Source organism: Pungitius pungitius, chromosome 21 (assembly GCF_949316345.1).
Source record: "Pungitius pungitius chromosome 21, fPunPun2.1, whole genome shotgun sequence".
In the NCBI taxonomy this organism is placed as follows: domain Eukaryota; kingdom Metazoa; phylum Chordata; class Actinopteri; order Perciformes; family Gasterosteidae; genus Pungitius; species Pungitius pungitius.
This window is the reverse complement of record NC_084920.1, coordinates 4,412,018-4,533,913: the sequence shown is the minus strand read 5'-3', so window position 1 is coordinate 4,533,913 and position 121,896 is coordinate 4,412,018. Positions and strand designations below refer to the sequence as shown.

At 44.6% G+C, this 121,896-nt stretch overlaps 6 protein-coding genes across 11 annotated transcripts; 3 read left to right on the top strand and 3 right to left on the bottom strand.

The window, feature by feature from the left end:
- Window positions 1-363: 363 nt before the first annotated feature.
- LOC119212743 (uncharacterized) lies at window positions 364-16,031 on the bottom strand. The gene is made up of 21 exons (XM_037463462.2): window positions 15,815-16,031; window positions 15,134-15,223; window positions 14,943-14,996; window positions 14,764-14,844; window positions 14,588-14,676; window positions 14,482-14,518; window positions 14,181-14,287; window positions 11,645-14,026; window positions 11,466-11,545; window positions 10,505-10,640; window positions 10,251-10,302; window positions 8,080-8,150; window positions 7,488-7,693; window positions 7,317-7,404; window positions 5,916-5,993; window positions 5,703-5,743; window positions 5,095-5,178; window positions 3,893-3,950; window positions 2,080-2,153; window positions 1,553-1,610; window positions 364-549 (listed from the first exon to the last, which is right to left on the bottom strand). Exons 1-21 carry the CDS (start codon window positions 15,892-15,894, stop codon window positions 419-421), a joined length of 4,077 nt encoding a protein of 1,358 aa, XP_037319359.2. The 5' UTR covers window positions 15,895-16,031; the 3' UTR covers window positions 364-418.
- A 56-nt stretch (window positions 16,032-16,087) lies between these two features.
- becn1 (beclin 1, autophagy related) lies at window positions 16,088-19,893 on the top strand. Of its 3 annotated transcripts, none has more exons than XM_037463471.2 (12): window positions 16,088-16,168; window positions 16,498-16,626; window positions 16,705-16,769; window positions 16,986-17,044; window positions 17,158-17,248; window positions 17,391-17,527; window positions 17,617-17,811; window positions 17,909-18,055; window positions 18,191-18,340; window positions 18,429-18,489; window positions 18,591-18,733; window positions 19,121-19,893. In XM_037463471.2, the coding sequence occupies exons 2-12, from the start codon at window positions 16,500-16,502 to the stop codon at window positions 19,287-19,289; spliced, it is 1,344 nt and encodes a 447-aa protein (XP_037319368.2). In that variant the 5' UTR covers window positions 16,088-16,168; window positions 16,498-16,499; the 3' UTR covers window positions 19,290-19,893. The 3 variants fall into 3 exon arrangements, with proteins under 3 accessions (XP_037319368.2, XP_037319366.2, XP_037319367.2); XM_037463469.2 differs by having other exon boundaries at window positions 16,123-16,274; window positions 19,121-19,892; XM_037463470.2 differs by having other exon boundaries at window positions 16,139-16,219.
- Window positions 19,894-19,902: 9 nt separating this feature from the next.
- LOC119212745 (serine/threonine-protein kinase tousled-like 2) lies at window positions 19,903-29,176 on the bottom strand. 2 transcript variants are annotated; one of them, XM_037463466.2, is made up of 21 exons: window positions 28,566-29,176; window positions 27,693-27,787; window positions 26,643-26,714; window positions 26,404-26,476; window positions 26,224-26,261; window positions 25,922-26,014; window positions 25,397-25,504; window positions 24,831-24,923; window positions 24,201-24,311; window positions 23,952-24,088; window positions 23,716-23,868; window positions 23,241-23,307; window positions 23,009-23,106; window positions 22,818-22,899; window positions 22,511-22,602; window positions 22,295-22,384; window positions 22,017-22,186; window positions 21,558-21,696; window positions 21,282-21,393; window positions 21,095-21,202; window positions 19,903-20,989 (listed from the first exon to the last, which is right to left on the bottom strand). In XM_037463466.2, exons 2-21 carry the CDS (start codon window positions 27,783-27,785, stop codon window positions 20,816-20,818), a joined length of 2,103 nt encoding a protein of 700 aa, XP_037319363.1. In that variant the 5' UTR covers window positions 27,786-27,787; window positions 28,566-29,176; the 3' UTR covers window positions 19,903-20,815. The 2 variants fall into 2 exon arrangements, with proteins under 2 accessions (XP_037319363.1, XP_037319365.1); XM_037463468.2 differs by lacking the exon at window positions 25,922-26,014 and having other exon boundaries at window positions 28,566-29,174.
- Window positions 29,177-29,676: 500 nt separating this feature from the next.
- Window positions 29,677-41,589, bottom strand: LOC119213105 (integrin beta-3). The gene is made up of 15 exons (XM_037464139.2): window positions 41,455-41,589; window positions 40,900-40,985; window positions 40,530-40,734; window positions 40,179-40,431; window positions 39,086-39,248; window positions 38,758-38,919; window positions 38,541-38,636; window positions 37,827-37,916; window positions 37,260-37,394; window positions 35,806-36,250; window positions 33,285-33,507; window positions 33,100-33,200; window positions 32,628-32,747; window positions 30,997-31,163; window positions 29,677-30,481 (listed from the first exon to the last, which is right to left on the bottom strand). The coding sequence occupies exons 1-15, from the start codon at window positions 41,525-41,527 to the stop codon at window positions 30,413-30,415; spliced, it is 2,388 nt and encodes a 795-aa protein (XP_037320036.2). The 5' UTR covers window positions 41,528-41,589; the 3' UTR covers window positions 29,677-30,412.
- A 2,442-nt stretch (window positions 41,590-44,031) lies between these two features.
- cpn1 (carboxypeptidase N, polypeptide 1) lies at window positions 44,032-55,461 on the top strand. Of its 2 annotated transcripts, XM_037464140.2 has the most exons (10): window positions 44,032-44,730; window positions 47,179-47,375; window positions 47,636-47,671; window positions 48,410-48,565; window positions 51,443-51,619; window positions 51,735-51,846; window positions 53,191-53,330; window positions 53,722-53,821; window positions 54,715-54,833; window positions 55,001-55,461. In XM_037464140.2, the coding sequence occupies exons 1-10, from the start codon at window positions 44,496-44,498 to the stop codon at window positions 55,109-55,111; spliced, it is 1,383 nt and encodes a 460-aa protein (XP_037320037.2). In that variant the 5' UTR covers window positions 44,032-44,495; the 3' UTR covers window positions 55,112-55,461. The 2 variants fall into 2 exon arrangements, with proteins under 2 accessions (XP_037320037.2, XP_037320038.2); XM_037464141.2 differs by lacking the exon at window positions 47,636-47,671 and having other exon boundaries at window positions 44,034-44,730; window positions 55,001-55,459.
- Window positions 55,462-58,587: 3,126 nt separating this feature from the next.
- dnmbp (dynamin binding protein) lies at window positions 58,588-102,838 on the top strand. Of its 2 annotated transcripts, XM_037463527.2 has the most exons (17): window positions 58,588-58,915; window positions 65,515-65,669; window positions 66,438-66,560; window positions 79,240-81,438; window positions 95,196-95,410; window positions 96,081-96,180; window positions 96,393-96,540; window positions 97,588-97,605; window positions 98,417-98,616; window positions 98,710-98,840; window positions 98,929-99,033; window positions 99,657-99,785; window positions 99,888-100,223; window positions 100,342-100,527; window positions 100,632-100,830; window positions 100,921-101,594; window positions 101,804-102,838. In XM_037463527.2, exons 2-17 carry the CDS (start codon window positions 65,525-65,527, stop codon window positions 101,987-101,989), a joined length of 5,094 nt encoding a protein of 1,697 aa, XP_037319424.2. In that variant the 5' UTR covers window positions 58,588-58,915; window positions 65,515-65,524; the 3' UTR covers window positions 101,990-102,838. The 2 variants fall into 2 exon arrangements, with proteins under 2 accessions (XP_037319424.2, XP_037319425.2); XM_037463528.2 differs by lacking the exons at window positions 58,588-58,915; window positions 65,515-65,669; window positions 66,438-66,560; window positions 79,240-81,438 and adding an exon at window positions 85,471-87,303.
- Window positions 102,839-121,896: the final 19,058 nt, after the last annotated feature.

Here is a 121,896-nt window from a genome sequence, read left to right as displayed (position 1 = left end):
CCCACTTCTGCAACTCTTCCACCCCCCCACCCCACCACAGTGGCTGTTCAATAATTAAAAGAAAAACCGCGTGCCGGATATGTTGGTGGATTCAAGCGCTCATGTTCAGGAAGAACACAGGCTTTCTGCCATGACCGCAAAGCTGCAATACTCCAGGGGCGTCTCTGAGCCACGGACCACCAGAGGAAACACAGAACAACCAGTAAGACAAGGGCCATGCAAGTACTAAATACTGTAAACCACTGTATACGGTGACGTGTTTGAAAGAATGTGTCCCCATAAGAGAATATTGCCCAATTAACAATGGAACAAGAAGACTGAATTTTCTTTTCATTAAACTTTATATACATCATGTCACACAAACAATATACATAGAGATTTGTAAAGAAAGCAGACAGATTAGACGCAGCGTTGGACATTAAGAGGCAGGGGTTGTAACGTGCACACCGGCTGGAGATGCTCTGTACTGGTTGTGGTTTTGGAGGGTGTAGGTTGCCACGGTATCCAACAGCCAACCACGTGTCACCACTGTAGTGTTTCCAGGGCAACCTGTTAAGCAGACAGGTTTTCAGGTTAAAATAGCTTTATTTTTGTCCATTTTATCCATTATGATTGACATCATCATTTTTTAGGTTGACACACAGACACACTACATTAACGCTTAAACTTGTTATCTTCCCCTTTAACTTTCACATAGATCCATCGTTGCTCAGATATAAATGAAAAATTGTTGCAGGCTGCACTTCAGTATCCTGAGAAAACGAGAAAGTGCTGTAATCTACAGGTTTACTTAATTGTAGACACATAACAGACTGATCATCCCAGATTGGAAAAAAATAAGCATCATATTCCTTTAAGGAGACCACCTGAACCGAAATGTTCAGCATTTGTCCCGTCAAACATCATCTGGGGCGTGTGCGCACATGTATTCCCACATTTCCATTACATCAGAGAAGTGTGTGTGATTTCGATCAATGGTGCCGAAGAAGAAAGAGGGGCAGGGGCAGGGGAGGATTATGTGCTACTCGATTACCTGGGCTTTTGACTGCTAGAGGACGTGGAAGAGTAAAAAGCGGCATTAAATATGCAGCAGTGCAAATGAGGATGCCAGGAGGAGGGAGGAGGCGGAATCAGAGGCCGTCTCTTTGTCAGACCGTCACCTGGCCGCCTTTCTGCCGCAGAGAACTTGTTGTTGCGACATTTCCCTCCGCTCCGATCGCCTCTAACCCTCCAACCGGTCGCCCCGGCGCGGCCACAAAATGCAATCAGACCCACGCAGTGACGGACAGGGCAGGTGCTCTATGAGGAGCGTCCATTCAATACAAGCTCATTCAGGTCTCAAATGTGGTTATTGTGAGTAAAAAATGTATTCAATGGAGTTAGATCGGTTAAAAAAAAGGGAATCTTATTCATTTTAGGCTGGAGAAACACCTCTGATTAGCTTCACCTTTCTCCCAAGGTGTGAGTGAGTGACACAGTTACTACGAAATGAAGTGTTATAATGACAAATGAAAATGATGCAGTAAAAATGAAAATGTCATTTTTGACTCACTGCTGTGTGCGAGTGACGACTCTGATCCAGACTGTACGATGACGAGCTGATGGGAGATCTGCATGACAAGACAGAACAAATCAAATTAGAAAATAAGCAACAAATAGAACTTTTTTTTCTTAAGAGGCAGACAAATTGGAACTAAATGCTATTTTCACACCTGCCTGTTAGATTATGTATCAGCATCATGTTATATTTTGGCTGTAAGGATTATCGTTAGAGGATGACGGGATTTCAGCATTTATGTTATAGTTATCTGAAACTTGAATGAATCATGAAGAATTCATAAACACATTTTAAATAACAGACATCATGGAGGCTGCAGCTTTGTGAGGGACATAATGGTGCGCTAGCATGCACTGTGCTGCCATAACATACTCAAACAATGTAAATGAATACAGTGAGTATTAAAGCGACACGTCATCTTCTTTTATTTTATATCTCTCATCTCCAGATTCAAATGTTACTGATCGGATGCTCTTCAGATTTCTTTGAAAGCTGCCCTTCCCAGTAAGTGACCCTCTTACCTTGTTGCCGTCGAGGAGAAGTGGATCTCTGACTACAGCGGCTCCACAGAGCTCCACCATCGCCTCCATTTCATCTGAATAAACACACACAAAGCTTTACATTGGATGGTTTTCTAAAAAAAAAAAAACTGCTCCGAGGTTAAAGTTATCTTGATTCACACCCAAATGCTATTCTTCATCTCAGAGAAGATCTTCCTCTCATTGGAGAAATGGAGTCGCAGATCAATCACTACGTCTCCACTTAAATCAATAGCAGACTCCGTTAACACTCATTAACTTTGTATGGAAAATAATTGGTTATATATTTCTGTTGTCAAACCAAGTCAAGGTCAACAGCTTCCAGGGATTCACTAAATATTTCAAAGCTTAATTTATGATGTGATGATGGAGCCGTCAATCAACATTTCCAATGTATTATTGTGATGATATCATTTGACCACACAGATTCAAAACCTATTTTAAATACCTGAGTAAAACTAAAATGACACATTTCAAACAACCACGTCCCTTGTTACCTTCAACGTGAGAACAATCGCATCGGGGGGGGGGGGGGGTAACCTCGTCATTCAACATACACAAACACGAGCGATTCAATAATGGATGAAGGAAAGCGACTCCATCGCCGCGTCTGTGCCACGTGAAAGAAAGTCTTTGAGCTCTGCACGCTAGCCAGCAGACGTCGGCCCATTAGCCAAGCTTCATCGATTGAGCCCGCGGAGGCACTATATATAAGAGCCCCGGGAAGAAGGACAGCGAGGAATGCCGCCGTGGCCCCCGCCAGACCGTCAGCGATGATCCATCTGTGCATTTATTCACGTTGGAAGGGTACAGCATTAAGCACTTTAAGCACTTGTCATTGTTCTCATTTAATGACGACCAGGGTGACAAAACCGGCGAGTTAAAAGCTGCGTCAGTCAAAGCCTACGGGGAGCCAATAGAAGATTTATTTTTATTGTTATTTCTTCCCCCCCCCCCCCGCCTGTCCATCAAGAGTCCTGCAGGACACACGCATCAATAAAACGGAGCAAGTGGAGTCGAGCGAAGCGGTTCCTGATGGAGAAAACGGAACAGTGCAAACAGCATAATGGCAGCTGAACAAAAGGCAACAATTACATGAAAAGAAACCCAGCTTTTGAAGCGTATGATGTAAATTAACTCCTTATCAAAGTGCTACAATTCATGAACGCTGTTTCTTAGACAAAACAACAAGATGGGGACAATAAATTCAATTAATTAGAGATGGAAATAAAGTGTAGGACAGATATTGCACAATATGTGACTATATATATATAACTATGGCGCAATATGAATCTGAAATACATACATTAGATTGTATAAAATAGCAGCTATATGTTTAACACTTGGATGAAATGGCGCCATACATATGAAAGGGAGAAAAGAGTGATAAGCATTAACTCAACGCTCCGCTAAACATGTAAAGACCAACACGGTTAATGACATCGATATCACACAGAGACTAGAGGAGCATAAAGGCACCGCAAAGCGCCAGTACGTTTAATAGTTATTCTAAAATTGTATGAACTTAACGCCTTTCCCTCCCAAATTATTAGTACGGTGAATGATTAGATAAAATCAGTTAATGTGGGATACACTTTACTCTAAATTAATAAATGGCGATTCTTCATTAAAACAAGGCTACTAATACTCCAACGAGGAAGTGTAGGCAATAAAATGTATGAACCTTAGAAAGATAATAAAAATGTAACGCATATCAGCTAAATTTAATTTGTCCGTGATTGCCTGATTCAGTTTGCACATTTTAGCCTCGTGTCGTGTTGCCGATGGGATCTACCTGTCGTCATGTCTGCAAAAGGCCCTTGGAAGCAGATCTTGTAGCCTTTCATGAGCAACTGCAGAGAAAAAGAACGAAAGAAATCAAACCTTGAGAGACGTTTGGAAAAACAGTATCTGCCTCCCTCTTTAAATCTGTAAATTCAGGCATAATTTGAGCAGAAAAGAGTGAACAGAGCCACCTTCACCAAAGGTAATGTCACGCTTTAAGCATATCAAGAACAACGGCCCGACCAAAACACCAGGAGCAGGAGTTTTAGCGCATTCAGGGTCACTAAACCTGAAATTGTAAAAGGGAAAATTGCTTCCTTGAACCATTGTAGCTGTGGAAAGGAAATGTGCGACTCATATCCCACCCTCATATAAATGTCCAAGGTGCTGCAGAGAGAAATACTAATTTCTCACACCTTCCTGTCCATCCACCAAAAATCATTAGCCCGAAGGGCTCGGGGAGATGAAAAAGTCTTTCTATTACAGATTTTTAATTTAGACAACACCCGGCGTCCTTCAGGAGGTATTAGTGTGTGTGATGGGATGACTTGCAGGGCCTACAGATGCGCACACGCATATCCACATATTTCTCAACATGTGCACTCAAGAGTTTCTTTGGCCGATTTCCTGCACATCGACATTCTGGTGACGGACTGTGGCGACTCGTTTCATCGGTTCCTCTGCAGGCGACTGAGTGCCATCAGTCCGGCTCCATCGCGGCCACTTAAATAGGCCTGAAATTACGAGCTAATTCAATTAGCGGAAGTTCTTCAAAAAGGCAGCAGAATGGCCAACCTGACATCTAGCCGTTTCCGATGCCGCCGCCCCCCCCTCCTCGGTGTCAACGGGACCGGAGTCAAGAGGGGGAAATTACCAGGAGCTTTTTCAACAGAGCCGGGGCTAAGAGGCTGCTGCAACAGGAGGAAACAGGTTCAAGTGTAATTCATATTTTCATTTCTTCATAAAATCTGCTCTTTGAGGTTGGACATAGTGGTTTCAAGGATGTTGTTGGTTTCCCCCCCCCCCCCCCCTTTGAACGAGGCCTTGCAGTTTTGTAGTAAAACCACATTATCTCTTAAGAGAGCCAATTGTTACGGATAATGAATAAAAACATTAGATTACTTTTTGTTGTTGTTAGAATTGCGTGTAAACACAGCCGCAGGGGGAAGGAAAGAGTCACACTGCGACCGGTCCAGTTTGTGAGGTACTCACGTTGTTGTCCTCCCTGGTCCGAGCTCTCATGGGGCCGTGGTGGTCGGGTCCGTTCACCACGTCTCCTCTCACCTCAAAGACACTCTGTTTAAAATCAAATCCAAATGACCTCAGTCCCAGTGGTGTAAAGCCTGGCCTGTTGGGTTTTTTTTAGCGAATAAGTGAAGCAGTTATTCTCTCATCTCATAAAAGTACTGATTCTAAACCGACCGACAGCTAAAACAGTTTGATTTATTTTAAAAGGGTCAAATACAGATGGACGAGTACACTGAACATCCATCACTCTGACAGAGTTCCTTTTGTAACTGTGTGGAGTCCATCTCTGCGTCCACCGTATGATGCATGCCAAAGCCTACGAACCGGCCTGGATGACTTTGACGAAAATGGCTTTAAATGGATGGCGATGCTATAAAAGCTCAGCAAAAGGATTACATTTGCATAGCACAGACACAGATGAAGGGATTACTAACGCAAGTGGATGACGAATAATCTGTGGAGGTATCACAACGAACCACACGGAGCGATTCATCGCGCTGCCGTGATTCGACATCAAGGCACGCGGAGACAACAGGGCGTCAACGGAAAAAGAAGCATGCAGACGAACAAACCTCATCTAAGAGCTCCTTTTGTCTGAAGCACTCCGAGATCCCTGTGGAGAGGAAAAGTTTTGCGTGAGTCAGGAACACAAAGAGGATTTTGGCGGCTACTGTATAATGCAACGCTCCTGCGGTCCCACGTCACGCTGTTTCGCATTTGCCCGTGATTGCTGTAAACACGTCGGCGCTCCCGGGCGCTCGACAATGAGCCGAATCAGGACTTACACTGGAAGCCCACCACCCACTTCCTGCCCGCGATGCCGAGGAAGTACTTGAGTGTGCGCTCGCACACCAGGCGTTCGTCTGGCGGAGAGGAGAGAAGCGACGGAGATGTCAATCCAGCACACGTAAAAACACCTCGACTTGCAATGTGTAAGAAAAGGAGTCGCTTCTGGACAACACTGAAAGCTTCAATACAATGCAAAATATGGTTGAACTGCTATGATACCTATTTCACACTTATCACATGTTACTACTTCGGTCAATCTTGGGATGAATGCATTTTAAATAAGTGAACAAAGATATCTTCACAGGGACAAAACGTGGCTCGTCAGCAGGGTCAGGGGTTATGGTCCGTTGGTGAGATGCAGTGATTATGAATTGATTTGCATTCCGTGCAGAAGTTAAGTGCGCGTTATTGATGTGCCTTAAACGGTATTCCGTTTCAAGTGATTACTTTTGCGCTAATGGTTTCGAGCGGGACGCCCCGCGCTCCCCGACAACCTTTTAACCACAAGGCCGAAAGGCCGCAGCGTTCCCACTTTCTGGTTACCCGGGAAACAGCCGCCATCGAAACGAGGCTTTCTTAAAACACGGGCGGTTAATGTGGTGCTTTGGAGACAGCGAGCGCTGGAATTAAAAATAATCTATCAGAGAGGGTAATTAGCAACATGCGGGTGAATGGAGGAGAAGGTGCGTGGGTGAGGGAGAAACAGAGAGCTTATCTTTCAGGAGCGCTTCAGAAGAACAGCGGGAACAACGTACAAGAGGAAAATGGGCCCGCGAAATGTTCCTGCTCAGGAAAATAATATAAAAACACGACCTGGAAAGAAGGTGAAGTGGGTTTTCCCAACAGCAGCTTCAATTGCTCAAGTCTGGATCGAGCCAAGGGGATTTATTGAAAACAAAAAAGAACAATGGTGTCCCTTTAGTCCCTATTCTATGGAGTTTGGTCCGCCATCTTTTATTTCTAAGCATCGCGCTCTTTAGACGTGTTACGCGCTCTGATTGGCTAGTGCCTGTGCTGCTGTCATATTTTCATGAAAGGTGCTGTGTGACCGGTGCCCAGAAAGATCCATCCATCAATTTATCCGTCCGCTACAATATGTTGGATTCACGTTTATGTGTATTTAAAGACAATAGTCACAATTCTGATTACATTTCAATTTGTGGGAAAAAAATTGGTTGAAAGAAATAATTTTGTGACCCCCCCTGCAGTACCTCCACGGACCCCCCGCGATACCCTTGCTGATGACCTCTGTTTTAGTCCCTTTCACAGACGCAGTTTATTCCTGAAATATTTAATAACACTTGCCGCAGTGTCTTGTGTGAATGAGCGAAGGGGTCGATATTCAGGGATATGTTGGTGCAGTGTGAAGAGTGACAACATAATTCCCAGTATCTCACCTGTGTGCATTATCACGTGGGTCACCTCCGGGGTTACCGTGGAAACCACACGGGCACCAACACGTTTGGCAAACCTTTTGACCATGATCTAGGGATAAAGACACCTGAGGGGTTAGAGTATCCTGCTACGGAGAGGAACAACATTTATGGAGGGAAACGCAGAATCGCCACCTGTTCATTTGGGTCCAATCCGGACGACACCAGCAACATCTTTGTTCTACTCCGGTCTTTCGGAGGAGTATTATTTTCTTTGTCTTCTTGCCCGTCCGGAGGCGAAACGCCTTTTTTCAATGTTTTTGAAGCTGAACTGGAACACAGTGCCTTGGAGGCTCCGGTGCCGTTTAGGCCCGGCCCCGTGGGCCTGGACCTCTGCACGGCTGAAGAGAGAGAGAGAAGGAGAAACAGCATCAGCAACAGTTACACCAATCAGACCCAATTCCTTTTGGTCACAGTGAGCGTAACCTTTATCGACCACACGGACAAACCACGAGAACTCAGTCCAAACCTTCCTGGCGTACTGAAACATGTTGAGGCGCAATAGAGCAATAAAGAGCTACTTTTCCATGTAAATACTTGCGGAATCCAAGTTCAAGCATTAGATTATGAAAAAAAAAAAAATCAAATCTATTCAAACAATGACTCCGTCTTCTGCTCATGGGCTTAGGGAGGCTTGAAAAGGAATTGTAACCCCCTACGAATGGCTCGAGCACCCAGCTGGGTTTCCAGTGGGGCACTATTTTCGAGACTTCCCCGGTAGCCTCACCCGCCTCTGCCGCGCTGCCGCGCTCCGACGGGCGTCTGCCGGCCTCTCGCTCTGCTTCGGGGGCAGCTTCTCTGCAGGGGAGACACGTAGGTTTGCTTTTGAAGGAAATGAGACAAGCAACGTCACTAACTGGCCTTTTAAAAAAATATATATTTAGCTGCGCAGGGTACTGTGAAGTCAGAATGTTTTGTAACAGAAACACACTATTAATAATATTTAAAACACTACATGAATAAAATGGTGACGCTCGTCTTAAAGATTAAGTTGCTTGCGTGGGACAAACAGCAATCAGTCATCTCCTGCTTTTAGGGCAGAGAAAGTAAAATAAAGTAAATATTTGGCTGCAAAAGCCTCGCAGTCAATGATTGCCTTAAGTCTTCGATCCAAAAACGTTGAACAAATACTCTGACTGAAAGCATAATGACGGGTTGCTTCTTTGAGAAGCCGCTGTGCCTCCAGTCTTTTGTTCAGCGAGTGAAACGCGCGTGCACTTTGATTCATTTCAAGGGGCTGACGAAGCCGATCAATAACGATACACTGCTCGGCAGTGAAATAGAAGCTAAAAAACCCTCGCGGTAATGGTTGTTATTAGAGAAGTGTTCATCTGCAGTCTCCTCGAGATGACGTCTGGGATTAACAATCATTCTCCTCAATTAGTCCGCGCGCCTTGTTCAAACCAAAGTGCAAGCGCTGTGGCGTGCATGTCAGGTGGTACGCGCTCACCGCTGTGCTCCGCTGCGTCTTCCTAAAATAAATGGATTGGGTTCCCTAAAGCTGCACCGTCGTTTCATATCAAATGAAAAAAAAAAATCTGGATTAAAGCCAAAACAATTAAAAACAACACAGTCCTCACACTCTGACTGCACTGTGCAGGTTTATGAGGTGGAACGATGCGACATATTGGTACTGGCAGAAAATAGTCATTTCTAGATGTTTGTTTAACTCAAAGTTTTGGCAGTTCCCTTCCTCCGTTTTCCTTTGGTTTAATCTTTGATTTAGAACTCGCACCGCCAGGGCCCCCCGTGGCCCTTCTCCCCCCTCGCTCCATCTCTCCATCTCTCCCTCTCATGCCTGGAGGACGGCACTTAGAACCCTGCGAGGCGAGCGGCTGGTAGGGGAGCCGTGGAGCAGCAGAGATAAACGACCGTGGCAGCATAAGTTTCCCTCTAAAGTGCTCTAAATGACATATAAGTTGCAGTCAGTAATGACTTTTTTTCTTCTTTTTTATTTAATTCTCCACAGCATAAACAGATTCTGGGTTCATTAGTGAGATCATCCGCCTGTCCTCCTGAGATGCATCACCCTCTGAGAACCAGACTACCAACCCGCACGCAGCACTCACACACACACACACACACACAAACACACCTTCAGTTACAAATTGAAAGACACCAATTACTTGCCACTTGGCCCAGTTATTGCTCCGGCTTAATGTGGCTGCATTGAAATATGGCGCAATTTAAAATGTATTAACGATACAATCCACTGAGGAGAAAAATACGTCACACGGGTGCAGATTATATTTAATTAGAGTTATTATCAAAGCGTGTCTTGTCTTTAAGGATAGTCTCTACTTATCATTTAACTGACTTAGTGACCAAAAACTGGCGGCAGCTTCAAATATAACAAACAGATATGACGGGGTTAAGGAAAAAGTAAAGAAGCTCGTTTCTATGGATCTCAAAATATTTGGTTGGCACTGATAGTGACTAAAAATCCCAAAATATCATTTTCAAAGAAACCCTATTATTGGACGGCTGAATACAGAGAATTGCCAGCCCCTGTAAACATAGAGCCAATTACCGTGTCGCTTCAAACGTTTGCTTCCTCAGAATAATGTTGCAATTCTTTATGTTTAAGAAGATATTAAGGCAGGATTTACTTGTGGAGAGAAAAAGCAATGGAGCTGAACTAAAACACATTTATTATTTATTGCGCTAGCTTTTGTACTCATTTTGCAATAATAAGTTGTTGTTGTGTGTTGATATTTTCTATAACTCATGTTTAGTGTTATTTACAGCACAAGTGTATTTAAAGCCAAAACATAATACATTTTTAATTTACTGTTATGGATGCATCACATATGTGGTGAGAGTAAAAAAGGGGTCTCGTTTGAAATTGAGATTAGTCCGCAGTGGGGGTGTGAGTCCAGTCTGTGGGGTTCTACTCACCCGTCTGACCCTCGGCCCGGGTCCTGGTCACATGGGAGGAGTCGGTGAGCCTCTGGGGACACAAAACCATCTCAATATTTGCACAAACCAAACACTAAACTAACTCCCAAGAAAGACAAGGGTTTGGGGTTAACTGAGCGATGATCAAAAAACAAACATAGATAAGAGTATCTTTGCTTCATTATATAATGAATCAGCTAAAATTTGTGTGGAGCGTGAGCTCCTAAGGACCTTTTCACGTCTCATCTGCACACCTGTGTCTTGTCCGCTCGGATTTGTTTCTGACGGGACTTCTTTTGCTGGAATGTCTTCCTTTTCTTGAAGCACCTCCGACACCAGAGCCATCAACTTCTCCAGCCTCACCAGCTCCTTCTGCATTTCCATCTTTTGCTGAAATAGGAGGAAAACGGAGTGAAGAAAGAAAAACGTACAATAAAACGAGTCTTGCAATTCCATCACATTACGGGGAGGGCTGCTATCTGTCAATCCATGAAGGGGCAACACTGTTATTTATTATTGGAAGGGAATGAGTGCTTTTTTTCAGCCAGACAGCACTTATTGAAGAAAGCACATGTCAGAATAAGAGCGCGAGAAGGCGATTACTAAGTAATATTTAAGATAAATGAAAGGCGATCGGAAGGCGCAGGACAGAAGCGACACTTTGTCCAACTGGTGCTGGTTTTGAAAGAGCAGGGTCTATTGGTTTTGAAGTCTGTATTAAAGCTTCACTGGACTAAGACGTAGAATTGCATTCTTTAAGTTGACAGCGCAAGCATATTGATTAAAACAGACACACAAAGCACAACAGTATGAATGTTTTGTGCGTAATCGTGGGCCCCCACTAAACCGCAGGGTGTGAAACCCTCTCCCTCTCCCTGTGGAAGACAGTCGACTGGTAAAAAGAGAGAGAGAGAGCCTGCAAGATGGATGAGGTAGAAAACAAGAATCATCTTCTGGGCGGCATTTCCTCCAACCCTAAATGAAATGCAATTTAGAAACCTGCTGAGGGGGACATTTTTCACAGAGCGAGGTAGTCCATCATCCAGGGCTGACAGATGTTTTTTTCTTCTTTTTTTTTTTTTGGAGAGTGCAGAGGTCGCCCTCTACGGGGCGGGACGCGGCAGCGCATCACCGGTATTACGACGCGGCCGGGGTGATGCCGTACAAGCGGCTTGCTGCCTGTTGGAGCATCAGAATCAGCGCGTGGGTTTTTACCTGCGTTACGAGGACTTCACTCGAGAACTGCGATGATTCAAACTGCGAAGAAACGCCGACATTATTCGCTGGGACGTTACCTGCAGAGAGGGGGGGGGGGGGGGGGGGGAATCAGTCAGAGAGCTTAGTGTTCTACAAGTGGCGAGCACTTCTCTGTTAGGTTCGTTTTGGTCACTCACATCCGTCTGGCGTGCCGAAGAGGTCAACGGATGCTTGGCTGGAATTGGGCTCGTCGGGGCTGGGGCAAGCAGGCGGGCGGCCAGCCTCCCCCCGACCCTCCGACCCGGCGGGGGGAGCCGGCGCTCCGAAGATTTCCGTCAAAGTCGGCAAGTCCTCGTCGCTCCCGCCGGACTCGAGCGAGGACTCCAGCCTCCTCGGCCTCTTCCTCCTCCTCCTCCCGGGCGCGCTCGCCACGGGGGAATTGCAGGCCGGCTCCCCGCCGGGCGCCATCGCTTCGTGGTGGAGTCGCGCCGCTGGTGTTCCGAGGCCATCGGGGGTTAAGGAGCCCTCCGCGTTCGAGAGGCGTTTAGCGCCGCAGGCCGGCTGACTTGCCGTCCTCGGAGAACACCTCGAGGGTTCACTGGGCTCCAGATGGAAGGCTTGAGGCGCCGCTGAAAGATGGGGGCTTTCAACATCACGCTTTGACACTTTGTTGGGAGTGAGGCCACTGCTGACGCCATTCCCGGACGCAGAGTCGCCCCCGGCGGCCTCGAGCGTCTCTCCGTCGGGTTCCTGGAGAGCGGGCTTTCTCGTTTGAGCGGGCGAGTTAGAAGGGGGGACGAAATCGCTCCACGAGGAGTTTTCACCGTCCCCGAGCGCCTGCGGGCCGGTTCTTTCAGCACCGACTCGCGGGCCGTCCTCTGCTTCGGCGCGCGGGCCCTCGGTGTCAGAGCCACGGCTTTTTTTCACATTTGGGCCGCCAAAAAAGAAGGATTTTCTTTTAGTGGCTTTAAAGCTCTTGAGCAGGAGCTCTGTGTCCAGCTCGCTGTCATTCTTGTCCTCCTCATCCTCATCCTCGTCCTCGTCCTCGTCTTCTGTCCCAGCACATTTGGTCACGCGAGCGCCAGTTTCCGACTGACGATTGTCTCGGTCGGCATTTTCGAGCGCTGGATCCGCCGCAGCGTTGGCTGGACTCGAGGAGCTCGGCACTACGGCGGCGTCCTCTTCAGCATCCGGCGCTTGGGCGGCTTCCGTTGGTCTCGAGTAAGGCGTCATCTCACCGGACTCCAGGTCTTGGATTCCCTCCAACTCTTGATCAAAAACACATCCGTTTCTTGCATTTCCATCGTTTGCTTCCTCAGTTCGCTTCTGAACATTTCTGCCTTTTTCAGCTATAATTGCTTTCTTGTGACTCTCTTGGACTTCCTCAGCGAAGAGTCGCAGTGTTCTGCTTCTCCTGGTGCTCCTCGTTGAAAAAATCTCTTGGTCTTCGCTGCTCGGGTAATTCTCAATGTGAACTTGAACTTCTTCCGACCTCGGCCTGGCCTTGGGACTGGTTTCTCCACTTTTAACTCCTACCAGAACCAGAGGTTTCTGCACTTTAGCAGACTTGCCTCTTTCTGTCCTCGTGTTTTTACTATTCCTATTCTCAGGTTTCTTTGCCTTAACTTGCAAATCCCTGTCGACCTGCAGCAGAGTGCTACGTGTCCTTCTGTTTGACCGTCTCGCTGCTACCTGTCCACCGTCAGACACGGGCCCGGCGTCATAGATTTGGTCACTTTCTGGCAGGTAGTTCAACTCTTTGCCGTATTTGTCTTTTTCCTTTTCCTCCATAACCTCCGTGTGTTTTGCTTTTGTAACTACGTCACTGCTGGTATCGGTTACTTCTTCCAACCTTTGCTGCTCTTCCTCCATGTCGCTTTTACTTTCATCATCAGCGCTTGCTTCCTTGACGAAACCAGCAGGAGTGACAGTGTTTATCTTGCTTGTTTTGGAGATACTTTGGGTTATTTTGGTTGCCGGTGCTTCGATTAACACATTAAGTGGAGGAGAGGTGATCTTGTTGCCTCTCCGCTCTCGTTTGTAGACGGCACCAAACACCTGCTCTTCAAGGGCTTTGGCCCGTTCCTCTCTCTTAGGATTGACATCACTGTTGTGTCCTTTGATATCTATTGTTGAAGCGGAGGAGCAGCTGTCAGAATCCCCCGCGTCCTTGTTGGGTTTATCCAACTCGAGACTTCCTTCAGTTGGAACCTTCATGAGCCACTCGGCAACTTTCTCTAGACTCTTCTTTTTCTTTTCCTCAAGGACCTTGTCAGGCTTCAAATCCTTTTGAACCTTATTCCTTTTGGACATTCTTAAACGCGGGTGCTCAGGCTCCTCTGGAATCAATGAGGTTTTCTCCGATTTGCGGTATCTTATTTTGCGTCTCGTTTTGTGTGTCGACGCTTCCACAACTTCTGAAATGTCCGTTTCCAGTGGTTCAAAGTTTTCTGTAGGGCTGTGGACTTTCTTGTACGAAGTTGGATGGACCTCACCAAGGCCGCTGTCCAGGCCTTCAACTTCTGTCATCATGGGACTTGTGTCTTCAAGTCCCATCAGTTTTGCAAATCCATTCTGGGCTAAAAGGATTTGGGAAATGACCAATAATTAACCTTTTGAAAGACAACACACTTCCCGAATGTACCAGTTGTATGTAGCGATTCAATAAACGTGAATCTTCCAATTAATTTGAGCGGAAAATGCAGCGCAACATATCTGGCCTCCAGATTTTACCTGCTATGGTCGAGAAAGGATCTTCGTTGTTGACACTTTCTGCGTTGTCAGGTGTATCTCCGAATAACTTATTGGGACAATGTTCAGTAGGTTCAGCCTCTGTCACTCTGGATAGAGCAAAATACAACCAAATAGTAAAACTATTAATAAATAAGCTTATGTTTTATGCCTGGCGTGTATTTGAAGAAATCTCCAGTGAGCGGAATATTTATACACACGTTGTCCAGCACCGACTAGAACATATTTTATATTTAGATATATTTCCCTAATAACAAGCCTGTTAAATGTTCAAATGTCTCACCCCATTTGCTCTTTCTGCTGGGACATTCCAGTGAAGTCTGAAACAATAAAGGTGATGTCATTAGAAATCTTAATGCAAGTTCATTTTAAACGTGATTTTCTCTTACAGTTGGTGCCGGTGTCATGTTCATAAGCCTTTATCATGTCCTGCAGCCCTGCTACAAGTCTCTGAAACCCAGGACTTTCCTGTAAGCTCCTGTATAAGTAAAAATAAAGAATACATAGATGATATGATTAAGTATTAAAAATAATCAAGGTTGTCATCTAGTTGATTTTATCCAACCTTTTGGTTATTTTGGTTTTACACACTGGACAGTTCGTCCTGTTTCTTTTAGTGCTGTCCAAAAGTTTCATCATACAAAATCTGGAAAAAAAATAAAAAATAAACACAAATCATGTTTCTCAGTGCTTGAAAAAAAAGCTTATAGTTTATAAGATGGGAAGTAATCGAACATCACTTACTTGCAAAATTGATGGTCACACTTTGTAGAAACAGGTTCAGTCATTAAATCCAAGCTGCATGTGACAATAAGTATAATGTCAGAAAAGCGACAGTTCAACAAATGGCAATCCTGGTATTTTAATTCATCAAACATTGTGCAGGTGCAAAAGGTAATTTTCTCATCATACTTCTCCATCGGCATGACACTCACCATATGGGACACTGCATGGTCTCCCAAAGGACTGAAATACCTTTCCGGACATCGGTGATAGTTGGGGTTTTCATGCTGTCTTTTTGAAATCTACAACGTAAAAATCAGGGCACATTAAGAGACAGTAAAGCCAATATTATAAAATGATACACACTGAACTGTGGTTTTCTCAACTAGACCGAAAAGTTAACATTCCTGAAAAGGTGAAAAATATTTTAATAACACTGAATAAATGTGTTTTTTTCTAATTGTTTACATTTGCTGACATCGTGGACACCAGCAGCTTTGAGATGTCATATTGTTGGAGAATGGTGGACTATCTATAAATATGACAAACACTGCCACGGTAAAGTCAAGACCAAGTAAAATAAAATTTGACGATGACACATCGTTCGGGTTGTAGTGTCATCCCCTGAGCCAGACAAAAATAAGCTAAAGCAAAAAAAACGCAGTTAGCTAAACACGAGACGGGCTATCGTCACATTAGCTGCCATGGTTTGTTGTTGGGAGGTTAACATTACACAACTTTAGCTGTAACCTCGCGTTCCTGAATTTCTGAAAATCAACACGAATATTTCTGCGGAAGAAGACTCAAAGGGTTGACAACAAAGGGTTTACAACATGTTTGGAAATAGCACCGGCTAGTTGTAAAACTTCTGCTGTTCCATTATCCAAATTTACCTTGTTTTCTTACAGTTGAGATTTAACAACACAGCATCCTTTCGCTTCAGTTTTCCCGCAACTATTGTCTTCTTCTGCATTTGTTAAATTGCGTTTTGGAGCAATTGTTACAGCGCCGCCCATCAGGATGGAAAGTGAACTACACACTACAATAAAGTGTCCCCACGAAGACATTTTTTCATGATCCTATTCGCGGGGGAAAGGGGGGAATTGATTGTTTGTGTTGTTGGAAGAATAAAGTAAACAAACGAAGGTGGGAAAACAAGGATTGAGGGGAGCCATGCTCTGACGCTTTAAATTTGACGTCACATCCGCCGTAAATAACAACAAGGAAGTGGAAAGAGAAGTCCCGAGGTGCAAGAATGCAACAGTCACTCTAAAATATTAAAAGTGATTTCTAATTTTGTAAGCACTCAAATCCGGATTATTATGCAATAGTTTCAATTTCTCACAAGCAACAGTGAGTCTATTTTTTACGTGCATCTTCTATTTATTAAGTCACACACAAGCTAGCTACAAAGCTAGCTTCGAATTTAGCAGCTAACGTTAACTAGCAAGAAAACTGTAATCTGTGATGTTAACTTTTAAAAACATACACGTCGGCAGCCAAGCTGTCATTCGTGCCAATCTCTAAATATTGGTTATTTACAGAGTGCTACTAATGTCTCTACGTATTGTTGTAGCAATGGAGGGCTCCAAGTCGTCGAGCACAACCATGCAGGTCAGCTTCGTGTGTCAGCGGTGCTGTCAGCCGCTTAAACTGGACACATCTTTCAACGTGCTCGACCGGGTTACATTCCAGGAACTCATCGGTATGTATACCCAGGAGATATAAATCACCTATGCGTTTGGGGGATGTAGTGTAGTGAACTGTCATCTCTGCTCCTCAGCTCCGTTGGTCACAGTGACTCCCAGCAAACAGGCTGACAGGAATGTGGGAGAAACCGCACCAGAGGTTGGTACAGCAGAATATACATGCAGTAATGTAGAGTTGGTTAGTCCAGAATTATTCTGTGAATTTGCAAAGAAATATGTAAAACTCCAGCTGTAAGCTGATTTGATTGAACCACAGGCATTTTTGTTGTCTTTTAGAAAAATCTGCAAGACTTTTGGAAGATCCAAGACATAAAAACTATTTATTTAAAGCCACAACTTTTTTCTTTTCTTTCAGGAGACCTTTGCAGAGAACAAGCAAGATGGAGTGTCAAGGAAATACATCCCTCCTGCACGGTGAGCGCTCAAGTCTTCAATCCTAAACTGATCATTTGTCATGTGTTGATTATCTCCTAGTTAATATGTCTTGTCAAATGAGTTCACGGGTGCTACTTATTCCCGCCCTACAGGATGATGTCAACTGAGAGCGCCAACAGCTTCACACTGATTGGAGAAGCATCAGATGGGGGCACCATGGAAAATCTTAGTCGTAGACTGAAGGTAAAGCCAACTTGTAATATAACTTGATTGTGTCAGTTTCCTCTGCTCCTACGGTTTTGGCTAGTGTATCAGACAAGTAGGTGGCTTTTCAAAGCAGTCTGTTTCGGTGGACTCATCGTGGCTCTGATTCCACCCCACCCAGGTGACCAGTGACCTGTTTGACATCATGTCGGGCCAGACGGACGTGGACCACCCGCTGTGTGAGGAATGCACTGACACGCTCCTTGATCACCTGGACACGCAGCTCAACATCACGGAGAACGAATGCCAGAATTACAAGTCAGCCTGGTGCACAACAAATATTCTTAATGCCTAACCTAGGGCCAGAACGGGTGTGTAATAACCCCTATATGTGAATGTATTTTCAGGCAGTGCCTTGAGCTGCTGTCACACCTGCAGGTGGAGGGAGAGGAGACCCTGCTGGCAGAGCTGCGTCAGCTGAACGAGGAGGAGGAGGTTCTGGTCCAGGAGCTGGAGACGGTGGAGGAGCAGAGGGCTGCTGTGTCCCAGGAGCTGAACCAGAGCAGGGTCCACTCTCAGCAGCTGGACACAGAGGAGCTACAGTGAGTGACCAAAGGCGTTCGTGGTGATGTCTGACAGTGACACAAATGAGACCCCCAGCACACAGCTCAGTGTCTTCCCGCTGCTTTGTGCCAAAAGGTACCAGAAGGAGTACAGCGAGTTTAAGCGGCAGCAGCTGGAGCTGGATGACGAGCTGAAGAGTGTTGACAACCAGATGCGTTACTGCCAGATTCAGCTAGATCGTCTGAAAAAGACAAACGTCTTCAACGCCACTTTTCACATCTGGTATGCCACGCTAAGAATGAATCACTTTCTATTTATGTCAACCAAACAACTAACCATGACGTGGCCAATATTTAATATAGGCCTCCGGGACAAAGAGGAGTCAATGTGAATTCTTTTGTCTCTGTTCTCGCCCAGGCACAGCGGCCAGTTTGGAACCATAAACAACTTCCGCCTGGGTCGACTTCCCAGCGTCCCAGTGGAGTGGAATGAGATTAACGCCGCCTGGGGGCAGACAGTGCTGCTGCTGCACGCTCTGGCCAATAAAATGGGACTGCGCTTCCAGAGGTGCACATTTGTGTTTTTCTTCATAATTAATGTTTATTGAAAATATTCAGGGCAAAATGATGCTCAAATAGCACTTTTCTCTCTTCAGGTATCGTCTCGTCCCGTATGGAAACCACTCGTACTTAGAGTCACTGACCGACAAGTCCAAGGTAATACATATATTTATTACATACAATATATTTTCAAACACAGCTCTCACATCATATATGAACTCAAGGCCCCAATTCTGCTTTTTGTCTTGTTTGTCCAGGAACTTCCTCTGTACTGCTCAGGTGGCCTGAGGTTCTTCTGGGACAATAAATTCGACCACGCCATGGTGGCTTTTCTGGACTGTGTCCAGCAATTCAAAGAGGAGGTGGAAAAAGGAGACACTGGCTTCTGTCTCCCATACAGGTCAGATACTTGGAACGCATTGTGCACATTCTGAAAGTTTGGATTGGAAGGCGAGTTGTAAATATTAATGAAGTTCAAAAGCACATTGTTAACCATTACTTCAATTTATCCGGGCTCGATCATTTTCTGCTTTGAAGATGCTGTAGGGGCAAATAAGACATTCAGGAAATATTGGCTCTAAAAAAGTTTTAATTAATAAAGCGGGACCTTTTGAACATCACTTATTTTTGTGATTTGCAATATAAAGCCAAGAGTCCAATTGAGAAATTCACACTACACCGATTCTGCACTGGTGCTTCACACACACATGTAAGCCCACAAACTGCCGAAACCCCCATTCTTTCTTCGGTCAAAGTTAAAAAGTTATTGTCTCATTCCATGCCTCAGGATGGATGTGGAGAAGGGCAAGATCGAGGACACAGGTGGCAGCGGTGGCTCCTACTCCATCAAAACGCAATTCAACTCCGAGGAGCAGTGGACTAAGGCGCTCAAGTTTATGCTCACCAACCTGAAGTGGGGACTGGCTTGGGTGACCTCACAGTTCTACAACAGATAAGACTTTCTGGACAATGCCTTTGAGATTTAGCATATGCTTCTCTTGTGGATGGATGTTGCGCGAGTCTTCTTACTTGCCAAAGGAAAATAAATGGTTTTGTGTGATGAAGTAATGTTGTAGATCTTTGGTCCAGATTGTCTGTGTTTTTACACGTTATAAAGCAGTTAATTTAGCATCTTGTACAATGTCGAGTTAATGAATTGAGGGCCCACTTTGGAAGTATTAATGACTTATTTGTTATCACCTCTTCCTCAGATACCAGGATGATACAATAACTCGTGCTTCTCTTAATTTCTTTTTATCGCCTGCCTCTGCCAGCTATTTACTATTTGGCTTTTTCTGAAACGCTGACGTAGCGTTAAACACACCGCACTGCAATGTCCCAATTACTTGAGCTGCAAGAGTTGGATGTGATAATTATGATCATGGTCGGATTTGTAATAGCCTCACAGTTTAGTATTTCATTCACCTCGAATGCAGTCATCACGTTTGGCACTTTAAATATACACCAATACATCTCCTTTGTGTTCACACTCGGCACCATAACATGTTTGTTTGTTTTAGACACAATGGACATTAAAAAAATAGTGGGATTTGAGGAAATAAAATATTTCACACTGAAAAAGTCTGAAGAGCTTAAATTGAAATGCATATACCAATAGCATTGAATGAATCAAACAATGGTGGTGAAAATACCAGTGCAACTCTTAAATATTTTAATTTGCAATAAATGTACCTAATGTCCACTCCTCTCACCCCCCCCAAAAAAACCCAGCAAAGTTAGTCAACATTTTTAATGGTTTCATATTTATTTCTGTATAATCTTAACTCATTACAGCACTCAGTCAGCCGGCCCCCTATAATGTTAACAAAAACATTAGAGGGAGTACATTTCTTGGAAAAATAGGGACTTAATTAAAATAAGCCGACTTCCAGTTATCCAGTAAAATATTTAGTCATTTATAGACCTCTAATAGTGCCACGGCCAACAAGGTAGACCTTCAACTTTGGTCATCAGTAATTCCTTATCATCTGCATGAGCCCTTCCAAAAAGTCCCTCATTCCAGCCTGTGGGGATACATATTTGAAACTACCACTTTAGTTCTGGCAAACTCTTGATAGACGACGCCTTTTAAGCAGAATGAGGTGATGTAATACTTCTAATAGATTTCCCACACATACTGTACTTCTCAGCCTGTCGCTTGTGCAATTTTCTGGGTGCTTTTACTATTCTTATAGTAACTGGGGCAGACTTATCATCAGGTAAGAAAGGTTTTTGTTAGTGCATGCATATGGGCACATCTTTGGGTTCTACGGAGCCCACATCCACACACTGGCCCTTCATCTTTAGCACTTGCATGATTGTGGTGGGCACAATTCATTTCTATCACCACGGCATCCATCTTTTTGGTTCCATCGACGCTTTTACCTACATCCCATCATGCTTTCTGCCAGCTTCCAATCCATTGACCAAAGGAGGCGTTTGATCAAGTGTGTTAATGTCTCGGCGTGGCTTCATTACGGTTTCAGTTGGAGGCACTGCTGCCGTAGCAGCCGGAGGTGGAGGGAAGCGGGGGGGCCTGAGGCGTGCTGCTGGCCAGGGCTTTGCGAATGTGGGGCATTAGGAAGGGGTCGCTGGCCAACTGCAGCACATCCACACGGCCCTCCTTGTGATAAGCCAGGCAACGTCTGATGAAGGCCTGTGAAGTGAAAACGAGGGGGAATTATTTCTGGACCCATTCTACTTTTAGCATAGTAACCCTGAGTGAGAGATGACTTTTGTTCAAGAGAAACGAGCACCAGACCTTTGCTTCTGCAGTCACCACAGGTTTGGGGGGAAATTGCACCTCAGTGGCTTTTAGTATGGTGTTTTCTTGAAGGATGTCCTGCTGTGACTGGTTGTGACCAAAAGGCTGTGATAAGACAAAAGGGAGACGGTTGACAAAAATCTAACAACAAAATCCCTGTTAAAGAATGCAGGCAGGTGGTTACCTTGCGTCCATATAAGCTTTGATAGAAGATGACTCCTACTGACCAAACATCTACTTTGTTGGATATTTTGGGGGGCTCCTTCCCCACCACAAAGCACTCCGGAGGAAGATACCTGCAAGTCACACAAGAACAACGTCAAATTGAAACAAGATCTCTGCACAATTTTCTAAGTGAATTCAAATTGGCAACATTTGCATCAAAAGTCAAGGCCTATAAACCTATGAAGCCATATTAGTGGCTTGGTTGCTGAATGCAGTGAAACGTGTCTCCATGTACCAGTAGGTTCCTGCTCCTTGAGAGGTGAGCTCCATGCCATCTGTAGAGTTGTAGCTGTCATCATCCATGATCTTGGACAGGCCAAAGTCAGTAATTTTTATCTCTCCACAAGCTGTGCCGTTAACTAACAGGATGTTTCCTAAAAAACAGGAACATGTAACATTACAGATTGTAGACGGGCTTTTCTGAGGAATTGAATACAAATATTGATTCACATCACATGGCTACAATCCGATCTTTCTGCCTCAACTGTTAACATGCATGTTTGAAGGGACCCATATAGGACACCGATCTCTGCACTGAATACTCCCCACATTCAACAATTACGTAACACACATGGGCGACTAATCATTGGTTTCGAGGGCACATCACACTGGATTGGTTGGAGTCAACCACTGCTCAATAAGTGGCAAATTCTGTTTGTATATTACTGTATATTTACTATTCTATGGCAAATACCGGGCTTGAGGTCGTAGTGGATGATGGGTGGGCGAATTTGGTTGAGGTACTTGAGGGCGTTGACAATCTGCATGACGATAGAGCGGCCCTCCTTCTCGCTCATCAGCTTATTCTGCTTCAAGTAGAAGTCCAGGTCATTGCCTTCACAGTACTCCAGCACTGTGCAGAACCTGCGTGTGGTAATCCAAGGGATCATTCGGGAAGTTTTCATCAACTTAAAAAAGGAGACACATACAGGTTTGCACTTTTGACATTCATATGTAGAAAGATTAACTTACGAATCCGTGTCGAGTGAAAAATAGTCGTAGAGTTTCACGATTCTAGGGTGGTCGAGTTCTTTGTGGATTCTGTACTCTCTACAGGCATGTCTGAAAAGGCATTAACAATTTGGTCATTTTTTAAAAACATCACAAATAACAGCAGGAAGGTCCACTAAGTGAAATCTTAGATGGATACATTTCCAATGATGCAAAGATGAACGGCGGTGCACTCACTTGTGGTAGTTGTGCTTCTTCTCCTCCCTCCAGTTCTTGTTTAGTTGATGGATTTTAATGGCCACATACCTTTGCTCTGTCAAATCAAAAGCCTGCCAAAAACAAAACACACATAACCAATATGTCCGAGAGCTGTACTAGAACCAGTAAGTTACAGTGGACACTTTATCAGCAGATGTTTACTGGATACACATTGTTGAGTCTCATCACAATCACTCCAAAAGACTTCGATAGAAAGTTTAGATAAAATGAAAGATCATAATCTGGTACTCAAAGAAACAAAAGTAGAGAGACAAAGTTACCTTACCTTAAAAACTTCACTAAAGCCACCTCTTCCCAGTAAATGCAATAGCAGATATCGCTCATTCAGCGTAGGCTGGTCTTTAAATCTAAAGAAGAAGACTTTCTTAAAACGCTTGTCTTCTTTAAACTGTGTTCCTTAAATAGAAGCAAACTACAGAACTTGTGAAAGCCGTGTTAAACTGAGACGATACATACTGCGAGTTGTCCTCGTTATGGATTCTCTTCAGCTCCCGAATGTGCAGGTTTCTCACTCGCTCCAAATGCTCCAGTTCAGCCTGCATCTCAGCTTCTTCCTGCACACGACCACACACACACACCTGTCATTTACAGCAGCCCATGATTAATGGAAACAGGTAAGAGCAATACAGTGCATGTCTTGGCTGCACACAAACCCCCAACCCAGAAAAAAGCTGCTTTGAACTTGTACCTTTTTGAGATAACCGATTCGAAGTTTAAAAATCTCCTCTTGCTCATGATATTCTGCCAGTGACAACCTGAGTGAGATAAAGTGGCAACAGTTTGTAAAATATAACTTTATAACCGGGTCAGCAAGTGAGAGTGAGAAAACCTTGCATGATACAAGTTTACTTCAGAGAGTTGAAAAATAAGCAAATATAAAGTCTCCTTATTACAGCCCCATATACGTCCGACTTGTCCGAAGAAAAAGGTTTCAGATTTTGTGTCAATTGGCAAATTCTGCTGTTGAGATAAAGCGCAAAGTGTGTGTATGTAATTACTTATAACCAGCATATGTTTTAAAATAATTACATTAGCCATTATGGAAATCAATTAAAGTCAGGATACACCGCAACAATTCATTCCTAGATTCTTCTGTACTTAGGGGGCGAGCTGCATGAAATATCTGCTCTTTGAAGTAATTCAGCCATCATCTGTGATCTTACGCTTCACTCTCCTGCCCGTTGCTCCTGCTCTTTCGTTTGTTCTGTTCCAGGCTGGCTGGAGGCGTCTGGGCCATAGAGGGAGGTTTCCTCTTTCCCAGCAACTTCCTCTGCCTCTCAATGTCCTCCCGCTGCGTGTTGACTCGCTCCTGCTGCCTAAAACACGCACAACTGTGAACATACTTGCATGCAGATTGAACAAAAAGTAAACATTTGTTCGTGCCCATTTGCGCGCTGACTTGATGAGGTTCTGGAAGGCATATCCGTCGGTCCACTGCTCGGTGAAGGAGGCTCCGTGCCGTACGGTGGTGAAGTGGCCCAGACGCAGACGATCCTGCATGCTCTTGTCCCTGCAAGCCATCTTCTCCTGCTTTGACTGCGGGGAAAAAGAAGAAGGGGGAATTGAAAACTGGGCATGCACGCTTCAAAAGCAAAACACGAGCAGTTCCCTGTTAAATTAACATGTGTGTGTATATTTTTACTCTCACTTTCTCAATAAGAAGCTTCTTGCTCATGGTCCCACACTTGTTGAGCCGCTCCTTGTAACGCTCCAACATCTTCTGCTGCTCATCTACCTGCCGCCTCAAGTCACAGTTAGCCTGCAAAAAAAAAAAAAACACACACACAAAGTTCAATTTTAATGACAACGTCGATTAATGCAGGTTTGATCTCAAACTGACATGAAGCAGCAGCCAGCAGATTGTCAGTTTGCTGACATTTAGACTAAATGTATTTTAAGCAAAGAATGGCATCAAACAAATGAACAAATGCATCTTTAATATGAGCTGTGACCAGACCGGTGCAGATTAATAACTGTGGTTATTGTGACAAGTGGTAGCGCATTTATTTAGATTGTGATTTAGAAGTAATTATTAAGGGCATTTGTGATTTGGCCGTACATTTCATTTTTTAAATTCCAACATGTGCTTGATTATGCGTCTAACATGAATCCTTGTTAGGTGACTTTAATGTGGTATTTCAGTAAGGTTCTGGCACGAATAAAATGATCAAATAGGACTACTCTGGATGTTCTTTCAAAATGGTCCAAATTGGCAAGACGAAGATCGGTTCATCAGATTTTTAAGACATTTAAGATTTTAAATGTGTTCTTATCTTACCCTTAGCAGGTCGTCAATCCTTCCCTCTTTCTTCTCCAGGTCAGAGTTCTTTCCCTTCTCCAGTGCTGTCAGTTTCAGCAGCGTCAGTTCCGACTAAGCAAGAAGAGAAAAGACAACGACAAGCCAACAATTACCACCTCTTCAGACTCATTTGATGCAAACAACCCTTTGGCCAGTCAAAAACAAAACACTATCATCTTAAATCTATCAAAATCTGATGTTGCCGTCTAGCACAGTAGAACAGAATTAATCATGTTGACCTTTATGTAATTTGCAAAGATAACTGGATGTTACCCAATCACAATTGAGATTTGGAAATGTGACCTTTATTTCTTGCACATCGTGTACAACTAGTGTCATTTTTTAAAAGGACAAAACAGGGTGTGAAGTTGCACAATCTCTACCTGTTTGTTTGAATTCAACTATTAGAAAGGCCATTTAGTTCTAAAAACGACGCAGCTATAAAAATACACTTTTCACTGATGAAGAACAACGGCTTTTGCAAGAGGTAGATGTAAAAGGAGGAACAATCTGCAAAACTGAGCCCAGGTCAGCCGGTGATTTACCTGGATGGCTTTGTGTGAGCATAAGTGTGTGGGGGCCGTCTTCACAGAGCTACAAGACGAAGAGTCTGTGTGGGCTGAGCCTGTGGACGATGGACTGCCTTGCTGAAACTGCTTTCCAGAGACAGGTAGAAAGACACAGAGGTAAAATATAACAATTATGTAAGAAAGCATAGGGGAGATTAAAATATAGCTAAAAATCTCTTCTCTCCCTTTTTCCCGTGGCTTTAAAACGCTGTTTGCATGTTGTTTGGTAGGAAGTGAACAAAGTTGTGTAGCTGTGATGAAAATGTATCTCAACATGGGGGAATGAAAAAGGAAGGTGAAAACAGCAACCCAACGCTATTGAATAGATCAGACACATGGCTAAGCAAGTGTCTCCAATGAAGAGGATACCGGGCACAAGAAAATAGAGAGAGACCCATCGGCAGATTCAGTGAAGACACTGGCGAAGGTTTTACCAGCTGGTAAACCAACGGAGGAGAGCCAAAGCAGTGGAAGGCTAGGGAGATGGATGCTGGTGCTCACCAGGGGATTAGACAGTGAGTGCTGCGGAGAGGAGCGCACCAGCATGGGGACGCCCCGGGCCGGACTGGTGCCAGAGCCACTGCTACCAGCAAACTGGCCACAGGGCAGGTGACAGAATGTAAAAACAAGAAAAGACAGGAAGAAAGAAAGAAAGAGGAGAGAGTTGTTAATTAGGAAGAATGTGATGAAGGGCCGTACTGGCACAGGCGTGAGAGTAAAGACATCACACAGAAGTTGGTGAGTGATTTGAAACAATACACAGCAAAGGGGATGGATCAAAATCACTGGGACTTGGTACTCACCTCAAAATAATCACTAATTTTCTGCCCTCTCCCTTTTCCTACAAACAAAAGAAAGAAAACAGGACAGAAACATTTTTATCATTTGATGTTCTTAAGCATATGCACATAGAGGAAAGTTGAACATTTTAGAATGTATCTGAATGTTTCTGTTCTCTGTATCAGTGAGTGGTTTGGACTTACCCGGGCTGTTGCTGTCGTAGATGTCTCCTTTTCTCTTCCTGCATCTCTGGTCATTGGACTTCTTCTCAGGTGTCTAACATGAGAAGATATTGACACTGTGAGGTTTATTCCATTAGACAACATAACCAACCACTGTACCCAAATGTTTGCATCCACCATACAGTGTCCAATTCCCAAACTATCAATAGGGCCTGCAGATGAGGACAGTGCCTAAATTGTTTTGTTTGGAACCAACCAACCTCCAGTTCCTTGTCACTAAGTGATCCTGCACTGCACAAAGACTGGTTGGAGGATTCACTGTTGGCTGAACTCTGCAAAACAGAACACACAGACGAGGGATGGTGTTTACAATTGTGATACAGGTTACTTCTGATTTTCAAAACATTTATTATTTCTCCGCGCCTTGAATCTTTTTTTTTTGTCGGAATTTCAGCGCATTCGTCTAACACTTAAAGCCTCAAGCTGAGCTCAGCTAGGATGCTGCAACAGGCTAATAATACTCATACATCACATTTCTTATCTACAAATCTCTTGGTAAAATCTGTTGCTTTCATTAAGGCCATCTGCACAGCCAGAAGGAACTCATAAAAAACCACAGGCTAATTGGTGCAAAAAGGCCAGCCGTCATTCTGCTGCTCAAGGTCACAAATAGAGCAATAAATGTTCTTGTTTTATCTCCCAACATATGCTGTGTGCCACACAATTTCATTGTTTTGTCTTCAACATTTACTGTAGTCATCATACTTGCAACCTCAAATCATCATGACTCGGCCTAACAATTCATTTTACGCTGTAACCCGGAGCGGGGGTGATGGTGACCGCTTTCTCAGGGGTTGCCATTTTGTCAAACGCACACCCACGTAATACCCAGTTCAACAGCAGGGTTGCAGCATAGCAGGCAGCATAGCACGCAGCCTACGCTGCGAGCGTCAGCTGCGGTGCCATCTCAGTGACACTGGTCTCTGCTGAAACAAAGAGCTGCTGGCCAGCTCCAATGTCAGCCTGAGACAGAGCACGTCTTGTTTTTGGTGTTTGCTCTGGAGACGAGATCATTCCAGTGAGAGAAACTCTTGAACACACAGCGTCAGTCAATACTGGGAATAGAAAAGAGACTTCTAAAATGACTATACTACCGGCTGCTCGGGTTTCTTTTCAGGTTGAGGGATGTTTGCTTGAAGGAAACTTGGGAGCTGCACTTGTATATCTCAAAAGGTTTTTTCAGCAAATTTCTCGTATCTGAAGTGTCTGCACAAACAATCAAACTTAATACGTTATTAAGGGATGCTCACCTTGGCCACACCGACTCCAGTGAAACGAGCTTCCAGCAGTTCCTGCCTGCGTGGGTCCAGGCTTATAGCCTGGCTGTGAAGTCCTTCCATCATGCCTTGGGAAGAAAGATGCAAATAATTAATACAAATGTCACTTGTGGGACTAACTGGGTTGGGTTTAAGTCACACAGGAGAAGACAAAAATGAGAGTAGCACGATTAGAAACATTTTTTAAATTCTTACAAATTTTATTCTGCATTTAGATGAATGAACACATTAATTTTAAATTATTCATTTTAAGAATTCCCCAGCAAAACTCTTGAAATAATAAATGATATTAAGCAGAATTTAGGCACATTTAATGTGAATGACAGTCAATCCGAAACAATCACGATGTGATGATTATAAAAAAAGGCAATGATTGGTAATTAAGTTAAGTAGTCTGACAACTTAAAAACCTTGCTATAGAAAATGGGTTGCTTTAATTAAACTTCAATGACCAAGACCCAACTTTTTTTCAAGTTAAACCATGTTTCAGCTAAAGTAAAATGTCATTTTATGGAAAATTCCTGACTGTAATCGACTGACAGTATGTTGACCCACTCGGCTAACACCAACCGACCTAACGTCATGGGATCAAATGCTATAATCAAACGATCAAAATCCGGAAAACCTTTAAATAAAGAAAAGTGAAACGCTACCATGAGTTGTGAAGTTGCTGTGAATCAAATAACAGTAACGTTACAATTTTAAGAGTCGTTTTGCCGCTAGGATATCATAGGTCACTAGCATTAAATGACAGCTAGCTACGGCTACATTTGCCTAAACTTGCTAGCGTTAAGTTATCTAACGTTAGCAAGCTAACGTCATCGTTAGCTTCAGTAGAAGTCTCACCTGGAGAACCTCTCGCAGTTGTCAGTCACTCGCAGTCCTACAGCGGATGGTGTCCGTCCATCCGGAAACAGAAAACTCTTTAACAACTCCCTGACATTTCAAATAAAGTTGTCAAAAATAAAGTTATCCATTTAGCCTTGGCCGTCATTTCGAATCCAGGGAAGACATTTGTTAGCTTAGCTAATGCTAGCTAAGATGAGCAGTGTGGCCGCTGGGTCCTGCCGGTGTCATCCGGACATTAGGCCCTGATCCTCGGGGTTTCCTTGTCCGTTCGGTTGCCCTTGCACGGGCAAACCCGGAGCTGTCAACGCTCTGAAGACTCGCAGCAAGTGTTGTCACATTTCTGCTTCACTCGGATTTCCCATTAACATAAAAGAGCGATGTAACGTTTACACCGGGAGAAGTTCCGCCGGAGAAGTTTAGTCCATTGTTTAATTAAAAAGCATTACCCCCTGCAGCAAGTTCGCAAAGGGCCCCAGGGAGAGCTTGATATGCCTCCCATGCGTTATTTCAACAGATAACGTAAACTGCTCAGGTCAAAACCACCCTGAAACAGCACAGCGAGGCTGGTAAATCCAACAGGTGCCTCAGGGGACCCAAAAAAGTCATGGGCTCATTAGTGGTGATTTGACTAATTTGTTTAGCAATTTCAGACATAAAAGCAGACTCCACATCAACTATTTCCAGCCTTATTATGACACACAGTCCCCCTGTCTTAATGAAAAAGATTGCATAACAGTCTTTTACTTGTTTTGCAATTTTTCATTGGGACAAATGTAGTAGGCCTACTTTATCGTCTTATATTTTGCATTGATGGGATATCTTTCCAAACTGTTTCAAACATGTACATTTATACTGGGTGGTCTCTTGTTTTTTTTGTGCAACTTCATTAGTGTCTTGGTGATTTGTTTCTGCACTGCTCGGCAGCTTGAAACCTATAGATTTAATCTATCCGCAAGAAGCCCACTTAGCTCCACGTAGCCTACAATAAATGTTTAATCTTGACATCAACATCTTGTATACTGCAGTTAATTTTTTTTAGCCCCCTTTACTTGCAGTTCGAGCCCAGGAGATGGAAGCAGAGCGTTGCAGACATACAGCAATACAATCATTTATTACTTGCAGATTATTATCATTTTAAACAAGTTAAAGCGTACAAATGTAAGAGTCATTTCACAGTCCACACAAGTAACTGCACCGATTGTAGTAAATTAACAGCTTAATCCAAACCAGATCATATTTCTAAGCAAGGCACTTTTATGTTTCCATAGTCCCACTATGTACCGCAGACAGGACATCCTGTTTCCATTGTGATCAGGAAATAAAGATGGTTTTGCGGAACATTATTTGAGATTTTGTTCTTCCACTGACTCAAGGATGAGTTCACTAACAGCTTCAGTGGTCTCCAGTCATGTGGATAGCGTAGTTTTGTACCTTTCTCTGTACCGAATATTCGGTGATCTACAGATACGGATATCCAGAATAAATAAAATGTTTCCAGACTTTGGAGCTTCAATATGTATAATTATATGGGCAAATAAAATGTACATGGCTGGTAAGTGTACTTATGTAGGGGTATTTTTTGGATCGGGATTTGAGTAAACCTGCACAAGAAGTCTTTGTCAACCACATAAAATCAAAACAATATCTTATTTATCATTGTAGTATAAATGGGTGCTCATGACAACTCCCTGATCAAATTTGTCCTCAGAATCATTTCTACATATTTACAAACAAATAATTATTAATGACATTGATCTTGTGACAGTAGAGGCCTGCACATGATTCGGTGCCTTTCCAAAACAAAAAGGTCCTTTATTCTTCATCCTCGTTTCAGTGCAGTAGCATCACTCTTTTCCTCTATAGGTGATGTTTGTGAAGGTAGATGTGGCACCTTTGTAGAGAGGATTGTGTCCCTGTTTGTCAAAAATACAAAAAGAAAAGCAATAAGTCAAGGTGAGTTCACGGACACAATGTATATAAGAGATGCTTTCCTCCTATGCTTCGGGATTCTAGGAAAATGCCCAAAAGTCACTTTAAAGGTTCATTCAGAAAAGGTAAAGGACCTGTTTTGACACATATATTGGACTTATAGATCAACTTGAATGTATGGACATTTTCAATTTTGTTACATACTGCGCTTCTTTGGTTTCAGTTGCATGGGATTTGGGTGTTTTTGAGGTCACAGAAAAGGTTGTTACCGGTAAAAGCCTATAGCCATTCGCTAATTTAAACCCAGCCCTTCCGTCTTTTGTTCTGCTCCCAGGAACCGCATGTGGCCTTTTATGTGTGAGAGTGTGTGGTCGTGCGAATGCAAAGATAAATGTGTGTGTTTGTTTGAAGATGCCATGCCATGTTTTATGAATTAGCCTCAAACTAAATCTCAGTGCGATTAAATCTCAACGAACATTGACTTTCTAAACTCACTGACCGTGTCCCACTTGGCCCGAGCGCGTTCTTCCTCAAATTTGGCGAATTCCCGTCTGTCGTGGATGGTGACCAGAAGTTTCCAGATAAGCAGAGCCGCTAAGCCGAGGAACAAGATGGCTCCTGCCACCGACAGGAGCAACACCAAAATATCTGGACCTTTGGGGCAGTCTGGTTGGAGGAAAAAAAAGAGATAAAGAAATGAGTAAAGTGCAGATGAAGATTAAGAAAGGAGCCAGTCCACAGAAAGTCAAATTTCATCAGGCGGTATCCTCCCTGTTTTGAGGATTAATCCTCTGGAAACCATCCATTTTCAGATTTAAAGGAATAGGTATTTTCCACTTGTCAAGCTGGTAGGACTATGGAATAAAAGCCAAGGTTCCTTCTAGCACAAATAACACACTTTCTTAAGGTTAGCAGACCTACGAGTGAAGCTGGAGAATAGGGGGAGCAAAACAGTGGGGAGTAGAAGGCAATGAGAATTTTAAATACCCAAGAACACAGAGGAAGATTAGCTTAAGTGGGAGAAAGCAACCTCACACAGCCAGACCACAAGTCTCCCTTCCCGCGTTGTGGTTTGGCACAACTCAATAGGAGTTTGATTTCCAGACGTTCAAGGAGGCTGTACAAGAAATCGATTAAGTTTCCTATTTGTTTGTCTGTGTGATATAAGTAAGTGCATCGTGGTGCTGGATAACGTGGTGGGGCAACCAAGGCGAACCTTTACATCTTCACTCGTCATCCCTCAGCTTCCTGCTCTTTAACTGACCCCTTTGATCCCTAAAGCTGCCGACATTATGGTTTGTAGGTAAATCATGTCAGGATGGTGCCGCAAAATGATTTCAAATTAAGTAAGTAAGTGTTTCCACTCTTTCCTTCTTGTTCACCTTTGCTAAACAAACCTCACGTTTCCTTTGAAAAAATGTCATTATCTGTTTCTCCTGCTTACTTAGTCTCCTCTCGCTCTCTGTCATGATTTTCCTCTAGAGGATACGTGGAGTCAGCGCGTTCCAAAGGGAGCTGGGCCACTGTTTACGGCCCCCTTTGACACAGTGGGGTGCGCTGTGTTCAAGGCAAATGTTGGCGTACTTCTTTGCTACCCAGTTGCGCCTAAATTGAACACACACCTTCATTAAAGGCAGACCCTGGGGCAGACTTTCTCTGCGGGCATCGGTGGTCATTAAAGGCTGTTTTACCACACCACGCTCTTAACAAGCAGATGAAGGGGCAGGCAGCAGGAGAGTTAAAAAACTGATTACACAAAGCGAGGAAGTTTGCCTATTTTAGTGATGAATTTTGGGTTGTAGTTTGTATCAGTCCAGCACTGTGATTTACTATCTATGTCACTGTCATTGTGGCTACTTTCATCCAATTCCACGTGTAGATTTAACCATATTAAATTATTGTCCTCAGCAGTATAGATGGATTTACTTTGGGGGGCAATGAAATAACTTTTAATCACAACAGTGACACATGAGCATGGCATAAAATGATTAAAGCTAACAAACAACTGCATGCTTGCATATCCAGCTAGTTGTAATCTTGTCAATTTGGTTATGAAGGATTATGAATTATAAAGAGCAAAAATATTGAATACAGTGTATTCAATATATGTACAGTGTGTTCCTCTCTCACCGGGCTCATTGACGACAAACAGGATGGACTTGCCGCTGGTGTCCTCAAAATACTGGAAACGCTCCACGCAATCGTCCTCGTCCTTGTACGTGCAGTTCACAGCATTAGTGTCATGGAGCACTGCATGGAAAATGAAGGGGTAAGCGTTTATCGCTTAGTCAAAACTAAATCTTCAAAAGCAACGCAACAGATGTTTTTGGTTGTGTTTGAGAGGCGTGAACTGAGTTTTACAGCTTCTGAAGGCTGAAATTAGCTTACTGTAGACAAAGCTTTGGGAAAAAAAAATGATGGACACATTACTGAATCGGATAGCTGACGTCTGAACTTGTCTACTGGTGTTTCTGTTATGCCTAAGCATTCCGCATTGTCCTGTAAAGCTGCAACCAAAAACCTGTTCAATTCAATGTCTCCTCAAGAATCTGTTCACCTTTAAAAAAAGTGGTAGCAACATTAAGCGTGTTGTTGTTCTCACCTATTTCATCCACAAGCACGATCTCATCCTTGCAGATCCGAGAACAGGTGTTGCCATCAAAAAGTTTCCCCCTCTTGAAATGCTTACACTCCACACACTCCCTTTTCAAAATGAAAAAAAAAAAAGATATCAGTCCATTCGCTCATTTTGAAACTGCTTCCCGGAAAACTGTGTTTGGGACTCACTTCTTCATGGTGCAGGCGTCCGGACACGTGGGGCACTTGTCGCACGTGGCTCCGTAGGCCCCTGGCTGGGTGCACTCGCAGGCCCCGCACGCACACTGGCCCCTACCGCTGCACAACAGGCCCAGGTGGGACATGCAGGTGTCGGTGCGTCTGGAGCAGTTACAGTTGTCACCCTGCCAGTCCGGGGCGCACTGGCAGAAGCCACAGTTACAGACGCCGTGGCCTAGTAGGGAAGAAAGTATAGAAGAGCTGCTTTTTACATTGTTTACTGGTTTGATTTTCATTTACCCCGACATATAGTTTATAAAATCATTTGAGACATATTTTTCCAAAATTCATTCTGAAGAATGGAGCAACTTTGGGACTTTTGGGAACTGGGAATTGATACAAAGAGTTGTGGGTTAGAACAGTAATTGTCAGGTCCTTATGGGTTCAGCTGACTGGGCGTGACTGGCTAAAGGGAAATATACCACAAGCCTTTGTCCCACTTATATGTAATTACCTGTGGCTATGATGTGTTTTACCTTTATTTGAGAACATTTGTGATTTCTCTCTGTCTGGAGCAATATACCTTTTTCTTTAAACTCTTAATTTGACAACCAGTTTTACAATAACTAAATTGTAAATTAGCACTAGAAATTAGAACTGGTAAGTTATATTTCTGCAACAGTTTGAGAGCTAAAAATCAGTGTTTGCATCAGTCTGCTGTTTTCCTTGTCTGAGTAGTGTGTGCATGCAAGAGAGTGACAATGCAGAAATCGTTGCGGCCTCTCACTGCAAAACAAAGCTCAGAAAAACAACAAGACGGGAAGCGGCTTGGAACAGTCTAACTGAATAAAGGAGGATCCACGGGCTAAACCGCCATAACCACCTCATCACAGAACTGCTGGCCTTTAATTTGACCATTATGTGGGGGAAAGAACACTGAAAAAAGTATTTCATGACAAAAGCAGAGCATGTTTCACGCACAGAACATTTCCAGTTCTCTCCCACTCGGCTCTTTTCCAAACATTTGAAGGTTTATTTATAGCCTTATTACACCACAGTGGGCGTAAGCAGAAAGGTATTTCCATGTTTCTCTAGGTGCTTTGGGGAATCCAAATAAAGCATTTCTATGCAGCCGAGGGGAGGGGGTCAAGTGGGATATATGAGATCTGATTAGGTGAAAACATATGTAGTTAACACACATCAAACATCCCCTGAGTAGTATATTATCCCAGTTTATGTGTTTCCATCACTAAGAACCATTGCCTCAACAAGAGAGGTCCGCCAATTCTGACTCCCACAACCGCTGCTATTTTTTGTGTCTCCTGCCGTCCTCCTGCACCTAAATCCTGCTATCTTTACCAGATCTTTTCATTTATAATGACCATGCTTTGTTTTTAGAGTAAGAAGAGAAGACTGTTTTCAGGTTTCAAGATGAAGCAAAAGAGAAGTTTAGCTTATCATAGAGACTATTGTTGATAAAATGTTTAGTATACCTGCTTTCTCCTGTTAAAAGCTTAATGCCTTAAGTTAAACTAACAGACAGTTAACAATAATGATTCATATTTACTCAACAGTTAATGATGTTATATACTGTTTGATGAGAAGATTGATACAGCTCATAATTGCAGGTGATGGATCATTTCATCTTACTCCCTGGAAGAAAGAATATTCCACTGGGATTCAACACCATAACCTTCAACTTTTAGTAATAAAAGCAAATTAACTGCTTTTAGAAAGAAGACTGGTTATATGATGTCTAACGCCTTCTTAACACATAACAGACTGAAAAGTTGCCCATAAAATCTCACTCACAAAAATCTTTGGGACAAAACATCATCTGTTATGACTCAAAGATGTGTCTCTTCTTTTTTTTAAATGCGAGGAGATGGCTATTGAAGTCATGAGTTAAAGCTCTTAACAATTTCCCAACACAAACTCTGACTGATTAAAAACCTCAAAACCACAAAGGGTCCCCTCTGACCAGAGAGAGATAAAAATCCATTGTAAAAAAACCATTTATTTTGCATATGAATCCAGTCCCACACAAAGGTTTGTCTGCCTGGCCGACAAAAGCAAACAACCTGAGCTTACACTCACACACGGTGCACACACCAGACCACATGTTCATTGGGAATCGAGCCCATGTCCCGAGGGGAGAGTTGTTATTGTATGTAATTCTTCCCAGATGAGGTGGGTGTTTAGGTCTGTGTGGAGAAGGGCCTGCCCCGACGGAAAAGGGGTGCACACTCTCCCCGAAACGCCACCACAGACACACACAATGTTCATGACTTTAGTGGGCTTTTTTTTTTACCCTCCATCACCTTTGTTCCCCACATTGAGTGTTGTGCGAAGTGAAAATAATGTTAGTGGATTAGTTTAAAATTGTGTAAAATACGCAAATTGACTTTCTTAGTGCAGCAGATTAGTGAAACAATACATTCAATTTGGTAGAAATTTCTCAAAAAAGCCGGTTATCCATGATGGAAAAGCAATATATGTCTGTCAAATGTGAATTTAGAACAACGGGGCGTACCTGAGCACAGCTCCCCCTTGTAGCGCAGGCAGTTGAAGTCGTCACACTCACACAGCTTCCCCCAGACCTTCCCGAAATCACTGGCGTGGCACACGCACTGGCCGCACACGCAGTCGCCGCGGCCGCTGCAGATGGCCGACTGGGGCCCCCGGGAGCCCGCGGGTCCGCTGCAGCGGTCCTGCTCCGTGGGGTTGTAGTCACCCTCCGCGCACTCGCAGTGAGGCCCCAGGCGGCCCGGGTGGCACAGGCAGATGCCGCACTCGTAGGTGCCGTTGCCGTGGTTACACGCGGGGCTGTCAGGCTGGGCCTCGGCCTGGCACCGGCAGTCGCACTCGAAGTCGACGGTGACGGAGAGGGAGTCCTTGAAGCCCACCGGCTTAATGATGAAGGTTTTCTTCTTCTCTTTGGGGCAACCTCGAGCCCTGGCCTCCACGCTGAAAGATACCTGCGTGAAAGGAGGGAGGGAGTCGTGAGAAAAGTTCAAACGTGCTCTGAGACCTTTCTTCTTTGTGTTTTTCAACAAGATAATGCGATATAAAATGTAACAGCCCTTTAAGGGTTCAGTTATTGTTCATGTGATAGCCGTTCAAATTGTAAGCAGAGGCCTAATCATTGTTGCAAAGAACTGACACGAGGAATGCCTCCATATGGATTTTGTCTAAGTAATTGTTAAAGGAGCGCTGCATCGAAATCTGGTGAATGTCCAAAAGTAGGCTGTTACTACATCGGGAGGAGAGAAAGCCATATATGGCAAGAATAAGCAAGGCTGAGGTAGAGAGAGAGAAATGTGCGGAGATCAAAGAATGTCACCTGGACTGCGGAGAGAACCGGGACTAAGAAGAAGTCAAAAAACAAATGAAGAAAGAGGAGAACTCTTTAAGCTGAATTGGCAAAAGGATGACGGAAAGACAGGAAACCATCCTTTAAGAGAGATGAGTTCAGAGGGGGTGCAATTTTTTCCATCGTCTGCTTTGACACCACGAGGAAATGGGGAAAATCCCTACTTTAAAGACATTCAGATATAGCCGCCAGAAGGGAAATGGAAAGAGGTGAAAATAGTTGAAATATGGTACTCACTTTTTTAAAATAAGCACATGATTATGTCCACTTAAGACAGGCTATTTTGGATGAGGGTTGAGGTTGATGATACTGTTATCATCTGCAAATGTCCTATCTTATCCTTAAACAAGCATTGCATCTGGGTTGTTTGAATAAACAATTGTTAGAATAAATTATTTTATTTTTTTCAGCTCATCAACCTGCCATTTATTTGTGAAATATAAACATGTTTACATTTTCAGGCCATGGAAAGCCATTCAAATATAGCAATCATTTGGTTAAACCGCTTGTGAGTTATTTCCACAGTGATGCCAAGACCTGTGCAGAGGGTCACAAGTAGGAACACAACCTAAAGGGATTTACGAGCCCGGAAATGGGACGGGACATGGACTGACCGTGTCTCCGATCTTGAGCCCGGAGCAGGACTTGAGACCAGGGATGACCTCGCCATTCAGACAGGTGGCATTGAAGGACAGGGACAGCTCCTCTGGGACGCCTTGGAGCTCCAGCTCCACCTTGGAACGGATTTTCTGGCAACACCGATGAAGGAAAGCAGCTTGTTTACATAAAGGCTTGCACGGCCATAAAAGGAATGTTACGTCTTAATACTAAAAAAAGAGAGATTCAAATAAATTCCCCATCCTAATCGGTGAACATATCACTAAATTCCTTTCTTTAATGGTACGCCTATACAATCATTAGGGTGTACAGTCATAGAATTGCATACATTTACATGTTTGTGCTCATCTGTACGCACATTTGTAAGGATTGAACTTTAAAAAACATACAATAAAATTGTTCTTTGTGTAATAAAGCCAAATATAACAAAAAAATGAAATACCACACGTATGACTCACAGACCTTGGGTTTTTGGTGCCAGCAAACACACGTCACTCCTGAGACACTGTCTAGTCTAAAGTGTGTGTGTGTGCGTGTGTGTGTGTGTATGGGGGGGGACTTACAGCGTAGGCCTTCAGTATGAGCTGGATAACATTCCCAGAGTCGTTGGACAGGGTTCCGACTGTGGTTCCGGGAATCAGCTCACTGTAGTTCTTAAAGACAGAGAGACAGACAGTCATGCTTATGTCAATCTACACAGTCACAGTCAGCCAGCAGTGACAAACCTATTTAAAATACTCTTGTACCTCCCCAATATTGGGACATTTCAAATAAAAGTAATTCAATGCAATCCAATTGAAATAAGTCCAAGCTTTTTTAAAACAAGTCACATAAACCATTTTGCTGCGATTAAAATACAGATGTGACCGTGTTTTCTTTGTCACCCGATTCAAAAGCTCGGCAGAAAGTACAAACATGGATCCGTGCAGCACATGTTCCTCCATTAGGTCACACTGGTCGTAACGGTTTCATGGTATGAGATCGTTGTGAGAGTTGTCCCAGACGTTTATTTTTTGAATGAAACGCCCTTTACTGTAAAAGCAAAAGTGTGTCACACCCTCACTCATTTCACGCCTAAACTTCATTTTTCATTTTCACCATCTTTGCTCTGTCTGAACAGTGTATTGTTCTCTATAGATTCATTTTGAGCCCAATCGGTTTTGGAGGACTTTAACTACAGTGTGATTAAGATGAGATGATTACCAATGATGGGGGAAAACAATCCTCTTTGTTTCATTTTTAAAACGTTAAGTCTAGTTCACTTCTTTTGAACTCACCTGGTAAAGAGGAACCACGGGGTTTGTGACGGCAAAGATGAGATTGATGTTGTTCTCCGACGTCTTTTCTGTGATCAGAGCCAAAGATGGGTAATCCTGCGGGGGGGCCAAACCGCACGCCGTGGTTAGCACTAGCACACGCACATTCTGAAATGTTTACCTTCATCCTTCATGATTCCCTATCTGTGCCGTCTGTGTCCGCCGAGCGCACACTAACCATGGTGGTGGACATGCTGTACACGTTGTCGGAGTTGAGGTGGCACTTCCCGTCGTGGGGCCGCACGATCCCAGCCAGTCGACCGTCCAGAGCCATGTGAGTCTTGGCGTCCGAGGTGAAGATCAGAAGGTGGGAAGCACCGGTGCGCCAGCCGATCTCCTCCTAGCTCCCATCAGACCGTGGAATCAGCAAAATGGAAGGAAGCGCCCAACTATTGGATTTTCAGCTTTTTGATAAGGGATTTCATCTCATGGAAATGATTCTACCAAAGTTGGACAAAAAGAGTGTGTAGAACAAAATCAAAGTCATGCGAGCGGGGCCTCTCCACCTTGCATACGGCCGCCTGGATGATGGCATCGAAGCCTCCCTCCGGGGCGTCTCGGTTCCTGGACACCATCTGCTTCTTCACTTCCTCTGTGAAGCGCCCGACCTCCTCCGTCAGCGTCAGGACGTGTTTGTAGCCGAACTGCGGCAGGCAGGTGGTGTTAATGCTGTCAGTGAGAGATGTGACCTTGGATGACCTTTGAGAACAACACTTAGAGAGTCTGACGGCATGCTCGGAGCTCTTTATCAAAGGAAATTTGACTCAAATCCTCGCATGTCGACCTCATGGTAGCGCCACGGGAAAAGTCAGAGGATTGGTAAATTTGTTAAGGGCTTTCCTCTGTGGACCAGGAATGTCTGTATAAAATGTCGCAGCAATCCATCCAAATAGAAGATATTTCAGCGTGGGCCAAAGTTATGGACTGACCCACAGACACGTTAGCATTAACGTGATTTTTACTGTCCATTGATAAATATTTCTGTGCTCAACAAATGTTGATTTCCCAAAGATTTACATTCGGTCAAAAAGCAGACCCCTATTCTCCCCGCATTTAATACTCCACTTGTCCGTCTTATCTTTTATCCAAACATTCCTGGAGGCTGCAGCAAACTGTGTGTAAAAAATGGGAGAGAAGATAACCCCGGAGAGACCTTAAACCATCAAATCAACACCCGAGATCCGAGGAACCAGTCACGGCTGTTTGCCTTTGGGCGTTTCTTACTCTCCGGGCAGATCATACGCGGTTGATTCAGAGGAGCTGACCGAGCACTAGGGAGCCGCTTTAAGCCTTTAAACAAGTGCCGTGACTCAGAGGGAGCTGGCAACGCTGCGTTTAAAGGTGTCCTCATCGGAATGATGTCATCAGCATAACGAAGCCACATTCAGACACAAACAAGCACAGAAATCAACACCGGTGGGTACCTATTAGGAATGTAACACGTTGTTAGAACGCAGCCACAACAATAAACGTTCCACTACAAAGAGATCTGGGTTCGGTTTAGGTTATATACAGACATGGTTTTGTGTGTTTTGTGTGTCCTGGTTTAACGCTACACTACATGAGGCTGTGTTAAGCTGTTTAAAATGTGTCTTTTACCTGTAGCAGGGGTTCTTTATGGCCTCTTTGGGGGAGGTGTACATGTAAGGGGATATCGGCTTGTCCACAAAAGCTCCAAAGCCCATGCGGAGGTTGCTGGTGGTGCGGTTCATGGCCTCGGCCAGGCCTTTTCCCAGCGTCCTCAGGCGGAACAGATCGTCATTCATGGAGTAGGAGAGATCCATGAGGTAGTAGAGATCAACGGGGTAGTCCTCCACCTGACGCACCCTCACTGTGAAGCGCTTGGCATCATCTTGGGAGTAGGATAGAGAAATACCATACTTGATGTTAGCTTCTCTCTCCTTCAGTATGACAAACAGAGAAGCCACCAACTCAGACGCTAAACTCCACCTGGCCTGAGGGTGATGTGCAGCTTCTGGGGCTTTATCTGGGTGACGTCTTGCGTGGCCCCCGCTGCCTTGTTGCTGAGGGGCCGGTCCTCAATCACCTGCAGTTTGCTGGTCGGAGACTCCAGAGCGGTCAGGGCGCAGCCCGCCGCCACCAGGTTACTCTGCAGGTCACAGCGGGACGAACGGGCCTCCCCGTGGCCGAAGTTCTGGCGGAAGAGACATTTATGAGACATATGTGGAAAAAAACGCCCCCTCCGGAAACTTTCTCTCTGCCTCGAAAGGGTTTTAATGTGTAATAATAATGATAATGTGGCCTTTGCGGAGATCTTCTGAGCCCGGCTGGCAGACAATGAGGTGGAGAAGAAACCCACCTCCTGGAAGCACCACGCACAGCTGGGGTGCACAGCCAGACATTGCTTGCATGTGCTGGCACCTCTGGAAGTGCAGACGTTTGAACCTGAAACCAAAAGCTGGGTTGAGTTTTCCAAATTACAGCAATTATTTAATGATAATGTTCGCCCATGTGTGGGAGTTACCTGTTGCTCTTAGTTAAGAATAATTCTAAACGATACTTGTCGTGTTGCATCAAAGTTAATATTTCAGTAGAAAAATGAAGACCAGAGAGAACAATACAAACAGTTTGTTTAGAGAAAATAAAATCGTTAAACCTGCATTTGATAACATTTTAGTTTAATGAAACCCATTTGAGAAGTTTTTAAATGTTGGATTTATAATTACAAACAATTCATTGCACACAAAATGCATTCTACATAGATTCCACCGCTGTCATAACAAGCAAAAACTGCAGAAAAAGAATAAGAACCCTGAGACCCAAACGCGGACACGTTACGAGGTTATGTTTATTCTAAGCAGGTATAGAAAATAGTCAAAAAACAACAACAGCAGCAGCAGCGGCGTGAACTCACCGAACACTCCTGTTATTCCAGTAAATATCAAGACGCGCATCCATAACACCCCTCGCGTCGGAAGAGCACCCATCCTGGTGCGCGCACTAGGACGCGCCAACGAGCTGTGGTGGAAACACCAGAACAGGAGAAAAACCTGCCTTCATCAGCAATCCACACAACTCCAAATAGAGTCAAATGTTTCGACCCCCCCCCCCCCCCCTCCCCTGCTCCCGCATCCACAGCTTCCACAGCTCTCATTATACCAATAAGTGTGGTGGGCGGGGAAAGCGCAGCATCCAAAAGTCGTGAGTTTTATTTTTTGTGGAGGGCAGGTCTGAGCATCGATCACGTGGCATACCGGCGTGTTGTTGGGCACTGTGGTATGTGTTTGAAAGGTTCTTATGATGTAATAACCAAATATCAATGCACAAATACTTGTTTTTATTTTCTTTGCGCAATGAGAACAACAATCAACAGGTCAGTCTTCATGTCTCTGGTGAGTTTTTGTCGGTTGAAATTAACCGGCGTGTTATCCAAAAGACCAAAGACCAAAAGAGCTCAATCTAGAAGATTCAATTAGCGTCTCAAATTAGGCAACAGACATGACTCAATAATTTCGGATCAATATATTTCCCCAAAAGATTGAGTGACTCAAAATATGCTCCAAACAGTCAAGCAAGGCATTAAAACATTAGAATTATTTCGGAAAAGTAGAATTTAAGTTTAATTTGTCAGTGTCCAGACTTCTGAATTAAGGTAGTTCGTCTTCATTAACATATTGAAGGCATGAATTGTAAAAAGTCTATTTGAGATTTGTATTAGGATACACTGCCCACTAGTGGACACGACCCGTAAAAACGAATCTGAACAGCGGCCCCGCGCACGAGAAGGAAAATGCCTTTTAATCAGTGGTGGCTGGAACATTTTCTATGCAGGGCTTTCTTGAAAGAGCGCCACCAGCCCAATGGTACGTCGTTGTGGCTGAAAACGGTACTGCATCAGATTTAGGTTGATTGCGCGTGATTACTGTAATAGATGAGAATTCCATTCTAGGTGACATCTTAAAAAAACAAAAATAATCAAATGGCTCCTATGTCCTGTTAACAAAACAAAACCTATAAACAGAACTACAAGACTGGCTAAGACAACTGTTATTTAGTCTGAGGGCCCATCTCACCAATCAGCAAAAAACTGATACAAGTGTAGTAATACATCTAACGTTGTTTTCAAACAGCGGTTTTAGAGAGTACCCGTAATTCCTTGCGAAAGCTTTAGCCTCTTTCAGACAAAAACGTGACAACTAGAGCAATTTCAAGTTGGAAAAGGGTGTCTGGGACGGTACCAAGGACAGTCTCCCAGACCTCAAAGCTAAAAAAAACAACAAAGAGCACAACACAATATTGTAGATGGGTGTAAATACTTTTGGAATTCATTCAGTTAATGGTATAATGTGGAATTCCTGTTCTTTACAAAATAGGGGCTGTTATTGCGGTCATTCGTGGTCTATTTGGCTCATGGGTTGTCTCCAGTGTCCCGATGGGATTGCAATTTTTTTTTCTTTTTTAAAATTCAAATAAAAAATCTTTCACCCGGACTTTAGCCGTATTATTTGGGTGATATTTGGATTCTGTGAATCCAGCTAAACTTCTGAAATGTGTTCATGAATTTGGGGCCAACGACAGGAATGTTGTGTGGCATTTAGTTCCTGTTCAACAATCACGCCGTATTTGCATCTTGATGGGATTGCTTCATTGGCCACAGCGTCGCAGGCATGGTGGGAAGCTGAGACAACCAGTGGAGGACAATGAGGAAAGTCCAAAGCAGTCCCCTCACTTAAGCCTGTCATTCAGAAGCACGTTGATGTGAGATCATCTTGAAGGAAATAGCAGAGAAGCACATTTTTATGGAATGGCACTAGTCGTTCTTTTCTCCTGCTTTCTCTCCATCATTGTTTTTGTTCTTCCTCTCTTGAGCCTTGTTACTCAACTCTCTTTCTCTTGCTTCACGTTTGCCCTTCCTGATCCCATTTTTTTGGGAAACTTCAACAAGCGGTTGCACAACACGCTGTGAGGAAAAAGCTTCCCCAGCAGGTTTGATTGACAGCACCCATTGCATTCTCTGCGCTGCGGTAAATGTGTGTGTGTGTGTTTGGGGGGGGGGGGTTGCATGCATCTTGGCATCAACCTGTCTATTTTAAAAGTTTAATTGCAGCATTTAGTCCTTTTGACCATGTATATGTGTGTGTGTGTGTGTGTGTGTGTGTGTGTGTGTGTGTGTGTGTGTGTGTGTGTGTGTGTGTGTGTGTGTGTGTGTGTGTGTGTGTGTGTGTGTGTGTGTGCGAGTGTGTGAGAGAGAGAAAAGTGATTCGAGGAAACTAAATAAGGAGTCGAAAAGGTTGCGAAAGAGCTCTCACACCGATTCATCTGAGGAGTACGGGCCCACGTGCGCGCGCACACACACACAGACACACTCACTCACACACAGACACACAGGGGTTGCGTGTTGACTTAAGAGTTAATGAATGGATGATTGAGGGCTGCAGGGGTTGGGGAGAGCAGCGCCGTGGAAACAACCCCTCTTTCCCAGGAAGGGAGCATAGAACAAGAGTTAGAGACAAAGAAGGGGAAAGAAAATGGGTGTCTCAGAGACAGAATGAAATTCAGATTGTGTGTGCACAGAGCCGAGGGGGCTGCGGCGCAAACTACTTCAAGCAGAAGTACTCTAAGCGCCAATAAAGCAAGTAGCATGTACTTGACAAGCACCCAAAGGGAAAAGGAGAGGGAGAGAAGCAGCTGTTGGAGGAGGAGAATGAGACAAAGAAGGAGCAGGGGGCCGTCCTTCCTTTGCTCTTCAGTGTGAGAAGTGTACGAGGGAGGAGGAACAAGGAGAGGGACAGCGAGGGAGAGAAGAGGACCGGAAAGCAACGAGGAGCATGTTCGCTGTGTAAGGAGATAAATATCATTCTGCTTTGCGCACACGCACTGGTCGCGGGAAGTCTCTCCTCTCTCCGGACACCTCTCCTCCTGCTCCTGTGCTCGACCACTTGGGTTCGAGGGGCCATGCAGCGGGGTCGGATTCCTCCCTGGGTCGCCGCTCTCCTGCCGGGGCTGATGGGGCTCCTGGTGTGCGGATCGGACTTCCAGCATCACCGCTACGAGGACATGGTGCGAGCGCTGTTTGCGGTGCAGAGCGAGTGCCCCTACGTCACGCGCATTTACAGCATCGGGCGCAGCGTGGAAGGTCGCCACCTCTACGTGCTGGAGTTCAGTGATAACCCGGGCATCCACGAAGCACGTGAGTAGTTCCTGCCCGAAAGCCCGGAGGAGGATGAGCGTGAGATGAGATCAAAATATCTCATTCTGCATGTTCACTCTCAAAACAACTGCCCAGTATAGGGAATCACTCCTGATAGGAGGTATCCCACAAATTCCAAGTCAGAATATGATGTGAATTTCATGAAAATGTGAAAATCAGTGTTACAATTTCTATATGACAGCAAGCTCAAACATGTGTCAAAACATGAAGCAACAGGCCTGACACAATGTTCTGTGGGGAAAAGGTCGTGGATTTCTATTGATTATGGATTTGATACATGGAAGTGGCTTTGTTTTGCACTTCTTGCTGTGGAGAGGGAGAACGTAGCTGGGAGAAGAAAGACCAGTCCGGAGGGGGCTCTTGCTTCTTCTTTTTTTCGCCATGAGATTGAATGCAAGCGTTTGACTTAGTTTGTGAGTCTGTATCCATGTGAAGAAGACGAGGAGTTATCTCCAGCGGCCTTCTCCGATAAACATTTGTGGCGTGGATGCTTGGAAAACTCATAGTGAAAATAAAACGGCAAAAGTAAAAATGTAAAAAAGCAAGTGAACATCTGTGATTCATTTCAATTTTTGCCGTCCGATTCAAAGCTTTTAACTCAATACCAGCTCTTGCAAAAGCTTTACCCCCCCCTCCCACCCTAACCACTGAATCAGCCCCACCAGGTGTGTATTTTGCATATCGGTTGCAAATTGAAAACACAAATCTTTTCCATGTGAATGTTTGTACTGAAAACGGGTTGAAGGAGCACACCGATTTTGGCCATTTTTTCCATTGTAAATGGCAGATCTTGGGAGAAATAAAACCCACTTAACTACAACAGGGAATGCTCTTTTGGCTGCAACTTAGCTTGCATTTTTTCTGCATTTGCACACGTAGGGGCTTCCTTCAGTTAGAATGGAAGGATGTACGCCTGTTCTTTTGCGAGATGGCCAAGGCTGAAAAACAGGAACTGTGCACTTCATGGAGGGGGAGTGACCCGAGGTCTCGTCTGGGTCAAACCCCTTGCACCCTTTAGGAAGTTCTCGTCTTTCGCATGCTGCTGAGTGTGTGTGTTTTTTTAGGAGCCGCATGCTCGAGCCAACACTGTTTTCTGAACCCGAGGCCAGTTGGCCCTGAGTTAAAGGAAAGGAGGTGAATTGCAGCCCCCAAGCTGCCATTTGGGGGCCTGAAGCAATTAGTGAAGGGTGTGCATACATTTGGAAGTATCTGCTCTTCCACACAATGCCTCACCGCCCAAATACCTACACCTACTTTTTTCTCAAGGGGAACTGAAGTGCAAAAAAATAACAATCACAGGGTGGGACATTTGGGAAAAGATTTTTCTTTATCAAAAAGCTAAAGTGTTCAGCGGTGGTTCCGTGTAGATGCAGAGTTTAGGGGTCCTTCGGTCCATCAATGCTGCAGCAGTGATTAATGGACCCGTGGGAGGAGGGAACCCTTTACAGAGAAGGACACTGTTTGGATAGGCGGCTCACCCCAATCAGTGGCAGATACCCACAGGAATGCCAGAGGATCTTATCCAAATAATTCAATCAGATGTAATCAGACTGCGTTCCCAGAGCTCATCTTTGTCAGAATAGTAGCTTACCTCAATACAATGCTTGTCTCTACTTGGTCGGGTCTGACTATTGTCTGGATTTCCGATCCCTCCCAAATGGTTGATGAGAAGTATCCGACACGTCAATCGATTAAAGTCAACAAAGGTTAACACTTGTTTAGAAGAGAAAAACGTGAAATACATGAGCAATTTTCCACAGATATATCTGGAGATAAGCACGCATCAAAAAGCAATCCCTCAAAGAGTTGTCAGACTGTGAACTGGTCAAAACTGGCTCGTTAAAGGCGGTTATCACACGCTGTAGCTGTTCCTGTTTGTTGTTTGTTCCGCTGCCCCCCCTGTCCTGCCAGCGTCATGCGTATCATACTTCTTCATTTCCCAGTTTGCATGTTTGATCATTTGAAGCACTGCAACAAGTGTTTACTTATATGGTCGTACGACGCACAGCATTATTTCCTACGTTGTCACAATTTGGATTTGGCTAGAAAAGAATATAAAAGACTCATACCGAGAACCTCACACTATTCATGGGGCAAGTCTGTTCACAGGTTTCGAAGAGTAATTATTCATATGTAAAACGTTGCATGAAGCCTTTTGTGGCTCCACAGGAGTCTGATTAACGCTGTCAAGTGGTAATCATTGAGTCAGCTGTTTGGGCTGAAGACCAGAAGTATAAAAATGGAATAATAATCTGGAGAATTAAAAGGAAACCAGATCTCAGTAGCTTCTCACGTTGGCTTGAGGCTAGCAGCTCAAGGCTACATTAGCTGATTAGCATCAGGCAGTCATTTAAAATGTAACGCTCTGCAGCTCCACGTGGCTTTTTGACCTTACCCCCCCCTCCGCCTCTTCCACTTCCTCCCCAGTGGAGCCAGAGTTCAAGTACGTGGGCAACATGCACGGCAACGAAGTGCTCGGCCGTGAACTGCTCATCAAGTTGTGCCAGTTCATGTGCGAGGAGTACCGGGCCGGAAACCAGCGGATCACGAGGCTGATCCACGACACGCGCATCCACATCCTGCCCTCCATGAACCCAGACGGCTACGAGGTGGCCGCCAAACAGGTAACGTGTACGTCACCGACGTGAGTCCCGCGCCGCCGCTCCGGACAACCTTCGTTCAGCAACCATTTGCACAAGTTCCGCACATTTTGGCTTTGCTGTGTTCTTCTTATCTTAAAAACCACGGCGAGTCATCCATCAGATGCCATCTAAAAATGAGTGTCTGTTTATATCCACTGAACCGATGCCACAAAGAGCCAAACGCGTGTATTTAATGAAATCTTCCACTGTTTGCTAATGCCTGTAATAATCCCATCTATCAGCTCCATGAGAAAGCCCCTACAGCTTTATCCCTGAAGGTAATTACATGGACCCCTGAAACAACAGACACACATGCCCCCCCCCCCCCCCCCTCCCCTCAGCACACAAAGACACACACACATGTGCCCAATTTCTTTCAGAGTAATTACATGTCCTGAGGGGGCAAGTTGCACATGACTGTCCTTCTCTTTGTCATTCAGACGACACACAAACAAAGCCGTGTAATTTGTTGCATCAACACATGTTTATATTGAGCAGCAGCATCTGCACGATAATGGAGGGCTGCTTCTCTTGAGCTGCAGCTGTTGATTTTAGGTACAGAGTGTGCAACAGCATTTATTATTTTGCGGCCATGGAATCAACACTTACAGCAAGTCAAAGAGTCTGCATGGAAATACTGTGCAAACCCAACAATATACTCCCTATTTAGGAACAAATTGTTCTTTGGAGGTGCTTCACAAAAGCCCACGGGATCCTTGCTTCATAGTCAGTGAAGAAGCTCCATCGGTCCGTCCACTCTTTGCTACCAGGGGAGACCAAAGTCCTGACAGATTCATCCCACGAGGAACACAGCGATCGATTCAACAGTTACTGAAGACATTTCCATCGCCCAGTTTTCCTTTGCTGCTTCCAAGCCTTACGAATTCATAGCTGGAAAAACCCATGAAGCTAAAAACATAATGATCGCCCCCCCAAGTGCTGACAACATATAAATAAGGTGATCCAACAGTAGTTGCTGTTTGAGGAACTTGATATTTTGTCCTTCGGGCCGACAGGGTCCAGAATTCAACGGCTATCTGGTGGGTCGAGGCAACGCCAAAGAAATTGATCTGAACCGGAACTTTCCGGACCTGAACGCACTCATGTACTACTACGAGAAGACAAACGGGCGAAACCATCACCTGCCCCTGCCGGACAACTGGGAGCAACAGGTCAGTGGCCCAAATACCACGGCAGTATTCATCCAGCGGTGTCCGTCCTCGCGCGTGCAAAGACGCGCCTGCGCTTGTGTGCGAGGGAGAGAAAGAGCGGAATGGATGCTTACGTCATTGTTTGAATATTGAGCAATGAGCAACATGGCTGAGTTATCTTGGAGATTTGCACTGGATCAGACTTCAGGGCCGGCTGAGCTCTCACTGAACACAACGAGTGGCCCCGGTGAATTGCTCTGTAGGCTGTCCGTTTGTGTGCGTCTGTATATATATATATATATATATATATATGGTTGTGTTTGCTTATTTTACTGTAAAACCGGTATGTATTGCTCCATAAACAGGAAGAGGCCGCTGTCCGTTGTCTAAGAACAAAAAAAGGGGGTTACTTCTGATCTGTTTGATTTAAATGTGGATTTTTGGGGGATGGCTTCAAAGCACAGAAAGACCTTCAGCTAAACATTTTTGTCATTTCGTCACCGCCACGAGAATTTGAACTGACCCACGTTGTGGTCTCGTAGTGCAACTGTTACCTTCTACCTTGAGATGTGACTCACCACATAACTCGGAGACCTGTGATTCCACTCAGAAGCGTCGGTTCTTTGCCAAGTCTGCGTTTTCCCTGCAATGGAACTTTGAAACCCACGAATCAATCTTCTTGAAATCTTTCAAACCTTCGAACGAAACGGTCAGATTCTTTGCAACTACGCGTCTTGTCTGTTATTCACAAGAAAATATAAGAAGAAAACACCTTCTCTACAATGATAATACATATTATTCATTCAGAAATGTGCAGATGTATTGCATTACTACTTAGCTGCAGAACAATGTTCTCTTCAGGGTGACTCTTTTGTATTTCAGTATGTGCCTATTATTTCAGATCACTGCAGTGTGAAATGAAGACAGAAGTGCGTGCGCTGTTAGACTAAAGCCATTATTCGGCTGAAAAGTATGTTTTAAGGATTAAGGTCAAATCTTTGGGGCTCTTCTTATCTTCAACAGACGCGACACGGTTTACTGGGCTCAAGGTTAACTTCCCTGATGTTTTTCCTCTTGTTTCAACCACTCTTTTGTTTCTCTTGCACAAAACCACCAGGTTGGATTATATCATGTTAATGTGAACATATGATAAAACATTCCCCCAGGGTATTAAAAGTCAAATATATGTAAAAGTATTTGTTCCCATTAGATTATATGTTATGGATTATGCTTGGATGAGGAAGGCCGTATTATTTTGGTGATGCTAATAATTAAATTGAACTGAAATTATGATGTAACATCATTAATCAAAATGAATGCTTTAACACACTTTATAAAGTAGGTAAAATGACAAAAAAATAGGGATTAAATAGATAATGTGATCTTTTAATTTACACATTTATGTGATTATTATTATTATTATTATTAATATGGTTTGAATAAAAAACAGGACAGTTAGTTCCACGAGCTCCAAATGTGTTGAGAAAACTAAAACGCGGGTCCTCGCAGTGGCGAGCTGGCTGTCGACCCACATGACTGCCTGCAGAAAGGCAAACACAAAAGAGCAACTGTGCCACTTTTACAGATACCTCATTCATGGCTGTCGGGATTACATCCTCAAGGGCCGCATGAAGCAGCAAGCCCCCCCGCGGTCGCTTGGAGGCTCGTGCTACATTTTAATTAGGCAATTTGTGAACTTTCATCCCAAGGAATGAGTTCAATAAAACGAGAAATATTTTGTTCTAAATCACGAAATAATGCTAACTTTGACATTTTTGCTCAAAAGGCAAACGCACTGATCTTAAATCAGCTGTGATAACTCACAAACTCCCATTTCACCGCCACACGGAGTCATTTTAAATCCTGTGATTGAAAAAAAAAAAGAACTGCAGACAATTGATGTGCGTGCGGAGAACATCGCTCGCAGAGTGTGAAATCTGACCTCGTCTGAGTGATCCAGCAGATGTGGATTTAAGTGTATTTGTTTAAAAATGGCATGGTAATCCCTCTATTTTTTATTTCTTTTTTTCTACTTTATCCCCAGTGTGCGTGCGTGCGTGCGTGCGTGTGTGTGTGTGTGTGTGTGTGTATTTGTCCTTCACATGTAACCCAACACCATGGTGACAGCTCAGACTTCAAGCATGCGGGCGTGTATATAAAGATCCACATACAATAAACACCTGCCAGTCTCCAAAACAGGAGTCTGCACTTCAAGGCCAGTAGCCTCCGAATGTTCCTCGGCTGGAGCTCACTGTGTACCTTATTCAAGGAGAGGCATTGGCTCCGTGTCTCTGTGCGAGATGATGTATGGCCGGGAGCGTGTGAGGATATTTGCCGCTGACGGAGAAAGGTGGAATTTCAATGGGAGAAGCCACTGATTGGTGGTTCGAAAATGTTCGCATAGTGTTAATTCGAGACTTCCTGAATGTGTTTTCCATCCTTGCAGCTCTAACGCTGCATCGCCTTGAAAACCCAGCATTCTCCCTCCTCGAAATCAGGAATCCAATCCCGAATCCTTTTTCGGGTCTGGACCAAACGAGACACACAAACGAGGGAGAAAGCACACTGCAAGCAAAGCCGAAAGAATCAGTTTAAGGGGGGGGCTTGAGAGAAGCAGAGATTAGGCCCCGTGCTTGAAAAGGAAAAGGGAAATGTTTGCACATGGGGAAGCAGAGGACAACTAGGATTTGTCCAGATAACCAGGGGGAAAATAAAACCCAGATGTCTGCAGTCCACTTATGTTGTTTATAAAACGTCTGTGATGAAGATGATAATATACGGCGGGTTTAGCCGGCACTAAGGCGGCCTTGCATTGTTCGCAGTGAGTCATACACTTCACTGAACCTGTGTGTTTATATCCTTGTACAAAAAGAAAAGTGTTATCTCACCACTCCACAGGTTGAACCGGAGACGTTGGCGGTCATAAAATGGATGCAGAACTACAACTTTGTGCTGTCAGCCAACCTCCACGGGGGAGCCGTGGTGGCCAACTACCCGTTCGACAAGTCGAGGGACTCGCGCATCCGAGGGAGGAACACGCACGCGGCCACCCCGGATGACAAGGTCTTCAGAAAGGTGGGCCCGCAGAAAACACTCCAAACCCTCTGACCGGACGCCGCGTGCATGCGTCAGCGCTCCGTCACTGTCAAAGCGCGCGGTAACATGGGAACCGTTCCTGTTGTGATGACAGTTGGCGAGGACCTACTCGTACGCGCACAGCTGGATGCACAAGGGCTGGAACTGCGGGGATTTCTTCGACGAGGGTATCACCAACGGGGCCAGCTGGTACTCTCTGTCCAAAGGTGAGCAACAAACGACGAGGCCACCCGCGCGGCGCCTTTTGACCTCTTTACCTTCGACCTCAGCGACAGCCGCACTCCCCCTGACCCCTCGGTTTAGAATGTAACTGACGCTGATGGCAGGGAGAACCTTGGGGTCTGCAGGAAGAATTATGGGTTACTCTTGAAGAAACATTTAAATAATACACCTCTTGCACTATTTATGCAGCTATTTAGCACTGACAGAGGAGCTTTTTTCATGTAGATTAAACAAGCTGTAGAAATTCACACTTTTTAGATATAGAGGGTGTTCTTGTTTTTGTTGTGTACGTTTTCTTTACATTTACCATCACCTGTCCTTCACCGTCCTTCTGCCGCCGGTGACAGCCATCGCTGCAGCAGAGTGTGCCCGCCTTTCATCCAAATGTGACCACATAACTCAAAAAATACTTTCACCCGTGCACGTCTTTTACACCTATTTGCAACCCAATTTTTCCCAAGGCACTAAGCCAATAGTACTAGCTCGGAGCATATTTAAATATACACTTTTAGTGTATTGAGTGTTTTTGTACTGTCAGCAGTTATCAATCTCAGATGTACGGTCTACCAATTGCTGAAGGTTTATTCTGATATTGTAGCTGCCAATGAAAGCAGCCAGAATTCCCATTTAGTCTGTCATGAGGATTTGTTTTCTTTATAATACCATTGCCGGCATGAGCCGCCTGCAGGCCGTTACACAGAAGAGTTATATGAGCCAAGGCACTGGTACTCCTCATCCTTCACTGTTTGATTTATGAGAAATACTTTTTCCATAGAATGCTTGGAAGCTACAGCACACCAACTTCATCAAACTGACAGGGCATATATTCAACTTCAGTTCAGTTAAGGCTGAAAAACAATATCCCTGTCTTTAATGTGTAAACCCTGGCCTGGACTCGTCTGGATCGTTTCCTTGGAATGTGAATCTGTGGAGCTTGAGTCATGCAAGCTTTTAAATTTTTGACGAAAACACCAATGGTTGTATTAAGCAGGAGCATGTCTTGTTTATTTAACCAGCTCCTTCTCTGCCAAGGTTGATGTCATAGTCTATGAAGCAAGATTTGGATGCTCCCTCCCAACCATGGCCTCATATGCAGATTGGTCCTTCTAAAACATATCCACCAAAATAGCAAAAAGCAGTTGTTTGGAAATATTCTTTTGACGAATATGACATTTCTTTAGTAAAATATGTTGATTGAAGTCTCATTGATGAAATATGTGCTTTGTTAATGGATTGAAATAATATTTCACAAATAAGAATGACTCTTTGGAATGAAGAAAGATTCCTCCCTTGAAATCTAAAGTAGTGTCTTCTCCTTACGGCTTCAGGCATGCAGGACTTCAACTACCTGTACACCAACTGCTTCGAGATCACCCTGGAGCTGAGCTGCGATAAGTTTCCTTCAGCGTCGGCGCTGCCCAGGGAATGGCTGGGCAACCGAGAAGCACTGGTTTCGTACCTCGAACAGGTCAGCGTTTGCCCTCTGTGGTATGAAAAAAAAAAGACCTCAGTTCGAAGATAAATATCCTTCATCCAAAACTGTCATGGAGTGCTGATATATAATACATCAACGCAAGGCCGCTAGTAATGTTTATTGAGCCTCAAGGGGCGGCTCAGACTTCCATGCCCTTTTTTTTCTGATTAAACAGACCAAACTAAAAAGGGCTGTCTGGTCTTGTTTGACTACACAGCTCTTGCATACCAAAGGCTTATTAGTGCTACATTTGTCTTAAAGGTGCATTGGAAATTATGACCTGGCATAACTAATTCTTGATTCTGTAAGTCATTGCAGCATTCAAGTACCTGACCTAGCACATTTGACCAAATGAGATGTAGAAATAATAACTTGTGTTTTCCAGGTGCATCATGGGATAAAAGGCATGGTGTATGATGAAAACAACAACCCAATAGGCAAGGCTGAAGTCTCGGTGGCCGGCGTGAACCACGATGTGACCACCGGTGAGAAGGAGCTGGGGGGGTTTTAGTGAAACAGCGGAGTGTTTTACTCCTTGATAGCAGGATTGAAGAAGTGTGTGTGTGTGTATGTGTGTGTGTGTGTGTGTGTGTGTGTGTTGTAGCTGATCTATGAATTATTGCATTTTTATTTAACAGGTATAGCGACCAAAAGCTACACAATTCTCAGCACATTCAGATGCATTTTTTTGACAGTGAATTAAACCGCCTGGTGGTATCTGAAAAAACAAAAATCAGGCACACCTTATTTGACTGCAACTTTAACATGATGTCAAAGCATCTGTAATAATTATCCTGTACTCCCTGAACAGTGCAGAGGAATGAAAAAAAACATCATCACTGAGCAAAATCGATTAAAACTCATTGAGGCCACAACAAAAATTAGCTAACGGTGTGTGAAAACACGGTTTGTGTTTCCACCCAGTGGAGGAAAGCTGGTACTGCAGAGAACAAGAACAAGTTAGGAGGTGTGATTGAATTTTTAAAAAATGAAGAAAAAATGTAATAAATACGTGATTCAAGACACGTAAATGGCATTAAATGCGTTTTGAAATCATTTTGAATAGCACAACTGGTATCCAAATGGCAAATTAGATTGGGATATTGGATTTCGGGTGGGCCTTCAACAGCAAAATGTCAGTGGAAAGACTCAAATCGACCGGAAAAGACACAAGGAGAATTCAAAGATACGAAAAAGATTACAACGAGCTGCACGGAAATTTAAAAAATGATATGCAACAAAGAAGACCATAGTGAGAATTTAAAAGGTCTTCAATTATTTGGTAAGACAAGGATCTGAATACTTCTTCTAACGCGTGTGTAGTTTAACGTTTGAAATTGACTAGTTGCATTTCTTCCCATCTCGTGCGCTCCTGCAGGAGTCGACGGCGACTATTTCAGACTTCTGTTACCTGGCACCTACGCTGTGACAGCATCAGCACCCGGTTACGTCGCCTCCACCAGCACCGTCACTGTGGGACCAGCGGAGGCCATACAGGTGTGTATAGACAAGACGTGTGTGTGTGTGTGTGTGTGGGCATAACACCTTAGCAGGTAGTAAGGAGTCTAAAGCGTGTTATGTATAATTGTGTGTACTTTCTAGTATTCCAGAAAGGTCCTGCCTCTTGATCCCTCTCACGTTTATCTCAATCTGTTCCTTCACAGCTTCATTTTTACTTGAAAAGGGCACCAAAACAAAACCTGAAAGTGAAGCCGCACAACAGCAAGAAGAACCTCTCGTCTCCCAAGTCCCCTTTTAAACTCGGCCCCAGATGAGGCATGGACAATACGGGTGTATATATATATATCTATACATACACTGAAAAACCAACATAAAACATACACACTCAACACATTATGAAAAGGAAAATTGACCATTATATGTGTATGTAATTTTACCTTTTTAGTCCTTGTATTTCAAATCTTTTGTGTTTTTGTTTGTTTTTGTGTCTGTGTTAAGGACACGTTGGTGTATTTATGTAACAGTGTTGATTTTTATGAACACAGCTATACTGTAATTGTAAAGGGCTTTTGAATTTTGATTCCTATAATTTGATGTAAATTGAAAGTGAAAATAAAATGTTTTTGGTGTAATTAAATGACCATTTTGTATATTCCATTTCTGCTTAATTAGTTTTGTATAAATTGTCTTCAACATGCTGGAACGTGCTTGAATAAAGTACAGAATGGTTTCCTACCTCACTATAGTTACAACGATGCAGATAATAATATTCAATCAATATTCAAACAGACGTGAAGACTAAAGGAAGTTGGATGAATGAACTAGCGGGAGAAAAATTAACAACCAAATATAAAAAAAAATCTCATGTATAAAATATTATACTTTACTGTATATACTGTAAATTACATCAATTCACACTTTTTCCTGCTGATCTTTGCGGCTGCTTTACCAAAGAACCCCAGTAGATGTCCCTGTTGCACAAAGCAGAGAGACAAACAGGGTTGTCCCGGCAACCGGTTTATTTTCAGCTATCTCAAGAAAAACAGTTCTACTTCACTTCTACTTCAACTAAGCAAGCGCCTTCCATGTGAATGTCGCCTGTATTCAGTTAACTCTGTTAATTACTTGGCTGGGTCACATGGTCGTGACTTTTCACCGGAGCAGAAACGCCTCATCGGTTAAGTCCTTATTTTATGGAAAGAAATAGGGAAAAAGTAAAAATTCTGGTTCACCTTCCAAACAAGTGTATTATATATTTTGCGGTTTCAGATCATGTTATTGGTGTAAAAGGTTGATTGGGACAATCAAGACAATTGATGATGATGTCATGTTCTAAACTTTACAGAGATATTTTTTTGTTCGAAAAACAAAACGGAAAATTGTTAATTGTTACTTTGTACATTGTGCTGCTTTCCCAGATTCATCTGATTATTTACAGCCTGTTTGATAACATGAAGAGTCTTCCTGTGTAACCTTTGACACTAATAATATTATATGATACTGTTATACTTCAAATTTCATACGGACACTTTTTAATGTTTGTCGATTATATTGTACGGCTGACTTGATATTATTACTTAAAATGAACAATCTAACCTTTATTATTGATAAAAATGTTTACTATATAAATGGTCATTGAAAAGGGCTTAATAAATCAATTTAGATCATTACTATATCAGGTCGAATACAAATGATTCATATAATTCATCGATAATGACACATCTATTACTCTTGAACTTCAGTGTCTGAGTACTGATCTCAATATCAGTTGTTCTGATTTACAACATTTCATTCCCCTTTAATCTACTATCCATCCCAAGATTTGTCTTTTTAAAGACTACACATTAAGCAGGGTCACAGAGCCATTGTGAAACTAAAAAAAACTGACCTTTTGAGAAATCTGAAATGAGTCGTTTAGCATCAAACGCACTGTCACGACCAAACTGGGTAATGATGACAAGCCATTCGCTCACTGACACACAAACGTATAAATGAACACAAAAACCTCTGTTTGCTGCCCACTCCCGCCCTTCGTCACAGCAAATGTTTCCGAGCGCAGACACAACAGGACGATTGTGCCACACAGCCAACGTATTCTCTGCATCACAGCGACCATCAACTAGCGGCAAATATTGAAAGACAACAACAGGCCGACGGGCCCTGAGTGAAAGTGACCACTGTGAGAGGAGACAAAGCCGGTATGTCATGCACACTCCGTGATCTGGAGGGTTCTCAGCAGCATTATGGGTGTTTGTGTGTGTGTGTGTGTGTGTACGTGGCGTCAATGAAGCCCACCAGTGGTCCCACGGTGCCAGATAACTCCTACTCGGTCTTATCGGAAGTTACAGAAGAGACCCTTTGAAAATGAATCCTCCAATTTAACTATGCCAAATAGATCACGATGGTTAAAATATCGTTAAGTTGATTGGTTGGTTGATTGAACAAACGCTACATGCAAAAGAGCTTTATTAGAGCAATTTTGGAATATGACAATTTATTTATAGATTTTGACTGTACATGACAATATGTGGTTCAGTATTATGATTATATACAGTATGTCCATGTGCACAGTAGAGAATGCAGTATGTTTGAGGCCTGTTTTCATGTATCTTTATCAGTGTCTCTTTCCTTTTCCGTTCCAACACTTGAAGGCAAAAGCTTTCGACTGACTTTGTATCCTGCTATTGTTCTGCACATCACATATGGGGAAGCGGTCATTACTGCAGACGCAGCGAAAAAATAGAAACTGGATGGAGTGAATCATTCGACCACACAACTCTGGCCCTGGTTGAGAAAATGTACAATCCTGTATGCAGATTGCATGTGACCGTATTGCTTTGAGTCAGTTTGAGAGTGACGACACAATTATTTTTTAGGTTGAGTTATGTCATGAGTTGGTAACACAGTAAACGTATGTATCCAATAAATAACTTTTAATCTTGAGAAATGTAATTTATGAAAGTGTCTTCCGATGTTTTGAAGCATCAATACTTATTTTTTTATTTCTTTACATCCAGTGGATGTCAGTCATACAGGCTTTCACAAAAAAATATATTCAAAATATAAAATAAGCATTCCCGCCTTTAAATTTCTTCCCCTAACATGTGGTTTATTACGCTTGAAGATGTATTTTTTGATCAGATGGTTCTTTAGGTCCATTTTTCTTCATTGTGAGTTCAAAAACATTTTGAACAACAGGTCAGGAATATTATTGCTTCAAATTGGTCCTGCAGAGCAAAATTAGGGTTGGCTTTTTGAGAAGATTCATTTTATTGGCAATTCTGAAAGTAGTCCAATCTTTTACTAGAGTAAAGGTTACAATGCAACAATGCATACATATTGATCCATAATTAAAGGCCTGCATTCGTGCTTCACTACAGTAAGAGAACAGAATAATTATTAGCAAAATTTACATTAAGTATCAAAAGCAGAGCTGCAAACATTAGTCCACCAACGGAAAATTAATTTGCAACAGTCCTGTTAGATCCAGTCCAGTTAAATTATTAATAAAAATGATAATAGTTGATCAATGATTAAAGCAGCATTTTAATGTTAAAGCTGGTGACTGATAACGTAATTTAAACTTTAGTGGGAGTGTAAGCAAACGTCATCAGATGTGCCACAATTACTTGATTACTTGATTAATTGATTTTTTTACTCAAGCTTATTTGTATTTAACTGATTTAACTTAATGTATCGAACAAGAGGGCCGCCTGTCTTTTCTTTTCAGTGAGGCATCAGTGAGGCCACCTATGGGTCTCTCTGGGGGAAAAAAAAAAAGTGGGCGGCGTTGTTGTGCGTCGGCATGGAGAGAGGAGCGCAGAGAGACCCGCCTGCGCCCCGCGTCCCAAAACCTGTGATGACAGCTCATTCTGCCCAGACGAAGCCACCGGGACCACCGGGACACACTCACGCTGTCAATGCGCTTTCTGGGGGGCCTCGAGGCAATGTAAAAAAAAGGTCTTTATTTCCGGGAACAATTGACGCTTCGGGAGGTGTGAGCTGCTGCGAAGAAAGTTGAGTCGCGGAGGGGGGGAGAAGAAAAAAAAAGCGCCTCCGCCGACACATCGTCGGGCTGAAGAAGTTGGATTTCATTTTTCCCTCAGGACTCTTTGTAGGTAAGCAACAACGCGACTTATTAACAAACCACTTACTTAAGTAGAGGTGCCTTTGAATAGCGCAGTAGTGTGCTTCTACGCGACAGTAATAACGGTGCACTTTAATTACCATTGAGGCTGACTGACTGATGTCGTCATCTGGAAGGTGATGGTCGGTCACCCTTGGCCGCTGCTGTCAGTTGTTCCGCCATGTGAGAGTCACACACACACACACACACACACACACACACACACACACACACACACACACACACACACAGGGTACGCATCACTAAGACGCATGCACGCGCCCCCAGACACACACGCGGACTTTTTGAAGGCCTGGTCGCGTGCACCGTGATGTCCTGTACTGCTTTAGCTCCACTTTTCACTCTTTCATTTTGTCCCGTTTTTGTCTGTAGAATTGTCCTCCTGATAAGTTCTGTTTTATTATTTTACCCTTCATGGAAATCCTACGTGCTCGTCACGTCGTCACGTTCTCTCTCTAATAAGTTCCTCTCTATTCTATTTGAATATATCCTGTTGTGCTTGATGCGTCCATGGCCTTCAGGGTCTGAAGTCTCATCCAATCTGAGTCTGCAGGTATTTTGTGGAGCTGACTCAGCTCAGCAAAAGAGGGCTTTAATTTGAGGATGAATCCAAGACTCCATGCTCACTGTTTTCTCATTCTTTTTGTTTAAATAATATATATAATTATCGTCAAGCCCTTACACGCCCATGTGCTACGCTGCCTCTATGACTGCTTTTAAAGGCAGTTTTAGTCATGAAGCTTTGGTTTGTCTTCCAGATCCAACCCCAAAAGACGTGTTTAAAAAAAAAAATTAAAATGAAAGAGTCCTCCTGAGTCATAAATGACAAACCGCCTGAACATTGTTTTTTTTTAACCACCATCAACATTAATGAAGGTTATATTCTTTTCTGTTGTCCAGCTGGTTGTGCACCTGAACATCCTGAATTATTCAACGCTTGTATCCCATATCACTGCTTGGTGAGAAAGAAACCCGAGTTGTTTGTGTTCGCATGTGTTACATGACACAAACATTTTGCAGTAACTCCCCCAAAAAATCCTTTTGAAACATTTTCATTGTGTTTATTCGAACAGCAACAGACAATCACTGGGCTGTGATTATAATCGCATCTGACCCAAGGCACGATATAAAACAAACATTAAACACAAATGCTCCTTGATTTTAATGTGAGAAGTTAGGAGTAGTTAAATGGCAGAATGAGCGGAGCTCTTCAAAGAAACATTCACCGGGTATCATAAGATGTCTCGGCAGAGTGATGCAGTAATCAGTGCAGCACTCACACATGGAGAATTGTTTACAGAGACAAAATACTTCTGCTTGTTGAGATTGAACTAGACCGACGGAGGCAATGAGCCATGAAGAAAAGATAGACGTCACGCTCGCAAGAAGACGGACTAAATGAGAAAAGCACTTCCTCAAGGCTCAGTGTTTTCTGAGAAACATGTTTCTGGGTAGATGATCTATTAGTTTCATAGGTGGGATGCATTTGTTTTGATCTCAGCAGATGAGGCTTTGGCCGCAATACATCCCGGAAATTCTGGAACAATCCTAAAGATACTTGTGTGGGACTTGAGACTTGAAGCTATACAGCCTTCCACTCATTAAAGTTAAATTGTTCTAATATTTCAGATCTTTGTGGACAGCTGTCGAGGAACAAGCTGTACGGAGCATTGAGACTTGGACTGTGGTACCATTTATTCCCAATTCTTTCTGAAACTGAAAGCAATTCAGGATTTGATTGTTTCTAATGTCAACATTTGAAGACGGAAAAGTGTTTTGGGCTGAATTCGTATGGAGCTGTTAAGTCCTCCTATACGTAAATTATTCCACGCCAGTTTCAAATGAACTTTCCCAAAAGTTTATCCACAAAACTCGTCAAATCAACCTAAGTTCTGCCATCATGGCCGTGTGTTTTCCATGCCCTCAATTCACACACTCGGCTGTTTAAATGTTTATTTGGAAAATGTGAGAATGGATTTTGTTAAAGAGAGAACCTTTCTTTTCCCCCTCCATGAATTGATCATGTTTCTGCAGTCATGTCATCGGGGAGGGATCGGCTCAGCAACAGCTCATGTGCAAACTATTAGGGCTCAGCCATGTTTTAAAGGAGCGGCGTATCTATATATCCTCGGGTACCCCCAGGGTTCTTTAAGGGAAAACCCTCCAAACAGATCCCTGTAACCGTGACAACGCAGGCCCTGCCCTCTGAGCTCAGACGGCTGAGCTGTCCTCCTCGCTGTCGAGATGTTTATGCAAAGGAGAGGTTCCACCCAGCGTTTGTATACGTGTGAGTGACATTAATATTCAACGCGCGCGTGCGCCTCAGAAGTAAAGGGAAACAGGCACAGTCCCCTGAGGGATGCCCGAACTGCAGATATTTAGAGTGAAGGAAAAGGCTGAGACGAAAGGTGGAGTTACAGCGTTGGATGAAGCAAAAAGAGGGCTTCCAAACCTTTCCCAAGCGCCCACGCAGCATTTTTTCCTCGTGTATCAGCATTAACACAGCGTGCAATTCCCTCTGTTAGAAAGTTACAGACAATCAGGAGAAGTATTTCAACACTATATAACACTACATAAGGCATTGAGCAGAATAGCAACGCATTTAGCTGTTTCTAAAACAAAGATGCAAACAAGATGAATGATACACTGCCATGATTTTTGATCATTATTTTATTGTGGTGTTACATACATACATACGCGTGTTCAAACTCGATCCAATATGTGATCATTGGTGGGTTTTAGGGGTAATGGGAGGCCCATTTTGTGATCTTTTTATACAAGTAGATTTTCTGCTTCCACTCCTTCACGCACAGCTAGTTAAAGCTAAACAGCTGCTTTCAGTTGACTCCCTTCTCTCTCATTCAACTGTGCATTAACTATTAATTTAATTCTGTTTAACCCACATTATCTTTACGTTTAAAACGGAGGAATATCTAGTTATTCATTCATATTTAACACATCGTTATGTTTGGTTTATCAAAGCCTGTGTTTGATATTGAAACTAGAGCCAAAATAACTGATCTCCATTCACGATTGATTTATTGGGCTCTGAGGCATCGTGCTGACAGTGTTTACCCGGGGACCAGAGGGAGGAGGGGGGGGGGGGGGGAGGGGCGCTGCCATACATTGGCAAATTTCACCCTAACCACAGAAACTCTGCTTTCTGTTTGGGCTTCTCTCTTTATGTAAACAATCTAAATGGATGGCAGCCTTGTGACAAAACAATGTGTCGTGTCCAGTGATTGTTTGTATTGAAATGCATGGCTGGCGTTTGTACTGCAGGTCTGCGCGCTCCTTCATCTCACTTGCACGTGACTACGGTTTGAATGTTTGAGAGGGCCGGGACGCCTTCGTCAGATATTCCAACAGAGTTTGGCATCTTTAGGCCTTTGACTCTGCCTGCCAGATGTGTTCTTTTTCATGCAGCTGGCTGCTACCTCATCCGGCTGAAATGCCTTTCAAAGCCCGCCTGCTCTCTTCACTGTCCCGCCTTTTGGCTTGTTGCTTTTGTTTTTAAGAACAATGACTAGAGCACAAGGCAGAACCATGCATTCATCTGCAACTATTTGCTATGTGCAATAAATAATCACACTTGTGATAGTAAACTGAGTATATTTGTGTTTAGGAGTGTTTTTAAAATAAAATGAGCTTTGAGACTTTTTTAAGACTTGACATTTTATCGACCAAAAATCTCTCATAAGGACCAGACCACCGAGAATGAGAATGCTAAGTCATTTATTATAGCTTTAATGGGGAGTGGAATGTTTAAATAATGATAAAACAATTACAGAGCATAAAGGTTTGTTGTTTTACCATTTATTTATTCCTACAAAACGGATGGTGAGAGAACCACGTGACCTGTGTTGACAACTGTCGGCCACACAGAGCTCAATCTACTCAACCCCCCCCCCCCCCCAAACACACTCTCATCACATGTGCTGAAAGACTAGACGGTCAAAAGAAGAAAAGCAACAGATGTCCCTTCAGTTTTTAATGTCCAGATCCGTCCACTGGCTGGTGGTGTTGTTTTGGGTTGAATGTGTTTCACACATTCAGCACTCTGGGTGGGAGGACCTCGCTTCTGCACAGTAAACAGTTAGCATCACCAGGTGCCATGCAGGCCTCTCCAGAGGCTTCTACCAGCCTGTGTGCGTGTGTGTGTGTGTGTGCTGACATCCACGTGCCAGTCTGTCATTGCAGTGTGTCTGAAACGGTTGAGTGGCACATTGTTCGGCCTGGTCCTGGCAGGCGGACTGATAATGAGGCAGCGGCTTCATTGTTTCTCTCAGTTGAGCCGGTTCAACGAACGGTCCGGTCAGCAGATCCCACTTCCTCCGCTCCGTTGTGATCCGTGTTCATCCAACGCTCCGCCAGGTTGCCCAGGCGCAGGTAGTTTGGTGAAGGGCGGTGCCGGTTGCGGGGCCTCGTCTCAGGTCAGACAGCTGGCGCTTTGTCCCACCGTCAGCTGTGGTGTGTGTGTGTGTGTGTGTGTGTGTGTGTCAACTGTTGACTTTGAGGTCTGTCGTAATCCTGTTACTTTGTCCAGGAAGGTGCCAAGTGGCCCACACTGTCTCATTCACCCTCTCCACTTAAAAAAAGCACTCAATGTTGCTGTGTTATGTCACCGGCGTTGTTGAAGACATTTCTTTCCTTTCTACCAGACCATTTAAACAATAAGGGAGCTGTCTAACGTCCTTACTGGTCAAATCATTTTCCGTTTGTTTCAGGGAACTCAGTCATGATCAGAGTCCCACTGCTCATAAATGCCACTAGAAGAGACACACCTGTTTGAGCCTGGCAATGAGGTCTCGGCGTGTGAAATGCCCCTTGTACCTTCTTGCAGTGTTGGATAAGCAATTTCTTCTATTGACGGAGCAAGGACAGTCATCTGATCCAGTGCATTCATGGAAAGCTGGTGATCTCAGGGTTAACCTGCAGAGAGCTGCGGCCGGGTTCCGTTTTCTGGGTGTGGGCTTTTTGGATGTTGATTTTTACCACATTAATGTTACAACATGAATCTAATAACTACTACCACAAAAAGAAGGTTGCAATCCACATACAGAGGAAGAGACACACAGTAAAAGTTAAGGACAGAATCCTGCTCCCACTTATCTTTACTTATTGCCTCCAAAATACACGCCCAGGCATTTCAGTCCAGACCTTCAGCTCTCTGAAGTATTGATCTAGTTAATGGAACCTGTGCCATAAAGTCAACGGATGCGGCTGTGAGCTATTGAGCTGTAGTAAAGATCATTATCACTCATTGTTCACGAAAACAACCGCTCAAACGGTGGGTGATTCAGCTGGGTGCCTATCGGGAAGTGTTACATCTGCCGTGGTGCCCGACAGGCAGCTATTGTTTCATTTGTAGTGAGAAATGCAGAATATGAGTCAATATCATTTTGTCCATCCTGAGAAAGGACATTAAGAATCCCTCACTTTGTGATAACATTTTATACATAACGTGTCTCTTCGTACATTACAGTGAGATTGAATGAATGCATGGGCTCATGGCCTCTAGTTGCACACGTCCCTCTTGCATTAGTTACTGCTTCGTCTTTGGTTTCACCGTGGCTTTAACGCCACGTGGTGTTAAGCTCACCCTCTACTTCCCTGAACTGTGAGCATTTACTGCTTAACCTTCACTGGGAAACCTACACACACACACACACACTTTTCATTTTTTCCATTAGCGCTGGTCATCTGCCCCCCTGTAGCTAACCCTACTGCCACATGAAGCAAACCCCGCACCGGGTCCCTGAGACAGTGACACTGAACTGTCCCCCCCCCCCCCCCCTCCCTTTAACCCCCCCTCGGCTCCGTCGACCCACTAAACAGAGGCTCCATTGACTGTGGTTAAACTGCAGCCCTCTTCTCCCGTTTCAGCGTTTCTCTTTCAGCGTGTCCATCCCCACCTGTGGTCAGCCTGTCTCCACATAATGATACACGAGGGCCGGTAGAACACTTATTAAATGCAGTTTTTGTGTCGTCTTATGTCAAATGTTTAACCATTTTGCTGCGATTGTATTCCACTCATTTCAACCACTCGTTGTATTGCAGGCAACACATCTAGAGGTCCTTGATTTCAAAATAAAGCGAAGATCAGTTGCTTACTGGATACAATTGCATTCAGGTGACGCATCCATTCAGTTAAACCAACTAGTTAGAGAGGAAAAGAGAGAACATACCATAACATTATAGCATTTCTAGAGTTCGATATAACGTCTGCCAGTCACCGAGATAATACAGAGCTGAGATGGGAGGACAGATGAGTGATGAGGAATGTCCTTCAGGCTTCTCAAGTACAGCTTTCTCTCGGTCACTTTGCGGTCTCCTTCTTATTGACGGTTTCTCACGTCCTCAATCCCCCTTTCATTTGCGGTTGTTTCACAAAAGCTCAGGATTTTTAACAGCACAAATTTATTTATTTTGAAAACTGAGACTCATTCCCTTATGGGAAATGCTTCTGACTCTGGTGTTTAGTCGGTTAACTTGTTTTACCCGTCTCCATGATTTCGTGCATTTGATATGTCGCAGCTTTAACATTTTCTCTTAATCTTGGCTCGACAGGTAATGAGTGATGGAAGCAGGATCGGTGGTGCGTGCCGTTTTTGAGTTTCTGCCCAGCGTTTCCGAGGAGCTGCCACTCTTCACCGGCGATGTCATCGAGGTGCTCAGTGTCGTGGACGAGTTTTGGTTGCTCGGCAACAAAGATGGCATCACAGGTAAGGTGTTATTAAGGGATTATTATCACTCCTAATACACCTTTATGGTTGTACATTTCTATTAAGGAGTTGAACTTTGTTTACCAAAAGTAGATTTTTCCTAAATTCATGAAGGAAACATAATTTTAGTACAAACAAGTGTTAGTACAGCGATGCGTCCTAATGTTGGTTTTGGGTGGCCCGGTTCACTTCCAGTTTTGTAATGCACTATGAGAACAATGAATGAAAACTTCTCTGTAAAGTATACTTTCATAAAGCCAGGAATAGGTTTTCCCACATTAAATAGAGTTTGTTGATTTTTCTCTTCAGTTTTAATTGTACAATTTGAAATAGAAACGCAATGCACTCTGGGTAGGACAAGAAGTGTGCATCATTGCTTCCTGCTCTTGGTTTTCCAAGAGTCGCTTAAGATGAGGAAGGGGAAATCCCTCTGAGGAGTATTTGTGTTCTGAAAACCCAGATGATATTAATAATACATTCATGGCGGGACTTCCCTGGACTGAAGGCAACTGGAAACTAAAGAACAATTTAGAACCGGTTTCTACTTTTGGCTTGGATTGTTTTACTGATATAGAGAATTGCAACCAAAAACAACCACCTGCATTTGTCCCTGTCCTTAAGAGCTACAAATTATGAAATTAGGATTAAGATAATACATCCACAAAAAGAAAATACTTAACTGTATTTATCTGTTTGATCACCAGACGCGTCTGTATTCAGTCTTGTCATTGCCTCCAGGAAAACAACGGTTTTCATTGTGTTTCACAGGTCAGTTTCCCAGCACCTTTGTGGAGGAGGTTACTATCCCCAGCATCAAGCCTGGAGAGAGACTCTTTGTGTGCACCAATGATTTCAGCTCAGCAGAGCCGGGCGACTTGTCCCTGAAGAGAGGTACGGACATCCTGCACGCACACAGTCAGGACTTTTTCAAAATAAAAATACATTTTTTAACGAAGCACTCACGGGCTTTTGCACAGCATGCTGTATGGAACAAATCAGTGTTCTATATACTGTTTCTGTTAACTCTTAACGGCTCATGTTTCCTCACATAGCTTAACGCTACTTGTTGATGTCGGTCTGCTCAGGTAAATTGTTTGTTTTTGTGTTGTAGTTTAGTTGTGTTGGACACTGTGAGCTTTTCTCCACTGACACAATCTTGATGTAGCAAGATATTAAAATCAAACAAAGATTTTATACTAACTAGAAAATGCATTTCCTGCTGAAAATGCGTTGGAATGCAAAAAGCTGAAGTTAATTTCAAAAAGTTGCTTAAAGTACAGAAATGAAACAAGCTGAAATTATTCTAAATATTGCTGAAAGAATAGAAAAAGCTGAAATACATTTTAAAATGGCTGAAAATACAGAAATGAGTAAAGCTGAAATGAACTTGAAACAATTGCAAAAAAACTGAAATGGGAGAAGCTTCTATGAATTTGAAATCACAGAAATAATAAAAGCTGGAATTAATTTCAAAAAGTTGCTTAAAATGCAACAAGCTGAAATTATTTTAAACATTGCTGAAAGAATAGAAAAAGCTGAAATACATGAATGAGAAAAGCTGAAATGAACTTGAAAGAATATCAAAAAAACAGAAATGGGAGAAGCTTCTATGAATTTGATATCACAGAAATAATAAAAGCTGAAATTATTCTAAACATTGCTGAAATAAAAAGGGCTGAAATACATTTAAAAATTGCTAAAAATACAGAAATGAGAAAAGCTGAAACGAACTTGAAAGAATTGGAAAAAACAGAAATGGGGGAAGCTTCTATGAATTTGACAAAATACAGAACTAATAAAAGCTTAAATTACTTCTAAACATTGCTGAATCTTTTTCATTCAAACTTAATGAACTTGTACACCGCTTTGCTAGTCTTCTGACAACTCAAAGAGCTTTAATACTAGATGACATCTCTCACCCATTAATACACTGATGACACAACCTACCATACACAGTGGCACCTGCCCATGTGCACAGAATAAACAAGACAGGAGAAGATCCTGGCAACAAGTCAAAATAAAATATAAAAACATTTTGCATGGTTGGTGAGTGCCTCAAAAGTTTGCAAATAGTGTAGAAATTACTGAAAGCTTCGTGGCGGTCCCATCAAAAACGCCCCTGGATACTTCCGGATAAGTTAACCGTCATGTCTTGATGATGTCATAAAGATGCGCGGTTTTGTTAAATAAACATGGACGCATACAGCGCCGATGACTAATATAAGTACTACGTGTTTCACTTGGACAATTAAATGTTAGTGGACACACACAAATACTACAGCCCCCATCTCGATTACAATTGTTCACTCCTCAGTGCGCAGTTTCGCCCACCAGCGAACCCCCTCCTCCCCCCTAACCCCGGCTGGTCCACCGTAACTTTTGACGTGCTTATTAACTGACGGACCTTCTTGCGGTCCGATGAAGGTTATTAATAGTATATTAAGTTGACGCTTTGTTGCGTAAAATAAAGACCAAACGATCTCCTGTCATTCGCGTAAGAAAACAAACTCACGTATCTGCAGCTCAATCCCCGAAGGAACAACGTCACGCCACTCCCCGTAACTTTTGACGTGCTTATTAACTGACGGACCTTCTTGCGGTCCGATGAAGGTTATTAATAGTATATTAAGTTGACGCTCTGTTGCGTAAAATAAAGACCAAACGATCTCCTGTCATTCGCGTAAGAAAACAAACTCACGTATCTGCAGCTCAATCCCCAAAGGAACAACGTCATGCCACTCCCCGTAACTTTTGACGTGCTTATTAACCTACGGACCTTCTTGCGGTCCGCGAAAAGGTTATTAATAGTATCACTCGCGTAAGAAAATAAACTCACGTGCCTGCAGCTTAATGACAACACCGAAGAAACAACGTCACACCCACGGTTTAAGTCTCCAGCGGGGAGTAGCCTTGTTAGCAGTATAGCTAGCTAGCAATCTAGTACTTATGGCTCTCACATGTCTCAAATATCTTACGGTCCAGCCTCCACATTACTTACGGTCTGCTCATCCCGGGTCTCCGTCCCAACTCACGACACGCACGTCCATACGTACCGTTATCTAACCACGGTTAAACCTGCACGTCCATACGTACCATTATCTAACCACGGTTAAACCTGCACGTCCCTGAGCTACGTCTTTATGGCCATAGATCAACAGCTGGTCGCTAATTAGCTCACGGCGAAGAGAGTGAAGAGATTTAGACAAAATCCACACCTCAAACAAATGCTTCCTGGAGCAAAACTATATGGGGTAGCCAAAAAATAATGACATTTTGAGAGACCCAAGACCCTACCAAACGCATGAGTGTAGTTTTTATGTCTCTATGTGTTTTAAAACTGCTCAAACAGCCGTTTACAAAAAGTGTACCGGCTGTGTTTTTTTTTTTTTAAATGTCGCCAGATTTGTATGGAAGCTTATGGGGCTCGGGGCAGACTTTGTCTCACAATCAGGCTCCTCACGCAAAAAGTAAATAACTCTGAGATTCCAAACTTATACGAGTCCAACCAGCACAAGCACGGCTAATGTTTTCTTTTTAAATGAAGGCCGAAAAGTGAATATTGTGGCCGTAAAGATAAAAGTGCCTCTTTTTTTTTTACTGAATCCTGACACGGCGCTCACTCTAAATCGCGGGACCATCCGGAAAACTCCACTCTAAATTCGAAAGAAACCCCAAAACTACTGAAACATAATTAGTGATTATGAAAAAACTATAATAGATATCAACAAGCTGTTTTTTTAATGAAATTGTTAAGACTTGTGTCAACATTTTAAAGTTTAAATGGTGTCTCTAGCCGAAAGATTGGAAAAGCTGAAAAAGTTGAAAGTTGAACAAGTTTTGAGAGGATTTGAAAATTTAATCCATTGGAAACCATGTTAAAAAGTTTGATGTTTTTAATTTATATTAATTCAATTAAAAGAGCTAAAAAGCTGAAAAGTCATAGCACCCCTCTCCTGAAGGAGCTGAACATTTTAATATTTGAATGGTCTTAATAGCTGAAAGTGTGAAGGAGTTGAAAGGTGCGGCGGAAGAAATAGAATAATAAAAATAAAAACTAGAAAATGCATTTCCTGCTGAAAATGCGTTGGAATGCAAGCTGAAAATAATTTCTAAAAGTTGCTTAAAGTACAGAAATGAAACCAGCTGAAATTATTCTAAACATTGCTGAAAGAATAGAAAAAGCTGAAATACACTTAAAAATGGCTGAAAATACAGAAATGAGAAAAGCTGAAATGAACTTGAAACAATTGCAAAAAAACTGAAATGGGAGAAGCTTCTATGAATTTGAAATCACAGAAATAATAAAAGCTGAAATTAATTTCAAAAAGTTGCTTAAAATGCAACAAGCTGAAATTATTCAAAACATTGCTGAAAGAATAGAAAAAGCTGAAGTACATTTGAAAAGCTGAAATGAACTTGAAAGAATTGGAAAAAACAGAAATGGGGGAAGCTTCTATGAATTTGACAAAATACAGAACTAATAAAAGCTTAAATTACTTCTAAACATTGCTGAATCTTTTTCATTCAAACTAAATGAACTTGGTAAATGGACGTGTACAACGCTTTGCTAGTCTTCTGACTACTCAAAGCGCTTTAATACTAGATGACATCTCTCACCCATTAATACATTGATGTCACAACCTACCATACACAGTGGCACCTGCCCATTTGCACAGAATAAACAAGACAGGAGAAGATCCTGGCAACAAGTCAAAATAAAATATAAAAATCTTTTTGCAAATAGTGTAGAAATTACCAAGAGCTTTGTGGCGGTCCCATCAAAAACGCCCCTGGATACTTCCGGATAAGTTAACAGTCATGTCTTGATGATGTCATAGAGATGCGCGGTTTTGTGAAATAAAGATGGACGCATACAGCGCCAATGACTAAAATAAGTACTAAGTGTTTCACTTGGACAATTAAATGTTAGTGGACACACACAAATACTACAGCCCCCATCTCGATTACAATTGTTCACTCCTCAGTGCGCAGTTTCGCCCACCAGCGGACCCCCTCCTCCCCCCCTAACCCCGGCTGGCCCACCGTAACTTTTGACTTGCTTATTAACTGACGGACCTTCTTGCGGTCCGATGAAGGTTATTAATAGTATATTAGGTTGACGCTTTGTTGCGTAAAATAAAGACCAAACGATCTCCTGTCATTCGCGTAAGAAAACAAACTCACGTGTCTGCAGCTCAATCACCGAAGGAACAACGTCACGCCACTCCCCGTAACTTTTGACGTGCTTATTAACCTACGGACCTTCTTGCGGTCCGCGAAAAGGTTATTAATAGTATCACTCGCGTAAAAAAATAAACTCACGTGCCTGCAGCTTAATGACAACACCGAAGGAACAACGTCACAACCACGGTTTAAGTCTCCAGCGGGGAGTAGCCTCGTTAGCAGTTTAGCTAGCTAGCAATCTAGTACTTATGGCTCTCACATGTCTCAAATATCTTACGGTCCAGCCTCCACATTACTTACGGTCTGCTCATCCCGGGTCTCCGTCCCAACTCACGACACGCACGTCCACACGTACCGTTATCTAACCACGGTTAAACCTGCACGTCCATACGTACCGTTATCTAACCACGGTTAAACCTGCACGTCCCTGAGCTGCGTCTTTATGGCCATCGATCAACAGCTGATCGCTAATTAGCTCGCAGTGAAGAGAGTGAAGAGATTTAGACAAAATCCACACCTCAAACAAATGCTTCCTGGAGCAAAACTATTTGGAGTAGCCAAAAAATAATGACATTTTGAGAGACACAAGACTCTACCGAACGTTTGAGTGTAGTTTTTATGTCTCTATGTGTTTTAAAACTGCTCAAACAGCCGTTTACAAAAAGTGTACCGGCTGTGTTTTTTTTTTTTTAAATGTCGGCAGATTTGTATGGAAGCGTATGGGGCTCGGGGCAGACTTTGTCTCACAACCAGGCTCCTCACGCAAAAAGTAAATAACTCTGACATTCCAAACTTATACGAGTCCAACCAGCACAAGCACGGCTAATGTTTTCTTTTTAAATGAAGGCTGAAAAGTGAATATTGTGGCCGTAAAGAGAAAAGTGCCTCTTTTTTTTTTACTGAATCCTGACACGGCGCTCACTCTAAATCGCGGGACAATCCGGAAAACTCCACTCTAAATTCGAAAGAAACCCCAAAACTAATGAAACATAATTAGTGATTATGAAAAAACTATAATAGATATCAACGAGCTGTTTTTTTAATAAAATTGTTAAGACTTGTGTCAACATTTTAAAGTTTAAATGGTGTCTCTAGCTGAAAGATTGGAAAAGCTGAAAAAGTTGAAAGTTGAAGAAGTTTTGAAAGGATTTGAAAATTTAATCCATTAGGAAACCATGTTAAAAAGGTTGAAGATATTAATTTATATTAATTCAATTATAAGAGCTAAAAAGCTGAAAAGTCATAGCACCCCTCCCCTGAATGAGCTGAACATTTTAATATTTGAATGGTCTTAATAGCTGAAAGTGTGAAGGAGTTGAAAGGTGCGGCGGAAGAAATAGAAGAATAATATGAAGAAGATGAATAAGGCGGAATAAAGATTAGAAGAACAATACTTGGAATGCTTGAAGCATTCCAACTAATAAGGCGGAATAAAGATTAGAAGAACAATACTTGGAATGCTTGAAGCATTCCAACTAACTAGAAAATGCATTTCCTGCTGAAAATGCGTTGGAATGCAGAAAGCTGAAATTAATTTTAAAAAGTTGCTTAAAGTACAGAAATTAAACAAGCTGGAATTATTAAAAACATTGCTGAAATAATAGAAAAAGCTGAAATACATAAATGTGAAAAGCTGAAATGAACTTGAAAGAATTGCAAAAAAACTGAAATGGGAGATGCTTCTATGAATTTGAAATCACAGAAATAATAAAAGCTGAAATTAATTTCAAAAAGTTGCTTAAAATGCAACATGCTGAAATTATTCTAAACATTGCTGAAATAGAAAAGGCTGAAATACATTTAAAAATTGCTGAAAATACAGAAATGAAAAAAGCTGAAATGAACTTGAAAGAATTGCAACAAAAAAAAAACAGAAATGGGAGAAGCTTCTATGAATTTGAAAACACCGAAATAATAAAAGCTGAGAATTAAAAAATACATTTTTTGTAGTAATATAAGGTTTAGTACTATAGTTGTAATTGTGGTACTAGCAGCAGTAGAAGAAGTAAGTACTAGTTTCACTAGTATTTGAAAGCAATTGTGGTGTACCTATTGTTGAGGTACAGATAATCATTGAGGCTTTTATTTTGAAATAATGGAATTGGGTGGTTTGGGAGACAGAATGTTTGTTATTCAAAGCAAATGGACTTGGTAAAATAGATTTGTACAGCGCTCTTCTAGTCTTCTGACCACTCAAAGCACCTTAACACTACATAACATCATTCATCCATTCACACACCAATGACAGGACCTACCATACACAGTGGTGCCTGCCCAACCAGTAACTAACATTCACACACACTGTAGTCACAGCTAGAGGAACAATGCTGGGAATAAGTGTCTTGCCCAAGGACACATTGACATGCAGGTTAGCCGGGCCTGGGATCAGACCGCCAACCCTCTGATTGGAGGACGGCCGCCCGCGCTCCCCACTCACCCACAGTCGCCCTAAGCTAATAAAACTAAAGTTATTAATTGATGGGCCTCATCAAACATTACAGTAAGAATTCCTTCCATTGGGGTTGAAATACTAGTAGTACAAGTAGTAGTAAAAGTCATTTTAGTAATAATACCAGTTGAAATACTAGAAGTACTACTAGAAGTACTAGTAGTGGTTGTAGTACTATTTGAAAGAGCAATACGTATTCAACAAAACAGCTTTATCCTAAGCTTCATGGCTAAATTACAGATAATCATTGCAGCTTTTATTTTGAAATGATGGTATTGGGGGAGTGGGTGGGGGGGTTGAGAGACAGAATATATTAGAAGGCCTCATCAAACATTACAGTAAGAATTCCCCCCATTGGGATGAAATACTAGTAGTAGTAAAAGTAATTTAGTAATAATACCAGTTGAAATACTAGAAGTACTACTAGAAGTACTAGAAATATTAGTAGTGGTTGTAGTACTATTTGAAAGCGCAATAAGTATTCAACGAAACAGCTGAATCCTAAGCTTCATGTTTAAATAACATAATCATTGCAGCTTTTATTTTGAAATGATGGCATTGGGGGAGTGGGTGGGGGGTTGAGAGACAGTATATATTATTTAATAGGCCTCATCAAACATTACAGTAAGAATTCCCTCCATTGGGTTGAAATACTAGTAGTACTAGTAATATTAGTAGTAGTAAAAGTCATTTAGTAATAATACCAGTTGAAATACTAGAAGTACTACTAGAAGTACTAGAAATATTAGTAGTGGTTGTAGTACTATTTGAAAGCCCAATAAGTATTTAACAAAACAGCTGAATCCTAAGCCTCATGTTTAAATAACATAATCATTGCAGCTTTTATTTTGAAATGATGGTATTGGGTGAGTGGGTGGGGGGGTGGGGAGGTTGAGAGACAGAATATATTAGCAGGCCTCCTCAAACATTACAGTAAGAATTCCCTCCATTGGGTTGAAATACTAGTAGTAAAAGTATTTTAGTAATAATACCAGTTGAAATACTAGAAGTACTACTAGAAGTACTAGACATTTTAGTAGTGGTTGTAGTACTATTTGAAAGCGCAATAAGTATTCAACGAAACAGCTGAATCCTAAGCTTTATGTTTAAATAACATAATCATTGCAGCTTTTATTTTGAAATGATGGTATTGGGTGAGTGGGTGGGGGGGTTGAGAGACAGAATATATTAATAGGCCTCAAACATTACAGTAAGAACTCCCTCCATGGGGGTTGCTTTGAAATGATGAGAGAAGGTGGAGAGAAGGAGGTCATGTCAGGCTGCACTAATCAGCTAATTAGGATCAGCTGTGAGTCACAGAGCCCCAGCTCGTTGGCGCGGCAACGCAGCAGCTGCACTTAGCTCACAGAGAGTTACTGAGAACCCACACGTCAAACAAATGCTTCCTGGAGCAAAACTATTTGGAGTAGCCAAAAAATAATGACATTTTGAGAGACACAAGACTCTACCGAACGTTTGAGTGTAGTTTTTATGTCTCTATGTGTTTTAAAACTGCTCTACCAGCAGTTTACAAAACATGGACCTTCTTTTGTTGTCTCACTTTCTCCTCACTCTAGCGCGCACTGTAAATTCAAAAAGAACCCCAAAACTAATGAAACATAATTAGTGATTATGAAAAAAGTATAATAGATATCAACAAGCTGTTTTTTTAATAAAATTGTTAAGACTTGTGTCAACATTTTAAAGTTTAAATGGTGTCTCTAGCTGAAAGATTGGAAAAGCTGAAAAAGTTGAAAGTTGAAGAAGTTTTGAAAGGATTTGAAAATTTAATCCATTAGGAAACCATGTTAAAAAGGTTGAAGATATTAATTTATATTAATTCAATTATAAGAGCTAAAAAGCTGAAAAGTCATAGCACCCCTCCCCTGAATGAGCTGAACATTTTAATATTTGAATGGTCTTAATAGCTGAAAGTGTGAAGGAGTTGAAAGGTGCGGCGGAAGAAATAGTAGAATAAGGCGGAACTAGAAAATGCATTTCCTGCTGAAAATGCGTTGGAATGCAAAAAGCTGAAATTAATTTCAAAAAGTTGCTTAAAGTACAGAAATGAAACAAGCTGAAATTATTCTAAACATTGCTGAAAGAATAGAAAAAGCTGAAATACATAAATGTGAAAAGCTGAAATGAACTTGAAAGAATTGCAAAAAAACTGAAATGGGAGAAGCTTCTATGAATTTGAAATCACAGACATAATAAAGGCTGAAATTAATTTCAAAAAGTTGCTTAAAGTGCAACATGCTGAAATTATTCTAAACATTGCTGAAATAGAAAAGGCTGAAATACATTTAAAAATTGCTGAAAATACAGAAATGAGAAAAGCTGAAACGAACTTGAAAGAATTGGAAAAAACAGAAATGGGGGAAGCTTCTATGAATTTGACAAAATACAGAACTAATAAAAGCTTAAATTACAAAATACATTTTTTGTAGTAATATAAGGTTTAGTACTATAGTTGTACTAGTGGTACTAGCAGCAGTAGAAGAAGTAAGTACTAGTTTCACTAGTATTTGAAAGCAATTGTGGTGTACCTATTGTTGAGGTACAGATATTCATTGAGGCTTTTATTTTGAAATAATGGAATTGGGTGGTTTGGGAGACAGAATGTTTGTTATTCAAAGCAAATGGACTTGGTAAAATAGATTTGTACAGCGCTCTTCTAGTCTTCTGACCACTCAAAGCACCTTAACACTACATAACATCATTCATCCATTCACACACCAATGACAGGACCTACCATACACAGTGGTGCCTGCCCAACCAGTAACTAACACTCACACACACTGTAGTCACAGCTAGAGGAACAATGCTGGGATTAAGCGTCTTGCCCAAGGACACATTGACATGCAGGTTAGCCGGGCCTGGGATCAGACCGCCAACCCTCTGATTGGAGGACGGCCGCCCGCGCTCCCCACTCACCCACAGTCGCCCTAAGCTAATAAAACTAAAGTTATTAATTGATGGGCCTCAAACATTACAGTAAGAATTCCCTCCATTGGGGTTGAAATACTAGTAGTACAAGTAGTAGTAAAAGTCATTTTAGTAATAATACCAGTTGAAATACTAGAAGTACTAGAAATATTAGTAGTGGTTGTAGTACTATTTGAAAGAGCAATACGTATTCAACAAAACAGCTTTATCCTAAGCTTCATGGCTAAATTACAGATAATCATTGCAGCTTTTATTTTGAAATGATGGTATTGGGGGAGTGGGTGGGGGGGGTTGAGAGACAGAATATATTAGAAGGCCTCATCAAACATTACAGTAAGAACTCCCTCCATGGGGGTTTGAAATGATGAGAGAAGGAGGTCATGTCAGGCTGCACTAATCAGCTAATTAGGATCAGCTGTGAGTCACAGAAAGAGCCCCAGCTCGTTGTCGCGGCAACGGAGCAGCTGCACTTAGCTCACAGACAGTTACTGAGAACCCACACCTCAAACAAATTCTTCCTGGAGCAAAACTATTTGGAGTAGCCAAAAAATAATGACATTTTGAGAGACACAAGACTCTACCGAACGTTTGAGTGTAGTTTTTATGTCTCTATGTGTTTTAAAACTGCTCTACCAGCAGTTTACAAAACATGGACCCTCTCTTGTCTTCCGACTTTGTCTGCACTCTAGCGCACACTGTAAATTCGAAAAGGACCCCAAAACTAGTCAAACATAATTAGTGATTATGAAAAAACTATAATAGATATCAACAAGCTGTTTTTTTAATGAAATTGTTAAGACTTGTGTCAACATTTTAAAGTTTAAATGGTGTCTCTAGCTGAAAGATTGGAAAAGCTGAAAAGGTTGAAAGTTGAACAAGTTTTGAGAGGATTTGAAAATTTAATCCATTGGAAACCATGTTAAAAAGTTTGATGTTTTTAATTTATATTAATTCAATTATAAGAGCTAAAAAGCTGAAAAGTCATAGCACACCTCTCCTGAAGGAGCTGAACATTTTAATATTTAAATGGTCTTAATAGCTGAAAGTGTGAAGGAGTTGAAAGGTGCGGCGGAAGAAATAGAATAATAAAAATAAGGCGGAATAAAGAAAAGAAGAACAATACTTGGAATGCTTGAAGCATTCCAACTAATAAAGATTAGAAGAACAATACTTGGAATGCTTGAAGCATTCCAACTAATAAAAAAAAGGCGGAATAAAGAAAAGAAGAACAATACTTGGAATGCTTGAAGCATTCCAACTAATAAAGAAAAGAAGAACAATACTTGGAATGCTTGAAGCATTCCAACTAAAAATAAAAAAAAGGCGGAATAAAGAAAAGAAGAACAATACTTGGAATGCTTGAAGCATTCCAACTAATAACTGCACAGTAGAATTCATGACACTTAAAACTTAATTCTTTATACAAATTTTCCCCTGATTGAAGTGATCATAGAGAAGATACGCTGCTTTTCCCATGATAGCCTCCTCTTAGGAAGGAAATCCCAGTTTATTAAACTTTGTGTACTAATAACATTGTTAAAGTGTTTTCACATTAAAATGGTCAACTCTAACCCACAGCTAGAAACTAGCAAAGGAATATACTTGTGAGATCAGTCTGACCGGTGGAGCTTCCCTTCACAACTAAAGAAAGGAAAGTCCCTCCGCATACGGAGAGAATTATAACTGATGCCCCCATGGGGGAGTAAAATTTACATGGGATTCTGTTTTGTTTAACACCATTAATACAAGATTGTTTAGTGATTTTATTTCTATTTTCCTTTTGGGAAGTCATTTTTTTAGTGTGACTAGAAAAGTTCCATAAATGTTTGAGAAAGGGAGTAACTACTACTCAGATAACAGAAGAGATGCAAAAGTTTGTTGCGCTGTTTGTAAGAATAATAATAGTCAGTAATAATAATAATCAGTCAGATAAGAATATGTTTTCCATGTGACAACCCCCTACATCTATTTGAGCCTGCTTCTGTTTATGTTTGTTGTTCAAACAACCTACAGCCTTTAATACGGAAACATTTTCTACTAGAATCTAATTTTTCTGATTCTCTTGGGCAACAACTGAGCCTCTTTGGTGGTTGAACAAATGAAATATTATGAAAATCTTGGTAGATTTCCCCTTATGACGGCACCAAATAATAATGACTCAATAAATACCAAACACAGAAAGTGTCTTTCTAAAACTCCCCACTAGATGTCCCCAAATACAAAGATACTATTTCTAGGTTCTTTTTTTTAATCTTTCTACATTTCTGAATTCTCCCCCAAGATTACGTTGACGTTGTTTCTTTTTTTCAATAAAAACCTTCTGTGTGTTTGCACAGTTCTTTGATTTTTTTTTGTTTTGTGGTTAAAAGTTCTAGTGGTAATTTAGTTAGTTAGTTAGTGGTAGGTAATTTGCAGTGTTAAGAATTGAATTGTTCATTAAAAGCATGTTTTACTGTCCGATTATCATACTTTCACATTTAGTTTAAGTTTAACGTGTGAACAAATTAACTCAATAAGAGTTTAGTGTGTTTTTGTTATGTCATGATAACACATCCTGGATCACAGGAAACGTAGGAAACTGTTTTTACTGGCAATGGGATAGTTTAAATGTTCATTTCCAGCATGATTTTCCAAAGTCCTCACTGGCTGTGTTCCAGTTTTGGTCCCAGACACAATGGGAGGTGGAGCTGCAGGTCTCTGGAATGTAACCCCCATGAGTCCTGGCTGACCGGTCAACATTCCTATAATCCCTCACTTAAGATTTATTAGCTGTTGAGCAGAGTTATTAAGAAAACATTAATAAAGGTACCCATCTCTTGTCTGTTTTTGCTTAAATGTAATCTATTTAGACTGATAATACAACATCGGAGAATAAGAACAAGCAATATAAGAAACTCCTGGCTGAGCATAACTTTAGCTCCCATTAACTGATTCTCATCGGTACATCTGACCGCTGAATTTGATCCCCTTTGTTCTTTGTCTCTGCAGGCGATGTGATCGTTGGCGAGGCTGGAGGGTCCGCGGACCTCGGGGAATCCTGGCAGCGAGGTTGCAATGCCTGGGGCGTGCGAGGTCTCTTCCCCACGTCATGTGTTGCGGAGCTGACCCTCTCGGGGCGCTCCCGGCAGCTGTCCGAGCGCTCGGCTCTGGCCCAGGCCTCGGAGCTCCCCCCGTACGCCCTGGGCCAGGCCCGGGCCCTCATGAGCCTCCACGCGCAGCTCAATGAGGAGCTGGACTTCCGTGAAGGGGACTTGATCATCATCACCGGCCGGCCCGAGCCGGGCTGGTTTCAAGGGGAGCTGGATGGCCGCAGGGGCATCTTCCCAGAGGGCTTTGTGGAGCTCCATGGATCCCTCCGATCTCCTCAGGGGCCTCTGGACTGCCCGTATTTGACCAATGACACTGAAAAATGTAACTTTGAGGACCCTTACGAGGCAGAAGAGGGGACAGAGGAGGACGGTGTGGAAGCAGTTGAGGATAACAGGAGAGACGAAGAAGAACAGAAGGAGGCAGTAGTAGAAGAAGAGGACGAGGAGGGTGGTGTCTATGTACTGGCTCTTTATGAGTTTCGAGCCATTGAACCAGGCGAGTTGGACTTTGACACGGGGGATCGCATACGTCTTTTAAGCACTTTGGAGGACGGATGGCTGGAGGGAGAGCTGCGAGGGCAACGGGGTATCTTTCCTCATCGTTTTGTCAAAATAGAGGACGACGGGCAGAAAGCTGCTGAAGAAACAGATGTCGTTGAACCAGGAGAAGACAAGGAGAACAGCGGCAGTTCTGAACACAGCTCAGGTCGTTCATGTCCCAACGGGTCCCAGAACGATCCTAAATGGAAGACACACGAGGATCATACAGTGTGGGACCTGGACTACTTTGAGCGGACAGAGGCGCAGAGGTGGCATAGTGAAAACAAAAGAACCGCAGCTCAAATTGAGGCAGGCGACAGGCCTGACCCTCAGCCACGTAGGCTCGTCGCACCCGCACAGAAAGGGCCCGAGAGACCCAAATCCACCCCTCCCGCCAGGCCCAAACTCCCCTCTCGGCCAAACCCTCCTGTGGGTCCCCACAGGCACCATGACTCTTCATCCGGCACGAATCTCTCGAGCCATACAAACGGTGACGCGCGACCCTCGCAGCCCAAATCCACTCACGGCCTCGCCCTCGCCGTCGCCGGCTCTCAGTCCGGTCGGTCCGCAAGCATGAGACACCACCAGAGGCCCCGAAAGGATGATGCCACTGCCAGTAACAGGGGCGGCGGTCTCGGCCAGGTGTTGCTGAACCTTGCGGAGGGACATAGGCAGAAGAAACTAACTCGCCACGCCAGCGCCGGTGATGCTGATCAGATGATGGGCGGACGCTCCCGGCAGGCGTCCAGTGGCTCCAACGGCCGGATGCCAACGTCCGTCACTTTAGCCGCCCTGGCAGCCTCAGCGGGCGACCTGGAGACCAAGCTGTCCCAGCAGCTCTTTGAGTTTGAGCAAAGCTTGACCTCCTCATCAGGTGACGCTCCCGGGGACGTGTCTTCCGTTGGCGACCGGCGCGAGCGTGCCCGCTTGCCGCGCCGCTTCGCTATCGTGGACTACGGCGACGAAAGCGACGTCATGCGGGGCTCCTCGCGCTCGCCGGCGTCCCAGCTGCTGCAGTCGAACTCCGCCTCGTCCTCGCTAGAGCGGCGCAGGACCCTCCGTCCTCCCCCGCCACGCCCGAGGGTGCTCCGCGCCCCCGGCCCGCCTGCGTACAGACTAGCCCGCCCTGCTCCGCGGGCCCCCCCTCGCTTGCCGAGACAAAACGCCGCTCCGCCGACCGTCGTCCGCACCCGCGACGAGCCGGCTCTCGACCTCCTCAACCAAGAAGGGAGGGCCGAGTTTGGCGACCTCGCGGCCGCCCAGGAGCACGAAATCCAGCGTCAGCTGCAGGCCGAGAAAGAGCTCGAGAGAGAGATGGAGTTGGAGGGTCAGAGACGGGGGGACGAGGAGGAGAGGTACCGGCTGCTGCTGCGGCTGCAAGAGGTGGAGCACGACATGGAGGCCTACGCGCACACAGCGGAGGAGCTCCGGAACATGTTGGAGGAGGAGGAGGAGGAAGAGGAGCAGGACGAGACAGCCCGCTTGCAAGCCATGGAGAATTTGGAGTTCTGCAACTACACGCTGGAGACGCTGGCCCTGGAGCAGCAGCAACTACAAGGTAAGACTGTTTGAGTAATGAAGTGGATTGAATGTCTTTCCACTGTTGGTCCGAACAAACCAGACATCACTTTTAACACAAGAGAACTTGTGTTTTTGTACTGATGATACTTTTTTTATCACCTAAAATGTACCATCAGTGGGCTCAAACTACCACAACAGGAATAAAAACAGAATTATTTTAGACCACGTACACCCACCCGTCTTAATGTTTTCCTTTTGGAAGTCCATGGCTCAAAGAGTGAGCTGGAAACATTGCAAAAGAGAAGACAAATAAAGTACAAAACAAGCTTGTCATAGTCATAGTTCACTTATGAGGCCTTGTTGCCTGCAGGTCCTTCAAAAATTAATATTCAGCCACTGAAGACAAAATGCAATATAGCAGGAATCTAGAAATGATCCAATAGTAATCACCAGATTTGCTTTTGATTTGTTATCCTGAAGCGCACACACACACACACTATTTATTTGAATTCCGGTTTAAACTATGCAAACAAGACATCCCTGTTTACTGTCCACAATCATCCGCGGAAGAAGGATTGTGTATGTAAATGAAATGTTATCGTAACCGTGTGCAAGTTGTGTGACACGTGCGTGTGTGTGTGTGTGGGCAGTTGCCTTTGTCTTACTACAACGCTAAATTAAACTATATTGAAGGTGGCAGAATCGGCGTGTAGCTGCAGGGTTCAGGTGAAGTGGTGAAATGGTGAATTTGAGCAAAGCTTTGCACTACAGTTAGTGGTTAATTAAGTTTTCCTGTATCAATACTCAACGGCTTACAATCACCATAACGACAAAGCTAATCAACTGACCCGTGCCGGTGTGCTCCGTTCTTTTTATTTTCCACGTAGGTATGAGGTGCATTCCTGCACATCGTGAGAATGGAGGCCAAGTACGTGGGCCTCTTTCTCCTATTTCCTCAGTCCAAATGTCCTCTTTCACTTGTATCCCGGTTTCCTCACGCTGATCCTTCTCCTCCATCGTCTGTCCTTCACAAGGCGCGAGGAGAGAAGCAATACGTTGCATGCGTATTTTGGGGATACGGCTCAGCTCAGCTCAGCACTGTTTGCCGGTGAGCACTGTCAGTGGAGGCAGAGGGTCAGGTTTACTCTCAGGAACTGCCTGCTGCGTTGGACGTTCTCACTGGTCATTAAATCCGTACAGCGTGTGCAGTATTTAGCATTTAGCTGTGGTAGCATTTTAAAGTCACTGCATTATCTATTTCAGATTTTTTTTTAAGTCTGACAGTTGCTTTTTCTGCTTTGTGATGTGATTTTTCGGCTGGTTGGACACTTTTTTGTTCAATTAAAAGTTTACATCTGCGTGCCTGTGTATAGAAACTGTTCACCCAAAACATTCTCAAAATGCTTTATTTTAATCCATGAATTCTCATTTATTTTTCTGTTTTCGTGATGTTGTGTCTCCAATTTACTTGCATCAACCCTGAATGGTGCTCGGCGATTGGGAATCACAATCTGATCACAGTCAGTGGAGGCCGTGGAGGGAAGAATAATCCAATCAGGTCCGGTTTGATTGTATCAGTCACTCTGCGGTGCTACCGATAGATGACCTTTTATGGCCGTCAGTGACAGGTATCCATCCGCCTGAGGGCAGGGAAGTCATCCCTCACCTCATGCAGCCACATAGTTTCTATTCATTCATCACACAACCGGAATTCTCACACCCTCCATTCACAGTCACATAATGTATTATTCAATTCAATATACATGTTTTACCCCATTGTTAAATGTGGAAGTGGACTGAAGATAATGATTGGAGGCACACTCCCATTGCTAAATCTCATACAGTAATCGTCAACAAGTTGGGATCTTTTTTGCAAAAAACGTGTTATCGCACTGCTACGCATAAACGCCAACGCATGCACACACTTAGCCAGGAGTGAGTGTTTGTCCGTGCCGTTGCAGGGTGTGTTCCTGAGTGCGACATTTGGAAAACAATGGCAGCTTATTGTTACAAGGCAGGGAGTCGTTTCAACATTGAGGTCCGCCTGCACCTCAAGGCCAGTTCAAAGTCTTCATAGAAGCAGAAAGAGAAGCAAAACAGAAAGTATGCTGCTTCATAGCTTTTCACAATAATAGTCTGAGTGAAGATTGGCCTAGTATAGTGGACTGCTGGTATCGGTTTTAAAACACACAAAATGAACTATTCATTTGGTGTTTTTTACTGAATGAACTGTTTTACATTACATCTCTTCACGTGTACATAACAACTTTACTCACTGGTTTTGTTACATTCGTACCACATTCCCACATCCAAAAGTTTCTACATTTTGAAACCCAATATGATAATTGAATCATAATGAGATTCCACTGAAAGTTGATGCTGTGTTCATTTCCCAAATATACATGTGTGCATCGGATGATAAATGATTAAAAAAATCAATCAATCATATAGCATGAGTATATATCTGTTAATGAGATTGTGCTTGGTGCTGTTTGCCCTTTTTCTCACATTTGTTTAAGGCTTTTCCGTCTCCACCATCCCTTTGTGTTTTTGATGTTTTCTTGTGTAAGGTCTTTGACCTTCAGCCCCCTTTTATTCTTTAAACCTACTATTAGTACACCCTTATCAGCCCCCGTGACACCACAGCCTGATCTATTCAACACTGTCGCAAGGCTTCAGCTTTCCCTCGGTCAGACGCACAAACCGGGAGAATTCTCGTCTGAAATATTTGACCTTTTCCTTAGACGTCACTTTGCTTTTTGTATAAGTGCCGAATGTCTATTGAGACCTTGACGCTTTCATTTACTTAAAGCTAGCCCCCGCCACCGATAGGAATGTTATATTTGACATTCTCTCAGTTGACACACAAAACACAGTTTCCGGTCTTGTTCTGCTACTGAAAGCTGAGATGTTAAACACTGATAATAAAACCGCATTAAAAAGATAATATCTTCTTAGCCTTACCTGCTGAAGCAGGGTCTTTGTGTCTTGGCTTGTGTTTCTTGATGAATGATATTCTAAAGTTTATTTTCTGGTTTTTGAGAAGGTTTATCAAAGCTCTGCTAACTTGACACCAGTTGAATCAAAGAGAAAACACACTAATCTCACTAATAATTTACTTATTTATTTGCTTGAATTGACGGTAAACCGACACTATCCAACGTGTGTGTGTCTGTGTGTCACATGCTTTTGAGTGTAGTGCGAGTCCTTTAAACCCCTCCCTTTTAGTGCCTCCCTTTTTCATCGAGAATTGGGGAGTTAGGGGGAGGGATATATTATACGGCAGCTTTATGAATAGCCCAAAGTTCTTTTTTTTTCTCACACTCAAAGATTGTGTCTCTCCAGAGTGAGGACAGTCCCCAACAAAAGCTCATTGTACACACCAGCTTGAAAGCTGCTTTGGCTTAGACTGTGTTCCCCAAAAAAATGTTCCCTCTCCACTTTCATTTTCATTTAACCATAATAGACATAGTTTATCCAGATCTTTCCTTTCACTTGTTCTCTACATCACATTCTTGTATGTAACTTGTTCCAAACTCAAGTCATGCGTATGTCTTCATGTATCCATTTTGGCTCCTACGTGAAATGTAGGGTAACTTACCCAAAATAATACCCATGTTGGAAGTTAAAATATTTAAGTCTGCGCTGGTTGTAAACACAGAAAAGAATGAGTGGCTGTTATCAGCGGCTGCTTGTCACAGGCTTAATGACCTGGTGAACATAGCACAGGAAATAGCTAAACCAAAGTAAACAGGATACAAGGAAGGATGGAGGACTGTTAATAGTAGTGGAACAAAAAAACAGTCCGTGGCCCCTTAAGGCGTCCCGTGAAGTTTAGTCTTCATCTTCCTTCAGAGAAATCTACAGGCAGATTGTTGTTTTTCTCCAGACACACGCAGCAGCCAATTGAAACTATGGGAGGGGCTGTTGGGCTAATCCTTCACTCATGTGACTCTACTGAATCATTAACCCAAGGAGGCTCCTCCTTCGATAACCTTGCCCCCATCTCTTCCCGTGATTCGCTGAGACAGCGGCAGGGAGGGTGCGATCTGGTTACTCTTGAAGGCTGGGAGGTGCTCGGGCCGGGCAGTCGTCATGCTGAGGCAGTGGAGAGGAGACAGAGAAAACGTGTGGGAGAGTTACAGACAATATGCCTGACAGGTGGAGTCTCCCACAGCTCTTTGTTATGGAATGCAGGACTTTGGAAAGAAGGAGAAGGAGGACGACGCCGCGCTGAACGGGTGAAAGCCGGCTCAAACAGCAGGGGCCATGAAGAGCCCCGTGGCGCACGGCAACCCGATCGCGTTCGGTCCGGTGGATTGGAACTATGCGGCCGGCGCCCCGGTAAGGAGAGGGAAGAGTGTGGATGAGCTGGGCGACGCCGGCTGGGCCAGGGAGAGAGAGAGGCTAGCGCACCTGCAGCATATTCAACAACTACAGCAACTTCAGCAGCAACAGGTTGGATACCCTGCTTATGGAGTTGCTGCCCCCGGACAGCCACAAGGGCAACTGTCCGTCATGGTGCCAGGTCCGCGTGACCCAGTTCCGGCTCCGGGCCGCCACATGCCGGTACATGGCGGCATCATGGTGGCCGTAGGTGCGCCGGGACCACCTGCGGGGCATCTACCGGCTCCGTGGCCGGCACAGTGGGAGAACCAAGCCCAAATTGGGCGGGGCAATGTCCGCCAGCAACCCCATCGAGGGTACGATGACCCGCACAAGGCAGTTTTCCAAGAGAACAGGACCCAAGGCCGGGATGTTTACTTCCACCCTGGTTCAGAGGACGGTCACCTTAATGTGAGGATATCTGAATGGAAAGGGGGGAATTGTTTTTACCAGGGCCCCGAAGAGCACAGCCACCAGGACTACAGCAGAGCGCCACGAGAAAGAGCCGATGAAGATTTGAGAACTCAAGGAGGGTTTGGTATGCTGGACGAGGACAGAAGAAGGGGAAATGAACGCTATGAACCCAGGAGCCATAGAGACTTGGAGGAGTATGATCGCGAGGACAAATACAGCCCCAGGGATCGTTATGACAGGAAATACAACGAGCGCTGTGACGACCGAGATCAGCGATATTATGACAGCTGGAAACACCGTAAACATGATCCCAGACAACTTGACAGTGAGTATGAAGACTCCTACGCTCGCAAAGACAATTACAGGGACAGGGACCACTACGATAGGGATTATTATGATTCTAAAGAGAGGGATCACTACAGAGAAAAGGACCACTACCAGCGTAGAGAAGAGGACCGCTACAATGATGAGCAAAAACGCAAGGACCGTTACTTTGACCGGCAGGAACTGGATCGATATGACCGCAGAGAGAGCAACTACAACGAAGACGACTATGATCAAAGAGGCGGGAGAACCTATACTAGTCAAGGAAGGGGCCACTTTGACTCCGAACTGGACGATGACCGTGGTTACAGGGAGAGGTGGAGGAATGCAGGGGATGACGCCAGAGATGAGCACAGAAGGAGAGACCACTACAGAGCACGAGACCCCTACGAGCGGAGGACCGGGGACGACTACGAGCATGAGGATGAAGACCGCCACAAGGCCAGAGACCGGTATGGCGACGTGCGCTCGACGTTGGTCGATTCGCCATGCGAGGATTACCCCGAAAAGGACGGAAAGACACACATAGAGCAGTGGGTCGAGCAGCAGAACCAGAAGTTGGCGCTCAGGCACATGCGCTCCTTTGAGGATCCCGGCACATACCGGCACAACGACGACCGGGAAAAGGGGTACGAGTCGAGTGCCGGCAGCGTCGGCTCAAAGCGAGGTCGAAAGCCCGTTTACGTGGGCTCACTGGATCGTAGCAGCTTCTACAGGAAGACGGCCCCGAGCGCCATGCGAAAGTCCCAGTTCGCCACTACCAGGAAACGAAACAAAGGTAAACACGGGGAGAAAATACTCCAGGCAGGTACTTAAATGAATGAGGGAACAAGAGGGTCCTTGTCATTCCCGATCCCTTTAGACAACAAAGAGGGGAGAGGTCGACAGCCATTGCTGCCTCACTTCTTATCAATTGTGACCTCCAGAGATGCTCATCTAATCAATGCTGGGGACTTCAAAGTGCTGACCAGCCAGACCTACTTCCTCAGCAAGCATGTGCCGGAACCTGTGTGTGTGTGTGTGCGTGCGTGTGCATGTGCGCATCAGTATCACCTATCTCACAGGAAAGTGAGCTGTCAGGAATTCGTAGGCGTAAGGACCTGCAAGACAGGTTTTGTGGGTTTTTGTCTTCTTTTGTCTCTACCAGGTTTTTACATGTACACAGTTGTCCTGTTTGCTGTAATAGTCTTCCTCACTGATGCTATGTGCGACCATAAGAAGTCCATTTAGTTGATTTTTTATTTTTTGGCCGGGATATACTTGAAGCCATCCCTATAAAGCAGTACACGATGAGTTTAGTTCCTTTTTTAGAGATACATTCAGGCATGTTTTGTATTCAAACAATATGTATTTACTACAAACACCTGAGTCTAAAAGTCTGATGTGAAGTTCTGCGGTCAGCTTTTGTTATTTTAACCAAACTTTGTGATTGTTATGTAATGAGAAATAAGTTTGGCAAAACAATGTATTTTTACATACATATTGACACAGAACGTATAAATGAATATTAATATAAATCTTTATCATTTAACACAATTTACTCTTTTCAGTAAGTCTGCACTCAAAGTGTCCCAGAGCAATGAGCAAAGAGTTGTCCCCCGTTAACAGTGAGAAAAGGTTTTACTAAGTTTTAATAATGACTAAAAGTAGGTGCACTTGTGTGCGTGTTCAAGCGTGTTTCAGAAGGAAGACTCTTCTGACTCGCTTCATTGTGTCTGGGAAGAAGCAGGTGGCGCCCCGTGACCCATCCCCCGGTTACCTAGAAACATGCACGGCCACACACACAAACACACATCGCCCCCCCCCACCTCACGTCCATTTCAGGAGGCCCGAGTATTAATCCCTAGCGTCAGCATGGTGGGCGGATGGCGGGGGTCCGTCTGGTGCCAGGCGGTGGCCAGCACCTCGCCTGACTCCTTCAATGCAGGACTAGACTGTGTGAGTGGGGTGGGGGGGGTGTGTGTGTGTGTGTGTGTGTGTGTGTGTGTGTGTGGGTGTGTGGTGCTACAGAGGCTTATTTGAGAGATGATGCCATTCTTGAAAAAACACCCACACAGACGTGCACCATGCTTTTCCTTCTACAGCGTCTTGTCATCCTTTAATCTCGTTAGACGGTTTCAGCTCTGTCAGGGGTTCGGTCGAGTAAAGCGTTTGATAGCATGGCTCAAAACATTAGGCAATCTCGTTGCAGTGCTTATTTGGGCTTACGCCGCCATTCAATGAAATTGAGGCAATGGGCCGAGGCCTTTTGAGCTCGTTTGAAAGGGCATCTGTTCTCAGTAACTGAGTTTCAGATGTATGAGGATGAAAAATCGATTAGAGTTCAGCTCACAGAAGCGGCAAATGAATCATTCAGCTGACGTACGCAGGAGTTGTTTTTACTTCGGGAATAAATAACATGACAGTTCCACCAATGTGTCGTTTGAAACTGAATGTCAGTGTTTCTCTCTGTGATCGCACTTGAACTTTAAAAGAAAAGTTCCTTCTGCTGCAGGGACATCGCTTGATCGTCTTTGTGAGGAATGTGTCGTCATCCGGCTGTGATCTTGCAGCGTATGCTCTGTAATCCCTGAGCAGTCGGTGCTATTGGTGGGCCGCGGTGTAAGGAGGAGGGAGGGGGGGTTGCGGGGGGGGTGGGAGTTAAAACAGGATCTCAGATCGTCCGACAACAACTCTGAAGATGTCTTATCTAAAAGCTGGCGGAAATTTAGCTCATTAGTCCAAAGTTCTGCATGAGTCAGCGGTGGTCACACTCCCACGCCGGGCGGGCATTTCTTAGTGGGTCCTCATTGATTTTCTTGAGTTTCACATAAATACTTTACATTTTCCAACTCCAGTGGAGCTTTTCTAACATGTTTTTGGTCGAGCTTGAGATGTTGAAGAAGCGCCAGGCCAGTTTATATTTTTTGTACTTGGTAACAAGCAGCTAATCTTTCACCTCCTGGACTAATTCACTCTTGCTCAGAGGGTTGTCTCTCCACTTGCATACAGAATAGTTCATAATCACACACACTGTGGCAACACATTATTCAAACACACATTATTATTTCACTTCTTTTCAAACTCACTATTGTTAGTACGTGAGGGCTTTAAACACTTTCTTTATGAATCGAGCCACTTGTCTTTCCCCTTGATTTGCATTTGCATTGCTCTAGCATGTTATGTATTTGATTCTAATTTGATTAAGATATAGGAACCTGATATTTATTTTGATATTTTGAAAATTGCAGCTGCAGAGAGCACTTGAACAGAATGTTGTGGTGAACCATATAACTTTTATGCAAAGGTTTAGTAGCCTACTTTTTTGTCCATCGCGATAATATATTAAATTAAATTAAATTTGGTGGTATTTGAATATATATATTTATATGGAAAGGCTACTTTTTAGGTAAATAGTTGCTCAGTGCCAGACCCCGTTAACGTCTTGTTAACTTCAGGCAGATCTTTGTCTTTACTTGTCGTACAACGACTATCGGATAGAATGCTGCAGGTTCGTTCATCTCAAAGCCTCAGGAAAGTTCTCACGCTCAGGTTGTACTGAAGCAACAGATGTTTGCCCACACAAGCAGTAAGCTTAAACTCCTCTGAGTCATCAGTCTATGCAAAGTCTCGGTAATTAATATAGAAAATGTCATAGAATTCACAGCTTCTCCTTTACATTACCAACCGTGACCAATTAAAAAATATATAAAAACATATTAGAACCGTTGTCTTCTCCTTCTCCATTAACTTGAAAAAGGCACAGCTTTTAATAGGAAGCTCTGCACATATGCAAAACTGATGGTCTCTTGAAGTAATGAACATGCTCATCGAAGCTAGACTAAATGAGAAATTCCAAGGTAGCTCAAAATCCCAGTCCAGGTCCCCTTTTGCCATGTTAATTAGACTGTAGTCTCATCCACCCTATTGGCCAGCATAGGACACTAAACACAGGGTGGTTTGGAGCAAATCACACTGAATGTACCAGCACACAACCTGCTTTAATAAGGCCTGAACGGAGGGCTGTAATTACAAGAAATTCCATACAATGCTGCAAAAGGTTGCTGAGCGATTCTGCCAGGAACAGGAATGTGACCTGTTTGACATTTGACCTTAAAGAGAGATAAACCACATGGTATGTCACTGAATAAACTTCCCTTCCATCAATTTTAAGAGACCTTCCATCCTGATGGCAAAAAGCTGGACGAAGGTAATAAACCTGTGCGCGCTCACTTGGCTGATTCCAAAGTATGCTCAAAATGTAAGATTTCGCTTCCGCAGTTGTAGTAAATAAGTGGCGCCTCTTTCTCTGAAACACAAAGGTCGACCAAAGTGAACCCGTGCAACAGTTCACTGCCCTCGAACAGTCTTGCAAATATTGATTCTGCTCGTGCTAAGATATTTTTCTTATGCCAGTTAACAGCGTCGTGGGTTGTTTTTAATACATCACGTATTGACACACAAGTCCTGGCTTGACTCGATTTTCATATCCCAAATGAACACATTTTCCCATGTACTCCTTCCCCCCCCACCCCCCCAAGCCACTCCCTGCTCTCCAAAACTTGGCTTGATAATGAGGAGGGCCTCCGCCGTTCGTGTTTCCATGGCGACTGTGCAGTCCACTGTGAACTTTGGAGCACAGCGCACGAACACAGGACCGATTGTGTCTGACCGCAGAGCGCTGCGTGCTGGCCCCAAACTTTTGACTTTCCGCGGCTGTTAGTGGAGCGTGTGAGTCCAGAGAGGCGTTGTTGGAAAACAGGATTTGCTACAGTTGTGCAACAGTCACAGTTGTTCAGGAGAGAGATATTTCTGTTGATGGAGCTTACTTGGATGATTGTGCATATCGAGTAGTTAAAAGTATGCTTAGGTGCAAGATAACGTAGTAGGAGGGAGAGGTTGATCCAGGCACGGTCACTTTTGATAGAATTGAGGTTGTTTGAGGAGGGTACATCCTCCCAATTCCACACTGCAAGCTAGCTCAAAGGCGTTGGAAGAATGTGGTGATTGGTGAAATAATAAAGAAAAGAGCAGACTGTAAACATATGGAAACTCCGAAACACTCCGGAAACACTACTTACTACTGCTGGGATGCAACATGCTGAAGCAGGAAACCTGTTGTCTCTGCAACACGCAGTGATGCTGCCAGCTCCAGATCTTATTCTCTACCAGCGCGGTCGTCCTCCCCTGTGTGTGTGTGTGTGTGTGTGTATGTGTGTGTGTGTTTAATGATGGTTGGTTCCCATCCATTCTCATGGTAATTGGCGGCCTGGAATGGAGTTTTTGCAGCGGGACACGCAGTCCTCTACGAGGCTCAGGAGCTGGACTTCAGATTTGACAATGGACTATCGTAGAATGGGTGGCGTTGTTTGAACCACAGTGTGTGTGCGTGTGTGTGTGTGTGTCGGGGTGGGGGTGCTTGATTCAGAAGTGGTTTTAAGAAAATTCCAAGCAGCAGGTACGTGATGCTTCGTCTTCTCTCCTTTTGTCTGTGTACAGGAAAGCACATAATAGGAAAGCTTTGGAGGGAGCAGAGATTTGAGGGGGACTTTAAAAATATATAAATACTTCAATATGAATTAGAAATACATTGATATGGGACGATGCAGTTCAATTTCTAATCTTTAATATGGCATTTTGGATTTAAGAAGAAATGCCGATTTATCTAAAAATGTAACCAATTCCAGATGGACATTGTAGAGCATCATGTTTTTCCAAATGTGATTTATTAATTATTAGCAAGTAAAACTTTGGTTTTTGGTCAAACTGTTATTAACACTTCTGTCTCAAGCTCAGTGATGTTTGGGCCACTTTAAAGCAGGCATCCTGATGGAGCTGATTGTCTTTTATAAATCCTTGGTGACGTTGTGTGCTGATGGTGTCCGCTGTGGTTATGCAGATAGGAGGTGTGTCATGATGATACGCTCCCCTGTTGTGACTTCCCCCGATTCCGGGGCTGCGGTGTATTTTTAACTAATTGCTTGTGTTGAAGTTTTTGACAGTGTAAGAAAGAACAATATTTTGTTGAGTGGAGAGTCACATCAACAGCAATAATGTTTTTAATTATTATCAGTTCTAATCCCCCTGTATGACACATGATTTATGCCGGACATTACACACTCTTCTTGTTATATTATTCTAATCTCTGACATGTTTAACCCGGTCGCCACTCAAATGCCCCTCACTCATCAATCCTCGTGCTTTCCGTGCAGACACCTCTTTAGCCCTCGTCTGAGGGTTTGCCAACACATATTGATCCTGCAGAACATGCACATCCCAGATCTAATGCGTGTTGTCTTTAAAGTTTTTAAAGGTTTCCTGACTTGATTGCATTGTTTTCAGCAGCAGGTTGTATTTTGCACTGACTGGTTAGTCTCTCAGACTGTTGGCATTCAGTCACAGGTGTGTGTGTGATTAAATCAGCTGCTAATGCTTCGTTAGAAGTGATTGCAACGTGGGTGTAGCTGGTTACCTCGGACTGAGTAGCACGGTTGCAGATCCAGTTCCACGGCTAGTTTTATGTTACACCTCATCTTACGCCCACCTGCAAGTACGTGGTTGCCTAATTCATGTAATGTATTTCTCTCAAATTCAGCACTTCAATGAAAGATTTATTGGATTAAATTCTCAATCACAAACTAATGAGTCGTAGTTTGCTGCGGTCACAACACATTTGAAATGAATGAGATGTATTGTACTTCTAACCCCCTGTCTTTTGTGTGGTGTGTGTGTGTGCGTGTGTGTGTGTGTGTGTGTGTGAGACGGCTGTATTCTCTTTACAATACTTTACTAAACAAAGAAAAATTGAATTTCATAGAAGTAGGTCAAATTCTCATGCTGTTTGCTAGGTCTGTTATAATGGAAATAACTCTGTATTGAACCATGTGAAGTGGAGCACATGATGTAGTTGTGCGTGTGTGTTTGTGTGTACGTACGTGGAGGATCAAACATGGGAATGAGCCGATTTGATTCCAATTAAACTCTTTGAGTCTTTTGTTTTCAGCCTCTCTTTGTTTTGAGTTGCCGCTGTATGACCTTTTAAAACCCATTAGAGAGCTGCTTTCTCCCCGGTGGGGAAACGCTCGAGTGTTTGTAGTTGGCCGAGCGGCAGTGACGGACGCTGCAGGGAGAGGTGGCGCGAGCGGTCAGGAAAAGCTCCTTTTGAGTCTCCCTTCAGCCAAGTCACGTGAAGAAAGAGAGATGAGGTCAGGGCGGCGGGGGGTGAGGGGGGTGTTAGGGGAGACACAAAGCAGGTGGCCCGAGGATCAGACAAACAGTCGGGTCATAAAATATAAGTCTTTGCAATGTAATTGTATCGGGATGTGAAAAAGCTGTGCAAATAAAATGTTACAATGTTAGTGAGAAATAGTCAGTTTGGATCATATATTTAAAATAACAGCTTTTATGTCGTTCATACAAAAGTGTGTGTGTGTGTGTGTGTGTCTGTGTGATAAAGAGAGATATAGTGGCCCGGGTCTGTAAACACAGCGCAGCAGATGCCGCTTCCTCTGAAGTTGCAAGAGAGCGACAGCGGCGTCTTCCCCCTGCACGGGGTCATTCGTGGTCGTCCATCGCACTGCTCCAATCGGAACGTGTCTGACGCATGTTTTGCGCTGCTCCACTTGCAGGATTGAACTGCGAATGATCTATATTTGGTCAACCAAGAGACCTCAACGTTGTTTGTCCATCTCATGACGCTTTGTGACCACTGCATCTGTCATTTCACCCCAAATAAGTTTTAAAAGAAATGAGCCATTAATGCATATTCTAACCAGCGTAAAAACTGCAGGTTTTAGCAAAAAAAAAAAGCTAGTGCTCTGGTGAGTATCCACAGCAACGTGGTGGTGTGTTTGGGTATTTACTTGAAATGAATCCCAGTGGCCGTGTCCATGGAAATAAAGGATCAAGTCAGCAAGTCCAACAGTGAGGCTGAATTGATTTGAGTTTTTAGATGAAAATGGAGCTTGATGGCACAGAGGAATAAACTTGGTTATGATAACAATCTGTCAGTAGGTGGCAAAATATAGAAAATGTCCCTTTATCCTTAGAGCGGTAATGTCTCACTACGTAATAAAAGATTCAGGCAGCAGATGGGGGGATTTCTTTGAAGAAGAATGTGTCATCCCTCTACAGTACTGTTATCTCTTTTTCTCAGTCTCCCTCTAACTGCCTCCTCTTTAATGCTCGTCCCCCCCCCTCCGAGAGCCTGTACGTCTGGGGCTGCTGTCACAGCCCATTGTGCCACACACAAAGAGCCTGAGTCCACTCCAGTTTTGGGTCCATTGATAAAGAGCGATGGTGCGTGAACCGGGCTCTCCCTCCAGTCCCAGCTCCCCCCCCCCCCCCCCACCACAGATCAGACCTCTGGGATTGAGAGCAGAGACATTGATCCAAAGCCAGTCAGACAAGAGGAGGACCAGAGGGTGGGTGGGCGGGCTGGGGGCATGTTTGGAAACAATGAATGGAGACATGAGCTGGGAATGTTTTTTTTTTATTTCCCTTTTTTTAGACTTTTGTCATCTTTAGAAAACCCCTTTTTGTGTTTTTGTCACAACAAGCTTTGTGCCGCGGCCAATTCTAAAGCGACTAACGGAGCAGAAGCGTCGCGCTCTTCTGGAAGTTATGACAGTGATAAAAGAGAAGTTCAGTTTGGAGCTAAATCTGTCTCCTCTCCCCTTCTCCTGTCCACAGAGATGACGCTGCTGTCGTCCCAGCCCAAACCGCTCGACCCGACCCCGGGCTCGGACTCGGCCCCCGCTGCCGACGCAGGCACCGAGGATCCCGAGCTGAGGATGTTGGAGAAGAGGTCAAAGGTCATCGAGGAGCTGCTGCAGACCGAGAAGGACTACATCAAAGACCTGCAGATGTGTGTCGAGGAGATCGTCGAGCCGCTGCAGAAGAAGCAGGTAGAAAGATGTGGACATTTTGGAGGGAGGGAGAAATGCGTCAAAGATGGGTTTGTTTTTTTTAAAAAGGGCTAAAAATCACATGGGTTCGTGTCACTTTCATGACTGCACAGAACATAAATGTTTGTTTTGACACATTACATACAATCCTATTTCGGATTATGAGCATATTCGGGATAGGATATCGGCCTGAAGCATACTTTAGAGAAACCTGTTTTTTCGCCTCACTATATACATGAATATACTTTACTCTGCCTGACTGCCCTTTGCTGAATTTACTGTGCCTTTTTCATCTAATATTTAATACAAGATAAGAGCGATGTCAAAATGTCTCTACTACATTACCCCTGTCACTTTTATTACAGCATGTAGACCATCATTATATTGTGATCTTATTTATTTTAGTTGAGCAGTCACCTAGGAACACGCCAGAGTATGACCAGAAACCTTCATATAGTGTACCACAGAATCCTGGTTTATATCTCGGTACTAGTATTCAAGTACCGATTTCAACCGCTTTCTCAAACCCAGATTATGTTTTTTTTAAGCTTCTAAATTATGGTTATTGAAACAAAAACATAAGCAGGATGCTCAGAGTGTGATATCCTTTTTTTTGTACTAATCAGCATAGAAGACACATGTTTAAAACGTTCTGTGCATTTCCTGAAAGGTAAAGAATGTGGACTTTGATGGGCTCTTTGGGAACCTCAGCTCAGTGATCGACTTGTCACAACGCCTCTTGGAGACGCTGCAGGACACAGACTCTATCGGTAAGAAGCAAGTTAAAAAAAAAAATGCATATCCAACGTTGTAATTCTGTTACAGGATGTTTCCTGTAACAAATAAATCACGAGATGTTTCTTTAGCATTCTCTTGTCTGTTTGAGGGTTATTTCTATTTCTAAGTAAAACATATCTTCCTCTTCTGTTTCCCCCTTTTTGAATTGCACATCACCTCATGTTTCTCTACCTTCTGGTCTCAGGAAATATATTTCTGGACTTCAAATCTGAGCTGGAAGAGGTGTACAAGACCTACTGCCAGAACCACGACGATGCCATCTCTCTGCTCGAGAGTTACGAGAAGGACAAGAACATCCAGTGCCACGTGTTGGAGTGTCTGGAGAGACTGAGGTGAGTCGCCGGCAGGAGGAAGTTACGGCTGAAAAGGAGTCCCGCTCCCGTTTTAGATTACAGATTAGATCTTTTGGTTTCGCTTCAGAAATATGTTTTGCACCAGAGTTACCAAGTATTCGCATGTGTGTAAAAGCTCGAGGACATAAAAGCACCAGCTGCCACTAAATGGAAAATGATCCGATGGAAAACATCAGACATTTATTGTTTGTAGAGTTCAATAAGTTGTTACGGGGGAGGTTTCCTTTTAGCCTCATTTACGACGGGGCTTCTTTCACGGACTTTGAACCATGAGCAAGTTTGGATAGAAAACGGGCCGTCGCAGCACGTCTTCAAACAGAAGACCTGTTTGGGTTGAAACATTTTTCTGAGAGAGTTGCCCATAGTCCATTCCTGCTATGTGATGCAACGAGGACTCCATTAGATGAAGCCGCTCGAAGAAATGTGCCTTGTCTGGTTTCCCTTGTCTGGTTTCACCACCATCATCGCCGCAAACATTTGAGCTTGTTTGAAATAGAAGTCAGCAATCTGTGTTTAGAGATAAACTCGGGCTTTGTTAGACAAGACGCTTTAGGAAAAAAAGGGTTCCGGTTTCAAGAGGGAGTCTTATTGAAAATAAGGAAAACCAGAGTGCACAGCTGTGTGTGCTGTCACCTCCTTGTTTGAATGAAGTTCTATTTCATTTATTTTAAAATAAATTCTTTTTGTTTGTTAACCATAATGTTGCTATTATTGTGTCAACTTTTCTAAAGTGTGATGCTATGTTGCAGCCTTTTAAGCTGTGAAAAGGTCATCATTTCTGCCCTAGCTGTTATTGCCAACCTGGGCTTCTGTCCAGGTTTCAGGGATAGTTAAAAAAACAGAACCATAACAACCGTGGGTGTGGCCGTCTTTTTTATTGACTTTTCAAAGTCCAACATAACGTTTGTGCGTAGGAAACTCTTGTTGTACACTTGTATGTATTGCGGTATTGTTGAAGCTTGGTCATAGGTTTATAAATCCTGTTTTTGTTATCTTTCCACCTCTTTCCAATCTTTCCTCCTACAGGGCCATTTATCGCGAGTGGTAAGTCTCCAATATGAGTGTAAATCATGATTCCCAGCATGAGAATTGCATGCTTTTTGCTCACTAACTCCCCTGCAAAGGACTTGTGTGTGTGTGTATTTTGTGTGTGTGTGACCTGAGTGTGGAACATTCTAAAAACATCTATGCTGCCATTTCAATTCTCTCTGCTTCACTGAAACGAACTGTTACTGCATGTGCTTGGGAATTCTGCATACTGTTCATGTGAAGAGAAATATGCATCCTATAGATAAAAAGAAAAATATTTGTTGATTCTGGGAAACATCTAATGCCATCTACTGGATAAAAACAGCAACAGCAACTTACATGAAATGATCTTTTTATAAGTATAACGAGAATGCTGTAATACAAAAATCTAAACATTCTCTTTATAGAGAATAAAGAAATCCACCTTTAAGGCCCCATAAAATAATCTTAATCCTAAACTGGCTTCCATAAATCAAACCTCAATTTGTTCTATAACAATAGAAAGAAAGATCACATCATGCAATTGGATTAGTTGCTGAATCAATTTGTCCTAGAGATCGCATTAAAGCGAAGCAAATCAATATGTTCCTTTATGTCTCCCAAAAACTGTACTGATCATCATCAGAATATGTGAATATATGATGATGGTTGCATATCATGTGGATCGTGCCATCCACATGATATATGAGAAATGTGTTTCTTAAACGTGAACCCCAATCAATAGCTGTGGCTGTGATAGCGGCTGTAAGTGAGAGTCTCTCTCTTTTCAATCTTGTGATGTTTCTCTACAACCAAACACCATCTCCTCCCTCTGTCCCTTCTTCAGGGGGAAAACAAATTACATCAACCTCGGCTCTTTCTTAATCAAGCCGGTGCAGCGGGTGATGCGTTACCCGCTGCTGCTGATGGAGCTGCTGGGGGCGACGCCGCAGAGCCACCACGACCGGCCCCAGCTGACCAAAGCTCTGCTGGCCATCAAGGAGATCAACGTAAACATCAACGAGTTCAAGCGCAGGAAGGACCTCGGTAAAAATCCCTTCTTTAAAGGCTGCGCTGTTGCATTTGGAGAAGCTTTTATCCAAAGCCGATTCTCAACTGTTTTCCCTCTGCTGCCCACAGTGGTGAAGTACAGGAAAAGCGACGAGGACACGTTTATCGACAAGATCTCCAAGCTGAGCATGCACTCTATCATCAAAAAATCCAACCGCGTCAGCAGCCACCTCAAACACCTCACCGGGATCTCCCCCCAGGTACGTCACCGCTCATTTTGCAAGTGGCGCCGTGAATGCGGTGCACGGAAGCGTCGGTGCTGATCTTCGTCCTCCGTCGCTTCCGCAGATCAAAGATGAAGCGTTTGATGAGGCTGAGAAGAAGTTCCGGCTGCAGGAGAGACTCATCAAGTCTTTTATCAGGGACATATCCCTGTACCTGCAACATATAAGGGTAGGAGCATTTTATCTTTGTTATTTAGACCATATGAGAAGTAGATGAATGTACAGATAATGTGCTTCATTTATGCCGTTTTATTGCATGAAAAACCAAGTTCTTTCGTTGACATAATGATCATCAAGTGTATTTGTCATGGGTCAAATGTCCAGTGTCTGTCAAAAATACTGTAATATGTCTTAATTTATTCTGACACGACTCAGGATTCCGTTAATAAATCCTTTAATTGCAGGACGTAAAGATTTTAAATTATTAGCGCATTCAACATACAGTGGTATGAAAAAGTTTGGGCACCCCTGATAATTTTCAAGATTTTCCTTTGTTTGATTGGTTGTTCGGAACAGCCCAAATTTATGCACCTGCCTACTTTTGTTTAAGTAAATATTGCACACTTTCTGTAAATCCTATAAACTTCATTTCATTTCTTAAATATCACTGTTTGTCAGCTATATGATATATTTAATTGAAACAACCAATGAGACATAAAGGAAAATCTTGAAAATGATCAGGGGTGCCCACATTTTTTAAAACCACTGTATATTGCGGTCATTATAAATATTTTGACTTGGACTACCTGTATTTTTAACAAACATGGATTGTAATACAACACGTCTCTCCAGGAATCAGCGTCCGTGAAGGTCTTGGCGGCCATCAGCTTCTGTGACATCTACGCGGAGCGGAGCGTCCCCGTCCCCGAGCGCTTCCAGAGAGCCCACCGCTCCATCAGCGACCAACAGTTCGCACAATTTGTGAGTCTTCTCCCTCCTTTCAGCCTCCTTCGGTATCTCCCTGGAAAGACCTCCGATCAAATCCCGTTATCTTGCCCCCCCCACCCCCCGTTCCCTGAGCAGAAGGAGCGCACAGAGGTCTTGGTCATCGACCCGCTCAACCAGCTCCTCCTCATGTTCGCCGGGCCGCACAAGCTCATTCAAAAGCGCTTCGACAAGCTGCTGGACTACGACAACTGCAAGGAGCGCGCCGACCGACTCAAGGACCGCCGCGTGCAGGACGAGCTGCAGGCGGCGCGCAACAACTACGAGGCGCTCAACGCGCAACTCCTGGACGAGCTGCCCAAGTTCCACGGCGCCGCAGAGGACCTGTTCACCGGCTGCGTGAGGGCTTTCGCTCAATCCCAGAAGGACTTCATGAAAAGGACCCTGGGGGAGCTGACGCCCCTCGTGAAGGCCGTGAGGGACTTTGTTTTTAAAGGGTTTAGAAGGGAGTGGGACATTTTCTCACGCATAAGCGGATCGGATTAGGAAACCTTTTTTTTTTTTTTTAACAACTTTCCCTTTTTGTCTCCAGTTTTCCAACAAAGCCGGCACGGAGGGCAACCTGATCTCCAAGTTCCAAGAGGAGTACGGTCGAGTTCTCCAACTTCTGCAGAGCTTCAGCTTCTGCCCGGAGAACCTCCCTCCGGCCACCTCTACGAAAAAGACCTCTGAGAGGAAGACTCTCGAGAGGCCGACCTCCAGGAAGCTGCAGGGACCTGTAAGTTCATTCCATCCGCACGATGCCGCATGAATGTAATGTAATAGTGCACAGCCATGATGGATCGTGATCTAAACCATAGGCCTTGTCCTTGTCGCTCCCAGCCCAACCACATCATGCAGACGGATGAGCACCGCGCAGGACTTCTGGTACTCTACAGTCCTGAGAAACTTTTCCAGGCTGAGAGAAACTTCAATGCAGCGCAGGATCTGGACATGTCCGTACTAGAAGGAGACCTCGTGGGGGTCATCAAGCAGCAGGACCCCATGGGTAGCCACAACCGCTGGCTGATTGATAATGGAGGTAGGTCTTTTGTACTGTTTTTACACTCATCAGCCACATATTTTAATGTTTGACATATTGTTAATTCGCTTGGTTTTTCTTTTTGTTCAGCCCGACAGGGTTTTGTGTACAGCTCCTTCCTCAAACCCTACAACCCGCGTAGGAGCCAATCGGACGTCTCCATCGGGAGCCATTCGTCTAACGAGTCGGGCTACGGCGGCTCCTCGCCCGTTTTCTCCCGCCAGAACAGCAACAGCACGCTGACTTTTAACCAGGACACGGCCACCGTCAGCTTTTCCACCTCGCAGCCCCAGACGCACCCATCGCCGCAGCCTTCGCTGGACTCCGCCTCCTCGCGCAGGAGCCACCTCAGAGACGCGGCCAACCTCGACTCTGCCAGTCAGAGCAACTCCATCGACTCCTCCCCGAGAAATCCCTCAAACCGCAAGGACTACTCGACCCAAACGCACCGGATCCCCTCCGGGCAGAGAGACGCCGAGCCGCCTCACCGGCATCCGGCCAATCACGGGGACGCGTCCGATGGGAGTCACCCGGTTGCGAGGGGCCGCAAGGAGACGTCGGACCTCTCGGAGACGGACTCGTGCTCTTCGCTCGGAAACAACAGCGCCCAGAAGTACGGGCACACGGACAGAACGCACGCTTCGAACCAGTGGAGGAACGGAGATGGAAGCGCCCAGAAGAAAGCTTCTTACCACAGAGACGAGTACAGCGAGCCGGAGCCGGAACCAGAACCAGAAGAAGAGAGTGAATTAGATAGTCATCAGGTAAGATTTGTTTAGAGATATAAAGACAATTGTAAATATTAAGGTAGACTTTAAATATTCTGATGAGTGATCTTCCTGGTAAACATTGTGCAGTCACATCCAGCCTGTCAGGGCCGGCCTTGACACTGCCACCAATATTACTTATTATTGCCTTTAAAAATAGAAACGAAACTAACACAAAGACACCGCTTTTGTTCATTTGTTTGTAGTTTTTCTACGCGCTCTACTCCTTCGACGCCCGGTGCGCCAATGAGCTGAGCATCTCGGCCAACCAGCGGCTGCGGATACTGGAGTTCAAGGACATGAACGGCAACAGCGAATGGTGGCTGGGCGAGGCGGGAGGCCGGCGGGGCTACGTGCCCTCCAACTACATCCGCAAATCCGAATACACATGAGCGAGGCTTCTTCAGCCCGAGACTCCGCTTGGACTTGAAGAAGTCTCGCTCTGCGAGCCGAGAGAGCAGAGAGACAAACGAGCATCCGTGATTCATTTTTGATCGGTGGTCATGGAGTTTGATGAGAAGGATGGACTATTGCTGCTGACTCTCCTCCTAAAAGTTAGCAATATATGCCTATATTTATAGTATTTTTATATTGTTTTTACTTTCTGGAAACTGCACCCTATTCCCTCCTGTTTCCAGGGGAAAACCTGTGAATTTCATCAGATTGTTTGCCATATTCTCTGGTGCTGTAGACAGCGAATTGTATGTTTTACAGAACAATTACTGCATTGGGGGATTACAATGGAAAATGTGAATGCTTTGGTTTCAGACTTATTCTCAATAGACAGACTGAGCTTAACAGTGTGTTAAGGACTGTTTTTTTTGTGGTTCATAACACCAATAGAATGATGGATGGTTTGTACCATACATTTCAACAAATATGATTCGAAGCACTGATTATCCAGGGGTTGCACGTTTTGAAGTGTCTGTATTGAATTGAATATAGACTGTATAATCAAATGCTAGGCCAGAGTTGGACTATGATGAATGCATTACTGGCACTCCAATTGTCAATAACCTGAATCTATATTTTACCCGGTTGGCACTGTGCAAACGGGTGATGAGCAAGTTTATCTGTAAGAGGAGCGTAACAAACTGGGAGGTACTCTGATCTGATCTCAGACCTCCACATTCTCTTTATGTACATTATATATATATATAGTGATGTTTATAGAAAATATGCTTTTGCACCCACTGTAAAGTGATCACTGAATAAAAAACAGCTCAGCTGACGAATCAAAATGTTACTATGTGGGTTTTTTTCTGTCGTTCCTCAGTCCAGTTTTAAGCTTATTATTGATTAATAACAATAATGTACACTGCCATCAGTTGTTTTACACATTTATTCAAAGGCTCAAATATGACCTGTGCAATTTGATTGCATTCTCGTGATCAGGTTAAACAAATACTGATTGTTAGCAAAAATACATTAATATTATTTAACTAGAAAATGCATTTCCGGCTGAAAATGTTGCCTAAAGAAAAATGAAAAAAGCTGAAAATATTCTAAACATTGCTGAAAGAATAGAAATAGGAGAAGCTGAAATAAATTGATGAAAATACAGAAATGAGAAAAGCTAAAATGAACTTGGAAGAATTGCAAAAAAACAGAAATGGGAGAAGCTTCTATGGATTTAAAAAAATACAGAAATTACTTCTAAACATTGCTGAAAGACTAGAAATAGGAAAATCTGAAATGAACTACCATACACAGTGGCACTTGTACGGTGGCCGAGAAGGTTCAGACAAATACAAAAGCAACAACACAACCGCAAATGCCACAACGCAACACGAACGCCACAACACAAAATACAAAAGGCACATCACAACTGCAAATGCCACAACACAACACGAACGCCGCAACACGAAAATACAAAAGCCACATCACAACCGCAAATGCCACAACACAACACGAACGCCGCAACGCAACACGAAAGCCGCAACGCGAAAGCGAAAACGGAAGTAGCTGCCCACGGGAGCAAGCGTATTTTGGAGGAACGGAGCTGGAGGATGCCAGATCGTTTAAGAAGTAAGTGAAACATGATTCCTTACTTTAACTGTAGCCGCAAGGAATCATGTTTCACTTACTTCTTAAACAATCTGGCATCCTCCAGCTCCGTTCCTCCAAAATACGCTCGCTCCCGTGGGCGTTCCTCCAAAATACGCTCGCTCCCGTGGGCAGCTACTTCCGTTTTCGCTTTCGTGTTGTGTTGCGCCGTTCGTGTTGCGTTGCGGCGTTCGTGTTGCGTTGTGGCATTTGCGGTTGTGATGTGGCTTTTGTATTTTTGTGTTGCGGCGTTCGTGTTGTGTTGTGGCGTTTGCGGTTGTGTTGTTGCTTTTGTATTTGTCTGAACCTTCTCGGCCACCGTACACTTGGCCATCAGTAACTAACATTCACACAATGTAGTCACAGCTAGAGGAGCCATGTGCGATGTGTAGCGGAGCTGTGACAAAAACTTGCATTCGTTTCAGTTCGAAAAACAAAGATAGAGTTGACAATATATTATTCTGTTCCATTTTAAATAAATGTTGCCGCCGTGAAGATGAATTACAATTAACGTATATTAATTAAGAACACTACAAGACCTACAACAGTCTAGGTTATGAAAGTCAGCCATCAGTATAAAACAGAGCAGTCAATTAAACATGTCAACGTTTTCATACACGTGATTCAGTACAACCAGGACTAGGAAATTATCGATTGACTTTAAATTGTCTTCGAATGTAACCCAGAATGGGTCATACATAAAAAAAGATTAAGACTGTATTTGTTTTCAACATCATATCATAGAATCCCAGTGAGCACAAGACGTTATTTCAACGTTGAAATATGGTTGAAATCGGGTTGAAATGAGGTCTGAACGTCTAAGACCTCATTTCAACGTCTTTTCAACCGGCAAAACAGTGCGTGAAACATCAACGTGCTAGAAACGGGTAAATTTATTGATTATGTGTCATGTTGTAACGTATGTTTGAAAGAGAGAGGATAATATCATTAACATTATCATAATAATGAATGAACTGGTCGGCGAAATTTGGTCTACGCAAAGACGTGATTTCAACGCATTTAAGATCTTCCTTAAAACGTCATGAATATGGAAATAGAGAGTGTGTGTACAGAGTCTCCGGCTCGTGAGAGGAGGTGGGGCGTAACAATATGCTTTAAGGACAAAATAATGCGGGCCGTTTCAAACATTAGTTGAAAACACGTAACTCTGATCCCATCTGTAACGCGCATGCGCAAGTTCTTAGACGCTTGCAGACCTTCCACCGGGAGCAGAGCGACGTGAACGGGCTGATACAACCACGGCTACCGGCCCCAATACTCTGTAAGTACGTGAGTGTTTGAATGAAGCACACCTGGAACTATAACCAGTTATTTTACTTGTGCTGCCCACTCGATACGAGAAGGACTGTTATTTTGGTAAGCTAGTTAGCGTTAGCGCAGATCGTTTGCTAGTTAGCATGCTAGCTCGGAGCATGCTTAGCGTTCAACATGACCTGGACCAAAAGTAAACATCATAGAGTATTTTCCGTGTGTTTGGAGTTGCTTATGCGTTAGGTTGTTGCTGTACCCATATCATATTATTGCCGTTCCCATTTCATGTAGAAAATACACGTTTTTAAAGCAACGCGGCCTAAACACAGATTGCAGTCGAACAAGTTGTGGCCTGTAAACAGGCTAGCCAAAACATTGTAAGTTACTGCATGCTTAAAGCAACATTGTAAAGTATGGTACTGTGTAATATACCTGGAAATGTTACTCTAGAAATGTCATAAATTGTTTATAATGCCATAAGTAAACAATCCATAAATAAGGGTTCTAAAACACCTGCTGCTGTTATCATTATAAGTCACTTTTTTATTACTGTCATAAACCCAAATTACACACTTTGCATTTTCCCTAAAGTCTTTGTTCTTCCCTCCTCACAGGTTCCTGTGGATGGAGGTTACATCTGATGGAGTTTGTCCCTGCAGTTGTCCTGCCTTACACCTGGTGTACTACTCTGAATATTTGAATAATTTCTGTCGTAGGAATTGAACGTACTGTACATCTTTAAGTTGTTCTTTCTGTACACACCTACTCCTCCACTGTTCTCCCTTAAGTGTTGTCCAGTTGAAGGGAGTTTTATCTGTGCCGATGTGATGGTTTTGGGACAGAATGCTGCATGTTTACAGACTGTAAAGCTCCCTCAGGCTTATTTTTAATTTTGGGTTGAACAAAATAAAATTAATTGAATTGAATTAACATGTTGACAAGAGGCATCTGCAGCTGAGGTGTCTTCTGCGCATTCTGATTCATTGAAGTGACGATGAGGGAGACGGAGCTAATTTCAGGGTATACGATCTGGATTCAAGTGACTCAGAGCCAGATCTTGTTACAGAATCTGAAAATGAAGTGCCAATGATTCAGAAAAAGGGTTTACAAACACACAATTCTAAACTAACTGGTTCATGTTGTTGCTCCACTTATAATTTCATAGTTTATTTTCACAAAATATAATTTATTTTTGTATAGGAAAAATGTTTAGTTTTATATTGATAATGAATAAATACAAATTAATCAAATTGTGTTGTCCATGTTAAGGGCTGTTGACATGATTGACAACTGTCAACAGCTGATTGTGTGTAACCTGTACTTTTCCAGCGAGCAATTTTGCCGTTGAAAAGACGTTTAAAAGACGTCTATGGCATAACGTTGAAAAGACGTTTAAAAGACGTCTATGGCATAACGTTGAAAAGACGTTTAAAAGACGTCTATGCCTCGACGTTGGAAATACGAGGACGACATTTTACCATATTAAAAATCACGTTGATATGTGGTCTAAACAGGCGTCTTTTCAACGTCTACGAATAGACGTTGAAACAACTTTCACTTTTAAACCATTTTGCAACGTCTTTTCAACGTCGGGCATAGACGTTTATTCAAGGTCTTTTCAACCAAAAAATGTTCACTGGGATGGGTCATACATGGAAATGTTTATGTAACGACTTTTTATTGTACAAAATCGCATCAAAGAGATGCCGTTTTTCGACAGACCCTCCAATCATCACGCACAAGCTCACAGATTAACGTCTTCTAACGCATTTTTAGTCAATAAAATGTTAACCCAAAAGTAAATATGTCACCTTATTTTTACATTTTAGGGGAAGCCGAGCCACTAGAGATGCACCTGTCCTCTTTGTCACCATAAAGCAGCCTGCTCACCTGCAGCAGAGACGACCACGACCGTGTAGTAACAATCACTTAATGTGGCGACCACCATTTTGAGTTAGCATTAATACCCTAATGGCTGTAACACGTTAGCGTGCATGAATTAACACAATACCAACCAGTCAGAAGATTAGATGCCTGTCCAATTTAAATGCGATTTGCCCGGTTAACTGATGCAGCGAAGCTAGCATCGCTAGCGGCGCTGCTAATGTGTCTTTGTTGCCATGCAACAGCAAACTTGATGACGGCGGGTGACGTCACAGGGAGTGATGTCAACGTCATGTGATTTCACTTCACTTCACTTGGATTCTTCAAATAGGCACACATTCTCTGTTCTCGGTTGTAAATTGGTTTATTGGCTCTGACAATACAACTCTGTTTTTAAGTTGTATCCTGTACACGGAAGTATTTTAATCAACATTTAAATAAAAAACAGGTGAAATGGCTGAAGCATACACAGATTCCCCTTTTCCCCAGCAACCATCAGTGTCAACTGCAGGCCGATTCAACGCCGATGATATGGACCTGCCAGAGATCAACGAAACTCTTAAGACTCTTCGCATGAAAATTCACATGAGCGGAATAAAGGTTGCAGGATGGGAATCTTTAAAGGCTACAAATGATAAATATAAGCACCACAAAAGGGCGGAAGCAGTTGCAAGGAAAACTTGTGAAACCCTTCAGAAAGAGTTGAAGAGTGTCATGGATAAGGTTGACAATCATCAATATTTTGAATCAATCTACAGAGAGAAGAAAGCATTAAACCAAGAAATGTCTGATAAACAGCAAATGCTGGAAATGGAGCTGCTTAAACAGCAGAAAAAGCTGTCGGACTTACAGAAAATGGAGATGGACACTCAAGTCTTGACAAAACAAAATAAGGAACAAGACAGAAAAATTAAAAGCCTTGAGCTTCAACTCCAAAAGGCATTAGCTGAATCGAACCGTGTGTCCGAGGTTAATAGATACAACGTCGATCAGCTTAGAATAAAGAAGGAGACTTTGGAATCTTTGGCAAATTCCTTGGAAACCACAACAGCTACGATTCACTCTGATTACGAGGCTCTGGAATTTAGGAGTTTAGAGCTCAACTCAGAGATTGAGGACTTAAAAGAAGTACAGGTTCCGGCTCTCTTGGTGGCAAAAAAGGAAATGACCCAGAAAATGGTACACCTGTCCCGTGAAAATGAGTACCTGCACCATGAATACGAGCCTCTGTTGAAAAAAGCGAAGGCCTTGCGTGCCGAGTTGGACCAAACAATTAACGGCAAGGACGCTTTGGAGAGAACAAACAACGATTTGAAACAGCAAATCCAGGACCTCAATGAACAGCTCAAGTGCAGAGAATCTTTTGCGAGCCAGGTGGTTCAACTGAAAGTCCAGCAGACTGTTCTGAAAGAGCAGCAGAAACAGTTGATTAAGGCTCACGCGGAGGCCTTCAACAGGCTCCTCAGGGATAAAGACTGGAAGTCAGAGTATGACGTGCAGAAAGAACTAAACGACAACTTGCAGATAACAAACATTGAATGGAAAGAAAAGATCAACGCTCTAATGAACAGCCTCACGGATCTGGATGCCTGTAAAGCAAACTACAAAGCAATGAAGGCGGGTATAAAAGTTACAATCAGACAAAATAACCACCTCAAAAAGCAACATCAGGCCCTGGAAAACAAGTTCTCAAGCGAACAGAGGTATGAGGAGAAAAACCACGCAATAATGTTAGAGAACAGAATCGCGAGGGCTGAAAACTGCACCCTTCAGTGCCAGGTCGAGGAACGGCAGAGCACCCTTCAGGGAACGGAAGCTTTGACTCTCATCTACAAAGGCCTGGTATTGGATAGAAAAACCATCAAGCGACAGAAGGAGGACCTTCTGAGAGAACTTCGGCAGCTTGATAAAAACGCTGCTGAAGAAGCGCCTCTGAAGCAGCTCGTTGAGGCGGCGGAGGCAGAGAACAAGAGCAACCGCAGAGAATTGGTCAAATACCAGGTACAGTTAGGCTCCGTTCCCGCGCAGGCATTGCATTCTCAGCAGTTCGATGACCAGCCGCTCAATGTCCCGTGTACAAGTGTCTCTGAGCAAAACACCCAAACACTAACTGCTCCCGTGGCGTCTTTACGTCAGCCCACTGCTTCACCTGTGGCGCATGGGTCAAATGCATGGTACCATTTATCCAAGAAGCCTCGTTAACGAAGGTGATAAGTAATGTTACATAGTACTTGTGGTGGCGGGCGTGGTTTCAGCCCGGCTGCAGGTGGGAGAGAGGGGGAGTGGCTCGGGGAACAGTGCCAGGTGAAAATAATAACAATCACCTGGGGATAATGACATGTGTGTGTGTGCTCTCCCCTTTATAGCAGTGAGGCGGGGGCGAGCGAGGGGAAGGAGATCGAGCGAGCGGGAAGCCGGCGTGTCTCACCGAGCCGAATGAAAATAATAAAAACCATTTGGAACCCACCATCCTGGTGTCGAGTGCCGTTTGTCCGGAGCCGCGCAGTCACACACGTTACAGTGGCGCCCAACTCGGCAAGATGACGAACGAGGGACAGCAGGCGATGCCGGCCCAAACTGTGCTGACACTGGGCCAGATGATTGGAGAGCTGGCGGCGATCCAGCGGGACCAAGCCGAGGCTAACCGGCAGTTCCTGGGGGCGCTCCAGGCCCAGGTGGGGAGGCAGGCCCAGGCGCTGGAGCTATTGGCGGCGCGGTCTGGACCCGCGCTACCACCACCGAGCCCGGCGGCAATGGCGAGCCTGAACCTCCACCGCATGACGGCGGAAGACGACGCCCAGTCCTTCTTGGAGGCCTTCGAGGTGACGGCCGAGGCGTGCGGCTGGCCGGCGGAAGAGTGGCCGGTCAGGCTGGTGCCCCTCCTGACGGGGGAGGCGCAGACGGCGGCAATGGGGCTCCCCCCGGCGTCCCGGAGAGACTACGCGGCCGTACGGAAGGCCGTGGTGGAAAGGCTGGGGCTGCTGCCCGAGGACCACCGGCGGCGATTCCGGGGGGCCAGACTGGGGCCGAAGGACAGGCCGTTCGCCTACGGGCAGCGGCTCCGGGACGCCGCCGCCAGGTGGCTCCGGCCGACGGGGGTGGAAACGGCGGCAGAGGTCCTGGAAGCGGTGACGCTGGAGCAGTTCGTGGAGGGGCTCCCGGCCCGGACGGCGTCGTGGGTCCGGTACCACCGGCCACCGACGCTGGAGGCGGCCACCACCCTGGCCGAGGACCACATGGCGGTGCACCGCAGCGGGCAGCGGCTCCGGGACGCCGCCGCCAGGTGGCTCCGGCCGACGGGGGTGGAAACGGCGGCAGAGGTCCTGGAAGCGGTGACGCTGGAGCAGTTCGTGGAGGGGCTCCCGGCCCGGACGGCGGCGTGGGTCCGGTACCACCGGCCACCGACGCTGGAGGCGGCCACCACCCTGGCCGAGGACCACATGGCGGTGCACCGCAGCGGGCAGGGCGGCCGGGAGGGCGCGCCGCCGGCGACGCAACCAGCAGCAGCGCCAACCGGAGGGAGCCCGCAGCGGACCGCGGGGCGGCCCACACCGGCCCCTTGTCGGGCCTGACCCGGAAAGGTGCGTCAGATCCGTTTGGTTTTCTCCCGGTGCTCGGGTTCACCTTAAAAATGACCGTACATAGTACTCTACTGTGCTAATGTAACGTAATTAGGATGCCTAATTAAGTAACACGGTTGGTTTTCTCCCGGTGCTCGGGTTCACCTTAAAAATGACCGTACATGGTACTCTACTGTGCCAATGTAACGTAATTAGACATCCTAATTAAGTAACACGGTTGGTTTTCTCCCGGTGCTCGGGTTCACCTTAAAAAAACGCAAATGCCACAACACGAACGCCAAAACACAAAATACAAAAGTCACAACACAACTGCAAATGCCACAACACAAACGCCACAACACAAAATACAAAAGCCACAACACAACCGCAAATGCTACAACACAACCGAACGCCGCAACACAACACGAATGCCACAACACAAAATACAAATGCCACAACACAAACGCCACAACACAATATACAAAAGCCACAACACAACCGCAAATGCCACAACACAACCGAACGCCGCAACACAAGACGAACGCCACAACACAAAATACAAAAGTCTAAACAAAACCGCAAATGCCACAACACGAACGCCACAACACAAAATACAAAAGCCACAACACAACCGCAAATGCCACAACACAACCGCAAATGCCACAACACAACCGAACGCCACAACACAACACGAACGCTGCAACACAACACGATCGCCACAACACAAAAGCAAAAACGGAAGTAGCTAAGTAACTGCCCACGGGCGCGAGTGTATTTGAGGAACGCCCACAGGAGCGAGCGTATTGGAGCGTGCCTTAAGTTCCTAAATGTGTACATGGTTCTGATTACTTACTCTGTTACTTGGGCCAGGGTTGGGGTACCGCCCCCTTCCGGGTAATGTGTGTAGTTTTTGGGGAACAGAGGAAGTGGGAACTGCGGGGAGTTCTGGTGTGTCTACTGGTGTGTAAAAAAAGTGGTGTTCTTGGGATGGCGTGGCTGTGGCCGACAACAGTCAACAATAAATCTGGGTAATGATAAACTGGCTCTTTATTGGCACAGAACGTGCCTAACGTTAGCTAAATGGCGCCACGTATCTTTTAGCTAACGTTTTAAATTCTAACTAGCCGCAAGAAAACATGTTTCACTTACTTCTAAACGATCTGGCATTCTCCAGCTCCGCTCGTCAAAAATACGCTCGTTCCCGTGGGCGTTCCTCCAAAATACGCTTGCTCCCGTGGGGAGTTACTTAGCTACTTCCGTTTTCGCTTTCGGTTGTGTTGTGGCTTTTGTATTTGTCTGAACCTTCTTGGCCACTGTAGATAGTTTATGCTTAGAACCAAATATTATACTCATAGTTTTTGAAATATTTAGAGCAAGTTTATTTGTTTTGTACGGTGGCCGAGAAGGTTCAGACAAATACAAAAGCCACAACACACCCGCAAATGCCACAACACAACACAAAAAGCCACAACACACCCGCAAATGCCACAACACAACACACAAAAGCCACAACACACTCGCAAATGCCACAACACAACCGAACGCCACAACACGAAAGCGAAAACGGAAGTAGCTAAGTAACGAGCGTATTTTGGAGGAACGCCCACGGGAGCGAGCGTATTTTGGAGGAACGCCCACAGGAACGAGCGTATATTTGACGAACGGAGTTGGAGGAGGCCAGATCGTTTAAGAAGTAAGTAAAACATGATTCCTTGCGGCTATTTAACTAACTAACGTTAGCTAAATGGCGCCAAGCATCTTTTAGCTATTGTTAGTTAAAAACACCACGGTTTTTTACACACCAGTAAGAACTACAACTTCCCACAACTCCCCGCAATTCCCACTTCCTCTGTTCCCCATAAACTACACACATTACCCTAGAAGGAGCGGTACCCCAACCCTAGCCCTAGTAACAGAGTAGGAAATCAGAACCATATACACATTCAGGAACTTAAGACACGCTACAATACGCTCGCTCCCGTGGGCAGTTACTTAGCTACTTTTGTTTTCGCTTTTGTGTTGTGTTGCGGCGTTCGGTTGTGTTGTGGCATTTGCGATTGTGTTGTGGCTTTTGTATTTTGCGTTGTGGCGTTCGTGTTGTGTTATTTGCGATTGTGTTGTGGCTTTTGTATCCTGCGTTGTGGCGTTCGTGTTGTGTTGTGGCATTTGCGGGTGTGTTGTGGCTTTTGTATTAGTCTGAACCTTCTCGGACACCGTAGTTTTGATCCAGTTATACAATTTGCTCATCTCACAAGACAGAACCTGATTAAGCTCTGAACATGTGGGGGCTGCATAATAAAGAGTAGAATCATCAGCAAACATAGTCAATGTAGCCTTACTGAGTATATACGGCACATCATTCATAAAAATCAAAAATAACAAAGGTTCCAAAACTTCCTTGAGGAACACCCAGAGGCGGTGGAGTTCCTTTGGGGTCACCGGCCGTGCCGATGTGGACCTATTTGCCTCCGGAGAGACAACTCATTGTCCTTGGTGGTTCTCCCTCACGCACCCCGCCCCTCTCGGCTTGGATGCTTTGGGACAGGCATGGCCAAAAAGCATGCGCCTGTACGCTTTCCCCCCGGTTGCTCTGCTCCCAGGGGTTCTGGATAGGGTCCGTCAGGACGGAATCAGCCTACTGTTAGTAGCCCCGTTCTGGCCGGCCCGCGTATGGTTTGCGGACCTAATATCGATTCTCGCAAGCCCCCCGGTGGAGATCCCCAACAGGTCGGACCTGCTGTCTCAGGCGTCGGGGTCCATAGTTCACCCCCGCCATGAGCTTTGGAAGCTAAGCTAAGCTTGAAAGGGCCCGCCCTTTAAGGTCCGGTCTCTCGACTGAGGTCGTAGAGACCACCTCCTACTCCAGAGCCCCGCCACTAGGAGGGCCTATGCCGGTAGATGGTGCCACCTGCTGTAGGAACAACTGCGGACCCAGTTAACTGCCCGGTCGGTTCAGTACTGGAGTTCCTGCCATGTTTCCCACAGGTCTTCCCGTCTGCCTTTAGGCATCTCTCTTCCTTGTGGCACCCTGTCCTCAGTTCCTGACGTCGGACCAGGCGTATAACAGAGCCGCAGCTAGTGAATGGTTAAGACCATGACACTTGCTTATGATTTGGCCGGTCAGCCCGCATCTCGGCTGTCCAGGCCCATTCTATCGGGGTATGGCGGCTGCAGAAGCCCTCCTGTCAGGGACTGACCCTCGCCTTGAGCACAGGTGCTCTCGTCGAGTGTGCGTTTTTTAAATACTTCACACCACGGTCACTCGTATGGTGAGTGGGTATAACTGTTCCCACAGCGTTTTTACGCAGCTCGAGTTCCCTGATAGGGAACGTCTCTCGGTTACGTATGTAACCTTCGTTCCCTGAAGGGAACGAGACGCTGCGTAAATGTTCTGTCATACTCCCGGCCTTTCAGAGATGAATGGTCCTGCCCTTCGGGTCCCTTTATAGCGCCTTGGTCCGGCGTCCCCGCTATAACGTACCAGCTCGCCATTGGTTAGGTTTCACACGTGCTTCATGACGCGCGGTCACGCAGGGGCGTTCCCACAGCGTCTTTACGCAGCGTGTCGTTCCCTTCAGGGAACGAAGGTTACATACGTAACCGAGAGACGTTGTCTGTATCAACAGACCCACCAACAGTTAAAGATCTCAACAACATTTCCACCTGTACAACATTAACCTGATTAAAAACTACACATTTTATCTTTCATAATACACCTTTCAATTAGCTCATTTGAGTCGGAACCAACAGTGCATTTCATTGTCTCTCTAAAGTTAGAAACCTTACTAACAAAATAATCATTAAAATAATTTGCAATCTGTATTGGCTTAGTCAAATAAACTCCATTCAATTCAACAAAAGAAGTGTAAGTAGATTTTTTCCCCCATGATTTCATTGAGTACATTCCACATTCTCTTACTATCTGTACCACTATCGTCAATTCTCTTCTGAAAATATTTTTTCTTTTTCACTCTATTCTCCTTGGTCACCTGATTCCTTAAAATACAGTAAAATGTTCTGTCCTCTAGAAAGAACTGCAACTTTTTTAGCCTCTTCCCTTTGAGCCATTAAGCTCCTTAACTCAGTATCAACCCAAGGAGCACTTTTGGCTTTAACTGCAAATTTCTTTAATGGAGCATGATTGTTAACAATTCTCATAAACAATCCATAAATAAATTAAGGGATACATTCACATCATTAATGTCACTAATCAAATTCCATTCAATATTATCCAATTCATTTTAAAAACTCTCCTCATTAAATACCCTAAAAGATCTCTACATAATACTTTTAGGACAGGCTTAGTTTTCCTGGAGACAGCAATACAGCTGTTACAGAAATAGGTGTTGAGCACATATCAGGATTATTAGTGTAAATATGAGATCCTGTATTGATACTAGAAATTATTGTTGGTTGATCCATTAATTGAGATAAACCAGAGGTGTCTGTCATGGTTTTAATCTTCAGAGGACAAATATCAGACAGCCAATCAATATTTAGATCACCCAGCCAGTATAGCTCTCTGTTTTCCGCAGTCACCTTATCTAGCATATTACGTAAACCATTTACGTACTCTATCCTGGCACTAGGTGGCCTATAACAACCAAGAATAATCGGTTTTACATGTGGAAGATGTACCTGTAACCATAACACTTTAATATCATCAACCATTAAGTTGTGTCTCAATTTAACAGGAAAAGGCAGACGGGAAGACCTGTGGAAAACATGGCAGGAACTCCAGTACTGAACCGACCGGGCAGTTAACTGGGTCCGCAGTTGTTCCTACAGCAGGTGGCACCATCTACCGGCATAGGCCCTTGTGGTGGCGGGCGTGGTTTCGGCTTGGCTGCAGAAGGAGAGAGAGGGGGAGCGGCTCGGGGTACAGTGCCAGGTGAAAACAATGACGATCTGCTGGCAATGATTGTGTGTGTGTGCTCTCCCCCATTTGAGCAGTGAGGCGGGCGAGCGAAGGAGAGCCCGAACGAGCGAGCAGGACGCCGGCACGTGTGCTGAAAACACTGGAAAATAAAAGAATTAAAAACTGGCAGACTGGTCTCCAGCGTCTTCCTCCCAAACCCGACCCCGCACACCCCACAGTGGCACCCAACTCGGCGGATGACGGACCAAAGGCAGCAGGATATGCCGACCCAACCGGCGCTCGCACTGGCGCAGATGATCGGGGAGCTGGCGGGGATCCAACGCGAACAGGCAGAGGCGAACCGTCAGTTCATGGGGATGCTCCAGGTCCAGGTGGGGAGGCAGGCCCAGGCGCTGGAGCAATTGGTGGAGCGGTCGGGGCCCGCACCTCCACCACCGGGGCCGACAGCGTTGGCAAGCCTGACCCTCCACCGCATGACAGCAGAGGACGACACCCAGGCGTTCATGGAAGCCTTCGAGGCAACGGCGGAGCCGTGCGGATGGCCGGAGGGGGAATGGGCCGTGAGGCTGCTCCCGCTGCTGACCGGGGAGGCGCAGACGGCCGCCATGGGGCTTCCCCCGGCGGCCCGGCGGGACTACCCCGCGGTGCGGAAGGCCGTGGTCGACCGGCTGGGACTGCTGCCCGAGGACCACCGCCGGCGATTCCGGAGTGCCAGGCTGGGACCGGAGGACCGACCCTTCGCCTACGGGCAGCTTCTCCGGGACGCGGCCGCCAGGTGGCTCCAACCGAACGGGGTGGGGACGGCGTCGGAGGTCGTGGAGAAGGTGGTAGTGGAGCAGTTTGTGGAGGGGCTCCCGGCCCGCACGGCGGCGTGGGTCCGGTACCACCGCCCACCGACGCTGGAGGCAGCCATCACCCTGGCCGAGGACCACCTGGCGGTGCACCCCGGCGGGCGCGACGGCCGGGAGCAGCCGCACCACGGGGATGGGGCCAGCAGCTGACCACAGGGCGACCCCGACCAGCCCCACGGCGGGAGCCGATGACCCGACACCGGGACCCCCCGACCGCAGCAAGCCCCGGCACTCTTCCTGACCCACCCGGAGGTTCTCAAACGCCAGGGCAGGAGTGCTGGAAGTGTGGGCAGCCCGGCCATCTGCGGAGGGAGTGCCCGCTGATGGAGGTGGGGCAGGTGATCCGGGTTGCCGGCGCTCCATCACCCTCCCCCGGCCCGGGAGCGACGTACCGCGTTCCGGTAAGAATCCAGGGGGGTACACGCCAGGCGATGGTGGATTCGGGCTGTTCGCAGTCCATGATACACCAGAGCCTGGTTCGGCCAGGGGCATTGGTAGAAGCGTCGCGGGTGAAAATAAGGTGTGTGCACGGGGACATTCACGAGTATCCCATAGTGTCCGTCGAACTTCGGTTCAGGGGAAAAAAATATAGAATTAAGGTCGCGGTTAGCTCCCACCTGACGCACCCCGTAATTTTGGGAACGGATTGGGAGGGATTTAACACGCTAATGGGGCAGGCTGCGGGGGTGCGTTCACGACCGACAGGGACATGCTGTATGTGTGCGGTGCTCAGCGGTGACGCGAGGTCGGCCGACGCCGCCGGGGGAGAGGGGGATCTGGCGGAGCCTCCCGAGGAGACCCCGGCGGTTCCCGAGTTCCGCTCCATGGAAGATTTTCCACTCGAGCAGTCTCGTGACGATACTCTACGCTCAGCCTACGACCAAGTGATAAGAATTGATGGTCATTTGGTGCGCCCTGACGCAGCACAGTTGTACCCGCACTTCTCATTGATTAGGGACAGACTGTATAGAGTGAGTCGTGACACTCGAACAGGGCAGGAAAACACCCAGTTGTTAGTACCGAAAAGCCGCCGGGAAATGGTTTTCCAGGCGGCTCACTATAATCCGATGGCGGGTCACATGGGATACGGGAAAACACTAGACCGGATAATGGCCCGATTTTATTGGCCAGGCATCCGGGCGGACGCGCGCCGCTGGTGTGCGTCCTGCCCGGAGTGTCAATTGGTTAATTCACCAGCCATACCACGTGCCCCGCTGCGGCCGCTACCGTTGGTGGAGGTTCCGTTCGAGCGCATCGGCATGGACCTCATCGGGCCATTTCACCGGAGCGCACGCGGATACCGCTTTGTGTTAGTCCTCATGGATTACGCAACCCGGTATCCGGAGGCAGTGCCATTGCGCAATATCTCTGCAAAGAGCGTCGCGCAGGCTCTGTTTCAGGTCATCTCCCGGGTTGGAATCCCGAAAGAGATTCTAACAGACCAGGGCACCTCGTTCATGTCGCGCACACTGGGAGAACTTTACGGGTTACTGGGCATTAAGTCCGTCCGCACGAGCGTGTACCACCCCCAGACCAACGGGTTGGTAGAGCGGATGAATAGGACGCTGAAGTCCATGATTCGTAAATTTATTAGCGACGATGAACGTAATTGGGACAAATGGCTTGACCCTCTGTTGTTTGCAGTCCGTGAGGTCCCCCAGGCCTCCACGGGATTTTCTCCCTTTGAGCTTCTGTTTGGCAGGTCACCAAGAGGGGTGCTGGACCTTATTAAAGAAAGCTGGGAGGAAGGTCCGAGCCCCGGAAAGAACGAGATCCAGTACGTCCTGGACCTGCGAGCAAAGCTCCACACACTGGGGAGGATGTCACGGGAGAATTTGCTCCAGGCCCAGGAACGACAACAACGGCTGTACAACAGAGGGGCCAAGCTGCGAGAATTCACACCGGGAGAAAAGGTACTTGTATTACTTCCCTCTTCCAACTCAAAACTCCTGGCTAAGTGGCAAGGGCCCTTCGAGGTCACACGCCGGGTGGGGGATGTTGATTATGAGGTGGTGCGGTCTGACAGGGGCGGGGCTACACAAATATACCACCTCAACCTCCTGAAACCTTGGAGGGAGGCGGAGTCTGTTTCTCTGATTTCCACAGTATCAGAAAGAGAGGACCTGGGGCCGGAGGTGCCAAAAGCGGTCAATCCCACCCTGCTCCCGTGTGAGGGTCATCTCTCTGAGGACCAGAGAGCGGACATTGCCCAGTTGCAGAAGCGGTTTGCTGATGTGTTCTCCCCCCGGCCAGGCCGCACCGACCTGATAATGCACCGAATCGAGACACCCCCGGGGGTGACGGTGAGGTCACGACCCTACAGACTACCCGAACACAAAAGAAAAGTGGTTCGGGAGGAATTAGCGGCCATGTTGGAGATGGGGGTAATAGAAGAGTCCAACAGCGCCTGGTGCAGCCCCATCGTTCTGGTGGCCAAGAAGGATGGGACTGTGCGGTTCTGCGTGGACTACCGCAAGGTAAACGACGTGTCACGATTCGACGCCTACCCAATGCCCCGGGTCGACGAACTCCTGGACCGGCTGGGCACTGCACGTTTTTTTACGACCCTGGATTTAACTAAGGGCTACTGGCAGATTCCCCTGTTCCCAGAGTCCAGAGAGAAAACGGCTTTCTCCACTCCGTATGGTTTGTACCAATTCACCATGCTTCCCTTCGGCTTGTTCGGTGCCCCGGCCACGTTCCAGCGCCTCATGGACAAGGTGCTGCGCCCGCACGCCGCATATGCAGCCGCATACCTGGATGATGTAATTATCCACAGCACCACCTGGGCGGAGCATGTGCGGCGGGTGGACGCGGTGCTGGAGTCGCTGAGGCGGGCCGGGCTCACCGCCAACCCGGGGAAGTGTGCAGTTGGACGGAGGGAGGTACGGTATTTGGGGTACCACTTGGGGGGGGGGGCAGGTGCGTCCTCAGGTGGACAAGACAGCGGCAATTGCAGCCTGCCCGCGCCCCAAGACAAAAAAGGAGGTGAGGCGGTTTTTGGGGCTGGCAGGTTACTACAGACGGTTCATCGCCGGGTTTGCGGACCTCACCAGCCCCTTGACCGACCTTACTCGGAAAGGTGCGTCAGATCCGGTCCAGTGGTCAGAGCAGTGCCAGCGGGCGTTTGAGAAGGTAAAACAGACTCTCTGTGGGGAGCCGCTCCTCCACACACCTAACTTTTCTCTCCCGTTTGTGCTGCAGACCGACGCGTCCGACAGAGGGCTGGGGGCCGTTTTGTCCCAGGAGGTCGAGGGGGTCGACCGCCCGGTGGTCTACATCAGCCGGAAACTGTCGGAGAGGGAGGCCAGGTACAGCACGGTGGAGAAGGAGTGCCTGGCCATCCGGTGGGCGGTGGGCTCCCTGCGCTACTACCTCCTGGGACGCTCATTCACCCTCTGTTCGGACCACGCCCCGCTCCAGTGGCTCCACCGCATGAAGGATACTAACGCCCGGATCACTCGGTGGTATCTGGCCATGCAGCCTTTTAACTTCAAGGTGGTCCATAGGCCGGGGACGCAGATGGTTGTGGCGGACTTCCTCTCCCGCCCTCTCGAGGGAGGGGGGGGGAGTAAGCTAGGCCGGACGGCTCCCCGGCCTAAGTCGGGCGGTGGGGGTATGTGGTGGCGGGCGTGGTTTCGGCTCGGCTGCAGAGGGAGAGAGAGGGGGAGCTGCTCGGGGAACAGTGCCAGGTGAAAACAATGACGATCAGCTGGCAATGATTGTGTGTGTGTGCTCTCCCCCATTTGAGCAGTGAGGCGGGCAAGCGAAGGAGAGCCCGAACGAGCGAGCAGGACGCCGGCACGTGTGCTGAAAACACTGGAAAATAAAAGAATTAAAAACTGGCAGACTGGTCTCCAGCGTCTTCCTCCCAAACCCGACCCCGCACACCCCACAGCCCTCCTAGTGAGCGGGCCTCTGGAGTAGGAAGTGGTCTCTACGACCTCAGTCGAGAGACCGGACCTTAAAGGGCGGGCCCTTTCAAGGGCCCATAGCCCATAGCTTCCAAAGATTCTACTCTTTATTATGCAGCCCCCACATGTTCAGAGCTTAATCAGGTTCTGTCTTGTGAGATGAGCAAATTGTATAACTGGATCAAAACTACGGTGTCCGAGAAGGTTCAGACTAATACAAAAGCCACAACACACCCGCAAATGCCACAACACAACACGAACGCCACAACGCAGGATACAAAAGCCACAACACAATCGCAAATGCCACAACACAACACGAACGCCACAACGCAAAATACAAAAGCCACAACACAATCGCAAATGCCACAACACAACCGAACGCCGCAACACAACACAAAAGCGAAAACAAAAGTAGCTAAGTAACTGCCCACGGGAGCGAGCGTATTGTAGCGTGTCTTAAGTTCCTGAATGTGTATATGGTTCTGATTTCCTACTCTGTTACTAGGGCTAGGGTTGGGGTACCGCTCCTTCTAGGGTAATGTGTGTAGTTTATGGGGAACAGAGGAAGTGGGAATTGCGGGGAGTTGTGGGAAGTTGTAGTTCTTACTGGTGTGTAAAAAACCGTGGTGTTTTTAACTAACAATAGCTAAAAGATGCTTGGCGCCATTTAGCTAACGTTAGTTAGTTAAATAGCCGCAAGGAATCATGTTTTACTTACTTCTTAAACGATCTGGCCTCCTCCAACTCCGTTCGTCAAATATACGCTCGTTCCTGTGGGCGTTCCTCCAAAATACGCTCGCTCCCGTGGGCGTTCCTCCAAAATACGCCCGTTACTTAGCTACTTCCGTTTTCGCTTTCGTGTTGTGGCGTTCGGTTGTGTTGTGGCATTTGCGAGTGTGTTGTGGCTTTTGTGTGTTGTGTTGTGGCATTTGCGGGTGTGTTGTGGCTTTTTGTGTTGTGTTGTGGCATTTGCGGGTGTGTTGTGGCTTTTGTATTTGTCTGAACCTTCTCGGCCACCGTACAAAACAAATAAACTTGCTCTAAATATTTCAAAAACTATGAGTATAATATTTGGTTCTAAGCATAAACTATCTACAGTGGCCAAGAAGGTTCAGACAAATACAAAAGCCACAACACAACCGAAAGCGAAAACGGAAGTAGCTAAGTAACTCCCCACGGGAGCGAGCGTATTTTGGAGGAACGCCCACGGGAACGAGCGTATTTTTGACGAGCGGAGCTGGAGAATGCCAGATTGTTTAGAAGTAAGTGAAACATGTTTTCTTGCGGCTAGTTAGAATTTAAAACGTTAGCTAAAAGATACGTGGCGCCATTTAGCTAACGTTAGGCACGTTCTGTGCCAATAAAGAGCCAGTTTATCATTACCCAGGTTTATTGTTGACTGTTGTCGGCCACAGCCACGCCATCCCAAGAACACCACTTTTTTTACACACCAGTAGACACACCAGAACTCCCCGCAGTTCCCACTTCCTCTGTTCCCCAAAAACTACACACATTACCCGGAAGGGGGCGGTACCCCAACCCTGGCCCAAGTAACAGCGTAAGTAATCAGAACCATGTACACATTTAGGAACTTAAGGCACGCTCCAATACGCTCGCTCCTGTGGGCGTTCCTCAAATACACTCGCGCCCGTGGGCAGTTACTTAGCTACTTCCGTTTTTGCTTTTGTGTTGTGGCGATCGTGTTGTGTTGCAGCGTTCATGTTGTGTTGTGGCGTTCGGTTGTGTTGTGGCATTTGCGGTTGTGTTGTGGCTTTTGTATTTTGTGTTGTGGCGTTCGTGTTGTGGCATTTGCGGTTTTGTTTAGACTTTTGTATTTTGTGTTGTGGCGTTCGTCTTGTGTTGCGGCGTTCGGTTGTGTTGTGGCATTTGCGG

Bases quoted from the DNA above. Each gene is read 5' to 3' on its own strand.
- becn1 (XM_037463471.2), top strand. From the start codon at position 16,500: ATGGAGGGCTCCAAGTCGTCGAGCACAACCATGCAGGTCAGCTTCGTG. The intron at 16,770-16,985 runs GTTGGTACAGCA...CTTTTCTTTCAG, and splicing joins TGGGAGAAACCGCACCAGAG to GAGACCTTTGCAGAGAACAA. The intron at 18,734-19,120 runs GTCAGATACTTG...TCCATGCCTCAG, and splicing joins GGCTTCTGTCTCCCATACAG to GATGGATGTGGAGAAGGGCA.
- LOC119212743 (XM_037463462.2), bottom strand. From the start codon at position 15,894: ATGCAGAAGAAGACAATAGTTGCGGGAAAACTGAAGCGAAAGGATGCT. The intron at 11,546-11,644 runs GTGAGTGACCAA...CCCTCTCTGCAG, and splicing joins CTTCGGCACGCCAGACGGAT to GTAACGTCCCAGCGAATAAT. The intron at 7,694-8,079 runs GTGAGGCTACCG...CTCTCTCTTCAG, and splicing joins CGGCAGCGCGGCAGAGGCGG to CCGTGCAGAGGTCCAGGCCC.
- LOC119213105 (XM_037464139.2), bottom strand. From the start codon at position 41,527: ATGGGTGCTCTTCCGACGCGAGGGGTGTTATGGATGCGCGTCTTGATA. The intron at 40,986-41,454 runs GTGAGTTCACGC...TTTTGGTTTCAG, and splicing joins TGGAATAACAGGAGTGTTCG to GTTCAAACGTCTGCACTTCC. The intron at 32,748-33,099 runs GTGAGAACAACA...TTTTCCATGCAG, and splicing joins CGTGCTTGTGGATGAAATAG to TGCTCCATGACACTAATGCT.
- LOC119212745 (XM_037463466.2), bottom strand. From the start codon at position 27,785: ATGATGGAAGGACTTCACAGCCAGGCTATAAGCCTGGACCCACGCAGG. The intron at 22,603-22,817 runs GTAAGGTAACTT...TGTTTTTGGCAG, and splicing joins GCTTTAGTGAAGTTTTTAAG to GCTTTTGATTTGACAGAGCA. The intron at 22,385-22,510 runs GTGAGTGCACCG...ATGCCTTTTCAG, and splicing joins AAGAAGCACAACTACCACAA to ACATGCCTGTAGAGAGTACA.
- dnmbp (XM_037463527.2), top strand. From the start codon at position 65,525: ATGGAAGCAGGATCGGTGGTGCGTGCCGTTTTTGAGTTTCTGCCCAGC. The intron at 100,528-100,631 runs GTAAGTTCATTC...TGTCGCTCCCAG, and splicing joins CCAGGAAGCTGCAGGGACCT to CCCAACCACATCATGCAGAC. The intron at 101,595-101,803 runs GTAAGATTTGTT...ATTTGTTTGTAG, and splicing joins GTGAATTAGATAGTCATCAG to TTTTTCTACGCGCTCTACTC.
- cpn1 (XM_037464140.2), top strand. From the start codon at position 44,496: ATGCAGCGGGGTCGGATTCCTCCCTGGGTCGCCGCTCTCCTGCCGGGG. The intron at 47,376-47,635 runs GTAACGTGTACG...CCCATCTATCAG, and splicing joins ACGAGGTGGCCGCCAAACAG to CTCCATGAGAAAGCCCCTAC. The intron at 48,566-51,442 runs GTCAGTGGCCCA...ACCACTCCACAG, and splicing joins CGGACAACTGGGAGCAACAG to GTTGAACCGGAGACGTTGGC.